The sequence below is a fragment of the Perna viridis genome, chromosome 13, assembly GCF_037379345.1.
Source record: "Perna viridis isolate PV_CMFRI_1.1 ecotype Kerala chromosome 13, ASM3737934v1, whole genome shotgun sequence".
Lineage (NCBI taxonomy): Eukaryota > Metazoa > Mollusca > Bivalvia > Mytilida > Mytilidae > Perna > Perna viridis.
The window spans coordinates 19530166-19674344 of record NC_142457.1 but is presented as its reverse complement, the minus strand read 5'-3'; the positions used below and the strand labels follow the sequence as shown (position 1 = coordinate 19674344).

General features: G+C 32.2%; 5 protein-coding genes across 19 annotated transcripts; 3 read left to right on the top strand and 2 right to left on the bottom strand.

Moving 5' to 3' along the window:
- Positions 1 to 35300: 35300 nt before the first annotated feature.
- On the bottom strand, positions 35301 to 46977 carry LOC148599858 (uncharacterized). 2 transcript variants are annotated; one of them, XM_088558791.1, is made up of 2 exons: positions 46825 to 46977; positions 35301 to 41903 (listed from the first exon to the last, which is right to left on the bottom strand). In XM_088558791.1, exon 2 carries the CDS (start codon positions 41897 to 41899, stop codon positions 40394 to 40396), a length of 1506 nt encoding a protein of 501 aa, XP_088414917.1. In that variant the 5' UTR covers positions 41900 to 41903; positions 46825 to 46977; the 3' UTR covers positions 35301 to 40393. The 2 variants fall into 2 exon arrangements, with proteins under 2 accessions (XP_088414917.1, XP_088414918.1); XM_088558792.1 differs by lacking the exon at positions 46825 to 46977 and adding an exon at positions 43034 to 43151.
- Positions 46534 to 60697, top strand: LOC148599857 (uncharacterized). Of its 7 annotated transcripts, none has more exons than XM_088558798.1 (7): positions 46534 to 46833; positions 48434 to 48534; positions 49120 to 51233; positions 52664 to 53252; positions 55847 to 56028; positions 57455 to 57615; positions 58670 to 60697. In XM_088558798.1, exons 6-7 carry the CDS (start codon positions 57465 to 57467, stop codon positions 59872 to 59874), a joined length of 1356 nt encoding a protein of 451 aa, XP_088414924.1. In that variant the 5' UTR covers positions 46534 to 46833; positions 48434 to 48534; positions 49120 to 51233; positions 52664 to 53252; positions 55847 to 56028; positions 57455 to 57464; the 3' UTR covers positions 59875 to 60697. The 7 variants fall into 7 exon arrangements, with proteins under 7 accessions (XP_088414924.1, XP_088414926.1, XP_088414922.1 ...); XM_088558800.1 differs by lacking the exon at positions 46534 to 46833 and adding an exon at positions 47443 to 47702 and having other exon boundaries at positions 58763 to 60697; XM_088558796.1 differs by lacking the exon at positions 46534 to 46833 and adding an exon at positions 47452 to 47702 and having other exon boundaries at positions 55847 to 55936.
- Positions 60698 to 69694: 8997 nt separating this feature from the next.
- On the top strand, positions 69695 to 118036 carry LOC148599856 (uncharacterized). 6 transcript variants are annotated; one of them, XM_088558769.1, is made up of 6 exons: positions 69695 to 69811; positions 70250 to 70421; positions 70655 to 70720; positions 105777 to 105984; positions 106594 to 107261; positions 109452 to 118036. In XM_088558769.1, exons 5-6 carry the CDS (start codon positions 106656 to 106658, stop codon positions 114633 to 114635), a joined length of 5790 nt encoding a protein of 1929 aa, XP_088414895.1. In that variant the 5' UTR covers positions 69695 to 69811; positions 70250 to 70421; positions 70655 to 70720; positions 105777 to 105984; positions 106594 to 106655; the 3' UTR covers positions 114636 to 118036. The 6 variants fall into 6 exon arrangements, with proteins under 6 accessions (XP_088414895.1, XP_088414893.1, XP_088414892.1 ...); XM_088558767.1 differs by lacking the exons at positions 69695 to 69811; positions 70250 to 70421; positions 70655 to 70720 and adding an exon at positions 70780 to 71056; XM_088558766.1 differs by lacking the exons at positions 69695 to 69811; positions 70250 to 70421; positions 70655 to 70720 and adding an exon at positions 82627 to 83830.
- Positions 118037 to 118996: 960 nt separating this feature from the next.
- Positions 118997 to 133851, bottom strand: LOC148599855 (uncharacterized). Of its 3 annotated transcripts, XM_088558781.1 has the most exons (10): positions 133673 to 133840; positions 131976 to 132070; positions 129500 to 129558; positions 128670 to 128782; positions 127817 to 127910; positions 126967 to 127036; positions 123741 to 124649; positions 121868 to 121989; positions 120875 to 121033; positions 118997 to 119169 (listed from the first exon to the last, which is right to left on the bottom strand). In XM_088558781.1, exons 2-10 carry the CDS (start codon positions 132036 to 132038, stop codon positions 119055 to 119057), a joined length of 1704 nt encoding a protein of 567 aa, XP_088414907.1. In that variant the 5' UTR covers positions 132039 to 132070; positions 133673 to 133840; the 3' UTR covers positions 118997 to 119054. The 3 variants fall into 3 exon arrangements, with proteins under 3 accessions (XP_088414907.1, XP_088414908.1, XP_088414909.1); XM_088558782.1 differs by lacking the exon at positions 131976 to 132070 and having other exon boundaries at positions 133734 to 133851; XM_088558783.1 differs by lacking the exon at positions 131976 to 132070.
- A 221-nt stretch (positions 133852 to 134072) lies between these two features.
- On the top strand, positions 134073 to 143520 carry LOC148599854 (death-associated protein 1-like). The gene is made up of 4 exons (XM_088558809.1): positions 134073 to 134215; positions 136037 to 136139; positions 137356 to 137413; positions 138808 to 143520. Exons 1-4 carry the CDS (start codon positions 134164 to 134166, stop codon positions 138922 to 138924), a joined length of 330 nt encoding a protein of 109 aa, XP_088414935.1. The 5' UTR covers positions 134073 to 134163; the 3' UTR covers positions 138925 to 143520.
- The last annotated feature ends 659 nt before the right edge of the window (positions 143521 to 144179 follow it).

Below are 144179 nucleotides of genomic sequence, written 5' to 3'. Positions count from 1 at the left end.
ATGTCACAAAAGTCATCAGCCAATTTTTAGTGGACTTTTTTTAGTGGTTCAAATGGACAGATTCTATTGCGGCAAGAAAAATAATGGTGTTTTTTCATATAAAAACTGAATTTTTTCAAAAAGTATCTAAAGCAGACAATTGTTATTATAATATTTATACCAGTAAACTATATTTCTTGCATCATAGCTATCTGTTTTAAAGAAAAAGTCCTTTTCCTGTCACATTGAGGTCCATTTGTATCTGCCTGGGGTACCAAAATGGCTTAAAATCTGTATTTTCTGCATATGAAAATCTGTATTTTTTTAAAACTATGATATTGGTATAATTTTTTCTGGATGTATTATAACTGAAATGACCATATCTATAGTTTAAAACAGTTGGTTGTACCGGTCATTATACTTTACTTTAAACAAGAGGCTCCCTTGAGTTAAAGACAAAAAAGGAGGTTCGGATATTAATATTTCCATATATGGAACTCACAAGTGGGGATTAAATAATGATTTGGAACTCATAGTACAGCTCATGTATCTACCATGTCAGAATAAACCACAAAGTTGCTTAGTTTGATTAATGCAGCAGCTTTTTATCAAAAGTAATATTTTCTGGCTAACATTGAGATATTAGTCTTATGCCTGGAATAGGGTACCTATATAAGAATTTTAATAGAAAACTCATGTTTGTAACAGGGCAATGATATTCTGAATTTTCAGTATGGAAATGAATACTCTAGCAGAAAAACAACAACTTTTAGGATTATATTGAAATGTTTATTAGTAATAGGTACCAGTATCGTATTGCATATCCCTGAGCGGGTGTACGTCAAAACATGGATGCCATAAAAATATAGTGCATTTTCTTTTTGCCTCTCTACAAACTAATGTTTTGTCAAAAGACATGAACAATGACTTAAAAAATAGAGCAAACATCACACTGTAAGATGAAGAACTTTTTTAAAAGAAAATCTAACATAATATCATAAAAATGTTCCACTGAAAAGGTTGGTTTGGTGAGTGCAAAACGAAAGTGAAAGTAGGGAAAATGGCTATTTATAGTTCAAGACTACTTTTCTGTCCAATCTTCGTGGACTCACCCTATTTTTTTTGCGGGAAATTATTTTTTCACATGTCCTTAGAAATGCTACATAAGTGAAAGTTTTATTGAATCAATTTACATATTTTTTAAAAAATCCTAAAAATATGCACTTCACTATAGAAGTCTATGGGAAAATTAATACGATACTGAGACCTAGTAAGCCAGTTTTTCAAGTAAAGTTGGATATTCAGCAAGTGGTCTTTACCAGCTGAAAAAGTAGTACCCCAATACAGGTAACACTTTTAAGATGAATTAGCCAACTTTTGAACCTGATTTTTTATGGTAGCTCTGGTTTTTTGCATTTATGGTTAATCTTTACCAAATTTGGAAATGCATTTTGTTTTCATGAATTTGTAGGATATCAGTTCAATAAAATTATTATCTTGACTACTTATGATGAGCATATCAATATTCAGGTAACCTAAAGCAAGTAATACTCCTGCATAAAGGATAGTTTTCAAGTTACAACACATTTTAAGTATGTGGTTAGGACTTGAAAATAGTCATTTTCCATACATTGCCTCTTATATATGAAAACATGAATATTTTTTTTATTTTTTGTTTTTCTTTCAAATAAATAGCTAAAATGAGTTGCCATATAACTGTGTGGTTGATTTAAACACAGAAATGTCACAAAAGTCATCAGCCAATTTTTAGTGGACTTTTTTTAGTGGTTCAAATGGACAGATTCTATTGCGGCAAGAAAAATAATGGTGTTTTTTCATATAAAAACTGAATTTTTTCAAAAAGTATCTAAAGCAGACAATTGTTATTATAATATTTATACCAGTAAACTATATTTCTTGCATCATAGCTATCTGTTTTAAAGAAAAAGTCCTTTTCCTGTCACATTGAGGTCCATTTGTATCTGCCTGGGGTACCAAAATGGCTTAAAATCTGTATTTTCTGCATATGAAAATCTGTATTTTTTTAAAACTATGATATTGGTATAATTTTTTCTGGATGTATTATAACTGAAATGACCATATCTATAGTTTAAAACAGTTGGTTGTACCGGTCATTATACTTTACTTTAAACAAGAGGCTCCCTTGAGTTAAAGACAAAAAAGGAGGTTCGGATATTAATATTTCCATATATGGAACTCACAAGTGGGGATTAAATAATGATTTGGAACTCATAGTACAGCTCATGTATCTACCATGTCAGAATAAACCACAAAGTTGCTTAGTTTGATTAATGCAGCAGCTTTTTATCAAAAGTAATATTTTCTGGCTAACATTGAGATATTAGTCTTATGCCTGGAATAGGGTACCTATATAAGAATTTTAATAGAAAACTCATGTTTGTAACAGGGCAATGATATTCTGAATTTTCAGTATGGAAATGAATACTCTAGCAGAAAAACAACAACTTTTAGGATTATATTGAAATGTTTATTAGTAATAGGTACCAGTATCGTATTGCATATCCCTGAGCGGGTGTACGTCAAAACATGGATGCCATAAAAATATAGTGCATTTTCTTTTTGCCTCTCTACAAACTAATGTTTTGTCAAAAGACATGAACAATGACTTAAAAAATAGAGCAAACATCACACTGTAAGATGAAGAACTTTTTTAAAAGAAAATCTAACATAATATCATAAAAATGTTCCACTGAAAAGGTTGGTTTGGTGAGTGCAAAACGAAAGTGAAAGTAGGGAAAATGGCTATTTATAGTTCAAGACTACTTTTCTGTCCAATCTTCGTGGACTCACCCTATTTTTTTTGCGGGAAATTATTTTTTCACATGTCCTTAGAAATGCTACATAAGTGAAAGTTTTATTGAATCAATTTACATATTTTTTAAAAAATCCTAAAAATATGCACTTCACTATAGAAGTCTATGGGAAAATTAATACGATACTGAGACCTAGTAAGCCAGTTTTTCAAGTAAAGTTGGATATTCAGCAAGTGGTCTTTACCAGCTGAAAAAGTAGTACCCCAATACAGGTAACACTTTTAAGATGAATTAGCCAACTTTTGAACCTGATTTTTTATGGTAGCTCTGGTTTTTTGCATTTATGGTTAATCTTTACCAAATTTGGAAATGCATTTTGTTTTCATGAATTTGTAGGATATCAGTTCAATAAAATTATTATCTTGACTACTTATGATGAGCATATCTATATTCAGGTAACCTAAAGCAAGTAATACTCCTGCATAAAGGATAGTTTTCAAGTTACAACACATTTTAAGTATGTGGTTAGGACTTGAAAATAGTCATTTTCCATACATTGCCTCTTATATATGAAAACATGAATATTTTTTTTATTTTTTGTTTTTCTTTCAAATAAATAGCTAAAATGAGTTGCCATATAACTGTGTGGTTGATTTAAACACAGAAATGTCACAAAAGTCATCAGCCAATTTTTAGTGGACTTTTTTTAGTGGTTCAAATGGACAGATTCTATTGCGGCAAGAAAAATAATGGTGTTTTTTCATATAAAAACTGAATTTTTTCAAAAAGTATCTAAAGCAGACAATTGTTATTATAATATTTATACCAGTAAACTATATTTCTTGCATCATAGCTATCTGTTTTAAAGAAAAAGTCCTTTTCCTGTCACATTGAGGTCCATTTGTATCTGCCTGGGGTACCAAAATGGCTTAAAATCTGTATTTTCTGCATATGAAAATCTGTATTTTTTTAAAACTATGATATTGGTATAATTTTTTCTGGATGTATTATAACTGAAATGACCATATCTATAGTTTAAAACAGTTGGTTGTACCGGTCATTATACTTTACTTTAAACAAGAGGCTCCCTTGAGTTAAAGACAAAAAAGGAGGTTCGGATATTAATATTTCCATATATGGAACTCACAAGTGGGGATTAAATAATGATTTGGAACTCATAGTACAGCTCATGTATCTACCATGTCAGAATAAACCACAAAGTTGCTTAGTTTGATTAATGCAGCAGCTTTTTATCAAAAGTAATATTTTCTGGCTAACATTGAGATATTAGTCTTATGCCTGGAATAGGGTACCTATATAAGAATTTTAATAGAAAACTCATGTTTGTAACAGGGCAATGATATTCTGAATTTTCAGTATGGAAATGAATACTCTAGCAGAAAAACAACAACTTTTAGGATTATATTGAAATGTTTATTAGTAATAGGTACCAGTATCGTATTGCATATCCCTGAGCGGGTGTACGTCAAAACATGGATGCCATAAAAATATAGTGCATTTTCTTTTTGCCTCTCTACAAACTAATGTTTTGTCAAAAGACATGAACAATGACTTAAAAAATAGAGCAAACATCACACTGTAAGATGAAGAACTTTTTTAAAAGAAAATCTAACATAATATCATAAAAATGTTCCACTGAAAAGGTTGGTTTGGTGAGTGCAAAACGAAAGTGAAAGTAGGGAAAATGGCTATTTATAGTTCAAGACTACTTTTCTGTCCAATCTTCGTGGACTCACCCTATTTTTTTTGCGGGAAATTATTTTTTCACATGTCCTTAGAAATGCTACATAAGTGAAAGTTTTATTGAATCAATTTACATATTTTTTAAAAAATCCTAAAAATATGCACTTCACTATAGAAGTCTATGGGAAAATTAATACGATACTGAGACCTAGTAAGCCAGTTTTTCAAGTAAAGTTGGATATTCAGCAAGTGGTCTTTACCAGCTGAAAAAGTAGTACCCCAATACAGGTAACACTTTTAAGATGAATTAGCCAACTTTTGAACCTGATTTTTTATGGTAGCTCTGGTTTTTTGCATTTATGGTTAATCTTTACCAAATTTGGAAATGCATTTTGTTTTCATGAATTTGTAGGATATCAGTTCAATAAAATTATTATCTTGACTACTTATGATGAGCATATCAATATTCAGGTAACCTAAAGCAAGTAATACTCCTGCATAAAGGATAGTTTTCAAGTTACAACACATTTTAAGTATGTGGTTAGGACTTGAAAATAGTCATTTTCCATACATTGCCTCTTATATATGAAAACATGAATATTTTTTTTATTTTTTGTTTTTCTTTCAAATAAATAGCTAAAATGAGTTGCCATATAACTGTGTGGTTGATTTAAACACAGAAATGTCACAAAAGTCATCAGCCAATTTTTAGTGGACTTTTTTTAGTGGTTCAAATGGACAGATTCTATTGCGGCAAGAAAAATAATGGTGTTTTTTCATATAAAAACTGAATTTTTTCAAAAAGTATCTAAAGCAGACAATTGTTATTATAATATTTATACCAGTAAACTATATTTCTTGCATCATAGCTATCTGTTTTAAAGAAAAAGTCCTTTTCCTGTCACATTGAGGTCCATTTGTATCTGCCTGGGGTACCAAAATGGCTTAAAATCTGTATTTTCTGCATATGAAAATCTGTATTTTTTTAAAACTATGATATTGGTATAATTTTTTCTGGATGTATTATAACTGAAATGACCATATCTATAGTTTAAAACAGTTGGTTGTACCGGTCATTATACTTTACTTTAAACAAGAGGCTCCCTTGAGTTAAAGACAAAAAAGGAGGTTCGGATATTAATATTTCCATATATGGAACTCACAAGTGGGGATTAAATAATGATTTGGAACTCATAGTACAGCTCATGTATCTACCATGTCAGAATAAACCACAAAGTTGCTTAGTTTGATTAATGCAGCAGCTTTTTATCAAAAGTAATATTTTCTGGCTAACATTGAGATATTAGTCTTATGCCTGGAATAGGGTACCTATATAAGAATTTTAATAGAAAACTCATGTTTGTAACAGGGCAATGATATTCTGAATTTTCAGTATGGAAATGAATACTCTAGCAGAAAAACAACAACTTTTAGGATTATATTGAAATGTTTATTAGTAATAGGTACCAGTATCGTATTGCATATCCCTGAGCGGGTGTACGTCAAAACATGGATGCCATAAAAATATAGTGCATTTTCTTTTTGCCTCTCTACAAACTAATGTTTTGTCAGAAGACATGAACAATGACTTAAAAAATAGAGCAAACATCACACTGTAAGATGAAGAACTTTTTTAAAAGAAAATCTAACATAATATCATAAAAATGTTCCACTGAAAAGGTTGGTTTGGTGAGTGCAAAACGAAAGTGAAAGTAGGGAAAATGGCTATTTATAGTTCAAGACTACTTTTCTGTCCAATCTTCGTGGACTCACCCTATTTTTTTTGCGGGAAATTATTTTTTCACATGTCCTTAGAAATGCTACATAAGTGAAAGTTTTATTGAATCAATTTACATATTTTTTAAAAAATCCTAAAAATATGCACTTCACTATAGAAGTCTATGGGAAAATTAATACGATACTGAGACCTAGTAAGCCAGTTTTTCAAGTAAAGTTGGATATTCAGCAAGTGGTCTTTACCAGCTGAAAAAGTAGTACCCCAATACAGGTAACACTTTTAAGATGAATTAGCCAACTTTTGAACCTGATTTTTTATGGTAGCTCTGGTTTTTTGCATTTATGGTTAATCTTTACCAAATTTGGAAATGCATTTTGTTTTCATGAATTTGTAGGATATCAGTTCAATAAAATTATTATCTTGACTACTTATGATGAGCATATCTATATTCAGGTAACCTAAAGCAAGTAATACTCCTGCATAAAGGATAGTTTTCAAGTTACAACACATTTTAAGTATGTGGTTAGGACTTGAAAATAGTCATTTTCCATACATTGCCTCTTATATATGAAAACATGAATATTTTTTTTATTTTTTGTTTTTCTTTCAAATAAATAGCTAAAATGAGTTGCCATATAACTGTGTGGTTGATTTAAACACAGAAATGTCACAAAAGTCATCAGCCAATTTTTAGTGGACTTTTTTTAGTGGTTCAAATGGACAGATTCTATTGCGGCAAGAAAAATAATGGTGTTTTTTCATATAAAAACTGAATTTTTTCAAAAAGTATCTAAAGCAGACAATTGTTATTATAATATTTATACCAGTAAACTATATTTCTTGCATCATAGCTATCTGTTTTAAAGAAAAAGTCCTTTTCCTGTCACATTGAGGTCCATTTGTATCTGCCTGGGGTACCAAAATGGCTTAAAATCTGTATTTTCTGCATATGAAAATCTGTATTTTTTTAAAACTATGATATTGGTATAATTTTTTCTGGATGTATTATAACTGAAATGACCATATCTATAGTTTAAAACAGTTGGTTGTACCGGTCATTATACTTTACTTTAAACAAGAGGCTCCCTTGAGTTAAAGACAAAAAAGGAGGTTTGGATATTAATATTTCCATATATGGAACTCACAAGTGGGGATTAAATAATGATTTGGAACTCATAGTACAGCTCATGTATCTACCATGTCAGAATAAACCACAAAGTTGCTTAGTTTGATTAATGCAGCAGCTTTTTATCAAAAGTAATATTTTCTGGCTAACATTGAGATATTAGTCTTATGCCTGGAATAGGGTACCTATATAAGAATTTTAATAGAAAACTCATGTTTGTAACAGGGCAATGATATTCTGAATTTTCAGTATGGAAATGAATACTCTAGCAGAAAAACAACAACTTTTAGGATTATATTGAAATGTTTATTAGTAATAGGTACCAGTATCGTATTGCATATCCCTGAGCGGGTGTACGTCAAAACATGGATGCCATAAAAATATAGTGCATTTTCTTTTTGCCTCTCTACAAACTAATGTTTTGTCAAAAGACATGAACAATGACTTAAAAAATAGAGCAAACATCACACTGTAAGATGAAGAACTTTTTTAAAAGAAAATCTAACATAATATCATAAAAATGTTCCACTGAAAAGGTTGGTTTGGTGAGTGCAAAACGAAAGTGAAAGTAGGGAAAATGGCTATTTATAGTTCAAGACTACTTTTCTGTCCAATCTTCGTGGACTCACCCTATTTTTTTTGCGGGAAATTATTTTTTCACATGTCCTTAGAAATGCTACATAAGTGAAAGTTTTATTGAATCAATTTACATATTTTTTAAAAAATCCTAAAAATATGCACTTCACTATAGAAGTCTATGGGAAAATTAATACGATACTGAGACCTAGTAAGCCAGTTTTTCAAGTAAAGTTGGATATTCAGCAAGTGGTCTTTACCAGCTGAAAAAGTAGTACCCCAATACAGGTAACACTTTTAAGATGAATTAGCCAACTTTTGAACCTGATTTTTTATGGTAGCTCTGGTTTTTTGCATTTATGGTTAATCTTTACCAAATTTGGAAATGCATTTTGTTTTCATGAATTTGTAGGATATCAGTTCAATAAAATTATTATCTTGACTACTTATGATGAGCATATCAATATTCAGGTAACCTAAAGCAAGTAATACTCCTGCATAAAGGATAGTTTTCAAGTTACAACACATTTTAAGTATGTGGTTAGGACTTGAAAATAGTCATTTTCCATACATTGCCTCTTATATATGAAAACATGAATATTTTTTTTATTTTTTGTTTTTCTTTCAAATAAATAGCTAAAATGAGTTGCCATATAACTGTGTGGTTGATTTAAACACAGAAATGTCACAAAAGTCATCAGCCAATTTTTAGTGGACTTTTTTTAGTGGTTCAAATGGACAGATTCTATTGCGGCAAGAAAAATAATGGTGTTTTTTCATATAAAAACTGAATTTTTTCAAAAAGTATCTAAAGCAGACAATTGTTATTATAATATTTATACCAGTAAACTATATTTCTTGCATCATAGCTATCTGTTTTAAAGAAAAAGTCCTTTTCCTGTCACATTGAGGTCCATTTGTATCTGCCTGGGGTACCAAAATGGCTTAAAATCTGTATTTTCTGCATATGAAAATCTGTATTTTTTTAAAACTATGATATTGGTATAATTTTTTCTGGATGTATTATAACTGAAATGACCATATCTATAGTTTAAAACAGTTGGTTGTACCGGTCATTATACTTTACTTTAAACAAGAGGCTCCCTTGAGTTAAAGACAAAAAAGGAGGTTCGGATATTAATATTTCCATATATGGAACTCACAAGTGGGGATTAAATAATGATTTGGAACTCATAGTACAGCTCATGTATCTACCATGTCAGAATAAACCACAAAGTTGCTTAGTTTGATTAATGCAGCAGCTTTTTATCAAAAGTAATATTTTCTGGCTAACATTGAGATATTAGTCTTATGCCTGGAATAGGGTACCTATATAAGAATTTTAATAGAAAACTCATGTTTGTAACAGGGCAATGATATTCTGAATTTTCAGTATGGAAATGAATACTCTAGCAGAAAAACAACAACTTTTAGGATTATATTGAAATGTTTATTAGTAGTAAGCCAGTTTTTCAAGTAAAGTTGGATATTCAGCAAGTGGTCTTTACCAGCTGAAAAAGTAGTACCCCAATACAGGTAACACTTTTAAGATGAATTAGCCAACTTTTGAACCTGATTTTTTATGGTAGCTCTGGTTTTTTGCATTTATGGTTAATCTTTACCAAATTTGGAAATGCATTTTGTTTTCATGAATTTGTAGGATATCAGTTCAATAAAATTATTATCTTGACTACTTATGATGAGCATATCTATATTCAGGTAACCTAAAGCAAGTAATACTCCTGCATAAAGGATAGTTTTCAAGTTACAACACATTTTAAGTATGTGGTTAGGACTTGAAAATAGTCATTTTCCATACATTGCCTCTTATATATGAAAACATGAATATTTTTTTTATTTTTTGTTTTTCTTTCAAATAAATAGCTAAAATGAGTTGCCATATAACTGTGTGGTTGATTTAAACACAGAAATGTCACAAAAGTCATCAGCCAATTTTTAGTGGACTTTTTTTAGTGGTTCAAATGGACAGATTCTATTGCGGCAAGAAAAATAATGGTGTTTTTTCATATAAAAACTGAATTTTTTCAAAAAGTATCTAAAGCAGACAATTGTTATTATAATATTTATACCAGTAAACTATATTTCTTGCATCATAGCTATCTGTTTTAAAGAAAAAGTCCTTTTCCTGTCACATTGAGGTCCATTTGTATCTGCCTGGGGTACCAAAATGGCTTAAAATCTGTATTTTCTGCATATGAAAATCTGTATTTTTTTAAAACTATGATATTGGTATAATTTTTTCTGGATGTATTATAACTGAAATGACCATATCTATAGTTTAAAACAGTTGGTTGTACCGGTCATTATACTTTACTTTAAACAAGAGGCTCCCTTGAGTTAAAGACAAAAAAGGAGGTTCGGATATTAATATTTCCATATATGGAACTCACAAGTGGGGATTAAATAATGATTTGGAACTCATAGTACAGCTCATGTATCTACCATGTCAGAATAAACCACAAAGTTGCTTAGTTTGATTAATGCAGCAGCTTTTTATCAAAAGTAATATTTTCTGGCTAACATTGAGATATTAGTCTTATGCCTGGAATAGGGTACCTATATAAGAATTTTAATAGAAAACTCATGTTTGTAACAGGGCAATGATATTCTGAATTTTCAGTATGGAAATGAATACTCTAGCAGAAAAACAACAACTTTTAGGATTATATTGAAATGTTTATTAGTAATAGGTACCAGTATCGTATTGCATATCCCTGAGCGGGTGTACGTCAAAACATGGATGCCATAAAAATATAGTGCATTTTCTTTTTGCCTCTCTACAAACTAATGTTTTGTCAAAAGACATGAACAATGACTTAAAAAATAGAGCAAACATCACACTGTAAGATGAAGAACTTTTTTAAAAGAAAATCTAACATAATATCATAAAAATGTTCCACTGAAAAGGTTGGTTTGGTGAGTGCAAAACGAAAGTGAAAGTAGGGAAAATGGCTATTTATAGTTCAAGACTACTTTTCTGTCCAATCTTCGTGGACTCACCCTATTTTTTTTGCGGGAAATTATTTTTTCACATGTCCTTAGAAATGCTACATAAGTGAAAGTTTTATTGAATCAATTTACATATTTTTTAAAAAATCCTAAAAATATGCACTTCACTATAGAAGTCTATGGGAAAATTAATACGATACTGAGACCTAGTAAGCCAGTTTTTCAAGTAAAGTTGGATATTCAGCAAGTGGTCTTTACCAGCTGAAAAAGTAGTACCCCAATACAGGTAACACTTTTAAGATGAATTAGCCAACTTTTGAACCTGATTTTTTATGGTAGCTCTGGTTTTTTGCATTTATGGTTAATCTTTACCAAATTTGGAAATGCATTTTGTTTTCATGAATTTGTAGGATATCAGTTCAATAAAATTATTATCTTGACTACTTATGATGAGCATATCTATATTCAGGTAACCTAAAGCAAGTAATACTCCTGCATAAAGGATAGTTTTCAAGTTACAACACATTTTAAGTATGTGGTTAGGACTTGAAAATAGTCATTTTCCATACATTGCCTCTTATATATGAAAACATGAATATTTTTTTTATTTTTTGTTTTTCTTTCAAATAAATAGCTAAAATGAGTTGCCATATAACTGTGTGGTTGATTTAAACACAGAAATGTCACAAAAGTCATCAGCCAATTTTTAGTGGACTTTTTTTAGTGGTTCAAATGGACAGATTCTATTGCGGCAAGAAAAATAATGGTGTTTTTTCATATAAAAACTGAATTTTTTCAAAAAGTATCTAAAGCAGACAATTGTTATTATAATATTTATACCAGTAAACTATATTTCTTGCATCATAGCTATCTGTTTTAAAGAAAAAGTCCTTTTCCTGTCACATTGAGGTCCATTTGTATCTGCCTGGGGTACCAAAATGGCTTAAAATCTGTATTTTCTGCATATGAAAATCTGTATTTTTTTAAAACTATGATATTGGTATAATTTTTTCTGGATGTATTATAACTGAAATGACCATATCTATAGTTTAAAACAGTTGGTTGTACCGGTCATTATACTTTACTTTAAACAAGAGGCTCCCTTGAGTTAAAGACAAAAAAGGAGGTTCGGATATTAATATTTCCATATATGGAACTCACAAGTGGGGATTAAATAATGATTTGGAACTCATAGTACAGCTCATGTATCTACCATGTCAGAATAAACCACAAAGTTGCTTAGTTTGATTAATGCAGCAGCTTTTTATCAAAAGTAATATTTTCTGGCTAACATTGAGATATTAGTCTTATGCCTGGAATAGGGTACCTATATAAGAATTTTAATAGAAAACTCATGTTTGTAACAGGGCAATGATATTCTGAATTTTCAGTATGGAAATGAATACTCTAGCAGAAAAACAACAACTTTTAGGATTATATTGAAATGTTTATTAGTAATAGGTACCAGTATCGTATTGCATATCCCTGAGCGGGTGTACGTCAAAACATGGATGCCATAAAAATATAGTGCATTTTCTTTTTGCCTCTCTACAAACTAATGTTTTGTCAAAAGACATGAACAATGACTTAAAAAATAGAGCAAACATCACACTGTAAGATGAAGAACTTTTTTAAAAGAAAATCTAACATAATATCATAAAAATGTTCCACTGAAAAGGTTGGTTTGGTGAGTGCAAAACGAAAGTGAAAGTAGGGAAAATGGCTATTTATAGTTCAAGACTACTTTTCTGTCCAATCTTCGTGGACTCACCCTATTTTTTTTGCGGGAAATTATTTTTTCACATGTCCTTAGAAATGCTACATAAGTGAAAGTTTTATTGAATCAATTTACATATTTTTTAAAAAATCCTAAAAATATGCACTTCACTATAGAAGTCTATGGGAAAATTAATACGATACTGAGACCTAGTAAGCCAGTTTTTCAAGTAAAGTTGGATATTCAGCAAGTGGTCTTTACCAGCTGAAAAAGTAGTACCCCAATACAGGTAACACTTTTAAGATGAATTAGCCAACTTTTGAACCTGATTTTTTATGGTAGCTCTGGTTTTTTGCATTTATGGTTAATCTTTACCAAATTTGGAAATGCATTTTGTTTTCATGAATTTGTAGGATATCAGTTCAATAAAATTATTATCTTGACTACTTATGATGAGCATATCTATATTCAGGTAACCTAAAGCAAGTAATACTCCTGCATAAAGGATAGTTTTCAAGTTACAACACATTTTAAGTATGTGGTTAGGACTTGAAAATAGTCATTTTCCATACATTGCCTCTTATATATGAAAACATGAATATTTTTTTTATTTTTTGTTTTTCTTTCAAATAAATAGCTAAAATGAGTTGCCATATAACTGTGTGGTTGATTTAAACACAGAAATGTCACAAAAGTCATCAGCCAATTTTTAGTGGACTTTTTTTAGTGGTTCAAATGGACAGATTCTATTGCGGCAAGAAAAATAATGGTGTTTTTTCATATAAAAACTGAATTTTTTCAAAAAGTATCTAAAGCAGACAATTGTTATTATAATATTTATACCAGTAAACTATATTTCTTGCATCATAGCTATCTGTTTAAAGAAAAAGTCCTTTTCCTGTCACATTGAGGTCCATTTGTATCTGCCTGGGGTACCAAAATGGCTTAAAATCTGTATTTTCTGCATATGAAAATCTGTATTTTTTTAAAACTATGATATTGGTATAATTTTTTCTGGATGTATTATAACTGAAATGACCATATCTATAGTTTAAAACAGTTGGTTGTACCGGTCATTATACTTTACTTTAAACAAGAGGCTCCCTTGAGTTAAAGACAAAAAAGGAGGTTTGGATATTAATATTTCCATATATGGAACTCACAAGTGGGGATTAAATAATGATTTGGAACTCATAGTACAGCTCATGTATCTACCATGTCAGAATAAACCACAAAGTTGCTTAGTTTGATTAATGCAGCAGCTTTTTATCAAAAGTAATATTTTCTGGCTAACATTGAGATATTAGTCTTATGCCTGGAATAGGGTACCTATATAAGAATTTTAATAGAAAACTCATGTTTGTAACAGGGCAATGATATTCTGAATTTTCAGTATGGAAATGAATACTCTAGCAGAAAAGCAACAACTTTTAGGATTATATTGAAATGTTTATTAGTAATAGGTACCAGTATCGTATTGCATATCCCTGAGCGGGTGTACGTCAAAACATGGATGCCATAAAAATATAGTGCATTTTCTTTTTGCCTCTCTACAAACTAATGTTTTGTCAAAAGACATGAACAATGACTTAAAAAATAGAGCAAACATCACACTGTAAGATGAAGAACTTTTTTAAAAGAAAATCTAACATAATATCATAAAAATGTTCCACTGAAAAGGTTGGTTTGGTGAGTGCAAAACGAAAGTGAAAGTAGGGAAAATGGCTATTTATAGTTCAAGACTACTTTTCTGTCCAATCTTCGTGGACTCACCCTATTTTTTTTGCGGGAAATTATTTTTTCACATGTCCTTAGAAATGCTACATAAGTGAAAGTTTTATTGAATCAATTTACATATTTTTTAAAAAATCCTAAAAATATGCACTTCACTATAGAAGTCTATGGGAAAATTAATACGATACTGAGACCTAGTAAGCCAGTTTTTCAAGTAAAGTTGGATATTCAGCAAGTGGTCTTTACCAGCTGAAAAAGTAGTACCCCAATACAGGTAACACTTTTAAGATGAATTAGCCAACTTTTGAACCTGATTTTTTATGGTAGCTCTGGTTTTTTGCATTTATGGTTAATCTTTACCAAATTTGGAAATGCATTTTGTTTTCATGAATTTGTAGGATATCAGTTCAATAAAATTATTATCTTGACTACTTATGATGAGCATATCTATATTCAGGTAACCTAAAGCAAGTAATACTCCTGCATAAAGGATAGTTTTCAAGTTACAACACATTTTAAGTATGTGGTTAGGACTTGAAAATAGTCATTTTCCATACATTGCCTCTTATATATGAAAACATGAATATTTTTTTTATTTTTTGTTTTTCTTTCAAATAAATAGCTAAAATGAGTTGCCATATAACTGTGTGGTTGATTTAAACACAGAAATGTCACAAAAGTCATCAGCCAATTTTTAGTGGACTTTTTTTAGTGGTTCAAATGGACAGATTCTATTGCGGCAAGAAAAATAATGGTGTTTTTTCATATAAAAACTGAATTTTTTCAAAAAGTATCTAAAGCAGACAATTGTTATTATAATATTTATACCAGTAAACTATATTTCTTGCATCATAGCTATCTGTTTTAAAGAAAAAGTCCTTTTCCTGTCACATTGAGGTCCATTTGTATCTGCCTGGGGTACCAAAATGGCTTAAAATCTGTATTTTCTGCATATGAAAATCTGTATTTTTTTAAAACTATGATATTGGTATAATTTTTTCTGGATGTATTATAACTGAAATGACCATATCTATAGTTTAAAACAGTTGGTTGTACCGGTCATTATACTTTACTTTAAACAAGAGGCTCCCTTGAGTTAAAGACAAAAAAGGAGGTTCGGATATTAATATTTCCATATATGGAACTCACAAGTGGGGATTAAATAATGATTTGGAACTCATAGTACAGCTCATGTATCTACCATGTCAGAATAAACCACAAAGTTGCTTAGTTTGATTAATGCAGCAGCTTTTTATCAAAAGTAATATTTTCTGGCTAACATTGAGATATTAGTCTTATGCCTGGAATAGGGTACCTATATAAGAATTTTAATAGAAAACTCATGTTTGTAACAGGGCAATGATATTCTGAATTTTCAGTATGGAAATGAATACTCTAGCAGAAAAACAACAACTTTTAGGATTATATTGAAATGTTTATTAGTAATAGGTACCAGTATCGTATTGCATATCCCTGAGCGGGTGTACGTCAAAACATGGATGCCATAAAAATATAGTGCATTTTCTTTTTGCCTCTCTACAAACTAATGTTTTGTCAAAAGACATGAACAATGACTTAAAAAATAGAGCAAACATCACACTGTAAGATGAAGAACTTTTTTAAAAGAAAATCTAACATAATATCATAAAAATGTTCCACTGAAAAGGTTGGTTTGGTGAGTGCAAAACGAAAGTGAAAGTAGGGAAAATGGCTATTTATAGTTCAAGACTACTTTTCTGTCCAATCTTCGTGGACTCACCCTATTTTTTTTGCGGGAAATTATTTTTTCACATGTCCTTAGAAATGCTACATAAGTGAAAGTTTTATTGAATCAATTTACATATTTTTTAAAAAATCCTAAAAATATGCACTTCACTATAGAAGTCTATGGGAAAATTAATACGATACTGAGACCTAGTAAGCCAGTTTTTCAAGTAAAGTTGGATATTCAGCAAGTGGTCTTTACCAGCTGAAAAAGTAGTACCCCAATACAGGTAACACTTTTAAGATGAATTAGCCAACTTTTGAACCTGATTTTTTATGGTAGCTCTGGTTTTTTGCATTTATGGTTAATCTTTACCAAATTTGGAAATGCATTTTGTTTTCATGAATTTGTAGGATATCAGTTCAATAAAATTATTATCTTGACTACTTATGATGAGCATATCTATATTCAGGTAACCTAAAGCAAGTAATACTCCTGCATAAAGGATAGTTTTCAAGTTACAACACATTTTAAGTATGTGGTTAGGACTTGAAAATAGTCATTTTCCATACATTGCCTCTTATATATGAAAACATGAATATTTTTTTTATTTTTTGTTTTTCTTTCAAATAAATAGCTAAAATGAGTTGCCATATAACTGTGTGGTTGATTTAAACACAGAAATGTCACAAAAGTCATCAGCCAATTTTTAGTGGACTTTTTTTAGTGGTTCAAATGGACAGATTCTATTGCGGCAAGAAAAATAATGGTGTTTTTTCATATAAAAACTGAATTTTTTCAAAAAGTATCTAAAGCAGACAATTGTTATTATAATATTTATACCAGTAAACTATATTTCTTGCATCATAGCTATCTGTTTTAAAGAAAAAGTCCTTTTCCTGTCACATTGAGGTCCATTTGTATCTGCCTGGGGTACCAAAATGGCTTAAAATCTGTATTTTCTGCATATGAAAATCTGTATTTTTTTAAAACTATGATATTGGTATAATTTTTTCTGGATGTATTATAACTGAAATGACCATATCTATAGTTTAAAACAGTTGGTTGTACCGGTCATTATACTTTACTTTAAACAAGAGGCTCCCTTGAGTTAAAGACAAAAAAGGAGGTTTGGATATTAATATTTCCATATATGGAACTCACAAGTGGGGATTAAATAATGATTTGGAACTCATAGTACAGCTCATGTATCTACCATGTCAGAATAAACCACAAAGTTGCTTAGTTTGATTAATGCAGCAGCTTTTTATCAAAAGTAATATTTTCTGGCTAACATTGAGATATTAGTCTTATGCCTGGAATAGGGTACCTATATAAGAATTTTAATAGAAAACTCATGTTTGTAACAGGGCAATGATATTCTGAATTTTCAGTATGGAAATGAATACTCTAGCAGAAAAACAACAACTTTTAGGATTATATTGAAATGTTTATTAGTAATAGGTACCAGTATCGTATTGCATATCCCTGAGCGGGTGTACGTCAAAACATGGATGCCATAAAAATATAGTGCATTTTCTTTTTGCCTCTCTACAAACTAATGTTTTGTCAAAAGACATGAACAATGACTTAAAAAATAGAGCAAACATCACACTGTAAGATGAAGAACTTTTTTAAAAGAAAATCTAACATAATATCATAAAAATGTTCCACTGAAAAGGTTGGTTTGGTGAGTGCAAAACGAAAGTGAAAGTAGGGAAAATGGCTATTTATAGTTCAAGACTACTTTTCTGTCCAATCTTCGTGGACTCACCCTATTTTTTTTGCGGGAAATTATTTTTTCACATGTCCTTAGAAATGCTACATAAGTGAAAGTTTTATTGAATCAATTTACATATTTTTTTAAAAAATCCTAAAAATATGCACTTCACTATAGAAGTCTATGGGAAAATTAATACGATACTGAGACCTAGTAAGCCAGTTTTTCAAGTAAAGTTGGATATTCAGCAAGTGGTCTTTACCAGCTGAAAAAGTAGTACCCCAATACAGGTAACACTTTTAAGATGAATTAGCCAACTTTTGAACCTGATTTTTTATGGTAGCTCTGGTTTTTTGCATTTATGGTTAATCTTTACCAAATTTGGAAATGCATTTTGTTTTCATGAATTTGTAGGATATCAGTTCAATAAAATTATTATCTTGACTACTTATGATGAGCATATCTATATTCAGGTAACCTAAAGCAAGTAATACTCCTGCATAAAGGATAGTTTTCAAGTTACAACACATTTTAAGTATGTGGTTAGGACTTGAAAATAGTCATTTTCCATACATTGCCTCTTATATATGAAAACATGAATATTTTTTTTATTTTTTGTTTTTCTTTCAAATAAATAGCTAAAATGAGTTGCCATATAACTGTGTGGTTGATTTAAACACAGAAATGTCACAAAAGTCATCAGCCAATTTTTAGTGGACTTTTTTTAGTGGTTCAAATGGACAGATTCTATTGCGGCAAGAAAAATAATGGTGTTTTTTCATATAAAAACTGAATTTTTTCAAAAAGTATCTAAAGCAGACAATTGTTATTATAATATTTATACCAGTAAACTATATTTCTTGCATCATAGCTATCTGTTTTAAAGAAAAAGTCCTTTTCCTGTCACATTGAGGTCCATTTGTATCTGCCTGGGGTACCAAAATGGCTTAAAATCTGTATTTTCTGCATATGAAAATCTGTATTTTTTTAAAACTATGATATTGGTATAATTTTTTCTGGATGTATTATAACTGAAATGACCATATCTATAGTTTAAAACAGTTGGTTGTACCGGTCATTATACTTTACTTTAAACAAGAGGCTCCCTTGAGTTAAAGACAAAAAAGGAGGTTTGGATATTAATATTTCCATATATGGAACTCACAAGTGGGGATTAAATAATGATTTGGAACTCATAGTACAGCTCATGTATCTACCATGTCAGAATAAACCACAAAGTTGCTTAGTTTGATTAATGCAGCAGCTTTTTATCAAAAGTAATATTTTCTGGCTAACATTGAGATATTAGTCTTATGCCTGGAATAGGGTACCTATATAAGAATTTTAATAGAAAACTCATGTTTGTAACAGGGCAATGATATTCTGAATTTTCAGTATGGAAATGAATACTCTAGCAGAAAAACAACAACTTTTAGGATTATATTGAAATGTTTATTAGTAATAGGTACCAGTATCGTATTGCATATCCCTGAGCGGGTGTACGTCAAAACATGGATGCCATAAAAATATAGTGCATTTTCTTTTTGCCTCTCTACAAACTAATGTTTTGTCAAAAGACATGAACAATGACTTAAAAAATAGAGCAAACATCACACTGTAAGATGAAGAACTTTTTTAAAAGAAAATCTAACATAATATCATAAAAATGTTCCACTGAAAAGGTTGGTTTGGTGAGTGCAAAACGAAAGTGAAAGTAGGGAAAATGGCTATTTATAGTTCAAGACTACTTTTCTGTCCAATCTTCGTGGACTCACCCTATTTTTTTTGCGGGAAATTATTTTTTCACATGTCCTTAGAAATGCTACATAAGTGAAAGTTTTATTGAATCAATTTACATATTTTTTTAAAAAATCCTAAAAATATGCACTTCACTATAGAAGTCTATGGGAAAATTAATACGATACTGAGACCTAGTAAGCCAGTTTTTCAAGTAAAGTTGGATATTCAGCAAGTGGTCTTTACCAGCTGAAAAAGTAGTACCCCAATACAGGTAACACTTTTAAGATGAATTAGCCAACTTTTGAACCTGATTTTTTATGGTAGCTCTGGTTTTTTGCATTTATGGTTAATCTTTACCAAATTTGGAAATGCATTTTGTTTTCATGAATTTGTAGGATATCAGTTCAATAAAATTATTATCTTGACTACTTATGATGAGCATATCTATATTCAGGTAACCTAAAGCAAGTAATACTCCTGCATAAAGGATAGTTTTCAAGTTACAACACATTTTAAGTATGTGGTTAGGACTTGAAAATAGTCATTTTCCATACATTGCCTCTTATATATGAAAACATGAATATTTTTTTTATTTTTTGTTTTTCTTTCAAATAAATAGCTAAAATGAGTTGCCATATAACTGTGTGGTTGATTTAAACACAGAAATGTCACAAAAGTCATCAGCCAATTTTTAGTGGACTTTTTTTAGTGGTTCAAATGGACAGATTCTATTGCGGCAAGAAAAATAATGGTGTTTTTTCATATAAAAACTGAATTTTTTCAAAAAGTATCTAAAGCAGACAATTGTTATTATAATATTTATACCAGTAAACTATATTTCTTGCATCATAGCTATCTGTTTTAAAGAAAAAGTCCTTTTCCTGTCACATTGAGGTCCATTTGTATCTGCCTGGGGTACCAAAATGGCTTAAAATCTGTATTTTCTGCATATGAAAATCTGTATTTTTTTAAAACTATGATATTGGTATAATTTTTTCTGGATGTATTATAACTGAAATGACCATATCTATAGTTTAAAACAGTTGGTTGTACCGGTCATTATACTTTACTTTAAACAAGAGGCTCCCTTGAGTTAAAGACAAAAAAGGAGGTTTGGATATTAATATTTCCATATATGGAACTCACAAGTGGGGATTAAATAATGATTTGGAACTCATAGTACAGCTCATGTATCTACCATGTCAGAATAAACCACAAAGTTGCTTAGTTTGATTAATGCAGCAGCTTTTTATCAAAAGTAATATTTTCTGGCTAACATTGAGATATTAGTCTTATGCCTGGAATAGGGTACCTATATAAGAATTTTAATAGAAAACTCATGTTTGTAACAGGGCAATGATATTCTGAATTTTCAGTATGGAAATGAATACTCTAGCAGAAAAACAACAACTTTTAGGATTATATTGAAATGTTTATTAGTAATAGGTACCAGTATCGTATTGCATATCCCTGAGCGGGTGTACGTCAAAACATGGATGCCATAAAAATATAGTGCATTTTCTTTTTGCCTCTCTACAAACTAATGTTTTGTCAAAAGACATGAACAATGACTTAAAAAATAGAGCAAACATCACACTGTAAGATGAAGAACTTTTTTAAAAGAAAATCTAACATAATATCATAAAAATGTTCCACTGAAAAGGTTGGTTTGGTGAGTGCAAAACGAAAGTGAAAGTAGGGAAAATGGCTATTTATAGTTCAAGACTACTTTTCTGTCCAATCTTCGTGGACTCACCCTATTTTTTTTGCGGGAAATTATTTTTTCACATGTCCTTAGAAATGCTACATAAGTGAAAGTTTTATTGAATCAATTTACATATTTTTTAAAAAATCCTAAAAATATGCACTTCACTATAGAAGTCTATGGGAAAATTAATACGATACTGAGACCTAGTAAGCCAGTTTTTCAAGTAAAGTTGGATATTCAGCAAGTGGTCTTTACCAGCTGAAAAAGTAGTACCCCAATACAGGTAACACTTTTAAGATGAATTAGCCAACTTTTGAACCTGATTTTTTATGGTAGCTCTGGTTTTTTGCATTTATGGTTAATCTTTACCAAATTTGGAAATGCATTTTGTTTTCATGAATTTGTAGGATATCAGTTCAATAAAATTATTATCTTGACTACTTATGATGAGCATATCTATATTCAGGTAACCTAAAGCAAGTAATACTCCTGCATAAAGGATAGTTTTCAAGTTACAACACATTTTAAGTATGTGGTTAGGACTTGAAAATAGTCATTTTCCATACATTGCCTCTTATATATGAAAACATGAATATTTTTTTTATTTTTTGTTTTTCTTTCAAATAAATAGCTAAAATGAGTTGCCATATAACTGTGTGGTTGATTTAAACACAGAAATGTCACAAAAGTCATCAGCCAATTTTTAGTGGACTTTTTTTAGTGGTTCAAATGGACAGATTCTATTGCGGCAAGAAAAATAATGGTGTTTTTTCATATAAAAACTGAATTTTTTCAAAAAGTATCTAAAGCAGACAATTGTTATTATAATATTTATACCAGTAAACTATATTTCTTGCATCATAGCTATCTGTTTTAAAGAAAAAGTCCTTTTCCTGTCACATTGAGGTCCATTTGTATCTGCCTGGGGTACCAAAATGGCTTAAAATCTGTATTTTCTGCATATGAAAATCTGTATTTTTTTAAAACTATGATATTGGTATAATTTTTTCTGGATGTATTATAACTGAAATGACCATATCTATAGTTTAAAACAGTTGGTTGTACCGGTCATTATACTTTACTTTAAACAAGAGGCTCCCTTGAGTTAAAGACAAAAAAGGAGGTTTGGATATTAATATTTCCATATATGGAACTCACAAGTGGGGATTAAATAATGATTTGGAACTCATAGTACAGCTCATGTATCTACCATGTCAGAATAAACCACAAAGTTGCTTAGTTTGATTAATGCAGCAGCTTTTTATCAAAAGTAATATTTTCTGGCTAACATTGAGATATTAGTCTTATGCCTGGAATAGGGTACCTATATAAGAATTTTAATAGAAAACTCATGTTTGTAACAGGGCAATGATATTCTGAATTTTCAGTATGGAAATGAATACTCTAGCAGAAAAACAACAACTTTTAGGATTATATTGAAATGTTTATTAGTAATAGGTACCAGTATCGTATTGCATATCCCTGAGCGGGTGTACGTCAAAACATGGATGCCATAAAAATATAGTGCATTTTCTTTTTGCCTCTCTACAAACTAATGTTTTGTCAAAAGACATGAACAATGACTTAAAAAATAGAGCAAACATCACACTGTAAGATGAAGAACTTTTTTAAAAGAAAATCTAACATAATATCATAAAAATGTTCCACTGAAAAGGTTGGTTTGGTGAGTGCAAAACGAAAGTGAAAGTAGGGAAAATGGCTATTTATAGTTCAAGACTACTTTTCTGTCCAATCTTCGTGGACTCACCCTATTTTTTTTGCGGGAAATTATTTTTTCACATGTCCTTAGAAATGCTACATAAGTGAAAGTTTTATTGAATCAATTTACATATTTTTTAAAAAATCCTAAAAATATGCACTTCACTATAGAAGTCTATGGGAAAATTAATACGATACTGAGACCTAGTAAGCCAGTTTTTCAAGTAAAGTTGGATATTCAGCAAGTGGTCTTTACCAGCTGAAAAAGTAGTACCCCAATACAGGTAACACTTTTAAGATGAATTAGCCAACTTTTGAACCTGATTTTTTATGGTAGCTCTGGTTTTTTGCATTTATGGTTAATCTTTACCAAATTTGGAAATGCATTTTGTTTTCATGAATTTGTAGGATATCAGTTCAATAAAATTATTATCTTGACTACTTATGATGAGCATATCTATATTCAGGTAACCTAAAGCAAGTAATACTCCTGCATAAAGGATAGTTTTCAAGTTACAACACATTTTAAGTATGTGGTTAGGACTTGAAAATAGTCATTTTCCATACATTGCCTCTTATATATGAAAACATGAATATTTTTTTTATTTTTTGTTTTTCTTTCAAATAAATAGCTAAAATGAGTTGCCATATAACTGTGTGGTTGATTTAAACACAGAAATGTCACAAAAGTCATCAGCCAATTTTTAGTGGACTTTTTTTAGTGGTTCAAATGGACAGATTCTATTGCGGCAAGAAAAATAATGGTGTTTTTTCATATAAAAACTGAATTTTTTCAAAAAGTATCTAAAGCAGACAATTGTTATTATAATATTTATACCAGTAAACTATATTTCTTGCATCATAGCTATCTGTTTTAAAGAAAAAGTCCTTTTCCTGTCACATTGAGGTCCATTTGTATCTGCCTGGGGTACCAAAATGGCTTAAAATCTGTATTTTCTGCATATGAAAATCTGTATTTTTTTAAAACTATGATATTGGTATAATTTTTTCTGGATGTATTATAACTGAAATGACCATATCTATAGTTTAAAACAGTTGGTTGTACCGGTCATTATACTTTACTTTAAACAAGAGGCTCCCTTGAGTTAAAGACAAAAAAGGAGGTTTGGATATTAATATTTCCATATATGGAACTCACAAGTGGGGATTAAATAATGATTTGGAACTCATAGTACAGCTCATGTATCTACCATGTCAGAATAAACCACAAAGTTGCTTAGTTTGATTAATGCAGCAGCTTTTTATCAAAAGTAATATTTTCTGGCTAACATTGAGATATTAGTCTTATGCCTGGAATAGGGTACCTATATAAGAATTTTAATAGAAAACTCATGTTTGTAACAGGGCAATGATATTCTGAATTTTCAGTATGGAAATGAATACTCTAGCAGAAAAACAACAACTTTTAGGATTATATTGAAATGTTTATTAGTAATAGGTACCAGTATCGTATTGCATATCCCTGAGCGGGTGTACGTCAAAACATGGATGCCATAAAAATATAGTGCATTTTCTTTTTGCCTCTCTACAAACTAATGTTTTGTCAAAAGACATGAACAATGACTTAAAAAATAGAGCAAACATCACACTGTAAGATGAAGAACTTTTTTAAAAGAAAATCTAACATAATATCATAAAAATGTTCCACTGAAAAGGTTGGTTTGGTGAGTGCAAAACGAAAGTGAAAGTAGGGAAAATGGCTATTTATAGTTCAAGACTACTTTTCTGTCCAATCTTCGTGGACTCACCCTATTTTTTTTGCGGGAAATTATTTTTTCACATGTCCTTAGAAATGCTACATAAGTGAAAGTTTTATTGAATCAATTTACATATTTTTTAAAAAATCCTAAAAATATGCACTTCACTATAGAAGTCTATGGGAAAATTAATACGATACTGAGACCTAGTAAGCCAGTTTTTCAAGTAAAGTTGGATATTCAGCAAGTGGTCTTTACCAGCTGAAAAAGTAGTACCCCAATACAGGTAACACTTTTAAGATGAATTAGCCAACTTTTGAACCTGATTTTTTATGGTAGCTCTGGTTTTTTGCATTTATGGTTAATCTTTACCAAATTTGGAAATGCATTTTGTTTTCATGAATTTGTAGGATATCAGTTCAATAAAATTATTATCTTGACTACTTATGATGAGCATATCTATATTCAGGTAACCTAAAGCAAGTAATACTCCTGCATAAAGGATAGTTTTCAAGTTACAACACATTTTAAGTATGTGGTTAGGACTTGAAAATAGTCATTTTCCATACATTGCCTCTTATATATGAAAACATGAATATTTTTTTTATTTTTTGTTTTTCTTTCAAATAAATAGCTAAAATGAGTTGCCATATAACTGTGTGGTTGATTTAAACACAGAAATGTCACAAAAGTCATCAGCCAATTTTTAGTGGACTTTTTTTAGTGGTTCAAATGGACAGATTCTATTGCGGCAAGAAAAATAATGGTGTTTTTTCATATAAAAACTGAATTTTTTCAAAAAGTATCTAAAGCAGACAATTGTTATTATAATATTTATACCAGTAAACTATATTTCTTGCATCATAGCTATCTGTTTTAAAGAAAAAGTCCTTTTCCTGTCACATTGAGGTCCATTTGTATCTGCCTGGGGTACCAAAATGGCTTAAAATCTGTATTTTCTGCATATGAAAATCTGTATTTTTTTAAAACTATGATATTGGTATAATTTTTTCTGGATGTATTATAACTGAAATGACCATATCTATAGTTTAAAACAGTTGGTTGTACCGGTCATTATACTTTACTTTAAACAAGAGGCTCCCTTGAGTTAAAGACAAAAAAGGAGGTTCGGATATTAATATTTCCATATATGGAACTCACAAGTGGGGATTAAATAATGATTTGGAACTCATAGTACAGCTCATGTATCTACCATGTCAGAATAAACCACAAAGTTGCTTAGTTTGATTAATGCAGCAGCTTTTTATCAAAAGTAATATTTTCTGGCTAACATTGAGATATTAGTCTTATGCCTGGAATAGGGTACCTATATAAGAATTTTAATAGAAAACTCATGTTTGTAACAGGGCAATGATATTCTGAATTTTCAGTATGGAAATGAATACTCTAGCAGAAAAACAACAACTTTTAGGATTATATTGAAATGTTTATTAGTAATAGGTACCAGTATCGTATTGCATATCCCTGAGCGGGTGTACGTCAAAACATGGATGCCATAAAAATATAGTGCATTTTCTTTTTGCCTCTCTACAAACTAATGTTTTGTCAAAAGACATGAACAATGACTTAAAAAATAGAGCAAACATCACACTGTAAGATGAAGAACTTTTTTAAAAGAAAATCTAACATAATATCATAAAAATGTTCCACTGAAAAGGTTGGTTTGGTGAGTGCAAAACGAAAGTGAAAGTAGGGAAAATGGCTATTTATAGTTCAAGACTACTTTTCTGTCCAATCTTCGTGGACTCACCCTATTTTTTTTGCGGGAAATTATTTTTTCACATGTCCTTAGAAATGCTACATAAGTGAAAGTTTTATTGAATCAATTTACATATTTTTTAAAAAATCCTAAAAATATGCACTTCACTATAGAAGTCTATGGGAAAATTAATACGATACTGAGACCTAGTAAGCCAGTTTTTCAAGTAAAGTTGGATATTCAGCAAGTGGTCTTTACCAGCTGAAAAAGTAGTACCCCAATACAGGTAACACTTTTAAGATGAATTAGCCAACTTTTGAACCTGATTTTTTATGGTAGCTCTGGTTTTTTGCATTTATGGTTAATCTTTACCAAATTTGGAAATGCATTTTGTTTTCATGAATTTGTAGGATATCAGTTCAATAAAATTATTATCTTGACTACTTATGATGAGCATATCTATATTCAGGTAACCTAAAGCAAGTAATACTCCTGCATAAAGGATAGTTTTCAAGTTACAACACATTTTAAGTATGTGGTTAGGACTTGAAAATAGTCATTTTCCATACATTGCCTCTTATATATGAAAACATGAATATTTTTTTTATTTTTTGTTTTTCTTTCAAATAAATAGCTAAAATGAGTTGCCATATAACTGTGTGGTTGATTTAAACACAGAAATGTCACAAAAGTCATCAGCCAATTTTTAGTGGACTTTTTTTAGTGGTTCAAATGGACAGATTCTATTGCGGCAAGAAAAATAATGGTGTTTTTTCATATAAAAACTGAATTTTTTCAAAAAGTATCTAAAGCAGACAATTGTTATTATAATATTTATACCAGTAAACTATATTTCTTGCATCACAGCTATCTGTTTTAAAGAAAAAGTCCTTTTCCTGTCACATTGAGGTCCATTTGTATCTGCCTGGGGTACCAAAATGGCTTAAAATCTGTATTTTCTGCATATGAAAATCTGTATTTTTTTAAAACTATGATATTGGTATAATTTTTTCTGGATGTATTATAACTGAAATGACCATATCTATAGTTTAAAACAGTTGGTTGTACCGGTCATTATACTTTACTTTAAACAAGAGGCTCCCTTGAGTTAAAGACAAAAAAGGAGGTTCGGATATTAATATTTCCATATATGGAACTCACAAGTGGGGATTAAATAATGATTTGGAACTCATAGTACAGCTCATGTATCTACCATGTCAGAATAAACCACAAAGTTGCTTAGTTTGATTAATGCAGCAGCTTTTTATCAAAAGTAATATTTTCTGGCTAACATTGAGATATTAGTCTTATGCCTGGAATAGGGTACCTATATAAGAATTTTAATAGAAAACTCATGTTTGTAACAGGGCAATGATATTCTGAATTTTCAGTATGGAAATGAATACTCTAGCAGAAAAACAACAACTTTTAGGATTATATTGAAATGTTTATTAGTAATAGGTACCAGTATCGTATTGCATATCCCTGAGCGGGTGTACGTCAAAACATGGATGCCATAAAAATATAGTGCATTTTCTTTTTGCCTCTCTACAAACTAATGTTTTGTCAAAAGACATGAACAATGACTTAAAAAATAGAGCAAACATCACACTGTAAGATGAAGAACTTTTTTAAAAGAAAATCTAACATAATATCATAAAAATGTTCCACTGAAAAGGTTGGTTTGGTGAGTGCAAAACGAAAGTGAAAGTAGGGAAAATGGCTATTTATAGTTCAAGACTACTTTTCTGTCCAATCTTCGTGGACTCACCCTATTTTCTTTGCGGGAAATTATTTTTTCACATGTCCTTAGAAATGCTACATAAGTGGAAGTTTTATTGAATCAATTTACATATTTTTTAAAAAAATCCTAAAAATATGCACTTCACTATAGAAGTCTATGGGAAAATTAATACGATACTGAGACCACTAGGTTATTATTATGTTAGATTTTCTTTTAAAAAAGTTCTTCATCTTACAGTGTGATGTTTGCTCCATTTTTTAAGTCATTGTTCATGTCTTTTGACAAAACATTAGTTTGTAGAGAGGCAAAAGGAAAATGCACTATATTATTATGGCATCCATGTTTTGACGTACACCCGCTCAGGGATATGCAATACGATACTGGTACCTATTACTAATAAACATTTCAATATAATCCTAAAAGTTGTTGTTTTTCTGCTAGAGTATTCATTTCCATACTGCAAATTCAGAATATCATTGCCCTGCTACAAACATGAGTTTTCTATTAAAATTCTTATATAGGTACCCTATTCCAGGCATAAGACTAATATCTCAGTGTTAGCCAGAAAATATTACTTTTGATAAAAAGCTGCTGCATTAATCAAACTAAGCAACTTTGTGGTTTATTCTGACATGGTAGATACATGAGCTGTACTATGAGTTCCAAATCATTATTTAATCCCCACTTGTGAGTTCCATATATGGAAATATTAATATCCGAACCTCCTTTTTTGTCTTTAACTCAAGGGAGGCTCTTGTTTAAAGTAAAGTATAATGAGCGGTACAACCAACTGTTTTAAACTATAGATATGGTCATTTCAATTATAATAAATCCAGAAAAAATTATACCAATATCATAGTTTTAAAAAAATATAGCTTTTCATATGCAGAAAATACAGATTTTAAGCCATTTTGGTACCCCAGGCAGATACAAATGGACCTCAATGTGACAGGAAAAGGACTTTTTCTTTAAAACAGATAGCTATGATGCAAGAAATATAGTTTACTGGTATAAATATTATAATAACAATTGTCTGCTTTGGATACTTTTTGAAAAAATTCAGTTTTTATATGAAAAAACACCATTATTTTTCTTGCCGCATTAGAATCTGTCCATTTGAACCACTAAAAAAAGTCCATTAAAAAATTGGCTGATGACTTTTGTGACATTTCTGTGTTTAAATCAACCACACAGTTATATGGCAACTCATTTAGCTATTTATAAAAAAAATATTCATTTTTTCATATATAAGAGGGAATGTATGGAAAATGACTATTTTCAAGTCCTAACCACATACTTAAAATGTGTTGTAACTTGAAAACTATCCTTTATGCAGGAGTATTACTTGCTTAAGGTTACCTGAATATAGATATGCTCATCATAAATAGTCAAGATAATAATTTTATTGAACTGATATCCTACAAATTCATGAAAACAAAATGCATTTCTAAATTTGGTAAAGATTAACCATCAATGCAAAAAAACCAGAGCTACCATAAAAAATCAGGTTCAAAAGTTGGCTAATTCATCTTAAAAGTGTTACCTGTATTGGGGTACTACTTTTTCAGCTGGTAAAGACCACTTGCTGAATATCCAACTTTACTTGAAAAACTGGCTTACTAGGTCTCAGTATTGTATTAATTTTCCCATAGACTTCTATAGTGAAGTGCATATTTTTAGGATTTTTTAAAAAATATGTAAATTGATTCAATAAAACTTCCACTTATGTAGCATTTCTAAGGACATGTGAAAAAATAATTTCCCGCAAAGAAAATAGGGTGAGTCCACGAAGATTGGACAGAAAAGTAGTCTTGAACTATAAATAGCCATTTTCCCTACTTTCACTTTCGTTTTGCACTCACCAAACCAACCTTTTCAGTGGAACATTTTTATGATATTATGTTAGATTTTCTTTTAAAAAAGTTCTTCATCTTACTGTGTGATGTTTGCTCCATTTTTTAAGTCATTGTTCATGTCTTTTGACAAAACATTAGTTTGTAGAGAGGCAAAAAGAAAATGCACTATATTATTATGGCATCCATGTTTTGACGTACACCCGCTCAGGGATATGCAATACGATACTGGTACCTTAAGCTGATTTTTGGTTTGTGAAACTACCATCTTGAGAAACAAATCATGTTTCCGTTTTGTTCTGCTGATTTTTACCGAAATTACTTGCCTTGGACTGAGCAAATTTTAAAAAATAAAAGTTTTTGGGACTTTTTTTCTAAACGCTTACAGATATCGAGCTGATATTTGGTATGTAACTCTACCATGATGAGTATCTCTAGGTTTTGTTCTGCTCCGCTGACTTTTACCAAAATTACAGGCCTTCGAATTAACAATTTCTTTTAAATCAACATTTTTCAGGACTTTTTTCTCAACATATTGAGCTGATGTTTGGTATGTGAGTTTACAGTGTATCATGATCAGTTACAGATCAAGTTCATGTTATGTTGAGATTTTCTATAAGGCCCTGAACTTTTTTTTTTTAAAATACTTTTAATTTGAGTCATATTTGTGGATGTGTGGGGTATAATAGAGCACTCACTTCTTTGTATTAAAAAGTGTCTGTTATAGACAGGTATTCAGGTTCAGTTAAGACAGGTTTAAGTGTTCTCTTTTAGATATAAAAATAAAAATTTCACTGTAACTTATTAAAGTTCCTTGTTAAATACTAAGGTCATTAGTTCACTGATAACAGATTAGTGTTTAGTATTAGATATTAAGGTCATTCGTTCACTTGTTACTAATTTTATGCATGGAAGTACAGCGTTCTTATTCTTGTTCTTCTTTTTCAGGACATTTGTATCTCTAGTGGCATTGAAGAATTTGTCAGATGGAATCAAAGTCTGCTTTCATCTCAATTGTTCCATGTTCATCTTGACTGTGTATATATCATCTTCCAGTACTATGTGCATGGGGCTGTTTGAGATTATGGCATTTCATCATCATCCATAGATTCAGCAACTGGGGACCTACCATAGAATTTCTATCCTTCAATCTTCCAGAATGGATTTCGACTCTCCCTTTCTAAAGACAAATGTAAGATCAGCTTGACCTCTTGAGTATTCTAAAATATATTTAGGCCTTCTTTTTTTTATAAAGACTAACCTAACCGTCTTTTTTAAGACCAGCCTAACTTTTTTTTTTCAGACTACTCTAATTTTCTTTTTTTTAAGACCAGCCAAAACCTCTTTTTTAAAGACCAGCCTAACCCTCCTGTTTTAAAACCAGCATGACCTTTTTTTTTTTTTTTTTTTTTTTTTTGGGGGGGGGGGGGGTTTGAAGTATAACGAGTGAGGATCATCTTGTTACATTTCTGATGTATTTTTTCAGTGTAATAAACTCAGAAGTGATTAAGGCTTTCCAAATCTGTAGGGTTTAGGCCATTTGATATGACAATTTACATTACAATTCACATATTACATATTACACAATCAAACAGTGCAACTAACTAACAATCTGTGCCATTAACTCAATTAGCTACTAAATGAACACTCAATTTCAGTAATTTTTTCTTGAAAACACAACTGAAACTCTCACATGTTTCAAAAACCTGAGTCAGTTTTTACTACTTTCAGGTTTTGGGCAAGCTGTTTAAGGCACAAAATGAACTGATGAAGGAATGTCGCAATATTTATTTATCTATGAGCATTATTTTATTAAAACTACATGGTGAGAAATCTATCTAAACCTATATATTTCAAATTTAAAACTGGCTCAGTTCAGACTTGTATAGGTGGTTGGTTTTCTAAGGTTCCAAAATGTACATTTACACTGATATAAAGATCTTTAAAAAAAAGTGTTTGGTATAGACAGGTTTCACCGTATATGAAACCATCTTAGTTTTGTATCAAACTTTTTTTTTAATGTGAAGTGAAAACTTTCTTGAATTACCTCCCTTAGACCATTTTTTAGCTTCTCTCAAATTCACTCTTAATATTTATAGTCATAATATTTGAAAACTTCTTTCACAACCCAAAGAAAACTGAAGACCAATACTATATCCATCTTAGGCACTGAATCTTTTTAATACTAATGGAAAGGGGGTGGGGTCGGATAATTTGGAGAAAAGTAATTTTCAAAATTTAAGCCATTTTTAGCTCACCTTGCCAAAGGCCATGTTAGCTATTGCCATCACTTGGCATCTGTTGTCGTTGTTAACAATTATACACAACACTTCTCCTCTGAAACTACCTGACCAATTCAAACCAAATTTGGTATGAATGTTCCTTGGGGTATCCTGCATAGAACTAATGTGGGGATTTTTTATTCGTCAAAAAACATTGCAGTTTTTACTAAAACAAGAACATAGGGGTCAGTTTTTCACATGTATCTCCTAAACCGTTAGGTTTAGCTAAATTCTGACATGGGATAAAAGTGTTCAGCATGATGAGATCTATCTCAGGTCAAATTTTGGTTTTAATCCCTTAGGTCTCACTAACCACTTCCGGGTCAAATGGCCACCCCCCTATGTAGTACCAAAAACACACTGAACCTAGACATATGCATTGTAAGTGCATTATTTGTGTGTATTATGATTAAAAGTAGTCAAAATAAAGCTGAAAATGTGTACTTTAAAATCATATATGCAATCAACTACAAAGGTGAATGAATATTGTTTACATGTTTGAGTAATTTGCCTCCATGCTGTCAGTTAGCAGAACAGGTAAAAATGTGGATTTTCAGTATTATTCATTCAAGTAAATTTTGTGAAGAATTTCTACAATCATCGTACCATTAGCATATGATTTTGGAAGCCTTATTTTCCAAGCTTCGCAACGGTATGCAACTTTAAGATGTCATTTGTCCTGGGAATTCACTGTGAGACTTTGAAAATTACTTTTTTAACATGTAAAGTAATGGAAACGTTAGAAGTGGTTAGTGATACCTTAAGCCATGTTGGAGTTGTTGCCCTTTTTCAATGATTATTGCCATTTTCAATGTTATTTCTTTCAAAAACTTCTCCTCTGACACTACTTGACTAATTGAAACCAAACTTGGTATGAATGTTCCTCGGGGTATCCTGCATAGAACTAATGTGGGGATTTTTGATTCGTCAAAAAACATTGCTGCTGTTACTAAAAATAGAACACAGGGGTCAGACAGTAGTTTTTTTCACATAGATCTCCAAAACCGTTAGGTTTAGCAAAATTCTTTCGATAGCTGAAATGATCCATATTATTAGGACTAAAAAAGTCTTCAGGGATAAAATTTGTCAGATGAGTTATTGCCCTTGAAAGGGGAAAAATGACTCCTTTTTTAACAGTTTTCAGTCAATATCTTGAGAACTATGATAGATTTAAAGAAACTTTCAATTGTTGAGAAGATCTTATGATAAGTCCTACCAAAGAATTCTTGAGTCAAAATTGTTGGACAACTTCTCGTTAAAATTTATTGCCTTTGAAAGGCAACATTCAACCAGGTGAGCTATTCAGGCTTCCGGGAGCCTCTTGTTTCTCTTCTTTTTTCTCGGGCATTGACAGAAAGAAGAAAGAAGAATTGAGTAGAAAAAAAAAATTAAAAAATTGATTTTTGCCTCAATGAGGTATTAAAATTTGCCAAAAAAATACAAAAATGCTTCAGTTTATCTCTTGGTGTCAAAAAGATTCGGAAATGGGAGGTATAAGGGTATCTGAAAATCATAGTTTAGTTGATTAGGGTGGAGGGTGTGCACGGGTGCTATCTCAGCTCACGCGCTATAGTTCCATGTGGGGTATAAGGGTTAGAACCACCCTTTTGATAATTTTGTCTTCTTAGTCTAATACAGTTCCCATTAATCTGTTTCTTGTACCAATTGTTAGGCACATAACATTTTTTGTACTGAGGGGGAGGCTTGGTTTGTTATGGAAAAAATAAGATTATTCCAAATTTGAGCCATAAGTATTTAACTCAGTCATTGATTGAAAAAAAAAATATTAATATTGTTTAATATTTCCACCATCCCTTAACAATATAGATATTCAAATGCAATTTTTAACTACGGCTGCCGCTGAAAAAAAGAAATACTTTTCGTGTGTGGGCAAAAATTAACTCAACATTAAATCCGAGCCCCTTCAAAAAGAAAATGGTCTGTGTCTTACTTTCATATTAAGCAAAAGAAATGCTTCGCAGGGCAATGTTTGATTAGAATGCAGATGTCTAATCATGAACAGTTGGGCCAAAATTTTATGTGCTTTCCAAGCTCGATACAGATCTCAATTTTAATAGCAATTAGCCAGGAAAAGAACTTGATCCCAAAGTCCCTGTTTTGCCCTTTATTGCTCAATAAGCACAACCCTCACAATCAATCAAAGCCTTTCTTTTAAGGATAGGTATGTCACCTTGAGGCTCATTTTTAAGATCTATTCATCTTTACTCAAGCTATTATCTGCAAAACAGGAAAATGTTTGTTTCTGATCCCTCATTCGTAATTAGTTCAAGTTGAAACCCCTAAAATCAATCCCAGGCTTTCTTTGGTGGTTAAATTTCATGAAAATCGATACACTCAATGTATACTAACATGAAAAATCTACAGACGACAACTGACGACAGCACGATACCATTATTCCACTGCAGTCAACAATGATGAAACTGACTATAGCACGATATCATTTTTCCACCGCAGTCAACAATGACGATAGCATGATGTCATTATTCCACCGCAGACAACAATGACGAAACTGACGAGAGCATGATACCATTACTCCATCACAGACGACAATGACGAAACTGACGACAGCATGATACCATTATTTGATGGCAGACAACAATAACAAACTAACGACAGCGTGATACCATTATTCCACCGCAGTAAATTATCTGTTTCAAACTTTTCTTGTGTAAAATAATGTTATATTAGTGAAATTGAAAGGAACCCTCTTTAATAAGGCCTCCAACATGGATCTCCTTAGTAGATACAATCAGGAAGACATGACCCCTTTAGTAGATAAAATCAGGAAAGCATGAAACATATCATCATATGGTAGCGATAAATTGGACACATCTTGACAAAACATCAACAAGACCACACTTTAACAGCTCTTCCATTGACACTAGAGCTAAAGCCAAGAAGAGATAACATGGCGTCATACCATTGTGTTGCAAATGCGCAAAATTAACCCCTCATGAGAACATCTTCAGAAAATGGCCAGAGACAGGGCAAGGACATTTAAAACTAGCCCTAAAGGGCAAACAAAAAGAGATTTTCGTAAAATATGTTTTATTTTTTTTTTTACACCAGCAGTCTGAATACTATTACATGACAATTTACACAAAAAAATATCAAATTTGCTTGGATTAGAAGTAAAATTCTGGATACTTGAAAAAATTCAGGAACAATAACTCTTCTCTTCTAATATGGAGGACTGGAATGGCTTGATAATGTTTCACAGTAATTTTGAATTGAAAGCATATTTAATTTACACATGATCAAAATTGATATACATGTATTATTAAGTTATTGCAATAGTAACTTCAGAACTTTAACTTCTATAGCATTGAAAAAAAATTACAAAAAAATGAAGTGGTAAATGTTGTTAAAATATTGTAATAAAGTGTACAAAAAAGAACAAAGAAAAAAACCGAAACAAAACAAAAAAAAAAAACAAAAGTCCCCACTATGAAAAAAATCTTGATGATTCAAATTCTTGTTTGTTCACAGAAACAAAATTTTACTACTGATGAATGATGGACAGCATTGACATGGAAGCAAAATGGATTATCTCCCTTAGAACTATCTGTACAATGTAATACAATATACTTTAGAATAAATATTATTGGACTGCATCTCTGTTGATACTAAATAATTAAGTTTAAGTTTTAAATCAGGAAAAATGCATGTCCATAACTTTAGAATAAATATTATTGGACTGCATCTCTGTTGATACTAAATAATTAAGTGTAAGTTTTAAATCAGGAAAAATGCATGTCCATAACCCACAAATATGACAGAATAATTTTACTCAAGGATACTTTCTTTATTTGAAAAAAATTATACTTTGATCTCTACATCAATAGATTTGTTCAGAATAATTTTTTAAGAGAATGTAAGAAAAAATAAATTTTGACAGAATTAGCTGCCCTTGAAATGTTCATTTTATGTGCATTTCATTAAGATTATAACTCACCTTACCAAAATTATATGCTTTTAAAGTGCACTGTGGTGTGGTGTTAAAATAAAAAAAAACAAGTAATATTGACATATAATTTTTTTTTTGCCTCATAACAATGTTTTCCAATTTAGCCAATTACCAATAATGTTTTTAAATTTGGAAATCTCTACAACTGAATGAATAATTACAAATGAACACTACATGTACATGTATTTTATAAGTGTTATTAACTTCACTCTTCAACATGCTGAAGTGCAAGTTCAAACAAATAATCAAGACACAATGTATAATACATGAAAAACCTTTGATAGCTTATTTCTGCATAAATGGAAGTTCTCGCTAGAAAAAATAATTCCATCTTAAAAAAAGAATCCGAATAGTTTGCCTTTCATGCGATAATCCATAATTGAAGACTCCGTGAATCAGCAAAGTCTCTAGAACTATACGCAATCTTTAAAGTTCATGTTTACTTTGTCCTGAAGATGAATACATATTCCGCAGACTCTATTGGAATGTGTCACAATTTTGATGGACATTAAATATTAGGTTTGTCATTAATATCCATATTGATCATGATAAAATATGTTGGATTCGCCCATTATCGGAAAATCCAAATTCACTAAGTGTTTAAAACCAACTTCCACCATGCCTTGGCCATCTACATGTAGATACACGAATATTGTTCCTAGTGTATCAGAAGATAAATTCCAAATCATTCTACCATTCAATGTACATGAACATGTAATTCCATATGGCTAGACCTCATTAGTTCTAAAATAAAAACTGGGTTTATTCATCTCAGGAAAAAGCCTTGTTAACAAGTCACTTGAGATTTCCTATTAAATTGTCAGACTTAGGTGGAATTGAACTATAAATAATTGATGTAAACATATTTACAGTGGGTATCCAGGGAGTTCATGGGGTGATGGAAAATTTGTGTTACATGTATCTTCATTCAAAATATCCAATGAGCAAATAATGACCTGAGTGCCCTTGGGGGAACCCCCTTTTTTTAAATTTTTCAATCAAACTCTGCAAGTACATTGTACATCCACACGAAAACGAAACATATATATTTACAAAAAAAAAAATAAAAATAAAAAATAAACAAATATTGTAAATAAATAAATGTGCATTCTACTCATGCCATATACATTTATATACTGATAAAAATTACATTTAAACTAGATGATGTACTGTACACATGGTAAGTATTGAAGAAATCTCCATGTATTTACAATCAGTGAAAACAATTTTCAGTTTATTTACTTAAAGACAAAAATATTTCAAATTTCAAGAAAAAAAAATGAATATACATGTAACTTCAGAAGGATTTGTAAATGTACAGTACATGAAGAAATGTATTTAAATTTAAAAATACAAAAATAAATTTGACTTGCATGTACATGTACAAGGATATCACAAGTTGTCAAAGTTGAAGTTGAAATGTCTTGTAAAACAATTGAAATCCTGGACAAAAATAAAAATGAAGTATAATACATGTTTTTACATAACTACTTCTTTTAGAGTTTCATTTTAATTTTTTGAAAGTATTGTTTTTATAAATAGTCAGTAAAAGGATACATACATGTACATGTATTCATAATATTTATAACTACAATAAGTTATAACTATTTGTTTACAGTGCCTAAAATGTTCATTGTTTTAAAGAGTCTTTTCAAAGAATATACATGTACATGTATATATGATATTCATGACAAATAACAAATAAATATTTCTTAAATCATTTGAGTATGACTAAATCAAAGATAGAAACACGAAAATGATAAATACAACTATATACATGTACAACAACAATGAAGTGAACAGATTTTCACTGATGACACATAGATACATGTATTTAAAAAACTTGGTGAAGACCAGGACTTATTAATAAAGAAATATGAAATAATTTCAAAAAAAATCAATCATTTTACTATATAAACTAATTTTGTATTATTTCTTTTAAAGATCTTTAATTAAGTTAATTGCAAAATGTATCACATTTATGTAAATAAAAAAGTAAAAAGTTATTAAAGATAATTAAGTAATTAAATTAAAACATTTTTCTGAAAAACATTTCTTAGAAAAAAAAAGATAATTTCTGATATTGTTATAAAGATTTCTGATAAATTAAATCATTATAGATTAAACATATTTTATATATCTTTAAATCTGAATTTGTTTAATAAATTAATATTGTCTTAGTCCATTAAGAGAAAAAAAAACACCAAATCATTCTAAATGCACCATTCAAAGTACATATACATGTTATAATCTTATTAGTCATAAAAATATGAACTGGCATTGTTCCTCACATGAATCATTCATTAGATTTGAACTAATTATAAAATACAGGTATAGGTGTCAACATAATTACAGTGGCGGATCCAGGGGTTCAAGGTGTACCCCCCCCCCCCACACACACACACAATAATCATTAATTTTTGTAATCTATGGACCTTAATGAGCAGATAATAACCTGGCACCCCTCCCCTTTTTCATAATTTCTCCATCCACCCCTGTTAGTGCTAAATATATAAAATCAAATACACATACATGCACATATATATTTACAACAACTGACTTAAAAATCAACATTTATACATGTATTTCTTTTAATTATTGAAGTTGCAAGTACATGTAATCACTGTTCTGGGTAATTTAATGTCCTCAGTAATATCTTTCAATAATATACATGTAATTGATATTTCAAGAAAAAAAAACAATAAAATTTCTGTAATAAATCAACCATTTAAAAAAAAATATGTTCATTGTAGTTGAAGCAATGAAGACTTATAAGGATATCACATGTTGCCCAAAAAAAATTCTATTAAATTAATTCAAACCATGACTAAACAAATGCTACATGTACATTACATGACTGTACTTTTTTTTAATTATTGTTTTAAAGAAAGTTATTTTTAAAGGCCTACAACTAAATACTGGGTATGAATAAATCACTAATACAGTACATGTACATGTACTTAATTTTTACCACATTCATATTTTGATGTTGTAACTTGTAATGGTGTTACATATTTACACAATGTAATACTAGTATTAAAATTTTTAATTTTAATTATTTTCAGTTTTCAAACGAGAAAATTTCATTTATTTAGAAACATGAAAATGCAAATATATACAACAAAAGGCAAAAATTATTTTCAATGATGATACATCTACATGTAGATACATGTACATGTATTTGACAATCTTGATGAAGACCAACACTGATTGATAAAAAAATATAAATTAAATTTATTTTACATTGTACTCAATATGAAATTTCTCAGTACTTTTTGAAAGATTTTTTAATAAGTTAATAATTATCATATTTTTGTAATCTTATGCCAAGATAAAAGTAGAAAGTTCTGTCAAATATTGTCAAGATTTTTGAAAATTAAGTCCAAAAATTAAATCATGTTTCTTTTCTTTTAATCAAGTTAATTATCATATGAACAAATGTACGTTTATTTATGTCTGACAATTAAAACAAAGGTGAAAATGCCTGATATTATTAAAATTACTTTAGAAAAACAAACTTTAAATACTCGAATTCACCTCAGCCTGTTTTTATTTTTTAGAATTATCTTATATCATATTTCTGCTATTTACATTTAATGAAAGAAAAACCCGAAGTTCCGAATGAAAATGTTACACCTGGTACCTAATATATAACTTACCACATATAGTATTTAATTGGCAGGGAACCAGACATGTGGCAGGAAATCATGGTATTTCAGCTCTTCAATTGTGAGATAATAGGGAACATTTCAAAATACCCATAGAAACAAGATGGCGGATAAACAATACGCTCAATGCAAAATTCTCATAAAAAATAAATATGGAAATATTTCGATCTCGGAGGTAAGAACGAAAAATAATTGTATGAAAGTTGTAGTAAAGAACGACATGAATAAAATGGCATTTTTTAAATAAACTTATGAGTAATTTAAAAGATAATTAAAACAAAATACTGCAAACAGCCTGAGGTGAATTCGAGTATACATATAAAAAATAAAGTCCAAAAATTAAATCATGTTTCTTTTCTTTTAATCAAGTTAATTATCACATGTTTATTTATGTCTGACAATTAAGAAAAAGGTGGAAATGTTTTCTTACCTTGAAATTGAATTAATCTCAATAATTTGTTTATCTCAGTGTTGGTTCTCCATCAAAAGTCAATATACAGTAAATATCCTGACCACATTATCATCAACAACAATGAGGAGATGGTTCACTTTATCATAATGTACACACAGAGGGTAAAACAACCCATCATCTCCACCGGCTACAACTTCATGTTTATCTCCATCCCTTGAAATTAGTAATAAATTATGTTTGTTATAATTACACACAAAAATATTCTGGTGTTCATCCATTGATATTCCATGAGGCCATGACATTGTATTGTGATCCTTGAATGTGAAGATAACTCTGAGGTCAGAATCTAAGACAGTAACTGTGTCGTTGTTGTTGTCAGGACAGGTATAACATATTCTGTTGCCATCTGTGTCTATACATGACTCACCATCAACAGTCCGGTCATCATGGAGTTTGTCTATTTTTTCTGTATCTATATTAATTTTTTGGATTCCTACCTCAGGTACACAGAAGTATAAATGTCCATCACTATGTGTAATTCCACTGACTTCACTCTTTATCTGAAGTGTTTTAATGATTTTACTCCTGTCTACATCTATGATGGAGATTGTTTTATGGCCAAGATTAGAAACAGCAACATGGTTCTCATTGATGACTGTTACATCCCATGGTGCTACTCCATTAAATCTGACTGATGATTTGTGTTGACCATTACTGTGTAGTATGTTTACTACACCATTGAGCCAATCAGTCAACACCAGGAGTCCATTAGGCAGCGTACAATAACCAGTACACAAACCTTGACGTTCTGCAAACTGTTGTTTAAGTGTCAGTTGTCTGGGGAATATTGTCTTCACTTCTGCCTGACCCATGTTTGGTTTGTTTATGTCTATGGATGTTGTTTGTTTTTCTCTTGATACTTTAATGTCACACAGAGTTTTTATTCCAAAAATTGTGTCGTCTGCTGTGATGTTTTCATTCATTTCTATGTCTGTATTATCCATGGCTCCTTTTTCATATAATTTGTGTAAGATTTCTACTGATTCTTCAACTTCTCTCTCCATTTGTTTTGTTGCTATGAATGTTTGGAAATTTGATGCCTGTTTCTTAATGAGTTCCTCCTGTTCCAACAATTCACCAAGTTTTCTTTTATTTGATTCTAGGATTTTTGTGGTGGCTTTGATTTCATTTACATTTTCATTTACAACTGAATCTAACTCTGATAATGTTTTGTTTTCTAGTTTCTTAATTTGATCAATAAGATTTTGTGTTCTTTTTTTCACCTCTGTTGATAGTTTTTCCTTCTTTTTCTGTAGTTTTTTCACATTTTCTTCCCTATCAATGATTGCATTCAAGACAGCTTGATGATTTGTTTTTATATTGGTCCACAAATCCTCGAAAACTGCAGACGATTTTACTTTACAGATGACATCTTCTATATCTAAAGTGTCTTTACACTTTTTATGGGACTCCAGTCGACATTTTTGACAAATAACACAATCGTGTGATCTACAGTAATACTGATATCTTTGCTTGTGTTCTTCACAGTCGAGTTGAATTTTTTTGTTGATGAATGACGCCATTTTTCTGCAATATAAAGTGAAAAATATGAATTTTAATTTTATTCCAGGAGACAATTATCTTAAAATCAATTATATATTGCTTAGTATTTTTGGGATTTGGCATTGGTTATATTTTTTTGTTTTGACGGTGGTGGTCAAAGCAAAAAATTTTCTCCAGCGTCGAATCCAAAAACAGATTAAGCTTGTTACAAAATGTATTTTTTATTGACTTTTGAATGAGTTTAGATCTTTCATACTGGTTAAAATCAGTTACATACAGCTGTGCTGTGAAACGTAGCTTTAACTATTATTTTGTGATTTGGCACTGGGGATATTTTTTTCTTTTGACGGCGGTGGATTCAGCTTATTACCAATTTTTTTTTATCAACTTTAGAATGAGTTTATATAAACCTTTCTTCTTTCAACTACCCTGCACTTTTTATGAGCAACTCGGCGGGTGTTTCTAGAAAAGCAGAGGACACTTAACCTATTTTTTATGTATTGTTTTAGTTACATATACTTCATGTTCTTTTTTTTTTTGGTATATGTGTTTTCCATGTATTGTCTTTGTCACTGTATTACTTTCTTTTGATTTCTGCTAGGACCTTGGTTCCCTTAATTACTATTCATACAGTGGGTTAACCCTCATGGAGCGGAGTGGTCAAAATACTAAGCCTCTTGACCTGACTTGGCAGATACGTACATCAGTCGTTTGAATTGTAGCGACAAATAGCAATATTTGACTCTTTTCTTGCTATTTGTCACTAATATTCAAATGACTGTGCGTACATGTATATTAAGCCCTTGTTTTCCGTTAAAAAATCCAAAGTTGTGATTACATAGGTTAAACCTACTCCAGCAATGCCAGAGGCGATTTGGCAAGCTATTTTCTGACTTGGTGCCATCCTAAGAGTTGGGGTATGGGGGAACGGAATTCAAACTTCTTACGTAGGAGTCAGGTTAAACCTCTCAGAAATCTCAAATTTAAGTACTGGCATGTCTAATCCCTTTCGGGATCGGTGGTAGTCAAAACAAAAATATACCTCCTGCACTGAATCCCAAAAGGTTACTGTCATGTCTTAATTTGGCACAACCGTATATATAAGTTTGAAAATCAACACAGTTATTGAGGGACAATATGTTTGTATGACTTACAGACATGCAACACAGTCAGGGATTTAAATTAGCGGTGTTTCTGCGCCTTTCAGACAGACGCGGAGTTGCTGTTTCAATGATGACGTCAGTCTGCGAGTCTCACTAATTGACGACAGGAAGTGACAAAAAGCGACAAGAAACAAAAAGTGGAATAGCCCAAAGGCAATTTTGTTTTCATTTAAACAAAGGCATACAATTGTTTATTTATGTGTTTGATTTAAAGCAAAAAAAAAAAAAAAAGGAAAATATTGTTTTAAAAAAACAGGAAAAGAATATTTTTAAGGTAAACATGTGAAGATAAAAGGTTGTTTGAAAAATTGCACTATAAAGGCTACCTCAATATTAACTAAGTTTGTTGTCTTGAAAATTAGTAATAAATTATGTTTGTCATGATCACACAAAAATATTCTGCTGTTGATCCATTGATATTCCAAAAGGCCGTGACAACTGACTTCGAAATATGTCATCAAAATTCATTGAATATAAAAGATATAATGAAGATAACAGTGAGAGGGAATTATTTGTGTAAATTTAAATACTAACATATAAACAAGAAAATATTCAAAAAAAAAACAAGGTTGTCAGAAATTTAACACAATGTCGAGTTACCGGTAATACTAATTACAACTATGCGCCCTGTATCAGTGGCTTGGGAAAAATATATATGTATATATACTGTGATGCAGTAAAATTCTACATGATTCTGCAAAAAATCAAAAATAAATAAAATTGCATTTTAGCTTAAGTCAATTGATAATGTCTTGACATATTTGTACATTTAGCCGAAAGAAAGAAATATTTGTAATATTGAATAATACATAATCAGTGACAGGAGAATAAATAGGTTTGAATTCTTTGGTACTTGCTTAATTGTCTTACTAATAATTTATGTAAACAACTGACACTTTATAGAGATTGGTAAAATGTATTTAATTGCTTTGGGTAATAGTTTCCATTGTTTAAGGATAAATACATTAAAACAATATTAGACATGAAAGATAAAGTAAGTTTGAGTAAACGTAATCTTACAAAACCAAACGTCCCATATACTCAGGCGTTATGAATATTCATATTTGGTCATTAAATAAAATTAAGAGATTGCTTTGGTAAATAAAGACAGGTCCGACAGCACGTGATACTGTGTTTTTAAGGGAGCTCAACCCAGCCCTGGCATCACTGTGTACGTTTAGGACAATAAAGAGTAAAAAGTTGATATCTTTATTTACCAGGTACGTGAACAATTTAAATTTGATATTTTATTTCCAACTTTTATAATTAGAATTTTAGAAGTAATGTTTTTAGTTGAAGTTCCATTTAAAGCAACTAAGTAAATATAAATATTTAAATTCTTATTTATCAAAATGAATAAACGAAAAAGTATATAAATTAAATAAATAAAAGTATAAATACATGTAGTATTACGCTTATATTATTAGAAAAATATATTTTGATCATTGCATGTGTACGTTTAGGACAATAAAGAGTAAAAACTTGATATCTTCATTTACCAGGCCAGCCTCGAAAGCATGCAGTGTGCGATGGGCCACGGACACAAAACAAAAATAAAAGTATGGCAGAGTCACAGCAAGAAAATACCAACACCGCTCCACCAGACTCTACCATTAACTAGTTTTCCCAAACACCAAAATGTCACTCGAAAAGAAAACTATAGTGACTGTCCATTAAAACGTGTCGGAGGGGGAGGCAGTCGACATCTCGAGGAGCTATGCCATGCCCTCGACCTCTCAGCTCCGACCACACAACTTACGACATACCAATACACCCATTTTTTTAGAGTAAGGCATATTGCTAATCTTGGTATTATTTTTTCAAGTTTTCATATCTCTCTAGATAATAACCTATTCTATAATATATTTGAACTAAGTTCTTCTATGACAATGCATGTTGCTATATTTTTCTTTAAAGGAAAAAAATCACCCTTTCTTTTAATCATACTACTTAATATTGTTTCCAAATAATTTCGTTTTTGTTATTTCACGTAAAACATGTTTCCATATTTTTATCAATTTGAAAACACATCAAATCAAATCTAATATATATAGATATAGTTTCTTTATGAATTGTAGTATCTAATTTGTTCAAACGGTTCATTGGTCAAATTGAAAAGATGTTTTTTTTTAATTTTAAATTTGTATCAGTTGACTTCCGTTTTTTTTTCTAAATTTTCCTAAAAATAATTAACTCATTTTTTCAATAATTATATCATTTTTTTCCTATGTCACTTTATTTTGCCTATAAATGAAAAAAAAATGTCGCTTTAATTTCTCGAATTCTTGACCTTTCTTGTCCCCACTTGACACCTCTTGTCACTAATTAACTATAAATTTCTATAGGAAACATTTTGTTATAGTTTGCCAAACAATGCGACATTGAGTCACGGTAAGATAGCTACTTGTTGCAGTTTGTCTTAAAGCTTCCTAGTTCAATCATAATACAGAGTATCAGAAGTACCTGTAAAGTCCGAAACGAACTCAATATAACATCAAACGAAACGAAGAACGAAATCGAAAGAAATGAAATATAACAGAACCAATCAAACCAGATCCATTATTTTAATATAGAAATTGAAACATATCCCAATAATCATTATAATTAATATGATTTTAGGCTATGACAATGATGGACGGAGCACTTGTGCAATCGTCTACTTCCATCAGAATATTTTAGCCATTCATAGTTCTGGTCTTGCATTCTACATACATTTATATAGGTCGCTGACGCTCCGTTCAAACAATTAATTGTGTTTTGGGTAGGAAGGAAAAACTATTTGAAAATAATATACGTTGTGAAGTGGCTCAGTTAAACGCACATAAGAATAATGAATAAGTTAACAATAGCCACATTTAAAGGGAAAAAGGGAACTACATACGACTATATTCAAGTTACCTATTCATTTTTAAATGCATAATAAACCATTTGATGTTTAACTAGAAATGAAAACCCAGCGAGATTGTAAATAGTCTTCAATCAAAGAAAAGGAATAATGCCGAGTACTTATTGGGAAAACTGTCTTATGCAGGCCTTGAGGCCTATATCTACCTCCTTAAATTTGAATTATTGAACAGACAGTTTCAACCTGGAGGTCGATAAACTGAATTTCGACGTGAAAATTTAAAAACTGGGAATGGTCAACTAGTAGTTTGTAGTTCAATTATGGGCTATATCGGAGTGTTCCATGTAAACCGATATCGAACCTGAACATTGGGCAAACTGGCACGCTACTATGATGCATTATAATGCATTTTGGTGTGTGTGTGTTTTTAAATATCTTTCATAATCAGAATGGTGAATTTAAGAAAAATAAAACGATGAGTTTAATATTAACCATTTATAACAATAAGCTTATGTCAAGATCGAAGATTTGAATTCGATTCCCGTACTTTCCCTTTATTCCATATTTTTGCAATACGACGAATATTTGAGGCGATAAAACGATCGATATATATTGATTCAGTACATGAGTACTTTGATTCTACACCATGAATCATGTTTACCATTGACAGTGTCTGAATTCTACGTGGATTGGTACTTGAATATACATGTATTAATACTTGTTATACATGAACTTAACGACTGTACACTGCATGTGGCAGATCTCATTCTGTTTTGATATTTCAAAAAAACAAACAAACAAACAAACAAACTAGTCTTAGTCTTAAAGTTTGACCCTTGACATATTTATGAACAATTATGAAATAATAAAATACGGACAATATAAGGAGACGGTACAATGAACTGAAGTAAATGCTGAATGGAAAAGTAAATCTTACTCTTTACTGGTCAGTATTCCCAATTAACACGAACTTATTTGAACGTTAGTGAGGAAAACGCCCTGTTGGTTTAGTATGGAATGTTATCTTTTTACTTCCTGGAATAACCACAGATTACACACGACTAGTTATAGAAGCTCATAGGGTACACCCGATTCCTAGTTTTTTTTCAAAATAAGTCAGAATAATTGGTTAAAACTCGTCTTGTCGACATTTCAAAGGTCAGAATGTTGTTTTATAAACAAACATGTCGACTTTTATCATCAATTATTTCTCGTTTTTTTTCCTAGTTCAAATGATCGAAGTGTGTGCATTATGCATGTATCATGGCGGCTTGTTTTTTGTCAACTTTGTAAACCACATGTCCACATGTTTTATTTCAATACACAATTAAGCATGCGCAATCACGAATGTCGAACGCCTGTCAGATCGTTATTTACATCGGCTAGTTCTACTTCGCATCAAGAAATAATTTGCTGAAAGATAATTTATTTGAACAAAATACATCTTACTAAGCTAATATAATATTATTTCCACAGAAAACACAATATTAATGCTACAGGCGTATGCTTTTCTCCCACAGGCGTATGCAGTCGTATTTAAGTAGGACCGGATATATCTGCCAATCAAAATCGAGCTACGTAAAGGACTTCGTCGACATTAAAATGATATTTTTTAAATAATTCTTCACTTGAGAAATAATTTCTTAATTTGTTTTTTTATTAAATCATTCAAACAAATACTCTTTTCAAACTATTTTAATTCAGTTTCATTTTAAATTTACGATTTTCGTCGTATCTCGAAAATGCCCGTATGTAAATACGATCAACGGCGGAATGCTTGAAATCGAAGTGCAACGAGAAAACAATGACATCTTGGTAGGTATCTGTCGAAGAAGCGAAGTTATATACCAAGAAATATTACAGTTCTCCATGTATGGTGGGAATATTTTACATTTGACATAAACAAAGTTCAGATGACAGCTGCAAATTCCAAACAAGAAAATTATTGCCTTTCCTATCTTAGAAAGGCTATGCTGCGATATTGATAATATAATCGGAGTTATATTTTTTTTCTGAGGCGGGTTAGGTTCTTGACAACAACAACAGCGGAACAGCGGAGATACACGTACGTACATCCACGTGTTTCCCGTAGTTTTTATAAACATAGCATTCACTTCTTTAAATAATTAAAACAAATTAGAAAAAGTCTTGAAAACTATCAGAAAAGATGAATTTATTTCTACTGAAATGTAATCTTAACCCATATTTCCTTATTTGTTTGATTGAATGAAATGACGTGTTTTCGCCGTAAGGACAGTCACTTTTTTTTTACTTCTGGGACATGACTTTTTTTTCGTTAGTGTATTGGGAAACCTTAAGGGAAATTTAGAAAGTACACATAATAACCGTAGAGCTCGCAGCGCTCGCTAATCATTGATTATTATGGACAAATGCTTCAGAAATAATAAATTGGTGATTTGTAATTTAAGTAATGTAAATTTCTCGACAAATTCTCCATGACAATCAAATACTGAATGGCAGTTTCTCAGTACTTCATTACATAGTGAAACCCAACAATTTAATTTTATACATTCATTCTTTTTAAGGTATGGGTTGCAGTATACAGAAATAGTGATTTTTTTACTTGTAAACATTGAGGTTTTGAGAGTATAATTGTACCAACAAAGATAATCAAAGATAATGAATAGTGAGTTGCAGACTTATTGTCCAGTCTGCAAAATTAATTAGATTACTTAAATAATACTGGCCATTATCAAAAACTAATAATGGAAGTGGTAACAAACATACTGTATGTGTGGTATTTATTTCATGCATTCTAAAGAAAGGTGTTGGCATTTTCTCTTGTAAATTGTGGATTGTGATGGGTATACAATACTGAATATTTCTTTAATTACCCTTAAGATGAAGTGTGCAAATTTAAAAAAAAAATGGTAGTAATTCAGGAATGCCTGTCTGTGCTGTAATATTCTCAATTATGTGATGAACACAACAGGTTTTGAGGTTGTGTAAACTAAAAGAGCATTACATCCTTGTAACTTCAAAATACAATAAGTTAGCATTTAATAAGTTTGTGATGTCACTGTCATACACATGTGGAAAAAAAAAGATGAAAAATAACTTTCTTTATGTAATCAGTCAATATATTAAACTTAAAATGATTTTTATAATACATGTACTACCTATGTACATGTACATTATCATTCATGTATCATTGAGCAACTAGGACCCAAACAAGGGTACATTGTATATCTAGTCTAACTTTTGATTTCAGATGAGTCGTTTACAGTTTGTCAGAAGAATTGAAACCAGATTAAAGTCCTTGTATAATGTGGATGCTACTCTATGTGTTTTAAGCTTAATACTCTGATCTGAGACACAAATGCAGATACATGTATTGTAGTATAGTGCTTTGATTGAGAACCTTGGAAATTGTATTAGTTCAGACCCTTGAGCATAAATGTAGAATTTTTTTTCAAACCATTATACATGCTATGTTTCTATTGAAGTAAACTTTACAAATTATACTGTACAATTTGATATATGGAGTCTTGTTTAAACTATTTAAGAGGAAATATTCTAAATCCAGCTTTTCTATTATACTTTAATTGGAAAAAAAAATTCTTAAGTTCAATTTTCCAAATGTTTTTCGTGTGAAAGTCCCTACTTTCTGAACATTTTCTGAGTGAAAAAAATTTGAAGTCCATATTTTCCAAACATTTTCTGAGTGAAAAAATGCCCAAGTCCTCACTTTCAAAACTATTTCCAAAATTAAGTACAGATTTTCGAATAATACATTCGGAATTCCAAACTTAAAGCTCGGAATTCTGAGTAAAGTCAGAATGTCCTGCTACGGGTTAACAAAATAACAAAAGCAAATGAGCAGCTCGGACTCCACTAAAAACTTGGAGCATGGACCTGGTGCACCAGTAGGGTAAGCTCCTCTGCTTTTCTCGAAACATTAAAAAACTTAAAAAGTGAAGTCCGGTGTAGACAAACGAGGAAAGGAAAACTATGACCCGTTGAACAAATCAATTTTCATGGTGCAGATGGATACACCATAACGATCCACGAGTTCATGATGACGACCATAAAACTTATGTAGTGATGACTTCAATCTTGTAGCAATATAACCTTGTTCCAGAAGCCTATTTGTTAGAGTTCTAGCGCGATGCAAAAAGTCTGCATAGTTTCGGCAAGCTCTGGCATAACGTATGAGTTGTGATATGAACACTCCATACGCAGGTGCTGAATGGATGTTGCCACATATGAAAGGAAAGTTGACAATTATGAATGAAAAGTCTTCACGTTTGTCGTAAAGTTTGGTCAATAGTTTAACTTTACCATCGATTTCTAAGTGTAGGTCAAGATATGAGGCTGACTTCACAGTGTCTGTAGTATCCTTTATCTCAAGTTCTTTTGGGTAGATGCGATGTATCAAATCCCCGAAATTAGGATTATTTAAAGATAATACGTCATCTGTATAGCGGAAACTGAGATTGAAGGATCTAGCCAAACGATAGTTTTTTTCTTTCTGATCAGATCAGCTGTTAAGTCAGCCTCATAAGAGTGAAGGAGTAGGTCAGCAATTAAAGGAGCACAATTTGTTCCCATTGGAATGCCGACCGTTTGTTGAAAGAGTAATTAAGGGAACCAAGGTTATAGCGGTAATCAGAAGAATGTAATCCAGGGACAAAGACCAGACATGGAAAACAGACATACACAACAAAGAACATAAAGTAACTAAAATCATACATACAAAGTAACAAAAGTAAATGAGCAACTCGGACTCCGTCCAACACGTCCAACACACTTGACAAATATGTTGTCGATTAAAAATACCAGAATTTTGTAAACATCTTCCTCTGTATATTTGGAAGAAGATTTGGAATTATTTCTTACAAATTATGAGGAATCTCCATCAAGAATTACATATTTGTATCTAGGTGTACTATATTTTTTGGAAAAACAACGATGTATAAGTCGGGATTTTAACTGAGTATGGGGAATAGAAGTATACAGTGTTGAAAAATCATAGGTTTTAATGCTATTATATTCAGATAATAGTCTTAAACTAATTGTCTCCAAAAGATCTTTCGAATTTTTCAGGATCCACATTGAATTAATACCAGTACGGGAGTAACAAGTGTTGTGGTAGGACTGTAGACCCTCTTTGATAGTTGTGAGTATAGAAGTTTAAAGTTTTGAAAGAGGTTTGGTGGTACATTTTGCAGATCCAGCTATGATATGAAGTGGAGTTTAGGAATCTAGTACATAGACGGTAAATCACGATCATCGTCCTTGGTACAGAGACCAAAAGGGGATAGCACAGATTTATGGTTTTCCAATACCTCTTCTTTGGAGAGTGTGGTAGCAGTATACATGAAGGTCTTATCACTGCTATTATTTTCTACGTCTACCTCTGATAATAAAAATTGGATGTAAAACGTTTTGCAGACAAAAACAATGTTGTTTTGGGTTGTCTGCTGCTACGACAACATATTTGCCTTCATAGTAGACAATGTTTTTGCTACATCGGGGTCTTTGGAAAGTGATGTAGCCTTGGCACTCATTGAACTACTTAAAACTTTCATTCGTTTCAAAATTAAAGACCTCACGGCCTTTAACCACTCTGACAGAGAATCAATGTCTTCTTGTTCTCATTTTATCCATTTTCTTGCACAGTCCTCGACGGCATCCATAAAAACTTTAAAGTTATAATTCCAATTTATGGAGCGTGGTTCACGGTGCTTGGGACCTTTAGAAAGGATATTACGCAAATATTCGTTTTCCATGATGGTTAAATCTCCCGTAACGACGTGACCAGAAGGACTATATTTGAATGGAGAGGTTTTGCAAGAACAGTCAGGTGGTTTAGCCTTGACGTTCTAAGCGCTGGTTTTTCTATGCTATTACGCTGAAGAAGTATCAATTACAGCATGCATGATTTCTTTTAAATGCAAAGATTCTTTGTTTAATGTATATCTCGCTCTGGAGGATAATATAAGATTCAAAATTTAGGCATATTATATTGCAAATGAAGATTTGCAGTTCGTGTATGTCACATTATCCAAATTTAATCTGTTTAGGTATTTTCGAAACTACACTTAACAGTTGAACGTGTAAAATTGGAATATTCTGATATGCAGGTAGCCGAGAAAACGCTGTCGACTAAGGTATTGAAACAACAGAACTTCGCCATTAAAATGAAAACAACCTCTCTTCGTAATACTGCATGCTTTACGACACACACACACACACACAGAGAGGGGGGGTACCGCGCGGGGTACATTTCATCCGTATTTAAAAAAAGTTTCTACTATGATAATTATATAAATTGGAATGATGTTTTGCTCACTATTTAAAAGTACATAAATGATTTTCATGAACAAATAATAGCCAAGGACGTTAGTCGGTCATAATCATATTTAATAAATACATGTACTACATTATGGTTATACATGTATTCAAGGATTTATATATAGCATCTAACTCCTTGATTTATCGTATTTAGTATATATTCTTAGCACGAAAACGGCAATTACACCAAGTAAAGGAACAGTCAGTTGATCATCATGATCGTCCGCGTAACTCATATCGGGCGTTAGATTAGTTACAATGCGTTACGAAAGATTTTTTTTTTTTTGGGGGGGGGGATGGGGGCGGGGGAATCATTGAGTTTATATCAACAAAGACAATCAAATCATATCCTCGAAGCTACGTTGTGTTAGCTTTATAATGCACGAAATATCCACGACTTAAGTACATTATTTTAATATGGTTTTGTTTACATGTAGCTTTTATCGTTGTTTTTGCAGATTCTATCCAATATATTGGCAGTAGATCTACTCCTACAACGTAAGAGGTTGGAATTCCGTTCCTCCATACCGGCCATCCAGTCAGAAAATAGCTTGCCAGACAACCTCTAGCACTGCTGGATGAGCAGTAGACCCAGAGATCAATCGAAAATAAACTGACAAAAATAGGCAAAAATATAGTCTGGAAGCAACCCCTTTTAATGGGCCATACTAGAACACCGGACTCTCCCTTTTCTCTGGATATACATGTACCTCCGATCAGGAAATTACTGCATCATGGAGAGACTAAATATGCTACAAATACGTATACATTCCTCGTGACTTTTTTCTGGATTTATTTTAGGTAGGGACAGTTAAATGGTCGGGGACATGACCGTTATCCCTGGTTATACGTGGGCTAACGATAGCTTGAATTATATTTTTTTTCTCGCCATATGTTTTTGTGACGGCAGTGCCGAGTGACGAGCGTAAATCTGATGATTAGAAATATAAACTGTTTCCCTTCCCAGTAGCAATTTAACCCAAAAATGTGACAGATTCGATTTTTAGTTGTTGGCATTTAATGCAAAATTGCTGATGTTTAGATTATGTAAGTTTTCCAGTTATGTATTATTTGTTTGTCGTTAATATTGACCTTAATAAAGTGACTTTATGTTTTCATCGATCACTGTATCATAGTATGGTCCATACTGACATTATTGTTCATAGCCATAGCATTTAACAATATATTTTGTGTGAAGAAGTTCAACAATTAGGTAGCTTCATTCATAGGGAGAACTGCGGACCTACAGACTGTAATTAACTATGAGTTATTTTAAGGCATTGGCTGCCTGTCCACATGGTTCTATAACATAAAACCACACATTTTATGTTTATCTTTCATGTTTTCATCGGATATTTTCATGTTTTGTTTATAGTCAAAATGCGAGGTTTTATCATTGGTCCTTAATTTCAAGGTGTAAAAATCAACTTTAAATTAAGACATTTTAAGAATATTTTTTCAACAAAACTATATAATTACAAGAAAAAGAAGTCTAATTTATCCCAACAAACCTTGTTTGGAAGATAATATTCCCGAATGAAAACACGAAGTGATCTGGCCTAGAAGCTGATATCGTGTTATGTTACGGCTGACTGCATTTTCGTATTCATATGGTGGAATGAATTTTATTTAAAGGTTAAAAGTTTTTTTTCATTCCAAAGGCAATGATCACAAAAAATTATGAAAACCTTAATTTTTTAATTTTATTATACTACTTTTATACTCACCACATGATTTTCAAATATATTTTAACTTTGACAAAATGATGTGTTAATGAATTTCGTTGCAGCATTAAAAATCCTAAATATTTGCTGATCGCTATTTGGAAATGTGCTTCTCAGGACTGATCGATTCTGGTGTTAATGGAATCTTACAGGTGCTCATTTAAAAGCAAATTTGGATGTTTGTAATGGAATTTCTGCATCTGGTAAAACAATTATTTTACAGCCAGGTCTTTTAACTTTGTACTTCAATCATTCTTAAATATTTTTATTTGTTATTACGTTATATCTGGACAAAAACATCCCGCAGGTCAATTCGCCGGAACGTTACTCCCGCAAAAGGGCGTCCCATGATAAAACCTCGCATGTTGATTATAAACAAAAAATGAAAATATCCGATGAAAACATGAAAGATAAACATAAAATGCGTGGTTTTTTGTTATGGAACTACCTGTCCACGCAATTAGTGGACATTGAGCCTCAACACTATAGGCTAATTAACCACACATCCAGTTTTAGTCAATAACACACAGAATCATGATTGAAACGGTTCATTTACGTAAATAATGTGGAAATTGTGAGAAATTCTTTTTATACAAATAAATACAAATTGATACAAATACAATTTACATCGTAACAGATGTAACAAATAACAATTAAAATTCATTCAGAATTAAAACAAATACACATTAATCCAACTTGAAAGACTCTTAACAAAGTTTACACATCCAGAAAGATTGTGTTGGTACATTAATCAGTCCGGCACATTTTAAATGGTAGATGTGAAACATATCCAATCACACTGGTCCTCCTTTATAGAATCTGAAAGTTTAAAAACATTTCATGTGTTTTTTAACAGGTGGGATATTTATATTTAACAACTTTTTAAACATCTGGTAAAGTCACTATGTATCAACTTTGACACCAATCATCAAACTTCTGTGATTTTCTTTGTCTGACCAACATAAAACCTGTCAATTTTTAAAGCACAGGGGCTTGCTCCCACTATCAAATATGCAGTCAAACTAGTACACATGTATAACAATAACAGAAAACTGTTCAGTTTAACAAATGAGAACACAGGTCAAAATGGCATTTATAGTCATTCATTTGCGGATAAGTTTGACATTTCCTTTCCATCACGATTCCATATATTTTTGACACGAACCAGATGACTGTGGATGATTAGACTGAAGGTTGGATAAATATATTTCTAATAATAGCTAAATATTAAGAAATAATTTAACTTTTTTGTACAAAATCAGATAATAAGCCACTACTTGTAATCTGAAAAGTACATGTATTATATATTGTCTTGGAAGCAAAACTTCTGCAAGCCTGTTGCGATTTTTACCAGCATTGGCATTTATAGTATAGAAAGAAACATACTGTAATTGATCACTGATATGGTGATGTACCAATTTAGAGTGGCAGTGAATATCATTTTAGTCAATGAAGATATTTTTTAAAATTTTTTTCTGCATTTAAAGTAATAAATATTACCACTCCCAATACTAGAGAAAGTAACACAAATTCTCTATTAGAAAAAAAAACTATTTAGAACCACTCTAAGAGTCGATACACCACTATGTCTGTGTTCAGTCACAGTATGTCTCTTTCTATACTGTATGTCTTTTAATTCCTGTACGTTTACTGAGAAAATTGATAATCTGAGGAAGTACAATGTATTTCATTCTTTGGAGACATAACTGGCATTTATCATACTAAAATTGAATCACATTTCAAAATTATGCTCTCACTTATTATATTGCAATCATGTTGTCCATCCTTCAGTACATCCGTCAATCTGTCCGTTGTTATTTTTGTAACAGATTTCTCAGCTTGAATTTAGGAGGAAATGCTTACATTCGTGGCATATTGCTTTTTCATATTAACATTTATTGTGTCTCTTCTTTTTAGGTTTGTCCCATATCTACTTCCTGTTTACTGAACGACTTTGTAGCTTTTTACGTGCTGCATACTGGAAATTTTTCTCAGCTTCTACTGGAGATAATGTTAGATACATTTATATGGTGTACTGCTTCTTCATGGTGACATGTACATATACATTGTCTCCCTTTCCCAGCTTCGACTAAAATAGTGTGAGTGGTGGTATTCTGAGCATAATGTAGTGATTAACATTGATTGTTCTAATCTCCCTCATTTCTAACTGGGCATTAAATCAAATAAAATGGGATTTTGCTTTTAAGTACCATTCCATGTAAGAATCAGGCAATGGGTGGCACATCATATTTCTCAATTTTGTCTTTTGCGCCTCAAATATATTCAATACATCTAGAAAACAACTGAAAAGCTATTTAAATTTATTCTGAAGCATCTGTGACCTAGATATTTTTTTACTGCCTATATAAAGAAGAAGTGCTGGAAAATTTTCCTGTGATTTTTCCATAATGCATTTCAACTAAATTTGACCTATCATTATATTAAAAAGGCAAATTTTACAAACAGTTTGATGGTTATTTCTGGATGTTATCAGGTATAAATACTTGGTTAATGCAATAAAATCTCTGCGTTTTATCCCTTCATGTGCCACACCTTCTATATATTTTGCCTGATTCTTAGACAGAGAAGTACTTAATGCTTATTCAATGGTTTTTGAAAGAAATAAGTACATAAATGCACACTATATATAGGAGCATTGTTTTATTGTGTGTTATGCTGATTAGTGTGTTTGTATGTACGGGGAAACCTGAAAGTCTCAAGCAGTGTACCAGGCAAAAACAAGGCAGTAGGTGGCACATGACAAATTTTCTTTTCAAAAAAATGTTCACCCATGTCATATCACAAATGGCCATCCTTTCTCAAAGTTGAATGTTAGTTTCGGATTAACTGCAGCATTATAAAAGAGAAATGAATTATATATAAAGCATTGAAATTCATTGAAAAAAGGAAGATAACTCTTTAATTCAAGCAAATTTTGCTTTTTTTGTTAGGGAACTTTAAAATAATTTTCCAAGCCATCCATTGTCAATTCAAAACAAACTATACTTTTTTACATACATATGGTATACACATTACATCGGAACTAAAAATTCAGTAGGATAAAATCTACCCTGTGCCACTGATATTATATGATCTGTCTGATTTTTACACAACTCTTATAAATCATTGGAACATTTGTATTCAGCATTCTATATGAATCTCTTATAAACATCAAAGTAACTTGGACTGATTTCATTCTGTTTTAAATGAAAGCTTGATGCGCTTTGGTGAAATTGAATAAGATACGAACATATCACTGATTTCAAGAGTTATCTCCCTTACCCTAGGTCTACTTCCTTAAGTAGAGTTCCAGGTGTGGATCCAGGATTTGGGTTGGGGAGGGGGCGTTTATTGAATTAAATGCAGTGCAAAGCAAGGCAAAAAATATTAAGGGGCGAAACTTGGGGTAAAATTTTTTTATTGATTTAAGGGGGGGCGTATACCCGGTATGCCAGTCCTTGGATCTGCATCTAGGTTCAATTTATACAGATTTGGTTGCATGTTGCATTGTTTCTTGTTTTCTAGTGTCATAACAATGAACAGTGTGAATACAAAGGATCTCATCATGTATGTTGACATGGTTGGTGTGAAAAGAGAACTGGGTGAAATTAATCAATGTTCTATGTCTGGAGACCTTCAACCAGAAGTTAATGGCAAAGATGTGGGTTTTGGAGTTGCCCTTTCAGGTTTGTTTTTCAGTTAGTTAGTGGCTGAATCAATAGGAGACAAGTTACTAGCCAAACATACATGTATGTCAATTATACAAAAAAAGTTACTTCTCGTAACTTTTTGGGTCTTTGTTCCTTCTGGATCAAAATACCTTATGTCACTGGAACTTCCTTCTATTTTTAAACACGGGAAATATAGTCCAAATGTTGTTATTCAATACCTCTTTTATAACCAGTATATCTATTTCTGACAATTATTCAACTCGGTAATATTCTATTATTTCTGCAAAATAAAATTAAGATCTAGTCTTCAAACCAACTGAAAATTTGAAGGACTCCTCTTTGGCCTTGAAAGATGTTTAGTAATAAAATTCATTTAGGGAATTTAGTTCTTGCATTAATGTGTCAAGAAATATTTAATGTGTTAAGCATGTTCCTTATAACATAGTTATCAGTCAAAATCTCCATCCTACACATGTACCATTAATAAAATTATAGTCCATGATTAGATAATTGATTGAAAAAATATTTAGGCTGAACAAAAATAATGTTGTGTTTCAGGTCACCCATCTAAAATTTTGGAGGGTCAGTAGTAGGGATTTTTTTTATCTTTATATCTATTTTCAGATGAAATAAGTGTGACACTAAACTCAGAAAGCAATAAAAAACAAAATCTGCAAAGATTAAACATGTGATAGACTTAGTACATGGACAAGAGCATTCAATAGTCTATTTACGATCGATTCTAAATATAAGCATCCAGTATTTTTAACTTGTTTTTCCATCTAGGATAGAAAAAAATATCTGTGTCTTTCTTCTTTTTTTTCTTTAAGACAGTCAGAAGCTTTTCTATTTCAAAAACACAAATAAAAACTTTTGGGTGGGGGTCTGAAGGAGGATCGGTTGAGTGTTTGTAAACATGACAATTTTTTTTATCAAATTTGAAATATTTTTACCCCACTTTTTATTTTTGGTTTAGACCCTCAACCATGTAGAGTAGAGAAATTGAACTCATTCTTGCAGAGTATAACTATGAGCAAAAGGTTACCAATGAAATACCCTTTATTTATAGCTGAAAGTCGTGAAAGTGAAAGTGAAAGTAATGTTGAACATAATGGCGGTTTGTCATATGATGTGGATAATTCCAATTTTAAACTGACTTTAGATACTTTGTATAATGGCATAGAAGTCACCACTGCTGGGGTTCACCATGAATTTGACGCAAATTTTAAGATGTCAGGAGCAGTAACTCTTACAGACAAGCCTAATAGATGCAATATCTGTGGTAAAGGGTTCAAGACCAGCAACTATTTAAAGTACCATATGAAAATCCATAATAGTGAAAAGCCTTACGCATGTGATGAGTGTGGGAAAGGGTTTATCCAAAGTCATCAGCTTTTACTCCACATAAAAAATCATACTGGTAATAAACCTTACAAATGTGAACTATGTAATAAGGCATTCATTCAGAACTGGCTCCTTCAAAGACACATGAGAACACATACTGGTGATAAACCTTTTATTTGTGGGCAATGTGACAAAGGATTCTCCTTAAAAGGTAACCTTCAAAAACACATGAAAATACACACTGGTGAAAAGCCTTATGTTTGTGGTGAATGTGGAAAAGGATTTTTGATGAATGGTAATCTGCAATCACACATGAGAACACATACTGGTGACAGACCTTACATATGTGATAAATGTGGTAAAAGTTTTAGTCACCAGGCCGAGTTTCACAAACATACGAGAACACATACTGGTGAAAAACCATACACATGTCATGTCTGTGGTAAAGATTTCAGACAGAAAGGGGATGTCTATAGACACATGAGAATACACATAAATGACAAACCTTACAAATGTGAAAAATGTGGGAAAGGATTCAACCAGAATAGTAATTTGCATATACACATGAGGATACACACTGGTGAAAAACAATTCAAGTGTGAAATTTGTGGTGCAGTCTTCAACCTAAATGGGAATCTTAAAAGGCACATGAGAACTCATTCTGGTGATAAACCACACATGTGTATTGAGTGTGGCAAAGCATTCACTGAAAAAGCTGATCTTCAGAGGCACATGAGATCACATACTGGTGAAAAACCTTTTATATGTAATGAGTGTGGAAATGCTTTTAGTCAGAAAATTGACTTGGAAGGGCATATGAGGACACATACTGGTGAAAAACCTTACACATGTGTGACATGTGGAAGAGCATTTAACTTCCAAAGTGCATTAAGAAGACACAAGAGAACATTTCATGATAAGAATCCCTAAGTAACACTCTAGCTAAAAATCATGCAAAATGCAATTCATGATTTGAAAGCCTACATATTTTTATTTTTGATATTTTGTTTAAAATGTTATTATTTAGCAGAAATTAATTTGTGGCTTTTCGTATAACCTGTGCTCTATGAGGTAACAATTATATAGAATGTTTTGCAGAATTCAAAATTAAGGGAGATAACTCTGTAAATGATACTAAAATACAATAGAAACTGTTTGATTTTCAATGTGGATTATCTCCTAAGAGCAGACAGATTTAATATAATATATTTCCTCATTTAGACCCACAATACAACTTAATAACAAAAATAAAAATGTGTAGCCTTTGCATGATTCTTTCCCAGACTGTTACTTAAGATCTGACCAGTTATATAAGAACCAGGCACTTGATAACACTTTTATTGTTTGCAGAGCTTATTATGCCCACCACAAAATGTTGTATTCTCCCAAAATTGATGTGTCTGTCAGTCTGTTTGTCCACCCCCTGTAGGTTTCTAGAAGATGACTTGAAAATAGAGCAATGAATTTTTCTTTTAAACTTAGCGCAGCTGTTAAGTACCATGATATACTGGTTAGTTTGATTATCAGCAAAATCTGATAAGAAGTTTTCTAGTTTGGATACATGTATTTTAAATATTTTGCCATCCCCCTTTTTCACCATTATGGCAATGTATCACTTAATATTCCATTTAACGCCCTATTTTAATTTCTGAAAAAGACCCAACACAATGGTCATACTGAATATTTACAGGTTGTAAGATATTTTGAATTGAAAGTAATACTATGAACAAATCAAATCCAGAAATTAAGAAAACCAAGACCAAGAACAAGTCCAAAAAATCAAAGGAACCAGAAATCAGTGATAGATTCATAAATAAAGAATATAAGGGCGGTACATATCGAAATGTGTAAACCGTACCCATACAAACATGTCCCTTTACCCGAATACTCTTTTGCCGATTTCTTCATTACAACAGTCCAAGAGTAATCAATGCAAGGAAACCAAGATGCTAGCGGAAATCAAAAGAATGCAATTCAGGGACAAGGACCAGACATGGAAAACAGACATACTCAATAAAGAATATAATATGACTAAAATAATACGTACAAAGCAACAAAAGTGAATGAGCAACTCGGACTCCACTAAAAAACTGGGAGCATGGACCAGGTGTATCGCTAGGCAAGGCCGTAGGGGATGCGACGGGTGCGATGGCACCCCTATTTGAAAAAAAAAAAAACAGAAAAAAACTTTGATTTACATTATAGCCTGTAATTACAGATAAATCATACCAGTTAATATATCCAAGTAAAATTGTTCATCAGTGATCAGTTCGCACCCCCATTCAGAAAACCTGGCTACGGCCCTGGTAGAGTAAGCGTCCTCTGCTTTTCTAGAAACACCCACCGAGTTGCTTATAAAACATCGAGTCCAGGGTAGACGAAAGAGGAAAGGAAAACTATGGCATGTTGAACATAGTTTTTATGGTGCAGGTGAATAAATCTTATCGACCCACGCGTTCATGATGACGACCATAAAACTTCTATAGTGATGACTTCAATCTTGTAGTAACACAACCCTGTTCCAGAAGCCTAAATGTAAGAAGTCTGCATAGTTACGGCAAACGTAACGTATGAGTTTTGATATGAAAACTTCATACTCAGGTGCCACAGATGAAAGGAAGGTTGACAATACGGAATGAAATCATCGCGTTTATAGCATATTTTTGTCAATAGTTTTCCTTTTTCTTCGATCTCTATGTGTAGGTCAAGATATGAGGCTGACTTCACAGTTTCTGTACGTAGTGTCCTTTATCTCAAGTTCTTTTGGGTTGATGCGATGTACAAAATCCCCGAAACTAAGATTGTTGATGTGGTGCAATAGAGGTGGACTAGTCCAGTGATTTTCAATTTAACTATAAAAAATCCACCAAAGTCGATGGGGCACATACCCTTGAATCCTCATTTGACTACAAATAGAGATATGCAGCTTGAACCCAAATAAAAATAGTGGTTTACTCATGTGCTCTTGAAGGGTGAGCAGTTACTGCTTCTTGAAAGGCATCCATTGTGAACAGCATTGATACAGTAACAGCTACAGGCTGGTGTAAAAATCAGGCTTGTCCAAAAGCAACAGTAGTGCATGCATATCCAACAAGTTATGCCGTCTCTATCGCCAAAATAATTCTTTGCACTTTTAAAAAGGTTTAGTTACATTGTACACGCACGTTTAATACCGTTTGCTAACCGTCAAAATTTATCTCTTTCCACCACAGAATCTACGAACTGAATTTTTTAAAACTATTTTGTTTATAATTATTGGTAGATGTTTTGAATAAAATTTAGCAATGAAAAGTTCAGTATCAAATTTTAGTTGTATCTCCGCCTGCCTGGTTTTTAAATTGACATATTCTGATATTATCAATGAGTGGATGGTTTTTCATCCCATCTGAATTTCAATTGGGACGCATTTTTTTTTTTTGGAATTTGGTTTGTGAATTTATATATATGGGACATATCTGTATGTTGTAAGCGATTTTTATTGCTATTCCGATGTCAACATTCTGCTTTGATGGGAATATGCCATTTTTCGATGAATGGAATGATAGGAAATTATTTCGTCACACAAATCCCGACTTTCATCGGACGGATTGATTTCCAATTTGGTATACGACTTTTCATTGATTGAACATATGTTGTAAACGACTAGTTGTTGTTATCGGACTTCGACATTCTGTTTCGAGGGGCTTTCCAATGTACAAATAGGAGCAAACAGTACCTAGCACCTAAAACGACAAGGCGTGCTATTTTATGTTTGCATCAAGGCGTCAATTTCAATTTATTAAATGGTACCGTCATAGTTTGTGTCTTTATAGCTAAACTTTGTTGTTTGTTTGTTTGTTGTTTTTGTTTTTAGTTTTTGGGTTTTTTGTCTGTTATTTATTTATTTATTTATTTTTATTTTATTTTATTTTTTTTGTTTCTTTTCTGAATTAGATGCTTTACAAATGTTTAAAATTGGGCAGTTATTTCTACGAAAATGACTGTGTTACAATAAGTATCAGCCTAAAATGCTGTTGCCGGATTTATTATGTGTAGTGTTTGTTCAAACATTATTTTAATGATTATGAAATCAAAGTGTACTATTCATTTTAAATCATGAATTGTTATATGTCTGAGTTTATTGTTTACGATCATTAACTGTTGGTTGTCTGTATTGTAACATAGATAACTTGGATTTTTTATGCCGTCTTTCTCGTCCTGTAAAATTTCATGATTCTTCCCATCCTATGATATTCTATGTATATTACATGTATGGCAAGCCAAAGTGGACATAAATGAGCATTTTCTGATATTACAAAATATTGATTTTTGTCCACTTTGGCTTGCCATATACATTACTTCGATCCGGCAATATAAAAATAGCCGTGTCCATCGCCTGCAATTTCTCTTGGTCCCTTCAGGTCCAGATGGCTTAGGAAAGTCTTCTCCTTTCCATCTTTGGTGACTTTATATACATTGTTTCCAGCACCGTCATAGAAAAAGCTACCGTCGTTGCATTGGTAAATATACCATGGGTCCCTTTCCGTCGTGTACTCGTGTGTTATGTTTCCATAAATATCAACGAGTAACACTTTTTTATCATCATCCCTAACTAATATCTGCCCGTCGCGACAAGACACATAACAACCATTCCCTCCTGGTTTGATACACTGACCTAATTTCAGTTCCTCTAATTCTAGTATCTGGTAACCTTTACTTCCTAATGTCACTACTGCCCTTTTATTGTCTATCAAATCTACATTGTAGTGGCTGTGTTCAAGCTTAATCGATTTCGTATTAGAGCCATCAAGGTCAGTGACAAATAGGAATGGTGCATTGAAGGAAGATAGTAAAATTCGGCGATTTGGTAGAAAACATCCCCGATCTACATCTACCTCTGATTTCAATGCTGATGTATGGAATGTGTGACGGAGGACCGATTTTCGTTGGAGCATGCGTGATAGAAGACCTTGTTGAAACTTTGGTAGGTTTCGTATAGGTTCTTTGCATTTGATTACAGACACCTTGTCAAAGGATTTGACTTTTTCTTTAAAGTCTTGAAGGTGTTCATCAAGACGATGTTCAAGACTTACCAATTTGGAATGTTCAGTAACATTTGAATTAAAGTGAACCGTTCTGTTGTCTAAAACTTTCATGACACTGAACAATTCTACGTCGTTTAGTTCACGTTCTGAGAATAATAGAACGTCGATCCAAGATTGGACCGTACTATGCTTTGACTTCATTTTCGTCACAAGCTCGATTTTTATTCTTACAAATGTCGTATTGTTTGTTTAGTGCGTTCTTCGTTGATTTTTCAATAGAATCTAAGTGTCCATTAATAATCTTTCGGGTGTTCTCTATATCGTGTGTTATGCCTCATTGATAATCTTTCGGGTGTTCTCTATATCGTGTGTTATACTTTTTACTTGATGTTTAAGGCTTTCTAAAGTTTGGTTTCCAGTATTCCAAACATTTTCGAAGTACTGTAGGAGACAGATCATTCGATTTTGTAAGTCATCGGAAATAATCCCATCTCTAACACCTTTTGATGCTTTCATTGCGGCATCGCATTTCTTGTGCGACTGTGAGTAACATGTATCGCAAATAAGGGCGGTATGCTGAGGGCAAAATTTTGTTATTTTATTTTTTGGAATGAATGGAACAATACTTCGATAACTCTTTGATGGATGGCTCCAAAGTACTGGAATCTTTTGAAATGTCCTTTTCAGCCATATTGAGTCACTTTCGTTAGTTTGACTAACCTAACGAAAGAGTAATCAAGGGAACTAAGATTCTAGCGGTAATCAAAAGAATGTAATCCAGGGACAAAGACCAGACATGGAAAACAGACATGCACAACAAAGAACACAAAGTAACTTGAATAATACATACAAAGTAACAAAAGCAAATGATCAACTAAAAACTCCACTGAAAACTGGGAGCATGGACCAGGTGCACCAGTAAGGTAAGCGTCCTAGTTGAGAAATTATGTGCAGGTCTATATTTTTGGGTAGGAAACAGATTCGTTTTTTAAAAATTACTTAGTACTAGAATGATTATGTGTGTAGATTAAAAGAACATATTCAGGCAACTTTGTGTCATATGTCATGAATTACAGAATTATATTGATATATTGGTAAAATTTATATAGGGAATCAAATAGTTCAGTTCACATAATTATGTTATTTCGTTACCTAGCTCAGAAAAATCAATGCTTGTTGCACTAGTAATAAAACAAAACACTTCACTTTCGTTTAACTTTTTTTAGCCAAAACAAAGTACCTGTATCCCATATCGTACAATTGAAATAACAGATTTGAAAGAAGAAGGTAACTCGTTTAATTAACAGACAAAATATAAACATTTCAATACTTAACTTTTTAAAATAGTTTTCGAGTTGTCGCACTTGCAAAACATAAACAAGACTCAAATACACCACTTTTATAGTTTTTCATTAACTTCTCGGTATATATAGCTATATAATAATTTGTTCACTTTCACTCATTTTGTTAAATAGTTGTCATATTTTTGTTACTTACATGTTTTAATGATTTTGAAAGTAAGTACAGAGACGTGCCATCAATTTAGTTCGAAGATCAGAATTGATACAGCAGTCGCCAGAGCCTTTAGATTTGTAAAGCCTGATAGCATCCACAATTATCTTACACTACCGCAGGAAAATAGTCCCATTGGCATACCTCATTAAGCGTTTTAGGTATTTCTAATACATCAATTTAATTCTATCCATTAACTAACTCCAAGAAACACTTTTTCTGCAAATTAAAAATTAATTTGGTTTGAATTAACCAAAATTAAAAATAGTTGACATCTAACCTCATATCAGTACATGTTTATTTCTATGAATTTACCCGAATAAACCAGTCGTTCAATGTCGAAATATTCGAGTTGCCTATTTATTTTAGACGCATAATAAACCATCCGATGCTGAGCTAAAAATGAAAACTCTCAAAATCATAGATAGTCATCAATCATGGAATTGAAATACAAAGAGGAATGCTGAGTACCCATTGGAAGAGCTGTCTTCAGATATTTCATGCAGGCCCTTGCAGAAAAGGAGCAGTGGCTCCGACCAAAAAACTTGTATAAAGAAAAGAAAAAGGTTTCAGGTTATTATTTGCCGCTTATCTTTTGGCCATTTTTAGCATAACACCCGAAACCATCCTGACGTATCACCCATAAAACGGTTACCGCTTCGTGATATCGAAAAATAAAAACGAAACTCTGCATACATGAAGGCATTGGAATTTCGATAATGCATTTCTCGGGAATTGTGTCATTTTTTTTATCTGGTGTCATTGCTTTTGCAATAATCATTCTATTTGGCTATTTTGGCCATGTGAATGTTATTTTGATAGAGCCATGTGTGTTCCAGGGCCTTGAAAGTACATGGCTATTGTTTCCTACACCAGACACGATTGGTGAAACTACATTCTAAAACTTTATCGTTTATGTAAAATGTACGTGTCTCTGAAACTGTAGGTGCCCAGAAACTAAGCGCTTTTAAAGGACACGTAGGTGTCGGAGTTTGGCTTAAATTTTAAGTTTCGACCTGAAAATCAAAATCTTTTTTTTTGTTCCATAATTCATCTAGGTGTTCCAGGTAAACCGATATCGGACCTGAATATTAAGCAAACTTGCACACTGCTACGATGATCATAAATTTTGGTGTGTGTGTGCTTTTTTTTAATGTCCTTCGGAATCAGAGCCAATATTAAACATTTATAACAATAAGCTTGTGTTAAGATACGTTTGAATTCGACCCCATATTTTCTTTTTGTCCCATATTTTTGCAATTTGACTATCATTTAAGACGTAAAAATTCAAACGATCGATATAAATTGACTCGGTACATAGGTACTTCGATTTCTAAAACAATATCTCAACTGATGATTCTGAAAAAAAATGTACTGCTAACAAGAAAAAGTTAAAGTAGAACTTTTGTAGTTTTATACCATTTTCAGAAGTGTCAGAGAGTTTCATACAGAAGAAATCAGTGTCATAAATTCAGTTGAAAATAAAGTAAAATTGTCATCAATTGTCTCGGTAATTAAGGTGCCAAAATTCGTTCGCTTTTAGTCAGAAAATATTTTTTTCAAAGTAAATAGCAAAATTTCAGATATTGCTTTTATCATTTATGAAAAATCATGCAAATTCAACAAGAAACCACTTTTCAAATACTTTTTTGTTAAAAATGTGAATTTGCATAGAAACAAAGGGAAACTCCACAAATGACTCAATCCTTTTGGCACGTCTCTGTATTTTATGTACACATTAACAAACTAATTTAGAAACATCGAAATCAATTTTGGTCAACCAAATAATTCTAGTTGTTGTTGTAATAAAAACAATAATTGTGTGTGAAAAAATATACTTATCCGTCGTACAAAAAATGTATATGCTCATTATTCCAACTTAAACAAAAAACAGCAATTATCCACTTTTTGCATTTTGTTTTTAATGAGTTAAATGATTATGGGATAAGCGCATAGACCAAACATTACCAAGTAAGCTTTAATGCAATTTAAAAAAAATATTAAAGTTTTCATGCGGAATAAATTGACTAAGTACATGAGAACTTATTATTTTTGGTTCGAGGTATATTCAAGTAAGAAATAAGTGCTTTTCTCAGTAACAATCAGGCAGTGGACCGGATGGTGGAAAAAAATACAAGTCTGTCATTTGACTTTATCTGAAATGCAGAAATGGCATTCATTTCTTATTTCAGTGTCAGTAATTCAAGGTATAAATGATCATATGAAATGCATTACAATTTACCCATTAAAGGGGAGTAAACGGCCTTTCCCATTATTCTTTTGTAACTTTCAACTCGCTTTTCTACATTCGATGAGCAAACTGTCAATTAACTTTACATAAATTGTGTTGGATTTCTGTCAAATGTGAAGCTGTATTTTCATTTTTGTTTTGTATTGTTGGGCCCGTATTGTTGATATTGCTTGGCCCTAAAGAGAGTAACTTTGCAATAAAGATCAAGAATAAATTTTGAACAACAGTAAATAAACAAGTAGTGGTCAGGCATTTATGGAAATATATAAATGCTAATTTTTGCCCGTTGCCTTCCCCAAGCTTTGCCTTACTGGGGATCCAGAGTAAGTTTCGGGGGAACGGGCGTTGGACAGTTTTGTTAATTTGGTGCAGAATTGGGGCAAAATTGAGCAAATCATGGCCTGGAAATCCCCTTCCATATTTCTAGATCCGGCCCTGATGCTGATCATGACGAGTATCGATCATCTTTCTAGTATCTGAGATTGTATCTGAGATTGCATATATATGTCTGAGCTTGTAGCTGGGTTGTGGATATTCCATTCAATTCTTTCTCTTGGTTTTACTCAGCTGCAGTCTTACATTAAAGTAAGCGGTCGGAATTCCGTTCATCCGCACCCCAAAACCAAGTCAGAAAATAGCTTGCCAGACAACCTCTAGCACTGCTGGAGCAAGTCTCCCTTAACAATTTTCGTCTCATTACGTAAGATTTCGTTTGAATCTCACTTATAAAAATTCGTGAATAGTTCGTTTGTTTTCATACGCATCTCGTTTCTCATTTTACCAGTATCCAGGATAAGGTGATCAGATGATGTTGCAGTTCCCTGCATTATATATCGCCCACTTTCAGTGGAAAACAGCTGCGAAAGGTAGCTCTAACTATTTTTTTTGTATTTTTTAACGTTAGATCGCAAAATCAAAAAAAAAAAGAGATCAAGAGCAACGATTTTGCAGCTAGATTACAAAATATATGTTATATATACATGTATAAGTATATATCACTCCATGACTGGCATGAGGTCCAGGGATTTACAAATAGGTGAGGGCAGCAAATCCTTCCCTATTTTTTCCTTAATGAAAATTTGTTAAAAAAATTGAATCACATCTGCTTCACTGTTTATAATCACCGTTGAGATTCATTCAAATCATTGCTTAGATAAATTCATTTTTTTATTTTGACCACCACTGCCATAAAAAAATCACCTTTTTTAATGACCCTGACCTGATTATGTAATTGGAACTACTCAGCCTTTCTCACTACACGGAAGAACCTTGGGTCTCACTAACCACTTCCGGGTCATATGGCTATCCTGAATCTAGATCTATGCATTGTAAGTGCATTATTTGTTTGTATTCTGATCAAAAGTAGTCAAAATAAAGCAGAGAATGTGTACTTTAAAATCATATTTGTAATTTACTACAAAAGTGTATGAACATGGTTAACATGTGTGAGTAATTTGCCTCCATGCTGTCAATTAGCAGAAAAGGTAAAAATGTGGATTTTCAAGATTATTCAAGTAAATTTTGTGAAGAATTTCTACTATCATCATACCATTAGCATAATGAATTTGAAAGCTTTATTGTCCAAGCTTGGCAATGGTATGGAACTCTCAGATGTAATTTATCATGGGAATTAACAGTGAAACTTTGAAAAGTACTTAATTAACATGTAAAGTAATGGAAATGTTAAAATTGGTTAGTGAGACTTTGGATCTGTCTGGAATTTGTCCATTCCTATTCTTAAATTATAACTCAACTGTTTGAAAGCTTTGACCTACTCCTCTCCACTGTCTAAAGTCTTGGAAGGATTACGGTTCTTTAATTCCAGTGATATCTGACTAAAAGTTTTAGCACCACCTGGGGTGTTAAACTAGGCAAAAAAAAAATGTTTTTCTGTTAATCTGACCTAGCATATTTTTCCCTGCCTACACTAATTTTTTAATGGTGTCATCCATTTTTTACTAGAATCACCTTGTTCTCTGATGTGGAGGTTCAAAATTCATTGAAAAATGAAAAGACATGGCTGTGGCTACGACAAGTTCAGTATTCAGAGGTGTCATAATAGAGGCAGCAAAATGGGTAGGTTTCGATGTCCTGCAAATTTATATTTTTTTTTTCAAAATAAAAAAACCTTCCTGTAACTGACCATTATTTTGAAGGAGATATTACTGGAAACACAGAATTTTTTTTGTAGGTCCTACATGTACTTTGATCCATGTATCGCTACAGTTCTGGCAAATATTATCCACAAAGTATTCTCTTTTAGGCATCCCAGGTTATTTTTTATTGCAGAGGAAATGGTCAGGCAGTTCTGATTAATTGATCCTGTTGTAAAAGTGATTGGCCTCATCTAAAGTCAAATATTTTATCCTACTTTCTTTATACATGTATACCGGCTGTTTTCAAAATATATATCTGTATAGTTTTTTTTTCAAAATATTATTTCTTTTTTGTGTTCAAAGATAGTGATTATGGTGCATCTTTCCTTAATTATTATCAATATCTTAAACCCTACAGGTAGTCACTTATTAATCAACTCTGGAAATATGCAATAAATTTAGTGTGTGATTGATTAAAGAGAAGATTATCACATGACAGAGGCACTAGTGGGGATATTTATATCCAATGATTGGCCAGCTCTGACTATTGGGTGTAGGATTTAACAATCATCATCCAGAAAGTTGAAAACAAAGGTTAGAGAAAATGTTGCAATAAGACAAAACATATGATTTGTTGTTTCTTTATATTGAGTTGGGAGTAATCATTTGGAGAAAAAAATTTTAATCATGACCCACCCATTAACTTGAAATCTTTTTTGTATTAGACTGCTGGAAATTATTAGTACAGAAAAATTAATTTAATTTTTTTTATTATTATTCACCCCTATGGAGCCTCTCCATTTAGGAAATGTTTTCTTATCTTTTAGCAGGTATCAAGATAGGCTGCATCAACATCATTTAGGAAATGGAATAGTCCAAGAGAGGTGAAACAGGTATACCAGAGAGAAAAAAAATATTTAGTGAAATTTTATACCTTTCACCCCTCTGAGAAATAGTGAAAGTCTCCAAAGGCAAAAAACAAGCCAGATGAAGCGAAACTTCACAGAAAATTAACTATTCTGCTATTTTTTCTTTGATAATAGAGTATTTTTTTGTGATAATCATCAATGAGAAATTGTAATGCCATCCCTCTTTTATCAAGTGGGAAGTTCTCAATGGAATTGTAACAAGTTACTAATAATTCATAGAAACCTCAGAAGGAATTTTTTTGTCAATCCGGAGGGACCTCTGCCAATATGATGAAGAAGTTAGCCCTCAATCTATTAAAGGTAGGAAAAGACATTATAGATACACAGAAAAATACATGTAGCCTTACCAATTACATTTGTTATTAGACTAAGCAATTACATGTCGTCATTGTATTGATTACATTATACATGTACTTCTGGCCTGTCATGTGACATCTTATTAGAATTTGTATTTGACTGGCACATTTAGAAACTGATCTAGTGGAATTAACTTTGATGTTTCATTTTTTCTCGTTTATCTTTATAAATTTTGGCAAATGTCACGCATTTGCATCTAGAAAGCTTGACAGTCCAAGTATGTAAAGAGTGGGGACTTTCAGTTAAAAGAGGTATGGAATGAAAATGTAGAATGGTCTAGTTGATTGTTAACTTAGCAAAGTTGAAAAATTGGCTTATATAGTCCTTTAATATTTCAGTTGAATTAGGAATATTTTTCTTGAGTTATGGAACTTTGTTCATAAACATGTATGATTTAGAGCATATCCTAGTCACACATTTAATTTAGGAAATTGTGTTGGCTACACCCTGACAAGTATTTTACTTTATGACATATGCTGTTTTTTTTGGTTTTTTTTTTTTGGCAAATCAGTCAATAAGTATACAGGCATTTATCATAACGTTTTGCTGTACCAGTACTTACTATAGGCTTGGAATAATTTCACAGGCACTTGTTTTAGACTAATGCTGACATAATAGATAATGTGAAAATGCTTTTATTTGTGAGTACCAAATTTTGTGGTTTAGAAAAAAAATTAGGTGTTTGTGGATTCTTGAATTCATAGATTTGGCAACTCTTTCATACAAAAAAATGGGGAATTTCCTTTCCATTGGGTACCATATTTCGTGGTTTACCAAACCCACATAAACCATGAAAATCGGTATCCCATGAACAATAATATTTTAACTGTACCTCTTTCAATTATATATACCCTATTCCTCTTGCTTTGTTTCTTGCAATATAAAGTTCAATGGGAGTGGTATAATGGTTTTATCTTGTTTTTACTTTTTTATACATTTAAAAGTTCAGGAATCCACAATGTAAACTTTAAGGTTCTTCTGGTTTATATCTAAAAACAGCATCAGATGTTCAATATACCAGTCATAACACTTGGTTCTACTATTTTTTTTAAACTTTCCTGTGTGTTCATTGTCCTTTAGAACATAGTTTCATTTAAGTACTTTTCCATATAAAATTCAGACACAGGTAAAGTGATTCATGGTGTAGAAAACCCACCAAACAAATTATGCTTTCTCAGTCTACATATACTATAGTGTTACACAACATAATAGTCCTTTCTGTATTCAGATCAGTACTGTTGAGAAAATCATATATTCATCTCCTACTAAAATCAACCAAATCAAACCAAGTCAAGAAGGATAACTCTTGCAAAGTTCCAATGTTTTGGACAATTTTTTTTTTCTCAAAAGAGCAACAACCAAATGAAAAGACTTTTTATGTGATCTGCATCTGTTTCTGAACAAAAATAAAAGTGAAATTGGTGGGTGTTTTACATGTATGAATCACCTTCTATCACATTGCTCAGGTAGAAGTCTGGAGATTTTGAAAAGAAGGATTCCCGACTGGCTATTATTGATTATGAATTCTGAAACTGAATTTCATGTAAGACCTTTTTGTCAATTTATATAACTTGTTGATGTTATTAAGATTTCCAATAAGGTTTTCTAAATTTTATAGTAAGTTTCACTCTGTCCTTGGTGCCACGAAACTAGAGAAAAAAATTCTAAACTGAGAATTTTCTTCTTTGGCTGTTAGTCCAGGAGTTCTGATTTACTTAAAAGAGTAAAAGATCCTGGATTTTTTTCATCCTAAACAAAAGGTCCATAAGAAAAAATAAAAGGTCCTCAATTAGAGTAAATATTAAGTTATGGTATGCCCATGACTTTGGTGAATTAAGATTCGATGGTCCTGCATGGAAAAATTGAGGATATTGGACCTCGTTCAGACTAGTGCTAAAATTTAAATCCCTGGTTTTTGGCATGGTTAATCTAAAAACACTGGTTGGAGTTACATTGTATATAAATGTACTATGAACACCAGCTTGCTTGACAAGTTTTTTTTTCTCAAGACATGCCTTAAACAAGAACACATCCAGAGATTGGGGGTTCATGGGTACGGAATTGAAAAACTTGTTAACTTGGTACTATCTTGGTGCAAAAACGAAAACCTTTTCTAAAAAATGAAAAAAAGACCCCCCCTTTTAAAAACTTTATGTATCCAATCTCCACCTTCCAACCAAGTGCTCTAATGGTGTAGTGTCTATTTTGCCAGATTTATTTTTGACTTGACTTGATTATGGATTGGATTAGTGGTCGGTAATTTTATTGTTACCCTTGTGTCCAATTTATAAATCTTCCTGTTTTCATCATATGTAAAAGTAGGCCTCAAAACTGTGTTTAGGCCTAACATTTGTCTTTCTGCTGAAGACTCATGAAAACATGAAAAACATTAAAACTTCAACAAGATTGAATAAAAGTCTTGTTCTAATTTATTTATTTCATTTTGATGTAATAATAAGAGACCAAAATCTTTTTTAATGCAGACAGTCACGTTCTCAAGGAAATGTATAGGCTCATGGTATTTTAATATGTCAATTTTGAGGTTTTAAGGTTTCTGTCAAATTCTCATGTTAACTCAATAAAAATGCTGAAGTAGATATGGCAGAGGAAGTTTAACTTGATTTATAGATAAGACAGTATTTTTGGATCAATTTGCAAGTTTTAAGGTGCTAACATGAAGAACATTGACAGATTATAGAATTATATGAGAGCCATGTTTTTATAATGATATAAAAAATGGATATCTGGCTTTGATGAAGACTTTCATACTTTGCTTACTTGCTTAAAGATTTTTTTTTATGTAGTAAATTTTTGAATTTTTATTTAAGGCGTAGAAAAATTACAGTGCACTGACTTGACATATAAGCAATATTTGAATGAATCTCATGGAACCGTGGGAAAATGCAAAGCTTTACCATATGCATCTATCTATTGGCATCAAATTTGTTATATCAAATTTTTTGACAAGTTAATGAAATGTACACTGCAACAAAACTTAAAATGAATGTTTTTTTTTCAAGTCAAATTTTTTGGGGTCTCATAATTGGTATAGCACTGTCAGTCAGATATTTTCCATTAACACTTTTTTTTCTGTGAAGTTCTTTGATATAGGTTGGTTGCTTTTTATGAAATTTTACAAGAAAGGTTGGTATTGAGTTTGGGGTCAAGGCCCGTACTGGTTTGGAATTAAGGGTAAAAAAGGGGCCAAAAACATGCATTTTATAGAGTGTAAATATTTAACTCCAGTAAAAGCTTATGGATGACTATGATATTGGCCCACAATATTCTCTACCGCAAGGGTTAGACTGGTATCAATTTTAGGGGTTAAAGACTTGAATCATTTTGGAAGTAAGGGCCAGAAACATGCATTATCTTGATATCCTATGAGTTAAATCACATGGTGCCATACCACTAAAACACTACTTCAGAATGAGTGGCCAAAAAGAGGCTAGTAACAAGTATTTTCCTGATGTCTTAATGATAAATTGAATAAAAGTGAATTGATCTCTTTGATATTGTACACAAAGTGCCTTACAAAGAAAGGTTAGTATTGATTTTTGAGGCTGTAACTGGAACCATTTAGGAGTTAGGACTGAAAAAGGACCACTTCCATTCTGGTCAAATTCTTGTCCTGAACATGTCAAATGTTGAATCAAAATTGACTTTCAAAGCTGGAAAGCTTGAGTGGTTGGTCAATACTTGCCTCAATTGTTCTGGGTTTCATCTTGTAACAGCATGTGCCCTTCAATAACTAGAAAGGGGCAACATTCTGGCCGATTCAAAGCATTATAACATTATATGTGATGTCATGAAATAGTTGTGTTGATTCTGTGACTGTATATCACTTGTGATTACATGATAAAACCAGTTAAACTTTAAGTTAGAACAGGTGCAGTGAAAACTGATTTTTAATGCCAAGTTGTACATTAACAAAATTCCAGCATAATACACAATGTATTAAGTACCAATCCATATAAAATTCAGGCACTGCTAATGGTAGGGACGACTCATGGTGCAGAAAACCTACCAAACAAATGATGCTTTTTTTGGGCCTTATATATACACCATATTTTTATATATCTGATTCGTATTTATGAGAAAGTCATACATTCAATTCTCACTTAAATCTACCAAGAACAATAACTCTTGCAAAGTACCAAAATTGCTTACCCTACCGGTGCACCTGGTCCATGCTCCCAGGTTTTAGTGGAGTCCAAATTGCTCATTTGCTTTTGTTACTTTGTATGCATGATTTTAGTTACTTCATGTTCTTTGTTGTGTATGTCTGTTTTCCATGTCTGGTCTTTGTCCCAGGATTACATTCTTTTGATTACCGCTATAACCTTGGTTCCCTTGATTACTCTGTACAACTATAAGTGCAACAACTAAATTGAGACTGATAATGTTGTCTTAAACTCTTTCTTAACAAAAAAATCAAAGTGAATCATCTTCTGCCTGATTTTTTTTTGAGACTGCTACTTAACTACTGAAAACACCAGAACTTGTTTACAAGTGTGTTGACCAAAATCCTAATCAAAGACTTACACGTATATCATTTAGGTATTTAATGTTTCAATTATAATGCTTCATCAGCAAGTTAATCTATTGACTGTAAGCACAGAATGTGCTACTGGTCAACACTTTTACATGACAATAATTTAAACTTAATAAATGAAATGTTCAATTCTTATTATTCCAATGTATAATGGCTTTACAAGTTTAAGGTTTCTCATAAGTTTCTACAAGTTTTGACTGCAACTCATGCTCTATGGACTACTGATTGTGAATCTCTCCTTAGTACTTAAGTTAAAATCACATCAAGTTCAAGTTTTTATGGATAATGCTTATAACAAAGGGCAAAAAATACGGGCTGTCGTTAAGTAGCATAAACACGTCTGTTTCAATAGATCCACAATGCCCAAACACTATCTGTTTGTCAGTCAGTCTGTTATCCATGTACCATGTAAACTTAACTCTCTTCCTAAACAACTCAATGGATGTGCAAACAGCTTATACCAGATTTTTCTAAAAAGTAGAAGTGAGTCCAAGAAGTTACGATGATGCACATTCATAGCTATGTGGGCATTAAATATTGGTCATGCCAATCTAATACTAACTGACCTCGCATGGTGATGATGCACATGCATATTACATGCATCATATGTTTACAATCTTGTCTAATTGATCATTAATTGCTTGTTAGTATTATTGGTAAACACAAGATGCATAATCAGTCTGGGGTTATTAAGGCCAAACAAAACTTGTTTAAGGTTTTTCTGTCTGGGCTTGTTAAGGCCAAACAAAACTTGTTTAAGGTTTTTCCTGTCTGGGGCTTGTAAAAGCCAAACAAAACTTATTTTCAGTGTGTATCTGTTTGGGTTTGTTTTAGGGTCAAACAAAACTCATTTTCAGTGTGTATCTGTCTGGGCTTGTTATAGGGCCAAACAAAATTATTTTCAGTGTGTATCTGTCTGGGCTTGTTTTAGGGCCAAACAAAACTGATTTTCAGTGTGTATCTGTCTGGGCTTGTTTAAAAGCTAAACAAAACTTGTTTAAGGTTTTTCTGTCTGGGCTTGTAAAGGCGAAACAAAACTTATTTTCAGTGTGTATCTATCTGGGCTTGTTTTAGGGCGAAACAAAACTTGTTTAAGGTTTTTCTGTCTGGGCTTGTAAAGGCCAAACAAAACTTGTTTTAAGGTGTTTTCTGTCTGGCCTTGGTATATTGCCAAACAAAACTTATTTTCAGTGTGTATCTGTCTGGGCTTGTTAAGGCCAAACAAAACTTATTTAAGGTTTTTTCTGTCTGGGGCTTGTAAAAGCCAAACAAAACTTATTTTCAGTGTGTATCTGTCTGGGCTTGTTTTAGGGCCAAACAAAACTGATTTTCAGTGTGTATCTGTCTGGGCTTGTTTAAAAGCTAAACAAAACTTGTTCAAGGTGTTTTCTGTCTGGGCTTGTAAAGACGAAACAAAACTTATTTTCAGTGTGTGTCTGTCTGGGCTTGTTTTAGGGCCAAACAAAACTTAATTTCAGTGTGTATCTGTCTGGGCTTGTTTAAAAGCTAAACAAAACTTGTTTTAAGGTGTTTTTTGTCTGGGCTTGTTTTAGGGCCAAACAAAACTTTTTTTCAGCATGTATCTGTCTGGGCTTGTTTAAAAGCTAAACAAAACTTGTTTTAAGGTGTTTTCTGTCTGAGCTTGGTTTAGGACCAAACAAAGCTTATTTTCAGTGTGTATCTGTCTGGGCTTGTTTAAAAGCTAAACAAAACTTGTTTAAGGTTTTTCTGTCTGGGCTTGTAAAGGCGAAACAAAACTTATGTTCAGTGTGTATCTGTTTGGGTTTGTTTTAGGGTCAAACAAAATTTATTTTCAGTGTGTATCTGTCTGGGCTTGTTTAAAAGCTGAACAAAACTTGTTTTAAGGTGTTTTCTGTCTGGGCTTGTTATAGGGCCAAACAAATTTATTTTCAGTGTGTATCTGTCTGGGCTTGTTTAAAAGCTGAACAAAACTTGTTTTAAGGTGTTTTCTGTCTGGGCTTGTTATAGGGCCAAACAAAATTTATTTTCAGTGTGTGTCTGGGCTTGTTTAAAAGCTAAACAAAGCTCATATTTGAGGTGTTGTTGTCTGGGCTTAACATTAAAGACCAAGCAAAACTTTTAAAGTTTTTATTTTTCTGTGCTTATTTAAAGGTCATGCAAACTTATTTTAAGGTGTACTAAATATTATTTGTAAGAAAACACTGATGTGTGTTATAAATCTGGTGCTTGATAAAATTTTTGGTCCTTGAAATTATCACCCCAATTTTCTAGAACACAGGTTTTGTTTGAATTCACTCAGAACGAAGATAAAAAACTTTAAATTGTACTGAAAGGACAATTTTAAGGATGACTATATCATGAGGTAGAGTTTCAACATTTTTTGAAATGGCTTTTTTTAATTTAATGAGCAGATCATTTGAGAGACACCATTACTACATAGACAAAAATGAAATGAAAAGGGTTGGACAACCATCAAGCACATCTCATTTATTTTTAGTACTAGACCCTGCAAAGGTGCAGTTATCTGGATCTAAGGAAGTGGGATGGCTAGGTTCAAATGAGAAAGGCAAAAAAATAAAATGTGTGTTTCCAGTTACTCTACCTACCCTATTTTTTGTGCCTACCCTAAACATCTTATGGCCTTTTTGGCTCAAGTACCATTAAAGTCTAGATTGTTACCCCATTAACTCAGTGTAAAATATTTTCAAAAAAGAATATAATTTCCCTACTTACCCTGTTTTTTTTCTTGTTGGTTGCAGGAAATAAGATTTTGTTTTGTTTTGGCCTAACACAGCTATAGTTCAATATGCATGGCAAAAGGGAAACTTAGATTGATGATTTAGACAAAAAATGGGGGCTAGAGCGGCATTAGAAGCTTAGAAAAATATGAAGTTCCCCAAAAGCAGATAATGTACAGTTTTCAATTAATAAATGCAGTGTTTTTTTATGAAGAAATCAAGTTGGCCAGATGAACTTGACAGTTGCTTCTGATGCCAGACCATCCATAAATTACTGACTTGAGTAGAGTAAAACTAATGAGTTATAAAAATTAGCAGTACAAGAAGAAAAATACAGTATGAGAGATTTATTCCTAATCATACCTCATAAAAATAAAATGGTTTCTACCTAAGGTTGTTGTAATGTAGTTTTGATGAGGTTTTTACTGACAGCAATCGCAAAGTTATTTGTCTTGTATCTATAATAAGACTGCTAATTTAATGTTTAGTAACATTAGTTTTGTCATAATTTTGTTCTGTTTGCTGGCAATAAAATGTTACCTAGATTCCGTCTGTTCATATTACCTATGTTATTGACCTAAACAAGAAATTACAGCACATACAATGATGATGTTCATAGGATGGAGTTGGTCTAGTTTTGTTAGATGAATTATCTCAGGTTGTTTACTAGACAATTGAGAAGGAGATTTAAACTCAATTGATATTGATAAAATCTGTCCGTTTCTTCAAAATTCTCAGCAACTAGCCTGAATAATAGAGGACTGTATAGGATTCAACTTGCTCAAAACAGGAAAAGTACACATCATTTCACTAGCCCGAATCAATTTTTACTAGCCCTGGCCCATGAACATTATCATATGTGCTGTTATTTTATCCCTTTGCCTCCAAGTTTCTCTATCCCTTGAACATTATCGTTATATGTGCTATAATTGTGAGTTTGTAAACTGGCTTCTTGCTTTACCATTGAATGGCTTTTTTAATGAAACTTTACTTGAAGATCAAGCACAATATGTGGACATATTTGAAGGAATGAATACTGGCCGCCCTTTGTTATACTGTATTGCAGGTAATTTTGGTAGATGTAAAATGTTGTGATTTTGAGGCAAAACGGTATATAAAAAAAATGTTTGTTTTTCTAATTTTGGTAAATATTTTACAGAATTTATTTTGGCATTTTTAGCTAAAATACACCTAAATTAGCACCTTGCGAAAAACCTGCTATATGGTTTGTAAAACCATAATGTTTATGTAATTAATCTCTCTAATAACACTGACTCCTGCAACATTTATCAGACTTGCTATCAGAGGGGTGCTTGTAATCAATGAACTATTTTCATTTATTCTAAATCTTAAACAGAGGGACTTTAACTTATTCATTGCAAAAAAAGATTATCAAATTTAGGTTTTATACAATTAGAGTTTGAGTGAAGTAGGGGATATTTATCATTGTTTATCTACCATAGTTTAATCTCCTATTAAGATATATTTTTTTAATGTCTGCCATTGAATTTACCAAAAAGACTTTTTTATTTTGTGTAAATGTCCTTGAACTGATCTTTCGAACTTCTCAGGCAATTATTTTTCACATGAAATTCATGTTAATTGAGCTCCACATGGAATTAATGTCATATTCACATATGAAATTTTCATGAAATTCACATGAAGGATCAATTCACACAAATTTCACGTGAAGTATGTCACAAAGATTTTTGCTCAATTCAGGTGAAAATCCTGTGAAATAATTTTGCCTATTGGCAGATTGGCTGATCCATGTTCACTGAACAATCAATGACAGTGAATCTGACTGTGCACAGCATTATTATGTTTGGAAATCAGTTCATCGTTATAATTTCAAAATTTTCATTGAAGTAAATCAGATATAAAGCTTTTTTAACTCTTGATGAATATAAGATATTTAATTGCTATTCTTTGCAAGAATCAGGCAGTAGGTGAAATATAATGGAAAAAAAGAACACATAAGTCATTCCACAAAATCTTATTCAAACTAATACTTGAAATGCAGAAATTGCATTTATTTTTTTAAGTGTCAGTAGTTCAAAATATAAATTATGTAAAAGGCGGATCATTAGCATCATCAAAGGGAGATAACTCACGGTTCCACTATCATTCTATTGCAACTCCGAAATCACTTTTCTGCATCCTCTGAAACTTCTAAAACAAAGGAACTGTCAGTTCACCATCAATAGACCATAAACTATGTGCCCATATTGTAAAATTTGTGTGTGTTTTTTTTTTCTGAACATGATTCATTATTTTTCAATTGTGCCTGATTCCTACAGATTACAGCACATAGAATATTTAATTCATGTTTTGGATTTTATTTACAAGAGCAAATATAAGGGAAAGATATTGGCATTATTAAGTAAATTTTTGCATACAAAAAATAAAACTTATCATGCTAGGGAATATAATCAGCTGATGGCTTCGGGAAATTGAATATGATACAAACAAATCACTGATTTCAAGGATTATGTCCCTTAGCTAGATCTACCTCCCTAAAGGTGTGTTCACACTTGTGGTAAACCTTTTTGTTATATCAGAAGGTATAGACTATTTTGGATTAAGGTTATATATGTAAGTACCCAACCCTGCAAAAAGTTAAGAAATTTTCATATTTCCACTTATCACACCCATTGTGTCATAAAATATGGTCAATTATCATTGAACACATATTCTGTTCATCATGATAAAAAAAAATAGTTTGCCAAGGGTGCACTGAATTACAGCTATGTTCCCAGCCCTACTGTAAATTTGATATCTAATGTCACTATTTCATTAAAAGTGGCTTTTAATACATCCGTCTTGAATTATGGTATTTATGAGTCTTCCTGTTGCTAATTTATTATTTCTTCTAAACCCAAGATGATGTTATTTATTTACTCTGATGAAAAAGCCTAAGAAAAACAGGTGTACTATCATTTCAGATCATCTTTAAATTGAGTCTTATCTTTCTGAGAGATTTATATTTTTGATAAAATTGAATATTTGCTCCAGTTTTGGTAATTCATGACCATTTAACTACCATCATTAAACTACCATTTCATATACATCGCATAGATCGGCAATTATGAATAAGTGGGTGTTTTTACAGTTATGTGATTTTTTTCATTAATAGCCCATGTTGTTTTTGTCAGAAAAGAATGAAAGGGATTTGAGTTAGAGTTATCTTTCTTTGAACAATGTGAATCAGCCAAGCAGAACTTTAGATTATCAAATAGTAATCAAGGGAACCAAGGTTATAGCGGTAATCAAAAGAATGTGATCCAGGGACAAAGACCAGACATGAAAAACAGACATACACAACAAAGAACATAAAGTAATTAAAATCATACAGTAAATCATAAAGTAACAAAAGCAAATGAGCAACTCGGACTCCACTAAAAACTGGGAGCATGGACCAGGTGCACTGGTAGGGTAAGCATCCTCTGTTTTCTAGAAATAAATGTTATTATCATGAATGGGAATAGTTGATTAAAATAAATCTTAATTCAACTTAACTTTTGCAAAATACAGTGAAACCTGTGGAAACCCTGAATAATCCAAGAACTTTGTTGAACCATTTTTTTAAGGTCAGTCATTAATTTATCTGTATATGCACTTTGTTTAGTTGAACACCTGTTTAAACCAAATAAATTTTATAGTCCAAAAAGGTTTCTGTTTAGAAAGGTTTCTCTGTACATGGAATTTGGTCCATATATGATGGGGTTGGACAAGGATACAATATGGCAATTCCCACTTATCTGTCACTTCCCTCTTACTTCCCACTTTTTTCCCCTATATCCAAAATTTCCTTTTTAAGTTGTTAAAAAAGGTAATAGTATTTTAAAAAATCCTCTCCACTCTGGGTTCCCAATTCCCTTATTGGCACTTTCAACCTCTTGCTTACAAAATACCAGCCCATGATGCATTTTTTTGTTGTACATTAAGATTAATTAGATTATAAATATTTTTCACGACCTATTTGCACTTAATGACTAATGCATTACAATGCTTATAATTTCTATACATTTGATCATGCTTAATCAAATTATATTTTGAGGAATTATATCTCTAATTATATTTCTCATCTAATAATAAGCATATCTTCCTCTCCCAATTTTCTCCTTTGTCAATTTAATTAGAAGAACTGTAGTGTTATTTCAAAAGGAATTCATGAATCTTGATAATAAGACTGAGTGGAATCCACCCTATATAATAACGTTGTTTGCCAAGACGCTGTCTATTTTGTGCTCAGCAATTGCAGATCATGCAATTTATTCGTCAAAAGTTATAACATTCTGTGAGTTTTTTGTATGTTTACTTATCTGCTTGTGATAGTGAATCATACATGTACATGTTCAAAAATAAGTACATGTATGACTATACCATTGATCCATGTCTATCAAAAGACAGCTGAATTTCCTGCTTAAAACTGTTCAGAGACAAAGTTTACTATACAATATATCATTGTATTGTATTTGAGGATAATTTGTATCATTCAGTTCAAGCATATTCAGATATTAATCCAAGGGAGATAATTCTTTCATTGATCTATGTCTATCAGAAGACATCTGAATTTTCTGTGTAAAACTGTTAATGATAATTCAGTGACAAAATTAAAATACAATTGATCATTTTATTGTATTTGAGGATATTTGGCATCATTCAATTCAAGCATACTCAGACCTTAATCCAAGGGAGATAATTCATTCACTTCCTTCGCCAAAGGGAGACAACTTGACTAATTATGAAGTTGTAGATTACTTGACATTTTGTTTTACATGGATTGCTGATTTTTGCCATGTTCTTAAGGTGATTCTCGAAAATTATTAAAGATATATCATAAATGCAAAAACAGAATTAATATTGGAACTGGGGATAGTATTCATGACTGCCAAGTTGGTCAGTACTTTCATGGGAGTTGTCACGTAGCTTATATTTGGAGATAAGTGAACTTTCAGGATTTCAAATTTTATTAGACACTTATCTATAAACATATTAGTAGGTGATATCTGAAGTGGAGATAACTCTTATCATATCTGATCAAAAGGTAAAAGGGAGATAACTCTTGAGAACTTCTGTAACCAGTGATTTTAGGTCATCAAGATTTTGTATGTTTCCCATGAATCAGCAGTGTTGAATGACTATAAATTATGAGATAACTGTTCATAAGAAGGATGAGATAAGAAAATTTGTGTAAAACTGATTTTGTTTTGAATAAACAACTTGAGCACTCTTGTATGCAGGTATGATAGATCAAAAAGGATGAGCAAGATAGAACTATTCATAAATAAAATAAAAAATGGCCTCTCTATAACAATAAGACTTGCTGGCAAGAGACTGCGCTTGAATGTGTGGCGAGAAAAAAATGTGGTGAAGACAGAAAATGCAGAACAGAAAAGTGTATCTGTGAGATTTGTGAAGCAGTCTTCTCAATCTAATGTAAGTTAAAATTTTCGTAAAACATGGCACGGGTACATTATTTTAAACAGTTGGGGACTTGAAGCTATCAAGTGACATAACTGTATTTCTGAAAATATGCATGGGATAGTAGGTTATAACACAAGTTCCTACTGCAGATCTGGGATTTTTCACATGAGTGTTGAGAAATTTAGTTATTTGCACTTGTAGATTGCAGAAATAAAATTGAAAACACCGAGAATTTCTCTCATGAGTCGAAAAAATTTCTGTTTCCTTCATTCCCACTTCTTTTGAAAAATACTGCATACCTACAGTCAAGGAGAACACCGCCACCATTTCCCACAATTCATCAGTGACGTAACCAATGCTGTCATTAAGAGTACCATTTAACAATATATGATTAGGTGGCAGTGGTTTTGTTACCTTGAAATTTCTTCCTAATACAGGCTGTTTCCCTAAGCAAAATTATCTCAAAACTATGTGATAGTCCCAAAAATCAGTTTGTCCTAGTTTTTTTGGTTCCCAATAGGTTTATTTTTTTCCCAAAACCAATAGGGGACACTTTTGGAAAAGAGTAACAAAATCCTTGGCTGGTAATGCCTAAAAAAGACATGGTCATGGGCTGCTGTCTAATATGGGCTGTCTTACAAAGTAAGTAGTATTGATTGATCCATGTGTCTGGCATGAGGACAAGTCCAACACTATTATCCTTACCTAAACTCTATTAATGATTATTCCGCAATTGCAGGTATGTGTTTACACTGAAAAAAAAAATGAAAGTATGCCCAGCAAAATGTTTTAAATATCATTAGGCACTCCCATTGTTGTCAAATTTGAGGTGTTAAATTCCAAGAGGTTTTATCTACATGTACAGGGCCTATTCTAGACATGGATTATAATGAGAAGTTTTAGTTAATTTGTTTGTAAATTACAATATTTTGAGTCAGTTTTTCCTTTTTAGTTTAGGCCACACAAAATACAGTCAAACCTGTTTTTGCAACCTCAGCCCATAACATTCATAAAAACAATGACCAAAATGTCCTTATGTAGTGCATTCTATGTACATGTACTTGTATAGGAAGACTACCTGTCTTTTATGGACGTGATTATGCTATGCCATGAAAGTTCACTTAAGACAGGTTTAACTGTATTTTAAATATCATCTGTGCTTGCACCATGCAATGTATACCTTAGAACAAATAACAATATCTGCAGGAAAAACATGACAAAGATTAATTTTTTCTCAAGTCCCACCCCCACCAAAATAGATATCAAATTGTAGCTTCATATACAAATTGCCAATAAGAGAAAAGGTTCATAGCAACACATATTGATTGAGAACTTCCAGAATAATAATGCACTTAATTAAGATTTGATTCCAGGATTTTTATCAAAATATCAAATTTTCATTGGCAATGCATGCAATATTATCAAATTTTACAGCTTCTACACTCCCATAATAAAAACTTACATATGCTTCAAAATCTGCCAAGTTTTGGCTCTGAGTAAAGATGAGGTTTTCAAGATACATGTATTTAAGGGTCAGTCTCTGTAAGAATTAGGCAGTTGGTGCACCATGAACCTGTTCATAGACTATTTGCAACATCCAAATCAAGGAAAAAAGACAAGCATTTCCATATCATTTTGGTAAATGGAGTTGAAATTTCAAGGGCAGATAACTCATTTTTCTAAAATTCTATTGAAAAGTTTCTGAACAAATCCAATGATGCAGAGATCAAATATATCTCTTTCCAAATAGAGAAATCATTCTTCAGTGAAAGTGTGTTTTTGACATGCATGTTTGTGATTTTCCCACTTTGCCTGATTCTTAAAAAGACCTGCACTTTTATCCAGAAAAAAATCATGAAAACAACAGTAGTTTTCATGATTTTTTCCTTTGATTAATCATTAATCCATAAATCCCCCTGAAGGTTTCAGTCTTGTATTACATATTCCTGAGTGGGTGTACATCAAAACATGGAAGCTAAAAAATAAAGTGCGCTTTCTTTTTACCTTTTCCTGTTTTTGTTTTTTCGCAAATGATTATCATTGTTCATCAAAAATACAGGGTTAATATTAAGCTATTACACAAAAAACTTGTTTTGTGAGGGAAACAGTATTTTCATGAAAATTAATGCTTCAGAAAAGAAGACATTTTTATGAACTGAGAATAAAAGTGAAAGTAGAAGAAGTCTACTTTTAGTTTGACTTGTTTTGGTGTACCAAAGTTTGTGCCCTTTTTTTCTAAAATGAGCCTAAATATTATTTTTGACATTTCCTTCATGGAAAAACATGGTCAAAAGTTAGATTGAAACTCCTTGTCAATTTTTTATTAAAAATCATGAAAATTTAAGATTTACTATAGGCACCTATGGGGCAAAGAATAAAAGACTGAGACCGTAAGTGGTTCAAGTTAGTGCTGGCCTGAGGTACAGGACCTCAATTTCTGTCACTGGATATATGGAAACTTTATTCCCTTAGGTCCTGGACCTACCATACTGTACATTTACTCTTACTGAGGATCTTTCACTTTCTTCTGTTAGACCTCTCATATTTACCTTATTTTCTTCTTTGTAAATCTGGTTTAAGGAGGTAGACCTAGGGTAAGGGACCTAACTCTTTAAATCAGTCATATGCGTGTATCATTTTCAATTTCACCAAAGCCTATTGAAGCTTTTAATTTGAAACAGAATGAAATCAGTCCAAGTTACTTTGATGCTTACACGAGATTGATGTAAATTGGTGAGTACAAATAATCCAATGATTTGTAAGAGTTGTGGCCCTTAACCTAGGTCTACCTCCATAATGTCAGCATAACTTGTGCAGACAAGATACCAGTCAATTGTCAATTCCAGATATCTCATGGCATTTCTCCATGTCAGTTTTAGTATATTGATAACTTATTAAGGGTTTAAGTTAGTACTGGTCCAAGGTCCAAGACCCTTAAATTATAATGCAGGATCATTGAAATTATATTTGCCTAGGCCCTCGAACTACACAATACTTTATATTTTTTTCTTACTACTACCACTTTCATTTTTTTCCCATTGGACCTTTCATTAAGGATGCAAAAAAGACCTTTTATTCTTGAGTGTAAATTTAAACCGAGGCCTATATTTATGTTAACATAATCCTTGCCTAATAACTGAACTGAAAATTTCAGTGTATCCTAAAAATCAGAGGCATATCCAGGGGTAGGATTGTAGGGGTTGCCCCTTCCCTTTTTAATTTTGTTTGAATATTTTATAATTGTGTGCAATATTTAGGAAAAATTGAACATAATAATAGCCTTGTTTCCACTTTCCATTTTGTTGGACTATTTTGATAGTTAAGCACAAAATTAGGGTTAAAATGAGAAAATGATAACCTGGGATTACCCCCACCCCACTCCCCCTTTTTACAAATCATATATTCTATAAACTTGTGAATATGCCCCTTTTACAGTTGCTTTACACAGCCAACATTGTTACAGAAAAAAAGAATACATGATTACACAAAGTACAGATTGTTATTGCATCTCCATTCTGACATGTGACTACCTATAACACAGAATCAGTACTGACAGCAATATATAGATCTTCTGCTCCCATAAAGCCTTGTAGTTCTATAAATAGTAACACTTTTTGGCAGATGGACAGATGCATTTTCTGATATGAGTCATTAAGCTTTGCTTGTAATCTACACTGTGAGATCTATTGCTGTTCAAAATAAGGTAGGAATGGTTTTCTTTGCAATATGTTTTGTGAATTTTGAATTTAAAAAAAGGGGGAGAGCAAAATTTTAATTTGGGTCTAGGGGCAAGTTTATTGTGGTTTAACTGGAAATTTATTGTGCATTTACTGTCAAGTAACAAATTAATATATTTATGGAGGCAAGGCAAGATTACAAGGAGCTAAATCTGTAATTTCAAGTTTTAGGACTCTGAAAAGTTAAACTGTTCCAAGTTCATGTACCTACATTGTACTCAATTAATGTACAATTTGCATGCCCTACCATCTGAAGTTGGGTTAACCTAGCTGTGCATGTGTCTGTCTGTCTGTCTGCTCTTAATCATTTGGAGATAAACTATAGTTAAGGTGCATCATATCTTGAATGGAAGTTATTACCTTGGTGCATAGGATTGGTTAACTGTTCTATAATTAACATTTTAAAACTGAAAAAAATATGGTTCGACTGAACCAAAGGTGATCACCTGAGCATCAAAGTTGTATTGACTTATTATCTAAAGACTATGCATAGAGGAGTGCTTTGGAAACAATCAAACTTGGATCCATAGAGTTTTAAGCTATTACTTGCTCATTTTTACCTCAGTTTTTCACAAAATTAACACAATTTTCTAACAGTAAGGGGTTTCAACCCCATGAACCCTCCCTTTAGGTATATACACTACTGACAATGCTCCAAGTCAATTGATGACCTTTTCTTTTGAAAGTTTTACAAGCAAATTGCAGGGTTTAACATGTAACACAAATCAGTTCAAAGAATCATAGGATGCAAATTAATTATGCATCTTTAAAATACATTGAGTCTACAACCAGAATTATTTTTGATGGCTCTGAAAGGCTTTCCACCTGAAGTAAATTGATGACCTCACTGTTACATGACTTTTACTCAAATTATGTACTCCTCAGGCTTCTAATGGTTGAAGATACTGTGTTTGTGAAGTCACCCTCTGTTTTTTTTCTTCTTCTTTCTTTTCTGGTTTGTTAAGAATATTCTCAGAAGTATTTTTTAACTTTGGTGGTGCTGGGGAGATAGCCATTGTATGAAATGCTATAAATTGTAAATATTCGTTTGCAAAAAACAAAAACAAAACCTTGCCAATCATTCCTTTTATACCTTTACAGTACAAGAAATTAATACCTTTTCTGTGGCTGACAATTGTGATATCAATGTTACTTCTTTGGAGGTACTGCGAAGATCTAATCTCGATAGGCAGCTAAATGAGAATATCCTCTTTAAGTTGCTCCTCATTCATGGACATCACAATTGTTTTTTACTTATGCTTGATTATATCATTTGCTATGACCTTGTCTTTTGAAAGCAAATTGTAAGGGTTAACATGTATCAGACGTATGGAAAACATAGTCTTTCAAGTCTCATAGAATATGCCTGAGCCTCATGCATTTTGAATCTGATCTGGTGGCATTTCCTTTGATCTTTTATTGTTTCTCTTTGATATTTCATAACTTTGCCCAAACTCTCCCATTTGCCTCTTAATGGCCTCACATCCTGGAAAAAAAAATGAGTTAAAAAGATGATAAATTCAAGATTTCTTATTTAGTTTGGTTTAGGTATAGTCCACTACATAAATTAAATATAACCCTATGAAAATATTAATGCATTAATCTGATAAGACATTCACATGTTTTCTTCAAAGAACATATTTATGATCAGGAGTTAATTAGACAAGTATAAAAGTAATGATCATCATCTTCTTTATCATTCTGGTGGACCATTCCATTTAAAAGTACAGTTGGCCTTTGGGAGATTCCATTCTGTACTTTAGTAGGCGTGTGGAAAAGTTGCTGGCCCAAGCAATTTTGTTACCCAAATGAAACTAGTTTATTTAAAATTATGCAAGACAGAGTACACAAAAAGTCAAGTGAGCCACAAAAATGTTGGTGCCATGAAGATTCTCTAAAAGCCGAACTTTTTTTCTCAAAACCTACAGGAACAGTAAATATTTCTAAACGATGAGTCAATAAGTTCAGGGAATGTAATTACATGTATTGTATTAATTAATTAACCTCAGTGTTGGACAGTGTTGATGACCCACCCATTTAGAGTATCTAATGGTAGCATCCTTAAAAGTCGCAAAATTTTACTTATCAGAAAACAAAAAGAAAATTGTCCAGATCCTGAGAAAAAGTACAAAAGTAATGAAATGAGAAAATACATCCATTCAGATCAGGAGTTAATTGGACAAAGATAAAAATAATGTTTGGTATCTTCATTATCTTTCTGGGTGACTGACAGTGCTAATTCTTCAACCAGACCACCAGTGAATAGATTGATTCTTTTCTGGTTAATTCATTGCATAATGTGTTACTGATTTACAATAAATCTGTTTTACTCTGTTTAGATATAGTCATCAATGGAATTGAATTAAACTGTAAAAAAAAGAAAAGCAGGTCACTGTTGGTATATGTAGGGAATGAGATTACATGGTTTTGTAGTTAGGTCTAAGCCCTAATGAAATATAAGATTTCTGTCTAAAACTATGAGGTTCTTCTAAAATTCAAACCAAGAAGAAGCAGTATTGTAGAAACCATGAAAATTGATGCTCATAAAAAAAAAAATACCATACCTTCACAGTTTCGGAATGATTCTATTAAATTTTGACATAATGGGTAGTATGGAAGTTTCTGCATTGAACAAACAGGCAGGCAGACCTATAAACAAAAGTAGCTTTTTGATGACATAATGGGTAGTATGGAAGTTTCTGTATTGAAGAACAGACAGGCAGATTATAAACAAAGGTAGCTCTTTGATGATTGGATTTATTAGGTTTGAGATCTTCCTAAAAATCTAGTTTGGGTCAATTGTCTGTAGAGTACATAGTTCACATAGAAACTCCTGGTAGTATGGAAGTTATTACTTTAGACAAAGAGACAGACAGACAGACTATAAACAAAGGCAACTCTTTGATAATTAAGAGTTCGGGGTATGAGATCTGAAGACAAAGTTTAGGTTGATTATCTCTTGAGTGCATTGTTCCCATAGAAATAACTGTATTGATGTAAGTACTTTGGACAAACTGACAGACAGACTATAAAAGAAGATAGCTCTTTAAAAATTGGGAATTATTAGGTATGAGATCTAAAGACAAAGTTTGGGCTGATTATCTCTTGAATACAATGTACCCATAGAAATAAATGTCATTAAATATGGAAGGTACCGGTACTTCTTTGAACAAATTAACAGGCAGACAGATTATAAACATTTATAGCTCTTTGGGATTAGTATTTATTAGGTATGATCTACTTTAAGACGAAACTTTTTAAAATTTTTAAGAGTGCATTGTTTCCATAGAAATAATTGGCAATGTTGAAGTTAGTGATTTGGACAAACAGACAGACAGACTATAAACAAATTTAACAATTTGATAGTTGAGACGTATTAGGTATGAGATATGCCTCAACACCATTTTATAGCTGATTGTTTCTAATGTGCAGAGTTTCCGTAGAAATATGATTGATTGATTGTTGGGGTTTAACGCCCGAGCAGCAATATTTCAGCCATATTCAGGCGACAGTAGAAATAACTAGCAGTATTGAAGTTAGTGCTTTTGACAAACAGACAGTCAGACTATAAATACAGTTAGCTGTTTGGGATTGGAATCGATTGGTTATGATCTACCTACCAAGTTTTTTGTTGGTTACCGCAGGATGTGTTGTTCTTATGGGAATAAATGGTAGTGTTTAGACAAACAGACAGACAGACTATAGACAAAGGTTTGTCTTGATGATTGGGATTTTGATAGCTTTCTTATCTTTCTGGATGAAGACAAGTGTTAATCTATGAACCAGACCACCATTGAATTAGTTTGTTAAATTCTGATTAATTTATTGAATAATTTATTCCAGATTCTGCAAAATTCAATAAATTACTCTCTGTTTAACCTTGTATGTTAACTGTATGAGTGGCTTATTTCTCAAGCTAATGTGCCATACTTTGATGGAAAGTGCTTTTTTGTGACAAAAGAACTAATAAGGGGGAGTTCTGCTTACTGTATCCCTGAATCATTAAAGTTTCAAATTGTCTGTGTGGCTTTTTCTGAATTTGGTACTTGACTTTTAGTTTAAAATCGTGATGTTGGTACTTGACTTTAAGTTTAAAATCGATGTTCCACTTGAGGAAATTCAAAAGGACCTAATACAGAGTATAAATGAATAGGATGGAAAGTCCAGGTTCTAGGTAAATTAAATTTCAAAGGTCTAGATCAGAAATTGATGTTTCTAGAGCTCATTCTAATTTGAATGCCTGTGTAATCATTAGTTTTTAAAAATTGAGTTGCAGTCTTTGTAAGCATCATGCAAATTCGGTAATGTGGATACACCTCAAAAAAGGCTACACATTTATATTAGCATGCTAGATATCCAAAACCTGTACATCTCTATTCTTATATGGGTTGTGCCTTCCTTTACAGCTGTTGTCTTACAAACTTTAACTATAATTTCTTTGTTTTCACAAAAACAAAAACGCCCAGTGATGTGCCATTGAGACAATCTGGTGTGTATTCCTTACTATGTTATTAATTACACCTGTTGTGTATTGCCTGCTGTGTTTACTTTATGTAATTGATCCTTTATCAGTTCTTTTTGATTAAATTTTGTTCTATTTGCTTTTGTTTTATTATCTGATCTGTAAATTATGAGGGTCAATGTAAAATTGGTTGTTCAACTCATTTAGCAATCAAATAACCACAAAAAAATTACTGGAAATGTTCATTTCCCTGGTTTCTGTGCAAAACCTCATTAAAAATTGCATGGATCTCTTTGAAGTTGTACTACAGATTTCATACCAATGAAGTAAAGTTTGATGGATTAAAAGAGTTATGGCCCTTACCATTTAAGATAAAGAGGCAAAAAAGGGGCCACAATAATTATTTCTCTTCTAAAATTGAATAAATTTTATATTTACTTTTGTATAAATGCACTGAGAGCATAAAGCCACAAACTAAATGTTTCTGAAGCCAGTGAAGGGAAACAAAACAAACTGAACACAGAGTACGGAAGTTCTGTATCTTCCCCAAGAAAACAATTCTACCCATAGACAAGTTGTTCTAAGCCTACAATGACTTGGGACATGATCAATAAGGCCACTCTAGCTTAACCCTTTGTCCTCTTTGGTATGTTTTACCACTTCCATCCTAGTCAGAATCTCATTCAAAATCTAATCACAATCCATATTCATAACTGTATCAAGTTTAAATTGTGTCCTTGCTTATACTCACCTCTGTGGTTGTATCAAGCTGTGCCCAGGGAAACATGCATTGGAGTACAAAATTAATAGATAAAGACAAGCTATGTCCCATACAAGCAGCTTACTGTATTTACCTGCTTTGTAATGGCAAGTCATTGATTGGCATTTGACTATGATTACATAGATTTCACTAAAGCTACGAATAATTTGGTTTTCAATGAAAATTTTACATTTTATTTGGAATTGAAATTTTTGTTTGCTGGAACAAAAAATTGGCTCCAAAGGAAAAATAATTTTTCAATGATATTCCAAGCCAAGACATGTTCCAGTCTGTTTTTATACCCTTATTTGAAAGGTCTGTGGTATAAAGTGAACTCATTTACTATTGATTGTTTACTCTTTAGTTTTGTTTACTTTTAATGCATGTCTCCTTTCTGGCTTTCAATAGCAAAGACAAAATACTTTTTTTGTTTATTTATTAAGTGTCCGTATCTGTAAGAATCAAGCAGTGGGTGAAACATGGTATGAAAAAACAAGTACTATCTTTAAAAATAAAGATAGCCGACGCTGTAAAATTCGTTCCTTTTACTGATAATTTTCTACATTTCAATCGGGAAATAACATATATCACTAAGTTGCTAAATTCAGTTATAATTTCATTGAAATGCACTGAAAATAAACATTTCAAGGTCAGATAAGTCTGTCAAAATCCTCATTTTTCTAACAATCTATTGAAAAATTTCTGAGCAAATCCACATTGTTGCAGTGACCAAATGGTGGTCTTTTTAAACAGAGAAAGCATCCTTGAGTGAAATTAAATTAACTGATTGGTGGGTTTTTAACATGTATGTTTCTGATTTTTCCTATTTTGCCTGATTCTTACAAAAACTTACAAATAAACATTTGGAGGATTTTTGTAATATTTTACATTGTAGTATGAAAAGTTTGAATTTCATATACAGTGAAACCTGTCAAAATCAAACCCTTTTTGGACTTAAAAATGTGTTTCATTTAGACAGGTGTTTGGTTTAGACAGGGGTTTAGTTTAGATAGGTGTTTGGTTTACCAAGATTCAAAATACATTTATATTAATGTAACCCTAAAGGGACTTTAAAAAATGTCTGGTTTAGACAAGTTTTCAGATTATGAAATGTTCAATTTAGACAATTTCACCGTACCAAAAAAAATGGTGGACATTTGTTTCCCCTGCTTTAGCACAATAATTGTTCTTTGCCTTATTGTAGTTAACCAAACAAAGACAAGGGCAAAAATGGATGGGCAGGCTCTTATTTTATTAATAAAACAGTCAGAGCAATGGTAGTGCTGTACTTGCATGATGATACAATGAGGATTAATTGTTACACATATTAACATGTGCCTTTGTTTATCTTCAGGATTATCTTACATGTATTTATCTCTGAGTTATCTGACATGGATGAATTTGTGGATTATCTTACATGCATTTATCTTTGGATTATCTCTTCAGAATTTGTCAGGTCAGAACCCTCTGTGGCTTATCACTAAGGTTTATCTCTTGGCTTGGGAATTCTAATCATGATATCTCTGGATTTTGCAAAGAAATCAAAAATCATAGCACCTGTTCAACTTAAGTTAATATATACTGTATAATGGCTAATTTTGAAATAACAGGGTAATGCAGAAATTTTAAATACTGTAAACCAGGAAATCTTCCTGCCACCTTTTTTTTCACAGTTTCAGTCTACTTTCATGTAGTGTTAAATTTGCAATCTTTTCAAAAATAATAGTATAATATTCTTCGAAAAAATATTTATGACAGGTTTGAATTATTTTTTGTTACAGGTATTGCTATGAAAAAAGCAAAATAATACTAAAGCGAAAATTTCACGGTTTACAGTAGGTCTGTCACAAAAGCAAAGTTATTTCCATCACAAAACCAAAGTTATCTTCATCACAAAACCAAAGTTATCCCCATCACAAAACCAAAGTTATCTCCATTTTGTCCATTGGTACTGTTTTTGTTATATCCATTTTTTGTATGGTCCTGCTGTAAAATCAAGTTATTTAAAAAGTTGAAAAAAGTTCATACTTTTAACACCAAAAATAATCCAAGAAAATGTACTCATATCCCAAGAACTACAAAGCCTGCCTTCTTCATACACGGATCTGTGATTTAATTAGCATATTCTGGGTGGAATCAAACAAGCTGTACACGAATATGTCAAAATCCTGACTTTCAAGTTTTCCTGTATCACTTTACTAACCACAGTTACCCATGATTTCTCGTAAATCTTGAAAAAAAGCATGTTAGTTTATCAATATAAACTTTATGAATGCATGTTTGAGCATCATATTTCACAAAGGTTAGTATTCTATGCCGAGTTTAACAGAAATTCTCATTTATTTAAAGGAAAAACTTAAATACAGTAAAATCTCTTTAAACAAAACCTTGGTGTAATTTTAATTAAATGCTCTGAAAATGAACATATCAAGGGCAGATAACTCTGTCAAAAATACTAATTTTTCGTACACTCTATTGAAAAATTTCTTAGCAAATCCAATGATGCAAAGGTTAAATAATGGTCTTTTTAAATAGAGAAAGCATATTTGAGTGAAATTATATTGTCAACTTGTCTACACTGGTTACCTCTCTCAGACTGTTTTTTTTTTCTTGTGATATTTTTATTTTGGGGGAGGAGGGGGGAGTAATATGAATTAGTTAACACAGTTTCATTGTAAACAAATGCAATGGGAATGCAAAAAAATATATGGTTTGAACAGTTTTGGGGTTTAACTTTGAATGTGGTTTAGACAGGTTTCATGTATACCTACAAATTTCTGTATTTGACAAAAATGGCAACAATATGTTTTCAGTATATGTATATACAATTTTCACTTTACTTTTGATTTTCTATAACAGGGGGAGATAAGAACATGTAAATGCTGCATGTTTATGGTTTTGCGTGCTTTCTAGAAGATAATTTTGTAGAAAAGATGATGATTTCCTTGTGAAAGTTTATCTTGAACATTCCTAGGTTAATTTTATAGAATATTTGATAAGTATTTCATAGAATCTTATCAGTTTCTGTTTTTGTGAAGATAACAAAGGGAGATAATTCAAAAATGTTTCGAAAGGTAGTGTTTTTGAGTTCATGAATGCTATCTAGTTGTGTGGAAGTGAATCAGAGCAGTTGTATGTCTAATTTGTATAAGGGAACAGAAATGAACCATAGAGCTCGAAAATTGAAATCAGCTGTTCGATTAGCCTGATTCACTGTGATTGATCATTTCTGTGATTAACGAGGAGAGAGTATTTTAAGCTTTTAAATCAGTTAAAGTTAAGTGATACAGCTGCTTTTTGCTTCAGATATCAGGTAGGTTCTTCAAAATTTTGGTTAAGTTTTCTGAGTAAAAAATGCTTTTAAAATAGTACTTTTCATTTTGTACTTTGGTTATGATATGATGATTGGGTTCTTTTGAATAGGGTCTGGCTTGCTTGCAGATTTGTTTTTTGTTTGTCTTAAGATACTTCTCCATTTAATTTTACAGTTTTGTCTTCATGCTGCTCATTTCATTGACTTGTATAAAATGTTTAATAGACAGTAAAATGTTTTTGTAATGTGTATTGCAGACTTTTCCCTAAAATGGCACAAAATATTTGCCATAGGATATAAAACTACAATCAATCGATCAATCAACTATTAAGTTATACTGTGATTCTGCTGTATTATTTGAAAATAGATTCTCATGCCTCCCCCCACCAAAAAAAAATGGTCTCCCCTTGAAGTATGGTAAGGTGAATTCTCAATTATACCCAATTTTGTTTTAAAAAAAAAATGTTTTTTAACACTAGTTTTTAAACATGAAATATATATATTTAATTTCATGTGGAAATTAATTGTTGAAATTCTAATATTACATGAATGTATAAATATTATCTTAGGTATTCATGTTTAATTTTGTGTTAAAAATATTGTGCTAAAACTGTTGAAAGATTAAGTGAGTGCAGACTTAAATGATTCAGATGTTTGAAACAAATCCAATAATTAAATTGGTCGATCAAAATAAGCTTTTACTCTTGTTATTTGTAATTGAAATTCATGTCCGTTTGTTACTTGGCTGTCTGGAGTTGAATGTACCAGTCCGTATAAAATTTAAACACTACCATCGTGGTTTTGAAAAACCCACCAAATTAACCTAGCTTTTTTTGTTCTACATATGCTATATTTTTACATATCAATAGTCTTTTCTGTATTCAGATTTGTATTTTTGATTAAAACATTTATTCATCTCTTCCTAAAATCAACCAAATCACACCCAATCAAGAGCAATAACTCTTGCATAATGCTAATTTCATATACAATCTAAATAATAAGACTGGTTTTGTGGTCTATTGCTGTTTCTAAACTAAAAATAATAGTGAATTTGTTGGTTTTTGCCATGCACAAATCACCTCCTGTCTGCTGCTTAACACATTCATGCAGAGGTTCTGAATAAAAGATATTGTGAAAGAGGGGTTCAAGATGGTGGTGGTTCGAGGTCCTTGACCCTCAACTGCTGAAGTATGACCTGTGAATATTCATTTGCCTAGGTCCTTGACCTTCAACTTTTTTCATTGACCTTTATTGAAGACTTTGGTTTTCCTCTCAAGTCACATCAAGTGGACCATTGATTTTAAGCTTGGAAAAGTCAGGACATTCTACTCTTGAAAGTAAATTTGTTCCCCTTGTGAAAGATTTAGTGGTTGGGTACAAGTCATTCTGGTTTTCACTGTTCTGACAAGGCATGCATAAATTCAAATTTCAAATATTTTGTCATTGGATATTTATAGCTCTTTACTTGTCTGTTTGTCTGTGTGTCAATAACATAGCCACTCAGGTAGAAGCTATATGTATTTGTAGAACTTTTCAACTTTATTTGTTAGGTAAAGTGTGAAAATAAAATTTTGGTATTTTATTGCTTTTCAAGAAAGTTTCACATACTGTAAGCCCATAAATGTATTTTTCTGGATGCTCATTTACCTAAATCTTTTTAAGCAGAAATTAAAAATCTTCCTAATGGAACAACAGGTGAAAGAATAATTCAACTGTATTTACATGTACTATAATGTAAAATGATAACTTTGTTTGCATGTACTTATGTATTATTTACTAGTACTCATTTTGTGGCATTGAAATTAACCTTGTATTTTTGTGTTTGTGTGAGGGCCTCAGGGAAAATTAGTTGTAAACTAACTGTGTAACCCTCTTGAAATAAGGTATTATTATTATTATTATTGTTATTATTATTTACCCTTTACAGTATTATCAATTAAGTTTCAGAATTATTCTATTACATGAATAATAGCTAGTTGCCCCCAAACGATTTATCATCAAAATTTATCTGTTGTGACATATTTTGGTGTTTTTATTTCTTACTGGCAAAAAAAGTTTTTATACAGTAGTGGTTTGACCAAGCTTTTGTCTGAAGACTATTAAAATTTAAAATGTTTGAAAGTTTGGGTCAATAACCATCAAAACGGCATATAATAAAACAACCTTTTCTATGCCCCAGAATTAGGATGTGGTAAACAGTTTTATGATCATTAACCCCACGATTCTTGACTGTTTATCATTGATATAGAAACATGTTTACTCCAAAAATACACAAATTGTTTAAAAACAATCTTACAGTGTAATTTTAGCTGTTCTATTCATGTATCCACAGCTTCTATGTACAAAAATAACAGAGGATATACTCTAATTTCTGACCTGGCTGTATAAGAATGGATTTGCTTGGTTTAGCCTCTGTCTGTATATTTTTGGACAAGTTTTGCATTGTTGTTCTTGACATATAAAAAAGCTGTCCGTTTTTATGTATATGACTACAATAAATGAACTTATCAGAGAGTATATTCTAAAATCTGATCTGGTTTCATCAGACTGATGTCCTTGTCTTTGTGATAACTTACATTAGTTATTAGTAACCTGACATACTCTCATAATGTCTATAGCTATAATTTACAAAAAATATCAGAGGGCATATTCTGGACTTGACTTGGCTTTACAGGACTGATAAGCTGTAGTCTGATGTCTTATGATATTACAGTGAAATCTATCTAAAATGAACCCTAGATTAGTGATAACCTGTATTAACTAGACGCACCCTTCATATCAATATCAATACCTTTTGAACCTGTAATTGCAAAAAATCTGCCTTATTTGATCAAATCTTTCAGTCCAAAGGGTGACATGTTTCACAGTATAAAATGGCTGTAACTTGTATAGAATTATAGTTATGACAGTTTTTATGAAAAAAGACTTGTCTGACCAACACCTAAATTTGACCTTTTTCTCTAGACTTGCTACAAGTCCCTCATTATTATGTATGATACATGTAATTAACCTCCCTGATAACACCACTACTAATTGCTCTCCCGAAATAATTAGTAAATTTACTATCAGAGGGATACATGCAGTCAATAAACTTTTTCATATATTCTCTAATATAAAAAGAGGGACTTGTAGCTACTTTTGCTCCTATATAAGCAGCCAAAAAATTCGTGTCTGACCAACTGAACTTTGTCTAATATGTCTGTCGGTCAGACAGTATTTCATGATGACTGTTTTTACTTAAGTTTGGTTTGACATGTTTCGCTGAATAAATGGATGTTATAGAGTGTTATGACTAATATTAGTAATTACAACCAGCATCTGGCCTTAATTTTGGTCTCTTAACTAGATTAGTTTTGTCCAAAAATATAAGCACTCAGGATTAGTTGAAATGAGCAAACAACAAGACCATTTCGTTCTAGACCAGACCATATTTTAGAGTATTGATGTCATCATGGTAAACACTACTTGTTGAGTTCAGCAAATTAGTTTTTTTTTTTTGTAAAGTGTTAGAATTGTGGAGAAAAAATAGTCTAGACAAGTTCCTGGTTTCATTTAAAAGTTAAAATCATTTTAAAAGAAAGATTTTTTTGGCCTTAATTATCCATTATCCTAATCACTTCGTTGGTTTTGTGCTAGCATGTTTGCCCTAAGTGCTGGAGGTCATGGGTTTGGTCCAAAGCCGAGTCATACCATAAATGCACTGCTTACAGTGCACAAAGCACATGGTGTATCAGTGAAAACTGATTGACCTGGGACTCAGAATAATGTGTCAGAGTAATGTGACATGCTAATTGTTCTTAGCTGTTGATTCCATGTCTAAGCTAGCTCTTTAAAAATCTTGGTCAAGATGGTCAGGAATTGGTTTTGAATAGGCTTCACTTCTGAAAAATCATTACTGAGAACGGTATGAATGTTCAACCAACAACTGCTAGATCCGCCATCATCGCCAGTTTGGAGTTTTATTAACCATATTTTACATTTAAAATTGGTTTCATTGCATCAAATCATCACATAGAACACTATATGGATGTCTATCTTTGTTTTACATTGTACAACAAACAACTTCTACACCAGTCAATGATATCATGTTGAACAGAATTGTCTTTGATCTGATAGATTGTTACTTTCTTTGAATTGGAAGCGAGCCTGAAAATTGGCCATGATTCATTTGATGTGAAGTGGTAGAAGATAATGCTTTTTATTGAATTTTTTTATTTAGATAATACTGATTTTTGTCTGTACACATTCAACAGCATGCCCTTTGCTGGAGAGGGTGTAATAGGTTTGAAAATTTGAAAATTAATTGGAATTTTTATTAAGCTTCATATTTCAAGGTATGTGTGTCAATTTAATATTACTGCTGTTTTGAACTGTTCATATCTACTGTTGGAAGGAGTAAAATGAATCTTTGGTTCCCTCCAGCCTATGTTTTATGCTAATGATTATACACATGCTCCAAAGAAACAAGGATGACTGTTTTTTCATTGACTGTCTGTCTGTCTGTTCAAAACATATATTTTCTTGGCACTTTTCTTAGCAACTACAATCACTTGATATTTGGAAACAAATTCAGCAGGGGGTTATATACTTGGCCTATCAAATTCAGACCTTTCCCAAACTTAAGCCTTAGTGATTGATGACAACATTCTTGTTGCTCTTTTCTCAGCACTTTTTTGTCACAGCCACTTAATAAATTTGACACAAGCCATATCATTATATATGCTGATTGTATTTCAACCATGTGCAGGGGTAGATCCTGGATTTCAGGTTAGGATGGAGTGTAAATGGAATTGAAAACCGAGCAAAGCAAGTCAAAATCATGATATGCTAAAAAATGTTCCCAACTAAGATCCTCTCTTTTGGCAACTGACAAGTTTCCAGTCGCATGTCATCATACAACCTCATAGCTGAAGACTTAAAAGTCTATCTCAAGAGGCTAACTTTGTGAGTCTACCTCAAAAGACTAACCTCAAGTTTACCTCAAATTTACCTCAATATTCTTCCCTAAAAAGTTTCCTCTAATGTCTGACCCAAAAGTCTACCTCAAATTTACCTCAATATTCTTCCCTAAAAAGTTTCCTCTAATGTCTGACCCAAAAGTCTACCTCAAGTCTGACCCAAAAGTCTACTCAAGTCTGACCCAGAAGTCTACTTCAAGTCTAACCCAAAAGTCTACCTCAAGTCTGACCCAGAAGTTTACCTCAAGTCTGACCCAAAAGTCTTCCTCAAGTCTGACTCAGAGGTTTACCTAAAGTCTGAGCCAAAAGTCTACCCAAGTCTGACCCAAAAGTCTACCTAAAGTCTGACCCAAAAGTCTACCTCAAGTCTGACTCAAATGTCTACCTCAAGTCTGACCCAAAAGTTTACCTCAAGTCTGACTGAGGTCTACCTAAAGTCTGACCAAAAAGTCTACCTTAAGTCTGACCAAAAAGTCTACCTAAAGTCTGACCCAAAAGTCTACCTCAAGTCTGACTCAAATGTCTACCTCAAGTCTGACCCAGAAGTCTACCTCAAGTATACCTCTCTCTATAACCTATAATATACATACACAATACCTGTACAACTGGAACCTTCCTAATATGATATAATATAGATACAAGAATAAATTCTTTTAAATAAGTTATTGCCACAATCAGTAGTTTATGGAACTCATTACCAACCTCATTAGTAATTGCCTGGTCAATGGTTCAGATCAAACATCAAATCAATAGTCAAATCATTGAAACATTGCTTTTTTGTCAGAGTACAGAGTGACCGCTGGTTGGCTTAAGTTGTCAGAATAACATTTCTGATTAGTCTTATCCCAAAATCTACCTCAAAAGTCCTTCCCCAAAAGCCTACTACTAAAGCTACCTTGAAGTCTTACCTCAAAAGCCGACATTCAAAAGCCTACCTAAAAACCACCTCTGACTCCATAACCTGCTCTTTATATGTACAATACTGGTATTTTTAAACATCACAGTATGAAATGCATGCAATATAGAATAAAGAACAAATTCTTTCAGATATGTTTTTCTTACAATCTGTAGTTTATGGAACTTATTACCAATCTCATTAGTCAGTGCCAGGTCACTAGTTCAGATCAAACATCAAGTCAATGGTCAAATCATTGAAACAGTGCTTTTTTGCCAAGTGCAAGGCTTTTGGTACTGAGTGACCGCTGATTGGCTATGAGTCAGAATAACCTATCTAAGTGGGATGACATGTCCTTCAATCTGTTGCTGACTGATGCCACCATTTTTAAGGTAGATCATACCTATTACACTGAGTATTCTTTTCTGTCATCTTACAAAATCATATGATGATGATATTTTCTATAGCGTTTGAAATAATGTAAAAATAATATATCTAAATTTTTTCAAATGATTTTTTGACATGAAAATTAAAACATTGTCTTTCAATGAGAGATGATTGGCAGGGAAAATCTTTCAAAGGGGAGATAATTGGAAGGAAATGTAAATGAAATTTTAGGGTTTTTTTTATTATTGTAAGAAGAAGGATTTACTGACCCCCAATTTTTATTTTGAAATGTGAAAGTATGTCAGTAAAGTGTTCTTTATAAATCATAAGAAATTTTATTGGCCAGTTTTTTAGAAGTTTGTGAAATACTGAAAATTTACAAAATCCATAAATAATGTAGTAAAATATTGGCTTTATTAAGGTTCAATTATCATTAAATCAAGTTCATTGACCTATGTTTTTTACATTAAAATTCTAAAATATGTTCATTCAAGGTCATCTTTGAGAAAAACTAAGAGAATTTATCGACTAGAAATATATGGCAAGATCTACTTTGAAGTACCATTTGTTATAAGGATCTTGCAGAGGGTGTCACAACAAAATGGAAAAATTCTTATACAGTGGGTTAGATGATTGATTTATAGATGTGGTATGTCATGTAATATACAAGATAGTCATATTTTTAAATGCTAGGGAATAGACAATTGGTAACTTTTATTTAATGATAAATTGGTCCATATATAACAAAAACATTAAATTACAATTACAAAATCCATGAAAAAAATGTTTTTTTCTGAGCCTACCTCCTTAAAATCTAAAAAAAAATCAGTGAGGAGATGTATACCAACTATAACCTCCAAGTAACCAGAAATATCTATAAGCTGTACAGAGCAGTGGAGTGAATTTCCCTCTGTTCTAACTCAAACAATGAAGATGTTCAAGGGATAGAGTTTGTCTTAAACTAAATGACAATTACCTGATTGACTGTCTTAGGTCAATAATTAGCAGGACATATATTCAAATACCTATGGAATGAATCAAGTGAGTAATCAGGTGATTGTTATTTAATCAAGGGAAGACAAACTGTATCCCATAAACATCATCATTGTACATGCTGTAATGCCACAACTGATCTCATGAACATCATCATTGTATGTGCTGTAATGCCCAGGGATTGAATTTCAAATTTTTTTTCACTAGCTAAATTTAGCAAGTACATAAAATTTACACTCGCATAATTTAAAGTTTTTTTTGGTTATTTCTGGACTTCATCTATACGACATATAGAATTCCACTAGCAAATTTTAGCAAGTGGAAATAATTTCTACTAGCAAAATTGAATTTCAACTTGCATTTAGCAAGTATTTCCCCTTTAATTTGATCACTGATGCCACAACTGATCCCATGAGCATCATCATTGTATTTGCTGTAATATACTAACCATCACAACCTGGTCTGACCATTTTCTAGTAAAATGAAACTTAAATCAAATATAATTTAACAACCAGCCAACCAGTAAAATCAATTATTTTTTTTGCGATTTCGAATTCTTGCAATATTTTAAAGGCTGCCTTCAAAGGCTTTAGTGAGTTACAAACTCCAGACACTGATTAGTAGAGCTATGCATGTACTCTGGATCGCTAGCTTATTGTATCTATAATGCTGCATATTTTGGCTCAACAAAGTTAAACAAAAATCTTATTGATCATTTCTATTCTTTTATTTGAATTTGGAATTGTGCCTTGAAAGAGGCGATGATTCATTTAACACTGAGTGGAATATGATAAGTTGGAGATGCTTTATTCATGATAAAACATAAATGTTTTTGTACACATTCAGTTTCTGGGATTGGCTTGGAAGTATAGATAAATGTCTCAGAATGTGATATATATACTAACATCTCAGAATGTGACAGTTCTAACATCGTTGGGAATTTTTCAGACACTTCTATATATATATATATATATATATATTATTATTAGAAGCTTTAGAATAATGGAATTTTTCAAATATTGGTAAATTGTGAATGTTCACTCTTTTAATAAAGAAAAATATCAACTCTAATTTAAACTTTTTTTAATTACTGCGACAGTATCATTGTTTGGGGGTAACCAATTGTCCTTTGTTTCATTGGTTTGGCAGACAACGTATTTGGTTCCGAACAAATGGAAATTTCCCATATATTTGTGGAATAGAGTTGTCAGGAATCTATGTAACCATCATTTTCCTAAACCACAAAGATTTGGTACACACAAATAAAAGTTTTTTCCGACGCAGTTGGTATAGTTTTGCTTTTTACCCTTTGACCTTAAAGACACTATTCTATGGAAACACAAGTCACCTGATCGCAATTCTGTTTCCCCGATTGGCCAAATACTTATAACTAAGTGGCATTCGAAAAAACTGTATCAAACAATTGAAATTGCGTGACTTGTTATTTTCTTGAATAAAATGTTGAAACTTGTAAGTAAAACAAACAAAATTTTACTGTCAGCCATCTTTTTTTAAAGATAGTTCTTGTTCGCAGTACTCTTTATCAACAGAAACTTTTTTTTTCAAAATATATTAGATACGTAGTAAATATTGTACTATACAGCCATAAACATGTAACTTTTAATCAAAATCTACCAAATGATATAAGAAGTGAACAGACAGTCAGACACTGATTTGAAAATAGATGCCCTGAATAGTCTTGAATTAGATTACTTTAAACCAAATTAATTTTAGTGAATAAAAAAAAAATTAAAGCATATGACCCTCTTACTATGAACTGTATTGATGAACTCCTGTGTGAAGAATAAAGGGCCCTCGTCCTCAAGAACAGGACCAATACTTTAAGAATTAGACAGGTTCATGAAGAGGAACAGCTTCTCTGAACTCTATCTTCAGCGACTTTCTTCCCTCTCCCTCATATGGTCAAGAAACAAGTAACATAAAACTAGGCCCTGTCAAAAATCCTGAATGAATATTATCTTGTATTTGGCATTGAAGCAAATCAGTTCACTACACCCACAGGAAACAGTGTGATAATTAGTATTATTTCAATGAAGTCTGGAGAGGTAATACAACAACAGAAATATTTTAAGTGCATGTGTACTGATATAAGTGGTTATAACATTAACAAGTTTACAGTGGATGAAAATGAGGCTGTGGTGACTGGAATTTGATAATTGGGTTACCAGTATTAGGTTTACCAATTTCTTAATACTATGCAAAGGTCAAGGTTCAAGGATTTATTGAAATAATTATTTGAACATCTGTATTGTTACTAAATTACATCTATTGGATATGTTCATATTACATATGAACTACTTATTTCCAATCTTCTTAATTTTAGTTTTGCACATTCTACTCATAATTGTCATGTTAAAGGTCAAGGTTTCAAGGTCACATTGGTTTTAGAATGAGTTATGGTTAAAAGATTAAAACTAAATTTTATATTACAGAGTGCAGATGAGAAATTGAAAAGTCTGGGATCAAAACACCATCACCATGGCAGCAAATTATCTATCCAAACAAACACTTCCTCAAAGAGCAGTTTAATAACCGAAACAGTACCAACAAACAGCGAAGCAAAGCCATCTACCCAGACTGTCAAACAACAGTTAACACCATCACCATCTGTAGAATCAACTAGAGTTGAAACAGTTGCAGGTAATCAAAAAACACACCATTGGATACAAAACACAGAAACTAGAAAAAGGAAGCAAAACAATAAATACACAAACAAAAAGAACTGGCCAGAAGAAAACACATAAATGAAAATGACAGGGCGACTGAAATTTCATTTTTAGTTTTGAGCGGAGGCAGGGCTGAAAATAACAGAATTAAAATTTGTGAATAATCAAGACCTCATGCATAAAAAGTATGTTGTTTTTCTCTCATTTGGGTGAGTAGGAGGCAGACAAATGCCTCTGAATCTGCAACTGCAACTACAAATTGAAAGCATGGGCCAGGTGATCATGTCATTAATAATATTCTTCAGAAGAGAAGTGTGTTTAGGATAACCATTAAATTTTCCAAAAAGTGAGTGGGGTATTACACTAATATTACTGTAGAAAGACTGAGGAACAAAAGTGGGATATTCATTGTCATCAAATCGTTTAGGAAGTTACTCTTTAAATTTTATATTGGAACATTGGTATAAAATATGTTAACAGGTAAATTATGGTGAAATTTTATGTTGGTACATAGAATTGAACATGTTAACAAAATGTCCATTTGTAAATTCAACATCTTTTTTTTTTTTGTCAATTTTTCCAGATGTCCACTGTTCTCAGCAGACCTTAAATGATGAATTAAATAACAATTCAGATGACCTTGATATGGCAGAGAGGCGACCTACGAGGGCTGGTCGCTATGACAACCAAGATAATAGACCAGACATAAAACGAAGGTCACGAAGTGAGGGGAGATCAAAAGCTAGAAATAAAAGAGATGGGGGTAACAATGATCGCATGTCTAAAGGGAGAAGTGGGAGTTATAGTAAAGACTCAGCCAATCTGCAAGGCCGTCATTCTATGTATAATGAGCCTCTTTCTGACGAAGGCGGGTTTCTTGATATCAGGACCAGTTCAAGTGACTCAGAAGAAACACTTCAGAAAAAATGGATTAAAAATCCAAACATGGTCAAACAGGCTAGGAAAAATGAGAAAAGGAAATCAATGGAAAACGGTTACAATGGGAGACCTAATTATTTGGACTTGCAAGGAAGCAAGGAAAATATGGAAAAAATGTCGCAAAAAGAGAAATATCGAAGGCTGGAGGAAATGCGTAAAAAACGATTAGATATGACGGTGACCTCTGATGAGGAATTAAATTCACCGGAGTTTCGTATATCTAGATTGCGTCAAAGAGCCTTGCAAGGAGCAAGAATATCAACGAAGCTGCCTGACCGATTGGATGAACATGATGTACACAAAATACATATGGTATGTATGATTAAAATTTTCCATGAGGTTTTGCTCGCACCATTAGAAAAAATATTAATAAGGCTTACGGATTTTCTGTTTTGTGTTCAGTTGTGGTAATAATTGTTCCAAGTACAGAAGTTTTGTTTAGGCTCAATCAATTTGCTGTTGCAGAACTACAGCAAGTACAAAATAGTTAAACAAATTCATTGATGAGTGATTCATTTGTTATTGTTTAGTCTCTAGTTTGATGTTTTAACTTTAAAATTTGTTCACTTTGAATTACTTCAGCTGATAATGGCGTCCTATCTTTTTTAAATCTCATTCAGGCATTTTAATCTTTTTCATTCTACGAGAGTGCCAAAGTCTGTACAAACTTAATGTAAAAAAGAAAGCAAAAACTACTGTAAACATATTTATTTTCACGGTTGCTAATTTTGCATGGGTGTTTCTAGAAAAGCAGAGGACGTTTACCCTATCAGTGCACCTGGTCCATGCTCCCAGTTTTTAGTGGCGTCCGAGTTGCTCATTTGCTTGTGTTACTTTGTGTGTATGATTTTAGTTACTTTATGTTCTTTGTTGTGTTTGTCTGTTTTCCATGTCTGGTCTTTGTCCCTGGATTACATTCTTTTGATTATCGCTATAACCTTGGTTCCCTTGATTACTCTTTCCCAGATTCTGTCACATATTCATGGGTATCAATTTTCACAGTTTGAAAAAGTACATAGTGATACACAGTGTTAAGATTAATTTCACAGGTACTGCAGTAACAATTTGACAGATCGATGACCATTGACTGATTGATCACTGACGGATCAATGACCGATGACTGGTGACCGATCTTATTACTTTTTTTTATGTTTAATGACGTATGCTTTGTTTGAAATAAAAGATATGTAAACTGAAAGTGTAAATTGATGTTTATATCTATTACATTATGTAAATATGTGTAAAATTGACAAAGAAAACAACAAAAACTGTAAAATACAGTGACCGCTCTATGGTCACGTGATGCAATCACTGGTATAATGGATCAGTTTGATGTATCGATGACTGACCAGAAACTGATTGGTGATCGATTACCGATCACAATTTTTGTTGCACGGATCGGTTCAGGTACTGTATTTTCTGCACTTTTCAGTCCTACGCGAAAATTAGTACACAGCAAAAAATTAATACATTTACAGGATTCTGTATGCAAAGTAATAATGCATTTGAAATATTATTTATGATACATTCAAACCTGTCTTAGCAAACACCTGTATTCAGCAATAACCTGTCTTTAAATGCTAAAATTAAAATATTGCGATGTAGTACTTTCTACATGTATTTAAAATTAAACTGTGCATAAAGACCACCTGTCTTATGTGACCATGACTGCTTTCTTTATCAATGATGGTAAGATTGTATTAGAATAAGGAACAAGTTCACAATTTTTTTCAATACGATATTTAGTTTACCACAAAAAGAACTTATACAAGTAATAAAAGTTAAATCAAGGAGGTAGACCTAGGGTTAGGGACACAAATCTTACAAATCATTTGAACGTTTGTATTTAGCACTTTACATCAATCTCATTTAAGCATCAAAGTAACTGATTTCATTTTGTTTCAAATGATAGCTTGAGAGGTTTTGGTGAAACTGAATATGATACGAATATTTCACTGATCTCAAGAGTTATTTCCCTTACCTTAGGTCTTCCTCCTTAAACAGAAATTTGAAGTTACTGCTTTTACAAGTTAGATGAAATACAGTGGAAATGTTTAAAATCGTTTAAAAATGTACATCAAACATTAAAACATCAGCATGAAAAAATGAAAATTTTTCACAATGAAAACTGCATACCTCGGTCCAAAAGTACTAATTTCCTGCTAGAATTTTGCTAGAATTACACTGATAAAATTAGTATTTTTTTTAGCAAAAAGTACATGTATACAACAAATATACTGTAATCTTGTTTAAAAAGACACTAGAATTTATGCTTTTTTCAACTAAAATTAATGCCTTTATCAACATTCTGCTAAGAAGTGCTATGATCCGATTGCAAAAAATTGTTGTGAATTAAATGTATAGATAATTTCGGTGAGTTAATGTAGAATATTTTAGCACTGCATATTTCCACTAACATGTCTCAAAACATTTCAAACATATTTAGATGTTAAATGGCATTGTTTCAGGATTCCATAGTAATAAAATTTTGACTCATTGCAGGATCGTCTGGCAGCAGACCTACATCAGAACAAGGAGAATGAATCGTCATCAACTTCAGAACAAATCACATTGAGACCCATTGGTCCAGGTCAAGGAAGTTTTCAGTCGCAAAGCATTCAAAACAATGTGAACAAACAGCCAAGTGATACCAGATTTAGTCAAGGTCACTGTGGCAACCAACCTCTAAACATTCAATCAGGGAAACAAGTGACTCATGCACAAGGGCCTTATAGGAAAATACCAAGACAGGAAACAAACTTTACAAATATCAATCCTCTGTCTTCTGAAGTGACATATGTTCAAGGTCAACCAAAACAAGGCCCAAATGGTGAATTTACATGGAATTTTGCAAATAAACATCTTCAAAGTGGTTTCCATGGTGACAAGAGCAATGTGCAGTCAAATATCAATTCTTATCAACAATATCAACCTATCCCTGTAACAAAAAGTAGCGTGAAAGGAAAAAGTAAGCGGAAATCACATAGTGATGATTCGTTAGATGAACTTATTGAATCAAATATCCAGTACTTAGAAAGTGAAATGGAGAGTGGAAAATTGAAAAAGATCTCTGCAAGTCAGCCTCGTATGTTCCCTCATCAACAAAGTGATATTTATAACAAAATTGAGAAGAGACGATCATCGTCATTAGACAGTACAAAGGGTCTGCCAATAAACTCTTTCCAAAATGAAATGAAGTTACGTCTGCAAATTCCGTCAACAAAAGAACCTCAGTTTGACAATCGTAGCACGCAATCAAGTCATTATGATCGGTTGTCGTATAGCAATTCTGAATCAAGTACACCTCCTTCGGTTTACACACTTCCTCCTTCAGATGAATATATATTTCAAAACACAGCACCCAAATTTGAGAGAAAATTTCCATCTGCTTCTCAAAGTCCTTATATGCTAAGAAGAACAAATAATGAACTTTCACAAATGGAAGATATGTCAAAATCAGACAGCCAGTTGAATTTTGGTGAATTTGGAAATGATTATTCAAAGAAATCAAACTTTCCTGCCAATTTCCATGCAAAATATCCTCCTTTTCCAACTCAACAAGGACATGGGCAAGATGTAATGAGTGTATCTGCCTCTGCTGTTGAGGGAGGCATGTTTTCTGATGTTGATTATGACATTGAGGTAACAGACAGAATCAAACGTTGGGAGAAATTTATGAAAAAGAAAAGTACCAGTACAACTTCCAATGAATCAAAGTCTCCTGTTCCCTTGACAACAATTCTAGAATCAGAAGGTGGCATTCCAGAAACATGGACTACAAAACCTCAACAACCTGAACCCAGGTCTGTGAAACCTGAAAACTCAGAAACCTGGTCTGTGAAACCCCAAAACCCAGATCCCTGGTCTGTAAAACAACAGCAATCAAAGCCCTGGAGTCAAAAAACACAACAATCTGAAATGTGGAGTCAAAACACCCAACCAAATGTTACAGTTTCTTCTATTTCTGTAACTGTGACAAAATCTGTTGCCCAGCAACCCCAGTTACAAAAACAGGAAGTTTATATGGAGCCTAAAGTGCAATCAGCTGAGACTAATGTACATCGATTATTTAGAGTTGTAAACCAACCGAAAATTGAACAAAAGTCAGATGCTGCTAGTTTTCTTGCTGAAAACCTCCAAAAGCATGCTAAAATAATAAGGCGATCAAGCTCAAGGGACTCAGATGGAGGTCCAAGTCAAGGTCTGACTCAACCTCAAGTTCAAGGTCATTCACAGGGCCAAATTCAAGGTCAGACGCAGAGTGAAGTTGTTGAAGAAACTTCTGCCAAGATGTGGCCACCACCATCAATGACCAAAAATATTGATATTGAAAATCTGAAACAAGCACGGCTATCACGATTTGAGGAGGAGCTTACTGAATTACAAGAAATTAAGAGTGAGTCAGTAAAAGATCTACGGAGGAGGTTTGATTCAGATGCAAGTGGAAATGAGAGTACTGAAGCATCTACTCCAATGATATCTACTCCTCTACGTCAGAGGCGGCAGTTCAATTTTGGAAATGTTGCGAAGCCAACTGTCACCCAACAGCCTGTTAAAACAGAGCATATATCTTCCATCACAATTCAACCATCATTAGCTGCTCCTAATAAAACCCAGCCGACTATTACACAGCAGAAATCTGACACTGCAGACATGTGGTCTCCAAAACTGGAGAGTGGACAAGGACCAGTTAGCATAGAAAGAGTCAAAGCTAGAACTTTGCAAACTATTCCATTCCATGAAGATCCAATATGGAAGCAAATTGAGGAAATGACAAGTTTTGAAGATCTTGTCACTTTACAAAACATGCAAAATAGTGAATCTGTCAACACAAACAACCAGGCATTTCAATTTCCACCACCTTCTCAGCCAAGATCAAATCAAGATGTAATATGCTCTTCTTATGCTCCAACTATAATAACAACTTCACGACCACTGCAGACTGCCTCTACAACAGAACAGCAAAAACCAAAGGTCTTTCACACACCAACAATACAGCCATTAAAGTTGGCTGTAGCAGCAAAAAGTAGTATCGAGGCTCTAGATGAGGTTTTGGATGATATCAGATTATCTCTTCAGAAAAAGAAACAAAATCAACAGAGAAACCAACCTGCAGACAGCTCTGCCTCTTCCTCAACAGTGCAGTCTCCTGTGGCTCCTAAAAATGTTGTAAGACATATACCTATTGAAAAACTTAAACAGAATAACTTGAAAGCCAATGTTGGTCAGCCTGTTAGTCAGAAATATTTTGATCAGCAAAAAAATTTACTTGCATCACAGAAGAAGCAACCTGAAGATCCTAGACCTGGTGTGAGATGGGTTTATCCAAGTAAGAATGTGCAACAAAGTCATCAAGTTCCAAATCAAACACACCCAAATCAACAATCAAGGCAGGTAAACATAAACCTGCAGACAAAGCAAACAGGCCCTGATAAATTTAGTTGGAATAACAACCAGACATATCAAGGACACTCAACCAAGCCTATTATAGGTCAATCTAGTCAAAGTCTGCCAAATTACTATCAATCTAATCAAGCGCACCCAAATGTGAATCAACAAAATCCCAACCTGCTCTTTGTTCAAAATAACAAACAAGTGCCTATTGACCCAGACTTTACCCAATTTCCATATGTTATTAATGGAAATTATCAATTGGATCCATCAGATTTGAAAGAGAGGCTCATGAATACAGGACTTGCTTTTGATGCACAGTCAGAGACAGATGAAACTATGAGCCAGCGTTCTATTGCATCAAGTTTTGCTGAAACTGAAAAACAATTTAATCAATCTATTGAAGACTTGCAAAATTTAGCACGGGATGTTGAAGACAAGCTTTCTCAAATCAAATGCAAAATTGTCGATGCAGATGAAAATCGATTAGATTCAATATTATCTGCACTGAGAAAATTTGCTCCATCAGAACCTGTTAAAACACCACCAAATATTCACACTAAAGAGGAACAGGATCGGCAAAGGGCAAAACTAAATGAGGCTTTAACAGAATTGGATAGAATTTACTACGGTTTGCATTTGGATGACCCAAAAATGATAGAACCAAGATCAAAGTTTGACCTCATGAGTCAAAGTCAAACTTTACCATCACATCACATGGAGCAAATGACATCTGCTCCAATAAGAAGAAATAAATCTGACTCTGGATTTATACATTATCAAGAAGCAACGGCTGCTCAGGTTGGTAATCAAACTCAACAGGAATTTGAGGATATAAATAAATCTTTTCAAACATTATTGGATGAAGTTTCGCGAGATGAAACAGATATTTCGTCTCAACCTACACACCATGCTACAGCAATCGAAAATACAATTGAGTCTTTTCTTGACGAGTTTCGGAAGTCATCTGACAATACTGTTGGTCAGAAAAAAAACATCAGTGAAAAATTTGAAACCAAATTACAAGATGCACAAAAGGCGGCAAAGACAAATACATGCAGAGATATTCAAAAGTCTGAAGTTTTTACAGTTAGTTCTGGAAATTTTTCTGCATTAGTTGGTGTAAAAAATAAAAAGAATGAGTCAAATTTTCAAAAAAGAAGTATGGAGAAAGCAAAACAGACCAATGCCGTCACAAAATTTCGAGGACCCTTAAAGGCTGCTTCAAAAGGCACAAGTGCATCTGAACCTAAAATTATCAGCAGTACTGCAAAAATAAAATTGGTAAGTCCGGCTCGTGAGATTAAAGTGATAAAAACAAGTGGAAGTGAATCTGAAGATGTGTCTGATTACCAAATGTTAAGAGAAGCCAAAAAAAGTGCAAACCTGCAGCATCGGAAATCAATGCCAGCATGCATGCTTCAACGAACTGTTGAAACACAAACACAAACAGCCGAACCTGCATCACCACCTGTTGCAGTAATTCGTAGAAAATTTCAGACAAATTCTTACCAGTCAAGAGAGGGCTCAGTATCTAGTGAAAGTTCTGCTGAATCAAGACGGGCAAGGCGAAAAACTATTTCTAAAGGGATTGCCCTATTAATGGAGTTCTTTAGTTCTAGTGAAGATGAGCGAAGTGGTAAAGCGGGTCTTGAACATTCGACAAGTGCCCCAGATCTTCGATATGTTGGTTGTGAAAAATTAACTCGATCACCAAGTGAAAATGAGAAACTTATAAGTAAGGCAAAGCAAATCAAACAAAAGCATGGCTCGAAATCAAAGAAACGCTCATCATACATTAAATTTGACAATATTGATGACAAAATAGATGATATGTCTGTGACATCTACAACCTCTGATGACAATGTTGCAGGATCACACGGTTCTAAGCCACCAAGACATCCCCGTCGTAAAACTTCAGCAACAAGCCCTGACCAAGCAGACGATGGAAATGAGATTAAAAGTAGCCCAAAACAATCTAATGATTCTCAATCAGGAAGTTTAAAAACGGAAGTGAAACAAGACATTGTTCTACGTCGTAAAAAGTCAAGTGAAGGTGTTGAAGAACGTCCTCATAGTTTTCACGAACTTCTTGCTACATTTGAACAAAATACATCCAATCTTAAAAAATTAAGGAAGTGTTCATCAGCCGAAGCCATGCTCCAAGAAAGAACACTCATGAACAAGATCTTTCACTCTGACCCAGATCTGAGAAAGGACTCACAATTTAACAACAGTAACATTGCTCCTGCTAAACTAGGGTTAAAGGTCAATGTTAAAGAGACTGCGTTGTAAGATTATTTCACTTTTTACTGTTGATATTTGTAAGTTACTTACTTCACATCCATGTATTTTCAAATATGATGCCCAAAATTGATTTTTAAGTACTGTTCTGTCTTAGAGTCAGGCCAAATGTGTATAAGGTGTGGCACTTAAAGAAAAAAAAATTTTGTATTATCCAAGTATTTATACCTCATAACTTCAAGAAATAACCCTCAAAGATCGAAGTATTGTCTCATGTCAAATTTAATTGAAATGCACAGAATGGTACTTAACATGGAGGGGAAATCAACACAGTTTTGTAGAAAATGGATCAAGTTATGGTTTTTAATTTGATACCTCAATTTTTTTTTTCAGTTTGGAAACTTAAATTGCTTTGAATATGCATCTTGAAGAGACTTAGGTGTAGGGGTGCTTGAGATAATCTTGATACATAAGGCCATTCCTGACAAAATTATCCCCTCCCCTAAAAAAGGGATATCTCCAAATATTTGCTTAAAAAGGTTACCTCCAATTTTTTTTTAAAATACATGTCCTACTCAAAGAAGGAACATAGTTTTTCTTCTCTTTGAAATCCTATTTCAGACCCCATCTTAAAAACTTCTTTTACAATATCAAACAAAAAAGTTCAAGATTTCTTTTTACCCATTAAAGTAACAAAATAAAGAAAAAATGTTTGATTCTTATGTATTCAAGAATGTCCACAGTCCCTGAGATGTTTGGAAACAGTGAAATCCACCAGAGCTGTACTGTACTTGTTATTTTATTAGGCATTATATATTAGTGCCAAAATTAGTTTATCTAGATCTGACACAACAATGTGATATTATTTATTTAGTGTATATTTACATGCCACATGTCTTCATCAATCATTTCTTGTGCCAAATTATATACATGTATATTTGCTTTATATCTATCAAGGGGAAATAACTCATTGTTTCTTTTTTGTTTTTGATATTTTATTTTATTGCAAAGGTATCCTACATATTTTTATTTTCTGCTTTATATATGGTGCTAAGTATTCTGCATGTTCAATTATTTCATGTTTGTCTAAGGGAAATAACTCAATGTTTCTCTTTAATTATTGATAATTATGGAACAGTATTTCTAACCTGGGACTCCTGTCAAACATCTGTTTGTATTTTGTTAGTAGTAATTTTGAACAAGGCTTGTTTGTTTGGTTTTTTTTGAATTTCTAAATGTAATCACGGCTTGTTGCTTACAAGGAATTTATGTGCTATTTTTAAGTTCTTGTTCTATTGTACCTTTAAATTGAAGATCAAGCTTTGTTTTTATGCAGTCTCTTGGTTTTGTTTTGCATTGTTGTTTCATTACTGTTGTTATTTGTTAAAACATTACCTGTTTTAAGGCTGTGTTAGTAATTATTGTAAAAGTATTAATTTTCGCAGAGTACTAATTTTCGCTATTTTTGTTGTGGACAGAAAAGCATGAAAAATAGTACTTGCAGAATTGAGTTTTAACACTATAGACCGCCTATCATGTTTTGAAACCCGCGAAAATTGATATCCGCAAATATGTTCACATGACAGAAACCGCAAAAATTAGCAACCACGTAAATTAATCAAATATTAAAGAGGTAGACCTAGGGTAAGAGGCACAACTCTTACAAATCATTGGAACATTTATATTCAGCATTTTACAACAATCTCATGTAAACATCAAAGTAACTTGGACTTATTTCATTCTGTTTCAAATGAAAGCTTGATAGGTTTAGGTGATATTGACTATGATACAAACATATCACTGATTTCAACAGTTGTGTCCCTTACCCTAGGTCTACCTCCTTAAGTTAGCTAAATATAAAATCTTAGATGAGATTGATGTAAAATGCTTTACACAAAGTTGCAATGATTTGTAAGAGTTATATGCCTTACCCTAGGTCTACTTCCCTATATATTTCTTTTCAAATACAGTGAAAACTGTCTAAACTGAACTCTGTTTTGGGTCAATATAGACAGGTGTTTGTTTTACTAAGGTTCATCATATATTAAAATTTATACTAAGGATACATTTTTAATCAATTCAGGGTATGGTTTAGACAGGTTTTAAAAATTCATGGTTTTGTTTAGACAGAATGGGTTTGAGGGAAATTTCTTGGGCCCCAAGACTGAATTTATTAATATTTTGTGGATATTTTCAATAGTATGGGGGATTAGACACACTGCCCGCTTCAAAATGATCCTTAAAAATGTTTTGTATTAATCTAAAGATGTTTGTTTTTTGTTTTGATAGCACTATGCAACTGATACTCAAAGATTTGAGATTTTAGCAATTGTTCACATCTTTCAAATATATTCTATTATGGTTGAGTGTTGTTAGGTGATTTTTATGAACAAGTAGTCAATAATATGTTTTTTTTCCTTTTATATCTATAAATAAATTAATTTTGAGATAAATACTGTAATCTGATTGGTTAAAATAATTTTGTTATATCTCAATGGATAAATAAAAATATTGACACACCCCTATTCAGTTAAATTTAGAGCTACTTTTCTCATGTTTAGAGATAAAAATATGTTTTAAAATTAATTTATAAGAATTGGCTATGATAAAAATTTTGTCTATTTAAAAATAACAACTTTTCCATGTGCATATTTTGTTTATTGCACATGGAAAATTTATGTTATTTTTCAATAGACAAAATTTTTATTATTGCTTATATTCTTAATGCACTTTCTCAATTCATCCATTAATTGTTTCATGTTTTTAGGTGCTTTCTATGTATACACTATAGAATAGGAATTTTCACTCAAGTGATATATAGATAAGGGGTACTGAGTAGAAATTTTTTCATTCTCAAAAAAACCAAGGGACACCTCCATCACCTTTTGGAGTAGGTGATAGAGGCACCCCTGGGTTTCCATGGATTGGTTTTATTTGCACAATATATATGAATGCAACACCTTGAAAAATCTTTTCCTGTAAGGATATCCTGAAAGGGGTGGAACAACTAATTGTTTGGTGGGGGGGGGGGGTGATATTTAACAAATCATGTATAAAGAAAAGGAGGACATACATATTCATTTTTAATGTGTAAAAGTTGATTTTCATTCGTCGACAGGGTATGGTATTGGTTTTGTTCCACTCCTCCAGGTATTTTTACTGAAAGTACCATTATCAGTTATGCTCTATAGAAATTTATGTACAGTTTTAACAGAAGTCAAAAGCAACTGTAAACACATGAATACCTGTATCTTTAAACTGGTCCCCTTTAAATTGAATTGTACAGAATACCAGTTAGCTTAAACATTCTTAATTTGTATCAATGGCATAAATAATGTAGGGTGTACTGTGATTGATAAAATGATGCTGCCTAAATACTTGTAATACTCAATTTACAAATGTGCCAAATTGTAAAAATAGAATTCTAGTCAATAAATGCATTTTTTATGAAATCTTGTATTTATACCTTTGTGAAGGTTAAAAAATTAATCAAGGAAACCAAGATTCTAGCAGAAATCAAAAGAATGTAATCCAGGGACAAAGATCTAGACCAGATATGGAAAATTGACACACACTACAAAGAACATAAAGTAACCAAAATAATACATACAAAGTAACAAAAGTAAATGAGCAACTTTGACTCCATTAAAAACTGGCAACATGGACCAGGTGCACTGGTAAGGTAAGCATCCTCTGCTTTTCTAGAAGCACCCGCTAAGTTGCTCGTAAAAAGTTAAGTCCAGAATAGACGAAAGAGGGAAGGAAAACTATGCCATGTTGAACAAATCAGTTTTCATGGTGCAGATGGATAAACCGTAATGATCCATGGTGTACCCATATTATATTTAGAGATATCTATGTTGCTCTTTCAGTGGAAAAAGTGGGCAATACCCTATAGTTATCTGTCTGTGTGTCTGTATCAAATCATACCTGGGAGTTCACTTTTTTGTCTTTTGAGATAGATTTTAACATGTTTAATACACATTTGCAGTCAAATAATTGTATAGCGCTGTCATCATTGTCCGTGTCATGAGCCGTAGACGCTTTGTTTTCAAGCATTAAATTGATTATCAGTTGGTTGACCTTTATAAAATTAAATAACAAAAAGACAGATTGGTATTTAGGTTTGGGGTTATGACCCCCAATGTTTTTTTTTTGCCAAAAATAAACATTTCATAGAATGTAACTAATGTAACTCCAGTACAAGCATGTATGTTTACTTCTGATTTCAGCAACTTTGGCTTTCTTTCGTTGGCTTCCTAAAATCATGTGTGTTTTATATCTGACACTTTATAATCGTTGTTTTCCCTTGATTTACCTTCGAAAAAATTAATGGGACAGACAAACAGACCAACAGCACTAAAACTTATATACCCCACACCTAAAAAGGGCACACAAACAACAACAAAATGTAGTATAAAAATAAAGATAAATGTATTCCATTTTGAAAATAAAATGACAATACATTAGCTATTTTTTCAGGAAATTTTTGTCCAGATCAGCTTTAGTTCTTTGTATATTGTATCTATTTCTCTTGATTCTGTCCTCCACTGAGCTCTGATCAGCATGGCTTGACATCATAGAACTGAAAAATAATGCACAAATAATAGATGAAATATTGTGTACAAATACTAGTCTTTTTGACAGGAAATTTTAAAGCATATTCAGACAAAAATATGACTCTACAGGGGTTCATATTTACTTTCAAGGAGAAAGGTTCCGAACTTTTTGGCATCCTGAATAAAAGGTCCTCAATTAGAGTAATATACAGGAGGTCCAGGACTCAGGTAAATGATATTTCAATAGTGATGCATTGGAGATGGAGGGTCCTAGACCCCAGACAAGAGCTAATTTGAACCCCTGCTCTAAGGCAATGTTCCTGAATTTTTTCAAAATTTTAAAATTCCATGGGGAATATCTAAATGAAGAATAACTTTCCAACACTAAAATTAGCTTTCCCAACTTAATAAATTATCCTATCAAAATTTCAAGTTTTCTACTTGTCAGAGGTAAAGTAGAACATGGAACAACACTCCTACACCACAATTTCATCACTTGCTCCAGGTGATGGGAAAGTCGAATCCTATAGAACACTGTAAGGCTGGCATTTGTAAATAGCTTCATGTTTTAATTACTTTTAAATAACTGCAAGGTTATTGATTAGGGGATTAGGGGTCCCTTCCTGAGGTCAAAAACTAATTTAAATCTTAGTCTACCTTTTTTTCATAAGTACTTCATTTCTCTTTTCAGAACCAGTTATTTTCTGCCCTTTGACAACCTTTATATTCAGATTTTCGTAACACTATGAAGGATCACTTCAGAAGGGGATTTTGGGGTCGTAATACAATGTACCTTTACTTTTGTCTATGATCCAATCATTTTGGTAAAAGGGGGCCACTCATAATTTATTGAAATGCATAAATTGTCTATGGAATTTTCTAACGTCCTTTTTTCCTTTGATCCACGTATAAAAGAGCATACACCGAATGTAATTTTTTATTCTACTTTTAATACACAGTCACTGGACTAGCTAACAAAAGTTTAATGAGACATACATATAAATCTGATACTTGATTTGACATATTTTACGTATTTAATTCGACGTGTGGTTTATTAATGTTTTAACACATTTTCTCCACTTAAAATGGACATAAGATCCTTACTCAAAGTACCCCTGATTTTACAGACCTTTACATAAAGGGTGTTAGTAGATCAACAGAATACACTTATTTTCAGAAATTTGAAATGGTGTAACAAAATACTGGTAAGCAGGCAATAAATCTATTTACTTTTAAGAACCCCAAATTTGCAAACTTTCACCTGAGGGGTGTAACTAAATAAGCAGGTTCACCAGAGGAGTATAACTGGATAAGCAGGTTTACCAGAGGAGTGTAACCGGATAAGCAAGTTCACCAGAGGAGTGTAACTAAATAAGCGGGTTCACCAGAGGAGTGTAACTGGATAAGCAGGTTCACCAGAGGAGTGTAACTGGATAAGCAGGTTCACCTGAGGGATGTTACTAGATAAGCAGGTTCACCTGAGGAGTGTTACTAGATAAGCATGTTCACCTGAGGAGTGTTACTAGATAAACAGGTTCACCTGAGGGGTGTTACTAGATAAGCAGGTTCAACTGAGGAGTGTAACCGGATAAGCAGATTCACCTGAGGGGTGTTACTAGATAAGCAGGTTCACCAGAGGAATGTAACTGGATAAGCAGGTTCACCTGAGGAGTGTAACTGGATAAGCAGGTTCACCTGAGGGGTGTTACTAGATAAGCAGGAAATACTTACTTTAAGAATGCAGATTTCTTAGACTTTGCTCTTTCTTCCTCCTCAGCTTTATCATCTTCTTCATATCTCTTGACATTCTTAAATCGGTTTTCTTCTCTCCATTTAGCATTGCTCATCATTTCTTCTAATTTTCTTTTCTTTTCCTCATCAGTTAGTTTCCTGTTGTAGTAAATTATTAGCACTATTTAGATTTAATTACTGTGAAAGTATTATTGTTCGTGGGGTACCATTTTACATGGTTTTCGTTGGTAGACCAAACCACAAGATTTGGTTTCTAACAAAAAGGAGATTTCCACTGAAGTATATACTGAAAACCTAAAAACCTTGAATTCAAGATCTCAGGAATTTGTGTTTCTTCCCTAATCCATGAAAATTGGTATCCATGAATTAAAAGTACTTTCCTATCAATCCCAACCAAATCATGTAATATAGGTGAATAAAAACAATGCATAGTATGAAGCTAAAAGGTATTACCCCATCTGTCCAATGCACTGGGTTGATTGATTGATTGATTGATTGATTGATTGTGGGGGATTAACAAAATGTACTTCTTCTGCCTTCATATCAGAATACATGTGTATCTTAGATGATACTTAAAGTTTAATAACATTTCAGCTAAATACAGAAAAAATATTTAATATTTAAAATGAAAAAATATCATCTTAGTTTTTATTTCGTAGGAGACAAAGTGGTCACAGTGGAGGAAGTGTGACTCCACTGTGGAGAGTAGAGAAATTAAAATTTAGGTTGATGGAAGTGAATGTAATTTTGCACAAAAAAATCAGCAGAATAGATTGGAAATTTGATGTATAAAGATATGTACACATAAAAGCGATCTTCAAGTGCTTTAAAACTGAGCAAAGAGTAAAGCGGAGCAGGCAAAAGCATAAAAACTTGTATGAAGGATCAGCATGATCAAGATTAACTGAAAGCATTGTTCAATTTGCTTATAATGTTTGTTTTGTTTTTTTTTTTCTTGCTTTCAATTTATACCTTGGTTTGAAATTAGCCTTGTTAAAATTCTGTTTTGTCTTTAACACTGGTGACCTTTCTCTTCTTGGTGACCTTGACCTTTTCCTTTTTGGCTTTTCATCATCTGACGTCTGCTTCAGTTTCTGTAGAAAAAAATTAATGCACTTATATGCGATCAAGACTTAAGTCCCAAGTCATTTGAAGATGCATAATGACATTAAAATCAATACCATAAAGAATGCTTGACACCTAAATGTAACATTAAAATGCTTGACACCTGTGTGTAATGGCAGGAGCATAAAAAATAGACCACAGAGTTAAATGTGTGAACCACATCTGCATTATAGACAATGTTCCACAGTTAAACAGTTATAGTTAACATGGATGCGAAGTAAATTACTTTGAAGTGGCATCCAGTTACCCTATGATACATGTAAATGTTTGGTTTTAAGGAGATAGACCTAGGGTAAGGGACACAACTCCTACAAATCATTGGAATGTTTGTATTCAGCATTTTACATCAATCTCATTTAAGCATCAAAGTAACTTGGACTGATTTCATTCGGTTTCAAATGAAAGCTTGATAGGCTTTGGTGAAATTGAATATGGTACAAACATATCAATGATTTCAAGAGTTATGTCCCTTATCCTAGGTCTACCTCCTTAAGCTCTTTCTTCTTTTTTTTGGCATTGAACCCCAACAATCAATCAATCAAGCTCTTTCAGGACAATATAGCATTGTCTTTCACATTTCAATTATCCTTAACATTTTCATGACTTTGCTATCAATATATTCATAAGACTATGCTATATTTTTAAGAAAAATCTATTGAATTATGTTTTGCAAGTCAACTAAATGGAGATAAGGATGAATGTTGATTTCTATTCAGGGATTTTTTGGGTAGGTTTTCTAATCTAAAAAATATTTTATTTAGAATTTTAAGTAGATACACATTCATTGTTGATATGTTGTACACAGCCAAATGTGCCACATATGATAACCATATGGTGCTCGATTCATATGATAATCATATGGTAATTTTGGCTTAAAAACATATGACAATCATATGTTTGTAAAAAATTATTCGATAATCATATGTATACCGAAACATATGATTATCATATGGTGCTCGATTTATGTGATAATCATATGATGCAAATTCTCATGTGAGGCACATTTGCTTGTGTATAACTCTAAACTGAAGCCCTTGATTTCAAAGACTAGTACCATATTTTCTGGACTGTAAGACGATATTTTTTTTCAGCAAAGTGTCAGCCTCGACTGATCATCCACTTCGACTTATATAAGGATTTTTCAAGAAAAATGTTCATCAACAATTCATTTCATTAGAATTGATTGCTTTAATTCAAAATTTTTGGTAAACTGCAATTAACGAAAGCCGTCACTCAAACAGTCACACTGGCTCTGAATTCGAATATTATTCATCATTGCCGCTATCCTTTATGAATGAATATGATGATGTTAATCAAAACTCTGAAACTTTGAAACCATTAAAATATATAAATAAACTCTACAAGATACGTTAACAAAACCCTTCTTGGAGTTATCGGTCCTTTAATATGTAAATACAGTAAATGTTTAGCACTTCTAGATGTATGCTCAATATAAGGATACAAGGATAAGGTTATACATTGTAGAAATTTTTTTTTTTCAAATCTGTACTAGTCATAAAGTACATGTATATCTGAGATACATGTATGAGAACCAAAATTCTATTGTTTTGATAGTTTATTTTTGGAGCAAAATATTGTCCATCTACTGGGCCTTTTCATGTCTTAAAATTTGGGCATGAACCTGTTGACAGGAGGACAAAAATTTGGGTGGCAGTAAAAACTACAAGTATCTCTCTTATTACTATGAATGATCACTTACAATCAGGCCATATTTCCTAGAGGCTGGTACCCTATTTCCCTCATCAGAATCTGAATCACGCCTAGTTCTCTCCCTTTTCCTAACTTCCTCCTCAGAATCTGAATCACCCTTGTTCTTTTCATGTCCTTTAGATCCCTTATCATAATGTTTGTGTCCATTTTCATTATGTCTACTGACATGCTTGTAATCACTTTGCTTGTCTCTTTGTTTTGAAGATTTGTGATGACTATGATGTTCTGAGTCAGATGATGAATCATGTCTGCGTTTTTGTTGTCTGCTATCTAGTGATGATGATGACATAAGTTTTGAAGATTTTTTATGACTATGATGTTCTGAATCAGATGATGAATCATGTCTATGTTTTTGTCGTCTGCTACCTGGGGATGGTGATCTATTTCTTCGATTCCTCCCATGATTTCTGTCTGGAGAGTCTCTAAATTGTTTCAACCTTGGCCTTGGATCATCACTCTCAGATGAAGGATCGTGTTTCTTTTTCCCATAATTCCTTTCTCTGTCATTCTCACTTCTGTGTCTATCATTACTTTGATATTTTCCCCTTCTATGATCCCTATGATCATCAGAATCTGAATCATGTCTATATTTTGATCTAGAAAAATCCTGATCTCGACTATGTTTGTGTCTATGCATTTTACCATGTCTATTTGAAACTCTGTCACTATCTGAATCATCATGATCTCTGCTATGTTTGTGTTTATGCTTCTTGTCATACTTGTTTGAAGCTTTAAAATGATCACTGTCAGAACCTTCATCTCTTTTATTTTTATGTTTCTTTTTCTTTTTATGTCCTTTGTCTTGGTGTTTTTGACTGAGTATTGAAAGATATTTGGTGACTAAATCATCATCGGAGTCAGAGTCTTTTGGTGCTGATTTTTTCTTTCTCTTCTCAAGCTACAAAATAATCAAGTCAGACAGGAGGTGATTCATGCATGTCAAAAATCACTCAATTAACTTTGATTTCTATATCAGAAACAGTTAAAGAATAATCAAGGGAACCAAGGTTATAGCGGTAATCAAAAGAATGTAATCCAGGGACAAAGACCAGACATGGAGAACAGACATATAAAACAAAGAACATAGAGTAACTAAAATCATACATACAAAGTAACAAAATCAAGTGAGCAGCTCGGACTCCACTAAAAATTGGGAACATTGACCAGGTGCACCGGTAGGGTAAGCGTCCTCTGCTTAAAACCACTTAACCAGTCTTAGTTTGTCATTCAGTTGTTGTATGAGATTGGCACTTTGCAAGTGTTATGGTTCTTGCTTTGGTTGATTTTAGTGGGAGATGAATGTATGGTTTTCTCAAAAGTACAAATCTAAACAGAGCTCACGAAACTTTTTTTTTCTGCTGTAGAACATAGAACTGACTAATCAAACATCACAAAATCTTTTTAACCGCAGTTAACGAGGTTGAAATGCTGGTCCTACCCAAATTTTACCTGTCAGGACTGGTGATTTTCGTGAACTCTGATCTATATACAGAAAGGACTAGCATTAAAAAAAAATATAGCATAAGTAGACCAAACAACCATCATTTGTTCGGTGGGTTTTTCTACACTGTAAATCCCCTTTACCAAAGACAGTACCTAAATTTCATATGGTCTGATACTTAAGTATTTGTCAACAAACCCAATAAATTTCACATTTTTTTTTCTAATTCAATTCAAAGTGAAGGATAGAACAGTAACCTATACTACTAAAATCTAGTGTACATGAGACTGCGAAAGTAATTCTATTCACGTGTTTAGATTTTCAAAGTCTACGGGGAAAAAAGTAAGTTCATAGATTCTTGATTTTGTGGATTTGACAAATGAATCAGAAATTTCCTTTTCATTTTGGAACTAAATTTGAGGCTTACCAAACCCATGTAAACTGCAAAAATGGTATGCCACAACAATAATACTTCCAGTTATATATAAATGTCATTGATAAATATTTATTATATAAAAAGTAATGATTAATCAAAAATTCCAATAATTCACACTGTGAAATCAATTTGGTGATTTCACTCTCAGACTTTCTCTAGCCAAAACGTCAAACTGCACATATGGATAAAATCTATCAAAATAAAAAGAAAAATCATTTGGTTGTCATGAAAAAAAAAATAAAATCACTAGTGTCAAGAACAGTTTGAAGATTTAACTCATGGGTGGAACAAGTTCAGCACACTTGATAAAACATGGTATTCCTTGGCACTCCAGATTATATTTTGGTTATTCACTTTTCCAATTAATTATCCTGTTAAGTACTAGTGCATATAAAATTCAGACACTGACTATGGTAAGGTGATTCATGGTGAAAAAAACTTTTTTGGTCTACATATGCTATATATTTTTATGTGACAATAGTCAAAATAAGTCCTTCCTATATTTAGATCTGTACTTTTGAGAATTTCTTTAACTTCCGACTAAATCAGCCAAATCAAACAAAACAAGAACAATAACTCTTGTAAAGTACCAATTTCATGTACAATCTATATAATTTTTATCTCAAAAGTGCAATAGCCAAATGAAAAACTAAGACTGGTTATGTGATCTTATACTTTCTGAAGCAGAAAATAAAGAAGCATCATTTCACTCCTACTGTTCTATTTTGATAAATCATCATTCCATTTCAAACATATGTAGTATTTCTATCTCCAGGGCTTCAGTTATTTTTGTTTTGGGCTTTCAAAGGTAAGTCTGTTATAAATGTTAACTTCCAAACTAAATATCAACTTTATGAAACTTTCCGTAGGCTTTAGTTCACCAGAAAACTTCAGCATTCTGTAAATTTGACCATAACACATTAAATCTTGAACTTTGTGGAACTATCAAAACTTTCAATCTAAGGGCTGTTCCAGTAAATCAAACATGGGACTGGTGGGGGGGGGCTAGCACTTGAAAATTGGGGTAACCTCCCATAGAAGCGATATTTTTCCACTCCTACCAACCCATAGAGGTAAAAACCCAAGCTTTATAGGCACCAACAGAAGCAAATTAAAATTTATATATATTCTTTAACAGTATTCCCACGGTGATACATTACTTTTCATACAGATAATAGCAAGACAGCATGATTTCATGAATGCTTCATTTCATTTATACATATTCTGTAGTTTTGCTTATCACTTGCATCCGTAATGGCTAAATAGAAATAAAATTCCATAAAAATTTGAATTATTTCCCCTAGAACAGATTTCAATTGTCAAGGCAAAAACGAATACCTGTTCTTTCAGTCTCTTCATCTTAACAGGGTTTTCCAGCAACTTTTTCTTCACATCTTCTTCTTTTTGTCTGTCAATTTTAACAATACAATTTTTAAACAAAAGTCATTCAGATAGAGATGCAAAAACAGAAGATGCACAACGGCATGAAGAATGTGTTCAAGTTTCATTGAATTCCATTCAGCAGTTTCAGAAGTGTTGCAGAGAGAAACTGGGGACAGATGGGCAGCATGATCACTATGTTCATGTACCTCCTGCTTGTAAGGGGAGGTTACTACCAGTATAAAAATATACAAAACACAACAGAGTAAAATCTTTACTAACTTTAGTACACAGGTTAGTTACTCTTATGGTTTTTTTTGCGTGCAAATTCTTCCAGTCATTATATTTTTCCTGGTCATTTATCATATTTAGTCTTTAAATTTCTTCCTAATTTGACAAAAGAACTTTTCAGAGTGAAAATTCAATATGCCTCGTCTTACATCATGTTATAGTGAGAGTATGTTGTGCCGCAGTGATACGCATCATTTGAAAAAACTGGGTTAACTATGACGGTTGCGTTTAAAATTTGTGAAATAATTTTGGGATTTATAATTTTAATCAGATAATTTACTGTAATTAATCATTTTCCACTGTAGACTAGAAAATATTACCACAAATAAGCCATTATTTCATACGCAGTAAACAAACAGACGGTTACTTGGGTCATCAAATATTCCTACACTGTTGCTTGTATGTCATGCGAGGACACAGAAACTGGTGAAAATTTTCATTCTTACTCGACTGGCGTGAAATTGAAAATTATCGTCTAGCAAGATCAAAGGGATTTTGAACAAAATAGCGATTATACCTGATAGCAAATAAAGGATCTTCTCTAGCTTTCGCTGCCATATCCAGAGCAATATTAGCTTGAATCCTCTCAGCAAATAATGCTCCAACATCATCTATATACAAAACAAACATACATTCATTATAAACTTAAGTATAGCTGTTTGTAAGAATCAGGCAGCGAACGATTCAAAGTAGAAAAAAAAAAATAATGTCAGTTACAGATTTGGATGAGCATAATAATAATCATTTAAGATTTGTGTATCAATAGGTTAATAGGAGAAAAACATTATTTAGAATGTATTATTAAAAGGAAATATCTGATCATTGTTACACAGAGTACATAATTATTCAACATAAAGAATCTCTCCTAGTCAAATTCATGCCTTTATCTTTTACAGAAGAATACATTATGAACATAAAGTCTGAATTTTTTTGTCAATGTATCAATGTTGTTATAGGACCTGCCTGACATTTAGAAAAACAACTTTACTTTAAATATTGATAGGCAAAAAACCTAATTGTTATACATAAACAAATAAATTGCCTCTTGTTTTCAATAAAAGCTTACATCAGAGAGAAACTGTGAAGTTTAGCATCTACTAAAAAGTACCAATTTACTATTAAAATTAAGACAATTCTAAAACACCTTTCTGACAAAAAAATTAAAAAGTTAAGAATTTCATGGGTTCTTAATTTTGCGAAAAATAAAAGAAGATATCAAATCAATTTTACATTTTTTGTAAATATAAAATTAATCTAGATGAACTAGGACTTATATTTAAGAAAATCTTTTTTTCCGAAATGGATTGACCAAATGCAAAAAAAAAAACTATTTAGTATTAAAATTTCTCCAAAATATTTTTACACAGTACCTGCTGGTTTATCATCTTGTTCTATATGTCTATCAATCCTCTTCCCAAGTAAATAATCATCTGTGTCAGGCTTATCTCCCTTGTACATCCATTGTAACTTTTCTTCCTTCTTTCTGTACAATCACAATAAAACAGCAGCAAAAATAGGTTAGTCCTGGTATTGTTGATTACATTCGATTTTTTTCAAATTATGTCTATTTTTAGTTACATAAATCTCAGTGAATTATGTATTTACATGTAAATTGAAAATTATCTTCTATTATGGAGCTTCGTTACAGAACCAGAGTGTCAATATATACAGGTATACCTTATAGCGGGTAATGTTTGTGGTTGCCAGGGTGTCAATATATACAGGTATACCTTATAGCGGGTAATTTTCATGGTTGCTAAATTTCCTGATTTGCTCTATAAATAGAGGTTTTTAAAAATTTTGGCTGTCTTTGTTTTTCAGGTCTGTAGAAACGGTCTACGGGAGATGACTGTGACGTATCTTGCCTTAATTTTGGCATATTTTCATTTTTGCGATAACTCTAACCTCCCTAATATAGCAAAAATTAGAACATTGCGAAAATATCTCGCTTAACGGTACTTTCCATTAATTCACCAAAACTTGTTAAAAAAAGTAAAAAAATCACACAAACAGTTGAAAGATTTCTTATCTACTATACTCAGGGTTTTAATGAAACATCCAAATAGCACACAGGATTCTAAATAAAAGCTATCAGATAAAATTTGTTAACTTCATATCTGAAATTAGATATGGTTCAAAATACAATGTACATGTAAGTGTTTTTTGTCAAGTTTGATGCCCTTAAACTCTAGAATCTTACTCCTTTTCCCTCATAAGTTCCTTGATCTTTCTTTTTTCATCTGTATCCATTTTATTATTCTGCAATAAAGATACAAGTAAAATATAAAATGACTTGCAGATATTTGGAAAGAAACAAGAATCCAAATGTATTCTAACTGCTACATTTGTTTAAAAAAAAAAAAAAAACCTTTTATAGAAGCAATAAAATGTATTTTCCCACTGATGTCCAAATTGAAAATATTAACTACTAGATATTCACACTATACATGTACAATGTACAATGCATGTTAATCTTAAAAGCACATTCAATGATGATATTATTGTGTGGATAGAGTTAAGGCTTTCTAAGATACGAAAAATATCTGACGAACTTCCTGATGTAAATGTACATTGTAGTTGAATGGACATTAGGAAGGATATTTAAAGTTCTATCAAAATCTTTTTAATTTTCTGAAAGAAGTTTAAATATCTTTCTTAATTGTCCAGTCAATTACATGTACCTTGAAGTTTTTGAGTTGACCTTTCTATACCCTGATTATCATCACTGCATGTGCTATAAAATGAACAAATGTATGTGTGACCAACTCAACCTTTTATGTTAAAGGTCTCCTAAGCATGCAATAGAATCTACCATGAATTACAACAAATCTCATACAACTGACTGAACTATAACTTGGACACCCATATAATATACACACTTATTTTGTTTTTTTTTGAGGTGGCAATGGCAGAGTTAGAAATAGTAGCCAGCCCGAGACTGGCTATATTTTGGCAGGGCTGGCTAATTGTAGCAAAAATACATGTATATTCAGCCATATAGTAAATATATTGAAAATTTGTATTCAGGACTGGCTAGAATTTTATTGTTTCCTACCCTTGGCACTGGGTTGCTTAAAAAGTTGGTTTTTTTTTTTATAGTTTTTCTGCATTGGTTCAAAACATGTATATTGTAGATTAATATAAGCGCATACACTACCATCAACTAAAATTTTAAATTCTCCACTCCTCACAGTGGAGTCACTCATGTCTTCCACTGTGACTTGACCAAAGTAAAAACTGGGATTTGATTGTTCTATTTCTTTAATTTTTAATATTTATTCTGTCCATAATTGAGATGTTTTAAAACTGCTAGAACCGTCAAATATACCTTGGTATATACCTAAAGACTGGAGTAGTTACATGTAACTACAAATAATTTTTGAAATGGTGACTCCATTGTGGAGAGTGGAGACATTGAGATTTCACTCATATTTCCACAAAGGAGTGTGGAGAAATTAAAATTTGTGTTGACAGTAGTGTACATGTACATGTAAATATGATTGTGTTTTATACACACTACACAGATCTCCAAGAAATGTGTGTCAAGTCCTGCAAGCATGTGCATCTGATCACCCTACAGAAGTTCCAATAAATAGCTTCTGAGGATTTAATCAGACTTTACTGTATGAGACAAATTGTAGAAATGTTTTAGATTACATATTAGCTTTCATCAATTCAATTGAAATTTGAAATTGCAATGAATTTGTAGTCAATTTAATATATACATGACTTACATGTACGAACAAAAAGTGTGTCTGTTGTCAATATCAAAATATCTACATGTATGATCAATTGTCTTTCAATTTGTTTACACTATGTAAAGATATTATGCTGAATTTTCTGTACTTCTACATTTCGATTTTTTAGGGATTGAGATGAGAATAACGGAAATTTTAAGAAAAGTTAAGTAACTTCACCAAAAAAACGCAACGAACGTTGAAAAATTAACTTTGATTAAATAAAAGGAACAATTTTTTTTAAATATTCATCCACATCCTACTCCTTTAGATCCTTGTAGAAAAAAAATAGAAGTTCACTGGTCAGATGGTCAAAAGACTTTATGACATCATTACTTAGTATACATGTATGTAAGTTTGCAGAAAAACAGAGGGGAAAGTTCAGAACATTAAGACATGCATTTTTAGGAATCACAAATTTACAAATAGAAAGGGAATAAGTAAATTGAAGTAAAAACATTAGGGTAGATTAAAAATAAGTGTTTTAATTATTAAATTTTGAAATTTTCTCTGGTATGGACATAAAGTATACTGGGGTTAAACCACACTCAAGTGTTCAAAATATTCAGCCTTCAATCAAAATTCAAAGACAACAATTGATGGACATGTCTTGTTTCTATACACATAGCCTGGATCGATTAAATGTGGAAGAAAATTATCATGATTGTAAATGCTGACCTACATGTACTTAAGGTATGAATGAATGACAATGACCATTGGTCACCATTATTGTCTTTGTTTAACCTCATTCTGGTGCAAAGGTAAAATTCTTAGTTATGCATGCATTTAATTATCATCTGATTTTAGTGAGGAATGCCTCCTACATAACAGACCATTATTCAGTTCTGTTTATATTTTATTGTAGGTTGAAAATCAATATTAAAATATGAATTTAACTACAAGGATTTTGAGGGTGTACAGTAACTTATAAAAAGTAACCTTTGGAGTGTTAATGGTTGTATTATCAACTTGGTTCTGCATACTTATAGCCAAAAAAAGCATCAATATCCGGTTTGTACCTTCATTTTCAGGAGCTGAAAAACAGCAACATGGCAGCTTTTTTTGCGTAAACTTTGTAAATGCGATTAAAAAACAAACCAGTCTCAGATAATATCTGCTAGTTTCGAAGATTAAATAAAAATCGAATCACAGCTTTTCCAAGACAGGGTTGGCCAAAATAGTCTGCAGTATGGTATCCAGATGTTTACGAAAATTATGTCATCAATATTTCATAATTCTTGGGTAATTAAAAATAGCGAAACAAATACAAAACAAAACCAAATAAAAAGAATTGATTAAAAGAAAAGAACTGAAATGAAACAATAAGAAATAATGAATCAAAATGAAATAAAAACAAAATTAAACAGCACAAACTGCAACAGAGTGAAAAGAAACTAAATGAAATAAATCTTTTAAGACGTTTAGAAGGTTATAAGAACCATATTTACCTATGTTGGACAATTCGATCCAAAAATATTTCAGACTATGACAACCCCTAACTCCTTACAAATGCAGAAGGACATTTCGGCCAATAGACATTTCAGACAGTGACAATTAGGATGTTTTCAGACAATTAAAACCGTATATCATTACAAAATATTCCATATTGGAAGGTGATAAGTATAATATATCAAATCAGAGCTGACAAAAATAATCAAAAGTGCTTTCAATTAAGGTTTCTACAGGAGAATTAAAAGGTTTCACCTTCCTCCAATCACATATGAAATGTTGAGCTGATTTGAATATGTTAATAAACACCTCTTGATCTGATCTTTCTGACATATCATCCACATTTGCGGCCTCTTTTCTTCATAACAAAGACCAAAATTTGTGACTGCACCAGAATGAAATAACACAGGGAAGAGGTTAAACCTCTATAATTTGACTAGCCTGGGGCGCATTTCTTTTACTCGAATCTGAAACATGATTCTGAATCAATTTCATGTTTCACTGTTTCTTTTACTTGAAACAGAAACAAGATATCGAAACATTTGAAACATAAGTGATTGATGTTTCAAACTGAAACACAAACCGAAATCGATCCCGATATTATTTTGCTTCGCTACCAAGCCATTTTGTTACTTTTGAAACATGTTTGTTTTGATAGAAACTGAAACATGTTACAGTTTCTCAAATGTTGTATTTTTAATCACCGAATCATGTTTCTGTTTTTTGAAACATTGTACTGAAACATTTTTCAGATTCAGGTAAAAGAAATGCGCCCCTGCTTAGCAGTGTTTCCAAATAAATACAAATTAGCTGGAGAAATTCAGCATGAGCAGAACATGCATTTTTTTTATTATTTTGATCAACTTTACATACAAATTAAAATCTGACAAAAGCACATGAAAAAAACATATATTATACAAAGTAGTACATCATACATCAATGACATAAGTCATAATGTACATGTTTGTTTGTGAACAAAGCTTGCAGCTAATCCACAGGGGCTTGTGTTTAGTATACATTCAAAATCACCAGACAGGCCCTCTCCCTGGTGTGTCAACTAACTTTACACAAGTGCATTTGTTACGTTGTAAGCCCCTGAGGCCTGACTGGCCTGAACCTGTGGCTAAGCCAACTAATTTTGATAAGTAAAATGTCTACTTCAACCCTATGATCATTTTGTTCCTTACTCTTAACCTCTCCTTGATTTCTGTTACATAAAGAATCAGATAGATGTACTCAGATAAACACCGTTTTATTGTTTCTTTGGGAAGTACAAATGTACATAAGTAGATCTACACCACTGTGTTCAAAATACTCCGACCGTCGTTTTGTGAGCTAAATTCAGAGGTGGTCCGAAATATCTCCTTCGAAGAGTTCCGAGGAATAAATAAGGAGAGCACTTTTATTAAAATTAGATCTGAAATATTTTATCGATTTTTTTAGGACCCATCGTTATTTTTTATAATAGAATGCAAATTTGTTTTCAAAATAATCAAAAATTATCAATCTGTTGCAATTTTTATGCATCACATCAAAAATCAAGAATAACTCAAAAATATATTTTTGTCCCTTTTGTCTCTCCGTATTACCCAACACGTAAACAAAGTTCAAGGTAGCTCACGTTTTATTGTTCACAACAGAACAAGCAGAAAAGTTGGAATAATTTTTAATAGACAGTATGTCAGACGCCAGTCAGGAGCAAGAAATGAAAGGAGGTCATCCCCCTGCAGGTAGTGATTTCCATGTAACTTTATGTTAATACTTAAATTGAGAAAATGCAAATTTTTGTTGACCACATGCATGGGGCCAGCTGTTGACAGGATGATTGATGATTGTTCATACCTTTAATATGCACACTGTCAACATACGAATTTGATATATGACTAGTGCTAATATGCATTTTTATTCAACAACTTTTAACCAAAATAAATATAGATTGGTGACATGTTTTATAAGTCCGAATTTTCTCTGACCCTGCAACTCCTCTTTTTTATTTGGATATTGATATGTCAGGTTGGGGATCAGAAGGATACAAAAAATTGAGGAAGTGTCACACTTCAAACACTTCTAACGACTTTTCAGGTTGAAATTGTGCATGCCACATCTACCTAATTTGCTTGGGGAATCATTTAATCGTATGCTTCCATACACAATGTGTTTATACACAATGTATTTATGACAAAAAAATCATTTTTTATTAAAGATTCGGTCAGTTTACATAAGAGATCCTGTTAAGTGATCATTTTTAATTGTAAATACATGTAAAGTAGCATGAGACATGAGTGGGCAGAGCTTTTGTTAGGGAATGGTAGCAGACACATAATTTTTCACCGGAATTATGAAATACTCATTCAGATTTCGGTTTCCAAAAACATACCTGCTTCTTTCAGTTCCAAGAGTAAAAAGCTCTGCCTTTGAAAAATTGCTTCACTTTGCCTTCAAAATATGAAAAATTGCTTCAAATTCCAATGCTTTTATACTTATTCTATTTTTCAGTATCTAACTGAAATGCATTCTAACTTTTAAAAAAATTTTTTCATGAAAGTAGAGAAAAAAATGTGCACGCATATTTTGAAATGGTGACTTGACTGTGTTTGCTGGAGACACTGTGACTCCATTCCATGTACATATATCTCCACTGTGTACAACAGAGAAATTAAATTAGTGTTGACATTAGTGTACAATTGTACATGTACTCTTCTTGAAACGTTCATGTTTCCCATTTTAGCATAATTCATAATTCGGGGGCATCATTTACCGGGCGTTTACACAATGTTTTGCGTTTGTTTAAGCACATGATGAATGCACAATAAAAGTGTTCATTTAAACACATACTGGGAGTGTATGTTTAAACGCACGGTAGAAGCGTTCGTTTATTTTTGTACTTTGATTATTTCCTTGATTCAGCTGTTACTTTTATATTATTTGCTATTATTAATTGATATATTTTCATTAATTCAATTTTCCATTTTTTTCTTTCATTATTATTTGTTAATATTATTATTTTTCATCATTAGTCTATCGTGCATTTAAATGCATGATAGGAGCATTCATTTATTGTGCATTTGGTGAGCGTTTAGCATGCGTTTAGGTATCGTGCGTGCGGGAAATTTTAACGTCTCAAGGAGTGTACAATTAGCATTAAATGATTAAAGTGACTGAGTATAGTTCAGGGACTGGACCTGTAATTACATGGTTTGGACAGCTCTGTGTAAGAGCCTCCTGTGTTAAGTTTTCCAGACACCTACCTTCACCCAGTTGTTTCACAAATTTTCCCTTTTGGATGATCAGGCTTTTCTTCCCAACCCCATAAGCTTTGCAATAGGAAAAAAATCATATATTTGCCAAACAGTTTCAAAGTCTTACTGTCAGTTTAAACTCTACAGATTATCTGATTTTTTTTTTTCACACAGACAAATGTACATACATGTATACTTAATCACTGACATTAAACTACATGTAAACTAACCGCAGTCTCCCTATTATTATCTTATGTAGTTACATCATGTACTTGTATTCGTTTAAAATACATGTATAATTACCTTTTTTAGTAAAAGTAGGAGGTATGAGGGTTGTTACGCATCAAAGGAATGAGAAAGGAGAAGCCGCTTCATCACCTCCCACAAGAGAAGAAATAGAGGAGTTTGGAGGAAGGTACTTTAGATTAAACAGTAGGACTGCAGTCATATGATTGTCATCCATAGACACTTGGTTGTTTAAGAAATTACTTATATTTTTTTAAAGTAATTTATAGATTTGCAGGACATCTAAATCAACTGGTTTCACTGCCTTTATTATGACACCGCAGAAAACTGGACTTGTCATAGCCATGACCATGTTGGTTCAATTTTATTTTTAATATTTTGAACCTCCACTTCAAAGAGCAAGGTGATTCTAGTAATAATTGATGACAGAAAATCCATATTTTTTTTTTTTTTTTTTTGACACCATAAAAAATTAGGGCTGACAGGGAAAAAATAAGGTCAGCTGGGTTACTGGAAACACAGATTTTTTTTTTTTTTGCCTTACAAAATTTGGTCTGTTCGGTGATGGACAAAAATTTTTATCCTGTAAGAAAGTGTTTACCTTCTGAAATTGAATTATCATGTGATAACTTGAATAATGATTGATTTTCTTTATGCAATTTTATATAATACTTGGTTCCAGACTACAAAAGGAGTGTTGCTGTTAGGTTGTTTTAATTTATGGCGTTATGAACCAGACTGTTTAGAAATGAGAAGAAATTTCTTGTTGGTGCTCGTTTCTCCCATTTGTTTTTGACAGGGAGAAGTTTTGTTAGATTACATACATGTAGACAAAAATGTCAATATTGTTATTTTTCAAACAGAATTGGCTCTATTTCTCCTTGTCATTGATATCTAGATTAGCCTCTGAGGAAAGGGCCAAAAAGGGTTTATAATATTTCTCTTAACTGCTTTAAAAGCACATAAAGTCTGTATGTTGATTGATTTTGGTGAATGTAACCAAAAAGGGACTACTTCAAAAGTCTAATTGCAATCAAATTTAAAGCTATATCAAGCTTGAGCAGTGTGTTTATACTTGCCGCAAATGCTCAGGGATCCGCATCAGTGGTTGAATCAAGCTGCTGCACCCTACATTGCATTTTATTTGTCACATTTTAAAGAGTGGATGGTGCCTTTTTTGGATTCATTTATTTTTATTAAGCTTGATTATAACAAGAATAGGTATGGTGTATATGTATAAGAGACAACAATCCCACCTGGATGAAAATGTCAATTCAGGGCCATCCATTGGTTATCAATGGACAATGAGGAAATCCTTATACCACAAGGCAGGCAGCATCTGACCACAAAACATCATTATACACATGTATTTGTTTTCATTTAAGTCCCCCTAAGCCAGACAAGCATCATACATCTATACTGGTATCAGGAGCAGTTGGAAAGGTAGGTAACAGTTTTACTTCTGTTAAGATAATATGAGGCAGGTGTAAACCTCTAAGAGTACAAGATGATACGCTGGAGAAGAAAGATTAAAAGCCATGTTTTTTTTTTTTTAATAAAAAAAAGCTTTTTGTTGATTTTTTTATTTTATTCTCCAGATTTATTTGTTTGTTTCCTTATTTATCGAAAACAGAAATCTCTCATAAATCTTAAATTTTTATGTAGGAAATTCTAAATTTTTCATCCAGTTTGTTGGAGTTTCCACCTAATGTGAGGTGGTTAACAGGTATTGTAGCAATCTATAAAAATCCAAGTTAATACATGTCAGAAACACACTGGATTCACTTTTATTTCTCATAATTTAGAAACAGTTACAGAAGGCACCTTACAGAATACATAACAAATCTTAGTTCGTCATGTAATCTTGAAGTACATGGATAAGTTCTTAAAAACAAAAACTGTACCCAGCATATTTTGAGGCAAACCATTATAATTATATAATTATGTACATGATGTAGGTGTAATTTCATCACAATTCAGCAGTTAAACTGTCAAAAATTGCTACCGTAGTATGATTAGAGTGGGGCTATATTTTAATCCCCTTGTCTGCCTGGTACACTTTTCTGTTAAGAAGATTTCTCAGCTGCCATTAGAGAGAATGCTTAGATATTTGATATATAGCATTTGCATGATAATTTGTACCAACTCTCCAATTTCCAGGTTCCTCGATCATCTGCTTCCTGTTAACCAAACAACTTCGTAGCTTTATGAAACTTTTCATAACAGATTTCTCAACTTGCTTTGATATATGGTACATGTATATTGCTTTTGCGTGATGACCTATACCCTGCATTCCCTTTCCAGGTGTGACAGAAATCGTTAAGTGGGGGTATTCTGAGCAACATCTTGTTGTTTTTAAGACAGTGATAGAATAGATATTTGCCCCAAATTTCACCGAGGATGTGTTATTATAGAAATCCGATCCAATGATTTAGATTCTATAGGGCAATATGCTGGAGCAGTCAAGTTAACTTTTTCATTTTAAAATTGTGTGGGCAACTCAAACTCACAAAGTATGTACAAAGCCAAATGTGCAACATATGATAATCATATGGTGCTCGATTCATATGATAATCATATGGTAATCATATGACTATCATATGATACTGAACATATGATAGTCATATGATTATCATATGATTCTCTTATGGTAATTTTGGCTTAAAAACATATGATAATCATATGATAACCATGTGACAATCATGTTTACTGAAGCATATGATTATCATATGGTGCTCGATTTATATGATAATCATATGATGCAAACCATATGATTCTCATGTGTGGCACATTTGCCTGTATTGATTTCTGCCTAATAAAAATCTGTATCATTTCAGGGTGACAAAGATTTTCCACCAGAGGCAATCAAAGCCTACCACGACAAGCCACTGCCTACGCACGACAACCGACCCAATCCCAAACCAAATGTAATTCATCAACCAGGCAAGCATTGAACTACAGGATCTAAAAACACAGCTATGAATGGTTACTTAAGGAAAAATGGACGTGCAGAATGGAAAATGGACGATAAACTGGATTTTTTTTTTTAAAGAATCGGAAGTAACTGATTGTTGTTATGGTGATGGGGAAATTCAGGTCATATTTTTTTCATCTGATGAAAATTGTTTAGATCTCCTTAAAATATATATAGTCAGAATCATTTGTATGTACTACGCTAATGATGTTTTCATTGCATTAATTATTCTATAGTCGCAAAAAGTATTAAAAGAGCGACCTTCAGAACTACGTATTCACAGCTTAATTTGTACATTTTAGATTTTTCAAGGTTAATTTAAGGTTTTTGCATTTTGTTCTTTACATTTAAAGGAGAAATTCATGGAGTAAAGAATTTCTATGGTGTTAACTATTTGCATATGATGCAATTTTTTAAAGCAAATTTTAAAAATGGTATAGAAATAAAAAATCAGAATATCATGAATGATGTGATCAAACTACAAGTTTCATGTTACTTGTTGAGTATGGACACATTTGTGTACCAATTTCATGAATATTGGCATTCAAGAAATACACATTTTCAAACCAAAAAAGTAAACATTTAACATACATGTACATGTAATGTCTCTTTACTATAGTATAACATGCTTTAGTCAACTCATTTTAATGTAGAAAAAATTGAAATTTGGAAAATAAGTTTGACAGATATCTAATCCAATTTTGAGGAAAGTTTATAAACTTTAATTACTCGAGATTTTGCATTGAAAATTAAACTTGAATCAGCATGGTGACTACCATTATATACGGGTACATACAAGCACTGGTCCAAGGTCATGGACCCTCATCTTCTGATGCAGGACCATTGGAATTTTACTTTCTTTTTGAGGACCTTTCATTTTGGATGCAAAGAAAGGCCAGGACCTTTCAGTCTTGAAAGTAAATTTGAACCATGTCAGTATATGTGTACATGTACCAGAACTTGTAAATTCATTTTCATCAAAATCGGTACTTTACAAAACTGTAGATTTATAATTACATGTATTTCAAATTTGGCGTAACTAGTTTCCCTTTGAGATGTGTCCCTTTGAAATGTGAACAAGTTTATTTGTAGGATTGTTAAAATAGTGCTTTGTTTTCTTTGTTTTTGGGCTTCTAAGCTTCCTCACATGACACTGTTAATTTGGTGGAATGGTTCAAAACTCCTATTTAAAGGCAAATGAAATTATTGTTTATAGAGTAATGGCTACAATCTTATTACCAAAAACCTCTTTGGTGTAACAAAGAATAATAAAAATATGATGTTTCTTTACATCTTCTCTATATTTAATTTTACAATACATTTTTGTAACACAAAAAGAAACTCTGCATCATATTGTTGTTCCCAGTAGTAGCTTACAAAATACAAGCTAATCTTCTTTTATGAATGCTTCCCACAGTAAAAATTTCTGATAAATAGATTTAGAAAGAGACTTACAAGCCCTCAGTTTCCATAATTGATATGTATGCGTTATACAAGCTTTTTGGTGCTTCTTTCAGGGGCGGATTCAAGCGGGGGCGTGAAGGGCGTGCCCCCCCTAAAATTTGCAAAGCATGGGTTGTCAGGGGTAGATTTAGGCAGTTTTAGGTTGAAACTTTAATTTCTTGCTAATTTTATCGCAAAAGGTATCTACATGGCACCCACTCAAGAAATATATTTCAAAAATTTAACCAAAAAAAAATTTAAACTATGCCCTCCCCCCCTAATCTAAAATCCTGGATCTACCCCTGTCTTTGCTGTTAACTCTGTTTCTATAGTCCCTTTCATACTAACTGCAGGTTAGTTAATGAGCATGCCTGGAATGTATTCAATTTGCACTTCAGTGATGTAAATTCTATTGTTCTACCCAAGCCCTACCTTGCTGAAATGTATATTGAGCTTGCTCATCAACTTACTTAAAGGAAAGGGTCTAGTGTCAATTTTTTGTTAACTTTATACATGTACTTGTACTGTTGTATTTCTTTTTGCCATATTTTTTTTTCACAGAAGTTGTCAAAGATTTATTTATGAGTTCATGCATTTAATGCATTATACTTAATACATTACAGTATTTTTACATTTTGCCATTTAGATTTTGTATTTTTTTCTGTCTTCAATTTCTCTCTCTAGATTTTTCTGGTATCAAATTGTCATAATTAGGCAAACTGTTCTTGGTATATCTTTCTTCTAAATAATGAAGTAGCACTCCAGCTAAGGATCATGCAAAATGTGATTCATGGGTAAAAAGCCTACATATTTTTATTTTTGATATTTTGTCTGAAATGTCATAGTAAACAGAAATTTACATGTGGTTTTTCATATCTCTCAGGAGATAAAAATTATATAGAATGCACTGTAGAGTTCAAAATTAAGGGAGATAACTCTGTAAATGACACTCAAATACAATAGAATCTATTGGATTTTCAATATTGATTATCTCCTAAGTGCAGACAGATTTGAATGAATAATTACACATTTCATAATAAAGACCCATAAAACAACTTAATTACAAAAATAACAATATGTAGCCTTTTTAAGGGTGTATCACATTTTTCAGATTTTGCATGATTCTTACAAAGACAGCTACTTAAATGTACATTTTGTTCAAACTTTGAATTCACGGTTTCTATGACCATTGCAAATTGTACTCCACAAAAGAATAAAATGTTAACATCGCCTGCTTTGCAAAAAAAATTGAAGAATAAAATTTTAAGGTCTTTTAATTTATTTTATTGGTAAACATAATTTGAAGAGAAATATGCAATTATGATCAACTTCATGTAGTGCTAAAAGCATGTATGTCTGGCCTGCTATTTGAACTAACACTGTACACTACTGTCAACACAAATTTAAAAAAATTTCTCCACTCTCCACAGTGGAGATACTTTGAGTGGAATCACAGTGTATCCACTGTCCACAGTGGAGTCACCATTTCAAAAATTGCCTGTAATTTCTTCGGTCTTTATACAAATGTATATTTATTGGTTCCAGCAGTTTAATAACACCTCATTAAAGGACAGAAAAAGATAATGAAATCTATTGAAATGTGGAAATTTTATCCTGGTTTTTACTTTGGTGGAGTCACAGTGGAGGACATGAGTAACTCCATTGTGAAGAGTGGAGAAATTAAATTTTTGATTGACAGTAGTGTATATGACTGCCTTTAGAAGTTGCAATATGTATATGGTGTTCTTTATTTAAAATGTTATTACTGTATTTTATATACACCTTTTCTTTGGATAAACATTACATTTGTTAACATTTGTAATTTGATGTGTGTAGTTAATATGAAAGTATTGACAGTTTTTTTTTTCTTCAAAGTGCTGATGTGGAATATTCTGATCAGACCAAAGTCTCATAGAAGTTAAATTTACTGAAGGTATACAAAAAATCTGTACTGTTGGTGACAGCATAAAATCAAAAGATTTTCATAAGAGTTTTGTAGAAGAATTTTAATTGAACTTAGGATTTTTTTTCAAGTTTTGTGGCACTATAAGTATAATATTAACCCTTATCATGCAAAATATACGGTCTTGGCCGTTAAGATGGAAACAAAAATTTGATTTTTTAATGAGAAGGGCTCATTTCTCTGTCTCCAATCACAGCTGAATTGATCTATAGTACTTCATTTTACCTGGATTCTATAGAATAATGATGTCTCTAACCACTCCCATGATGTCAACCCCTTACACTAACCACTTCCCGTTTCAGGCCAATCTGAAGTCATAAATTAAAAAAAATGCTCATTTTTTTATAGGAGTGACCCTTCTTAGGATCCCTGATCTTAAACTTACGATTGTAATGAACCTTATTTGGCTTGGATGACCATCAAAGGGTACAGCTTTGGGAAAATTGCACTTTGGTCCCTGTAGATCCCCACATCCAGCAAAAAATGACAAAACTGGCCAAAAATGACTAGTTCTGTGGGATGTTAGGGACACTGTTTTTGTGGCATAATATTGATAACAATGATCTATATCCACACTGTTAATTTTCAGAAATAACTTTTATCAAATCTTACGGACTTGCACACAATTTTTTTGTGGTGTTAATGATATTAATCAAAATTTTTGGGTTGTACTCAGATTTTTAATTGAACAATTCTTAGAGCATTCACTCTTTTAATCCCTTTTCCATTCCTTATTAGCTTAAAAATTCAGAGAATACTTCAGTTTGGATAGTCATTCAAAAGGATAACAGGAGTTTTTTTTTTTCTAAAAGATGTCATTTTAACAAGTACCTGATGCAACTGTACACTTTAAAGTTACCTCCCTTTTTATATGCAACTGATATGAAGTACTTATGTCTTTGAGGCTATGTTTTCTAAAGGACTATGCTTAACTTATTTGTCGATAGTTTGAAAACACATACCCTGGTATTTTGTATGGTGCAAATTGACTTGAGCATTTCAGATAATATTTGTTTAGAATACATCTTGAATTACTTGATTATCTAATAAATGTTGGCATGGTTATCTGTAATTTATTAGCTTTTCACTCATCATTATAATGTTTCAGTAGAGTTAAGACGAGAAAGATATCGTTCGAGCACAAAATAAAAACAAATTTTTTTCTTTTTATCTGTGTTTTTTTTTTCATGCCAAAAACTCGTAATCATTTAAGGAGGTAGACCTTGGGTAAGGGACATAACTCTATAAATGAGTGATATGTTTGTATCATATTCAATTTCACCAAAGGCTATCCAGCTTTCAATTGAAACAGAATGAAATCAGTCCAAGTTACTTTGATGCTTACATGAGATTGATGTAAAATGCTGAATACAAACATTCCGATGATTTGCAAGAGTTGTGTCCCTTACCCTAGGTCTACCTTCATAAATGGAATGGCGATGTCATCTGTGGATACTTTTTGTAAGGTATAATCAATGGAAATTTCTTCGTAAGGTGAATATTTGGCAATTTCTTTTTTATTGATGCCTAATAAAATTCACATTTTTGTTTTAAAGGAATTAAAAAGTCAATACTGGATATAACCAATAAGTTTTGCAGTTGAGAAAAGGTTTTTCTCAGTTGTCATTATCCACATTGACGAAGTCTGTGGACACTTTTTTGGTGCATTTTCTTGAACTCAGATTTGAAGGTAAATATTAAAAAAAAAATACAAGGTTCCATACCATAAATGGAAAGTTGGATATGACCTAAAACCTTTTGGAATTTGTGGGAAAAAACTTGCAATTTCTGGTTTCTTAACAATAGAATCAGTTCTAGTATATGGATCT

Bases quoted from the DNA above. Each gene is read 5' to 3' on its own strand.
- LOC148599858 (XM_088558791.1), bottom strand. From the start codon at position 41,899: ATGGCGTCATTCATCAACAAAAAAATTCAACTCGACTGTGAAGAACAC.
- LOC148599857 (XM_088558798.1), top strand. From the start codon at position 57,465: ATGAACAGTGTGAATACAAAGGATCTCATCATGTATGTTGACATGGTT. The intron at 57,616-58,669 runs GTTTGTTTTTCA...CTTTATTTATAG, and splicing joins TTTTGGAGTTGCCCTTTCAG to CTGAAAGTCGTGAAAGTGAA.
- LOC148599856 (XM_088558766.1), top strand. From the start codon at position 83,654: ATGAGCAAGATAGAACTATTCATAAATAAAATAAAAAATGGCCTCTCT. The intron at 83,831-105,776 runs GTAAGTTAAAAT...TTTATATTACAG, and splicing joins AGCAGTCTTCTCAATCTAAT to AGTGCAGATGAGAAATTGAA. The intron at 105,985-106,593 runs GTAATCAAAAAA...CAATTTTTCCAG, and splicing joins TAGAGTTGAAACAGTTGCAG to ATGTCCACTGTTCTCAGCAG.
- LOC148599855 (XM_088558781.1), bottom strand. From the start codon at position 132,038: ATGCTTTTTTTGGCTATAAGTATGCAGAACCAAGTTGATAATACAACC. The intron at 124,650-126,966 runs GTATTCGTTTTT...ATTATTTTGTAG, and splicing joins TGAAGAGACTGAAAGAACAG to CTTGAGAAGAGAAAGAAAAA. The intron at 121,034-121,867 runs GTATAAATTGAA...TTACTACAACAG, and splicing joins AAGGCTAATTTCAAACCAAG to GAAACTAACTGATGAGGAAA.
- LOC148599854 (XM_088558809.1), top strand. From the start codon at position 134,164: ATGTCAGACGCCAGTCAGGAGCAAGAAATGAAAGGAGGTCATCCCCCT. The intron at 136,140-137,355 runs GTACTTTAGATT...TTTTCATTTAAG, and splicing joins ATAGAGGAGTTTGGAGGAAG to TCCCCCTAAGCCAGACAAGC. The intron at 137,414-138,807 runs GTAGGTAACAGT...GTATCATTTCAG, and splicing joins TATCAGGAGCAGTTGGAAAG to GGTGACAAAGATTTTCCACC.